This window comes from Xiphias gladius, chromosome 3 (assembly GCF_016859285.1).
Source record: "Xiphias gladius isolate SHS-SW01 ecotype Sanya breed wild chromosome 3, ASM1685928v1, whole genome shotgun sequence".
NCBI lineage: Eukaryota > Metazoa > Chordata > Actinopteri > Istiophoriformes > Xiphiidae > Xiphias > Xiphias gladius.
Window position 1 is genome coordinate 23,002,064 of NC_053402.1, and position 114,118 is coordinate 23,116,181.

At 43.9% G+C, this 114,118-nt stretch overlaps 1 protein-coding gene across 1 annotated transcript; it reads left to right on the forward strand.

The window, feature by feature from the left end:
• Positions 1–24,647: 24,647 nt before the first annotated feature.
• Positions 24,648–95,379, forward strand: LOC120788089 (protein shisa-6). Its single transcript, XM_040123596.1, has 8 exons — positions 24,648–25,213; positions 31,518–31,675; positions 38,953–39,048; positions 39,480–39,548; positions 85,420–85,482; positions 86,485–86,505; positions 88,091–88,219; positions 94,775–95,379. Exons 1-8 carry the CDS (start codon positions 24,648–24,650, stop codon positions 95,377–95,379), a joined length of 1,707 nt encoding a protein of 568 aa, XP_039979530.1.
• The last annotated feature ends 18,739 nt before the right edge of the window (positions 95,380–114,118 follow it).

Sequence of the window (114,118 nt, forward strand, 5' to 3'; positions counted from 1 at the left end):
TATGAGTCTTGCACCGACAGTTTCCCCTTTAATTGTCCTCTTTTGACTGTAGCTTCTTATTAACAAATGTCACCAATGTTAAATTGTTTTTCTCACTTTGCTGTGACAATTGCAATCATCCTCAACGACCTGAGCAGCTGTTTGCTCTGAAATGAATTTGGCTAATTGGAAGTAGATGATTAATCAAAGCTATTTTTGTAAATACTGTTCTAATGCCACAGATGAGTTAATTGTTTTGTAGAAAATAATTTTAAAAAAAAAGAACAAAAATAGTTTAATATTGAGTCGGCTGTCTGAGAACTGGCATTGTACACTTGAATCTCTGTGTGCATACAACATATTCCTGCCTAATAATGAGAATGCAACACTATTGATAAGCTGCTTTCTGTCCACAGAACATCTGGCCTGACCTTGTATAACACAACCAACTAAATAAGACTGAATGATAATGATGTTTTTACTGGCCCCAGTGTCCACATTAATCTCTGCGAGCAGGTGTTCACACAGGCAGGCCTGTGTTTACCTTCGGTTTGTGCTAGTCATAACTGCTGTCTTGGGGCAGCGTTGTTTATTCTCCTCACATGACGCACTGTGTAAGCAGCACTGTGGCACTCTGGAGCAAGCAGAATTACAGACCAATACTTGAGACAGATAAGGTAACGGTGAAATGATGATACTCTCTGTCTCCTGTGCAGGCATGCAAAAAGTAGTACACAGTAGTTCACTATAAACCGTTTCAAAACAGCATATAACCGCTGTAAAAAAAAAAAAAGAATAAAAAGATTATATAAATGGTAGGACAAAAGGAGTCAACAGCCGAGCTGGAGTCACCATGAACCCGCCCCATTTGCAGCGGGATTGTGAAAGAGGAAAATGGACCCCAGACCAAATGGAAGGACAGTCTGAATGGTGGAAAAGGAACCAAGTAAAACTTTAAAACGGATATGAGCTGACCTCCAAGGTCGAGGTGAGACAGTGTCCGGCCGCACCATACATTGCTTGCTGAATGAAAACGGGCTCCGTGGAAGAAGACCCAGGAAGACCCCGCTTTTGGAAGAGAAAAGCCCAACCCGTGTTTGCTAGATTGCATGTCGACAAGCCACAGTGCTTCTGGGAGAACGTCCCGTGGACATGTGAAACAAAATTAGAGCTCTTTTCGTTGCATCAGCTCTATGGTCACAGACGGAAAAAAAAACGAAGCCTCGAAAGAAAAGAACACCATCCCCACTGTGAAGCATGGAGGAGGCTCTGTCATGTTACGGTTACACACAGCCCAGATGTTGTCTTTCATATCTTCGCCTCTACTGTCGTGACGGCTGAAAAACGAACAGCCTACGGTCACCGGAGAGGGGAGAGCAGGCTTGATCTCTGTGCCTGCCCTGGTTCTGCCAGCTCCCTGTGACAAGGAGCCACATAAATCAACACCATCCAGCAGACAAGGGGAGAGTCCAAAATTAACGTGTCACCAAGTTTAGCTCATTTTGACGACAGAGAGGTTACTAACCCCTCCACAGGAAAACCCTGGCCCAAACGTCCCCCTGTCCATCTGAAGAAGTGAAGAAATCCTTCACCAGTGATAAAGGTCAAAGTAGTATAAAGATAATTAGGCTACAAGACATTCTGGACTATAATTGTTTGGGTTAAGTTAAACATAAAATATATTGCTGAGCCTGTACTATTTTAGGAAGGTCAACATAATTTATCATGAAAAGCTAATTAAACAGACATCAACCTATGATGGCGCCTAGTTTGACTTTCTGATTGCTTCAGGCAGATGAGGCCAAGACACCTCGGCAGAAAACAGCCTCTTTTCCACACCAGGATACAGTGGAGCTCACTGTATTGATCTGGTATCGATTCAAGGTCCAAGACATAAAAAGATCTCCACCATTAGCTGCATACTTTTTTTTTCTGGGAGACCATTTCAGCAAATCGCGTAACATTGTTAGCGAATGAGACGGTAAGATAACCCTCTCATCTGCGGGGCCCCTGCTCTCATCCCACTGGCCGATACGAGGTGTAATTTTGTCACACCAGATTGAGCAGCTCTCTGTCGACCCTACAGACGGCCGGCACTCTGTTAGCCATGGTGACAGTGAGCGCGGCCATTTATCAGCCGAGGCGATTTCTTAAATGAGGACATATTGGCAGGTGCCCAGGCAGCATGACACCGGATGAGGGGCTTCATGCCGGCTGCAGCCGAGAGCGGTGAGGTGTCAGAGGACGTCTGCTCCGGTTTTAATGGGGAGAAAGAGTTCAGCGTCGCTGGCCAAAGACATAAAGTCAGTAAATGTATGTTCTCAGAAATTTGCATTCAGTGCATTGTCGCAATACTGCACGCCGGATGCATTTTTAATTGGCTACAAAGATGAGGCCTTGGAAAAGAGACACTGCAGAAATACAAATGATAAACAAGAACTGTCATAAACAAGAAATGTTCCTAGGCTGTATGTTCAAATATGATAACAGGACACTCTTTCTGAAGAAATCAATAAAGCTGCCCTGTTATCAATTATAATTCTTTTTGCTAAGGATGCAGTGTAGCTGCAGTCAAACCAAACCGCAGAGGCCACATAATGAGAAATGGGACAAGCCCACTGATTAATTTATAACAAAAGAGTCAACAAAGGAAAGAGTATTGTATATCACCTGGTGTAGACAAGATAAGTATGGGGTCTAAATTATATTTGTTGAGATACAAACATAGATGGATTACCTCCATACCCAAACAGTAAATTAAAATGCAGCCAATTCACCTCAGCAGGTGCCTCCTCCTGCTGCAAATACTTTTTTTTTCCCCTTTTAATTTATGTGCTTATTTATTTATTTATTTATTTATTTCAGCAGGCAGCAGGATGGAATAATAAATCGTCCTCTTTGGTGGTTGGTTAAGACTCATTAAAAATCTATATAAGGCGTTGGAGCCAACTGAGGCTGTGTACCATGTGAATAGCCTGTAAAATAAATATTGTGCCTCAGCCATATTTTCTTTCAGGGATTTACATTAATAAGATAGTGGGTGTGCAGTAATCAGCTAATGGCGAGCCTGGCCACGGAGGACTAATAGCGGCAAGGTTGTGCTACAATTAGCCGGTGATTGCAGGCAACAGCTGAGACACCGGGTCTCTTCGGAGGAGGATTGAGACTTTTCCTTAATGAGAAACCATTTTTAAGGATTGTTTTGTTTGAAAGGTAATGCCTTTTCCCAATTTGTGAGCAAACTGCATCAAAAGATATAATTTACAAATAGTACACCTGCGATCTCTGACATCTGGATTTTTTTTTTTTTAAATCAACAACTAAGCTAGAAACAGCATATCCAAGAATCCTTCTTACTCTGAACAACAAACCAACAAAGACTGTGCATAAGGTTTGTTTTTTTTCCGTATATTTAGACCAGTCACTTCATTCTAGCTTATGCAGCCCTTTTTATACAGCAGTTAAACAAAGAGGCTGACTGTGAGCAGAGGACCTGACCTCTATTCAAAAGGACATAATGTAAGACCTTGCAATAGAACAGCATGTAAAAATAGCAGCCTCCTGGTTTAGGAGTTTTTTTTTTTTTTTTTGGAGTCCTTGTAACTCATCCTGCAGCACTTTCTCCAACATTCTGCACTGACAAATTGTAGGTGGTGACCGATGGAGAAAAAGAGTAAAATGTTGACCAAAAGCAGTAAATGTAGGAGAGTAAAAAGTACAATATTTGCCTCTCAAATGCAGTGGAGTGGAAGTATAAAGTAGCATAAATTGGAATTACTCAAATAAAGTACCCCAAAATGGTAGTTGTAGCACTTGAGTAAATGCACAGTACTCAGTTACTTTCCACTACTGACCGAAGCGGAGACGTTTTATAGGCATTAAGAATCAAAAATAATATGGATTTATATTTACATGCTGGTTGATCAGGCTGCCAGTGGTGTGTGTTTTGACGCACTGGCAGCCGGGTGTCAAAAACCCACGTGCCGACTGGTGGTGTCAGCGTGTCAGGACACTGTCCTGTCTCCCAGAATTCACCTCTTAATGTCCCTGCTGCACAAAAGGAACCAATTTTATCAGCTGTTAACTTGCTTGACTTAATTATTAACCGTGGTAGAGGTGTTGCTCTGTGGGTGGCACTGCCGCCACAGTGGTCCGGACTGAGATATCTCAGCAACTATTGGATGGCTCGTACAGACATTCATGGTCCACAGGGGACGAATCCCACCGACGTTACAGCGGGCACCACAGTGAGGACATTTTTGTTTTTGGTGAAGTGTCGAGGCCATTGTTAGATGCATTGCCTTGAAAATTTGGTGGAGAAATCCATTTCACCCTCCAGAAGATTTCTCATAATCATCTGGTCAAAATTTCAACATGTCCATTGCTTTGGTTTATGACCAAACACCTGAAAAAACGGTTTATTTTCCCATCAGTGGAACATTTAGTTTTGCCACGAACTGCCTGTGAATGTCCATTTGCTGGTCCTGTTGAATCAACCATACTTCTCCCTCTCACCACTAACACGCCTTCGTAGTGACGGAAGCCTTAAGGGGACATTTGTTTTCTTCTGCCTCTTTCTTCAGTCTCTAGGCTGACTTGAAGTTGCATGTGTTTAGCTTATTTGTTAATTAAGAACCCCAGTGGCCAGTAATGCCTACGCTCCCTGGGTTCCTCGGATGAACATAAAAAATAGTATCAAGGCCTGCGGGTATGTGAAATAAGCAAACACGGAGCCGGTAAAAAGAGAAGACACGAACAAGAAAAACGAATGAGGATGCATCTGTTCTGGGGGCATTTTACCCACTTTTTTGTGAATCAAAGCTGGAGCACAGGAGGACGTCGCAGCAGGCTGCCTCTTCCTGGGGGGGAGGGGGGCTGATTCCCCTGCATTCAAATCTTCAGTTTTACTTTAAAGACTTTTTGGACCTGACCTCCTCAGACCCCCCGCATTAATGCGGATCATGAAGATTGCTTAAAAACCTTTTCAGGTAGCCTCTGTGGTCACGCTTTGGATTTAGCCATTAATACAATGAGTGCATAAGAGCACGTCTTAATGACATTCTGGGCCAACAGAGTTATAGATTATACAAATTTATAACCTGGGCATTTGTGTCACTTCGGCTCTGATTCGGTGATCTTTATTCCCCGCAGTAATTGAGGGCAGGACAAAGTAATTTAATGCCAGACCTCTAACTCAGTAGAGTTGAGCCTGGAAGGGAATTAAATCTATTAGCTTTGCATATATAAATTATGACATGATTAAGTTCCCTTTCTAATGTTTTAAGTTTACATTATGTATTTCTTTGGGTTTTTTTTTTTTCTTTTTTAAACAAATACAGCTCAGTTAAAAATGGTATCGATGAAGAGAGCTGAGTAGACGTGCAGCAGAAGTTTTTCCTGCTGCTTTTTGATTGCCGCCTCCAGTGATGAATGAAAAGACAAAGCAGGGTTAGGACCTGCTGACACCCAGCTGGGTTTGGCCTTTGCCCTCTCCTGGAGAGCCATCTGGGACGTTTCAAAGACTCCTTTTGTTATTTTTTTATTCCTCATCTCTGGACTCTGTTTTTTTCGTTTCTCTCTATCTCCAGAGGGCCTTACTGAGGTGGCAGAGGTACAAGCTGCAGCCCCGTACATCTGCTTCACATTAAAAGATGGAGAGACACTGCCTTTCCTCCCCCAGCCCCTTTATGGTGGATTAATGATTTATTGCTCTGGCTTCTCACTCTTCTCATCTTACTTGGAGGGGGGGCAGTTTAACAAGCACGCTTGTTTTCTCCCCCGGCCTTCAGATAGTTCTCACTCACAGAGAAATGTGCTATGGTGCCACTGGGTGCAGCACAGCTGTGACCCAGTTCAGAGACTTTTTCACCAGATCAGCCTCGGCGGGGAGCGGAGAAATCTAGCAAGAAAGAACCAGACCTTGCCTGCACCGCACGCTGCTCCAAAACCCTCGGCCCTGCTCCTCTCCATGTTGTGCTGCCGTGTTCATCACAGGCTGGCCTGCTGATACTCACATCAGGTAGACAGAATAATGTCAGAAAAAGGACTTTGAGGTAACTTAATTACCAAGCGTTGATGATTGAGTTGGGTCATTTTAGGTCACATGCCAATGACGATACATTACTCCATACACTGGATACATACTGTAGCACTCCCAACAGATAGCCCCAGAGGAAATATCTCTGTTTTTTCATCTACTGTCCAGCACCCAGTTGCAGAACTGAAGCTGAGCTGAACTGGTGGCAGAAAGTGACAGTTGGCAGGTGTCAGGTGTCAATTTTACAACAACCGGACGCCTTCTCCAGATGTTTTGAATGGTTCGCCAGCAGCAGACAGGTGAAATAAGTGAATAAGTGAACAATGGGGTAACAAAATCTGGACTCTCTGGATCTGCAACGCCAATGACATTACGTGGTCCCAAGGCCTAACTAGGTTTGTGCCCAGTCATAGTGTAAAGTATATGTAATATTACAGATATAATATTACCATATGCTCCAATCATTCATTAAATGCTTCCGTAAATACTGAGTGATGTTCTAGCTAAACTGTCTGTGATCAACTTGGTTTGCTTACATGCTACTTCTGCCTACACGCTAATGTCGCTAACCTGGTCAGTGGTGTTTACCATAACGAAACAGCCCATTGAGAATGCCAGCTCTCTGGTTGCCGCTCTTCACTAATTCACCATTATTAACTACACCGTTGATTTTGTCTTTGTGTGTGATAAACAGTCCAGTCTGTCCGCCTAATGACTTGCAATCATAAACGTCTCCGTTTAGCTTAAGAGGGCGTTTTCGACGATGGTTTTCTATAAAAATGAAGGTAATTTTTTCCTCCTTTCCTGGACTGACGTCCAACAGCGCAACAAGACCTTTTTTTCAGCTTACTCCAGGGATCTGGCTCATTTCCCCTCACTTGTTGTGCCGTGACGTAACCGCGACGTCCACGCCAAACTGGCCTAAGAAGGTGAAAGGAAGAGTGGAGTGTTCGACAGTTGTCAACATAACCGAGGGGCATATTTGGTTAGGCTTTCACTCCCGTTTGTCTTCCGCGGAGCTCAGTTAGTCATCTGTTGATGTAAAACTGACCTGTCAAAGTGCAAGTTTCCAGACCTTCTATAGCTGGCGAGCGAATTGGCATCGATCCTGATGTGACTCACTTTTGTGCTGGAGTTATGACAATAACTGTAGTTCATGAGCAAGGAGTACACCTGACTGGACCAAGCGTAATCCTCCTCATCTCCAGTTTGTGTTCTATATATAGAGTGAGTGTCCTCCCACTCTCTGTTTTCCTCTCTGTTCGTCCGGGTTACCTCCATGCAGGCTTCTCCACACCAGACTGTTCTTCCAAATGAAGTCATGGTGGAGCCTCCCAGTCTGTCCGCCCAGCTTTTAGCTCATTCCTCGGAACAACTTTTCAACCGCCGCTTAAAGTCCTTCTCCATGAGGTGTTTGCGCTGTTTTGTACACTGTCTTTGTATGGCGGATAATTCTAGCCAAGCAAACTGATGCTAGTAAATTTTGTAATTTACCTCCAGTCAAGCTCACAGTCTTTGACGTTTAGAATTTCTTCTGCACTCTATCCACTCTTCATCAGATTATTGTAAATAATGCTTGGATGACTCGAAAGTATGCTTCTTAAAAAGTATTTCATACCCATTTCTTTTGCATCTGCGAGTCAATTTTGAGAAATCCTGCACAATTTGATGGCATTTTACCGACAGGCAGAACTACATCGAGATCAATGATGAATTTAAATTGCCATAACTGAGTGGCTTGAGTCCACTTTGCCTGAAATTTAGCAAAATCCATCCTAATATAAACATATTTACAAGATTTAGGTCTAAAAAATACCATGATCCTCAACGTACTGATTTAACCTTCTAAACATTTATTAAAACCTCAAATTTAAAGGATTGTACGACCTTTGGAATGTGCTCTCTGACTCCCTGCTGGCTTACCTATAATTTTTTAATGCATTTACTTTTAACTTTGTTTTTGAAGTTTACTACTTGGGAGCAAACTTTTGCACATAGACTTTTGCAGCCATTGTGTTAAAGCTCCAATAACCTTCAGGATGTTCTCGGTGATTATGGGTGCTTTGGTGCTGCACCAACATCATAGCCATAATCCCAGGGAAGAACACCCTCCTGGGTATTTTTGCTCAAGGCAATAACAAACGAATAATCAATACAGTTTGAGTTTACACCACTTATTTGCCTGTGAGGTGCTAATAGAAGCTAAACGTGTATGCGTCTCCTTTCTCCTCCCAGACATGGTGAATGTATCCCTGTCTGGCCTCTGCAACCAAATGTGCCATGTTTATGCTTTAACGTAATCTGTTACAGGATTTATGCATGAACATATACAGGCCATTTTATTAGAGAATGAAAAGTGGTTGGTGTCTCCTCCAAGAAAAATAACGTTGCGGTACAGTTGCTTGAGAAATTATTCAGACCCTTTCACTTTTTGCACACTCAGTTGTGTTGTAGATTAATTGTACATTGATAAAAAATGACATTTTTGCCAATCAAACTGCACTTAATATCCCATTATGACAAAGTGAAAATGTGTTTTTAGGATTTTTTTTGCTGTAGCACTTCAAGACGTGGTCAGGTGCATCCTGTTTCCTTTAATTTGCCTTGATATGTGTCTAGAACGTGACTGGAGTCCACCTGCGGCAAATTGAATTGATTGGACATAGTTTAGAAAGGCACCCACCTGTGTCTATAAGGTCCCGCAATTCACACGACATGTCAGGGCAAAATCCAAGCCACCAAGTCCAAGAAACTCTCTGTGGTCCTCTGAGATAAAATTAAGTGGCAAGGCATAGATCGGGGCAAGAGCATGAAACAATCTCTAAAGCTCTGAGTGTTCCCAGGAAGTGGAGTGGAACAAGTCTGAAACCATCAGGACTCTTCCCAGAGTACTCCCAAGCTGAGTAACCTGGTCGAGAAGGTTCTTGGTTTGAGGAGGTGACCGAGAACCCAACGGTCTTTCTAACAGAGCTTCAGAAGTCCTCTGCAGAGATGGGAGAACCATTATTGAATACAGATTAACGGGTAAAACTGGCAATTTTACCCATTTAAAATTAAATCTACAACATAATAAAGTGTGCAAAAAAAAGGTAAAGGGGTCTGAATACTTTCTGACGCCAATGTAAGTAACATGACCTTCATGGAGATTTCAAAAAAGAAAAGAAAACCCACACTCAAAGAAACAAAGAGAATTCCCGTCTACTAAACCTCATTATATCCATTATTTTATAACTTTAGCAAACAATAGCTGCTTAATATTTTAAAATACAGTTAGTTGATTTCATGACAGCAGCAGATAGCCATCCTAATCCTTCAGTATCTTAAGATGGAAATCAGTTAGTTCTAAATCAACCTTTCCGAAGCAGCGGGTCATTTGACTCTCTGCTCTCTCTGTAGACGTACCGATGGTTTTTCCTTCACTAATTCAGTCTGCAGTGTTAGTCTCTGAAACAGCTGTGAAATGGCTTTCTATTAACTCATTTTATTAACTCGTTTTATTTACTCCCTATCCATTCAACCTGCACAATAACCTTCAATTTTTACCACACTCCCTCCCTTGCCTGTTTTTAATTTTATATATATATATATATATATCAATCTCACCTCCTTTGTATTTTAAGGAGAAAATCTTTTTTTACTGCCCAGGTCGTATTTCAGTGGGTTTGCTCATCACTGTTTTACTTGCCAGGTTAATTGTAGAGACTCTGTAATGTACCACCTCTATTCAACAAGGATGTTGAGTCCATTAGAGTTTGCAACGCAAGCAGTTAGTCAAGTTTTATCAAAGCCTCCATTTTAAACATAATCTAAAATAGTGGTTTCCAACCTTTTTTGGCTGGTGACCCCTTAAAATCAAGCAATGTTCTGCTGTGACCCATCATCACAGGTTGAATATGAGTCGTGCGCAGTTCAGCCAATGAGAGATTTTCTCCTCTAAACCTTTTCGGATTGTTTCATTTGTTACTGTTAGGATAGTTTGACCTCCTCATGCCTCCTTTTAACAAGATAAAAACAAAAATCAGAGGACTCAAGAAAAGCTTCTCAAATTGTTTTTCTTCTCTTTCCCATTAATCATTTATAAACCCCTGGGTTTGTTTTGACACCTACAGTATATTTTCAGTTATTTGGTCCACACCAAAGAAACACTTTTTTTTTTTTTTTACGAGTGAACCCGGAGTTGTGTGAAGATATGTGGTTCTGACAAGTAACTAATTCATTGGAGGGTTTTGCCATGTTTCTGCATTATCACCAGTGCTGGACTTATGGCTAAATAGCAACGAATAGATAGAAAAAGGACTCAAAAAGGCCTATTGTATCTTGATAGTACGAGATATTGACCATGTGGTCACTTTTCCACTTAACCTGCAGATATACCACACAAGCTGAACACACCCCTGCTTTAATTCCTTTTCACTTTCTGATAAATCAGGAAAAATCCTTGAACTCACATGCTGATGTGCAGACGTTATGCCACGGTTACTTAATGATTTGCACAAATACACACACATTTCACGATCAGCAGATGGATTTAATAGTGGTTTAACTTTTGAATTCATGCTAAAATCAAATCTATATTAAATAAAAAAATTGAATTGAAATCCACTGACCCTCCTTTCCAGGCGGCGTCTGTCCAGTGGTTCAATCCACACCAGAATGCGAACGTCTTTCACACCAGCCGAAACGAACCAAACTAAACCGGCAAATGCACCCGGGTTTGTTTTGAGCTGAATGAAACAGGTTAGGGGTGAAGCCCCCCCCCCTCAAATGTATCCTGCCACCTTCTTGTCATTTCAGACCCTGCCACTCCCGCCCGCCCTGCAGTAACCCCAGACCCTCCTGATTTAACAGGCACCCGATTCCCCCACGCCCACCAGCTCACCTTTTTCCAGTTCCCTAATTAGCTCCATAGTGTGTGTGTGTGTGTGTGTGTGTGTGTGTGTGTGTGTGTGTGTGTGTATACATATATATATGTATACACACACACACCGGTTCATTTGCACTCTGCCAGTTTCTGTCTATCGTTCCATACCAGCTGTAGCTTTCCAGCCTTTTTGTATTTACCTGCTTACGCCTGACCACTTTAATTAAGGTGAACTGTTTGAACTTTTCATCTGCGTCTCTGAGTCATAAAAAAAGTCGTAGAATAATTACTCCCATTGTCCATTGTCTAAGGGTTTCGTTGCATTCTGCGGACCTACCTTCTGGTTCAACTTTGACTCGACAGCAGTTTTACAGTTCAACAAAGAAGAGGTCAATGTAGTTCAACTGGGGAGTTGTTTTAAACCCTTTCTGATCATTAGTATTGATTGCTGATAAGCTCTGTCAAAAAGCTGATCAGATCGTATACCAGCAACAAAACTGATGAGTATGTTGTTATAAAGACGTGAAATGAATGTTAAAGTTAGGGGGGGAAAAAAAACGCCCGGGTTGAAAACTAAAATCTGAATTTTCCGTTTGGTGTTTTTTGCTCAACGTGTCCGAGGCCCGCCAGAGATGTTAGCGCAGCTGAACCAAGCTGGTCAAATACAGGGGGGGAAAAAAACCCCTCCCCGGTGCTGATAGTCCTGTGTATGTGATTGTCACACTTAGCCAGTCCACCTGGGAACGATGCCATCAGCGTGGGATGTCCCGGTTAGGATTCTTGTTCAATCTCTGCTTTTGGCTACCGGTCATGTTGCCTGTGGCATTTTGATTGAATGTTTTCTATTCACACACAGAGCTCCCCTTAACGGCCCTTTTCATGCGACACTGATCTATTTGCAGGTAATTACAACTGGCCATGATGGATAGTGCTGTCAGATTTACCACGATTATCCCGAGATTAAACATGTTTCAGAAATCCCAAATGTCAAAAACTATTACAAGGTCGCAGGAAGAGTTGGCTCTCTGGGTCTTCAGATTATAGTTTATTTAAAATGATACGACTGCAGCGCTAAATGCTTTGCACTTGCACTCACTACGAGTCAATGAGTTTCTCTTCACGTTAAAAACCACCTAGATCACGTAATGTTGGTGAGAAGCACCAGTCTATGGGCCATGAAACCTGACAGTATTTACCCTTATGAAGCATGTTTTGCCTTGTTTGTGATTAAATCTCTTGGCATGGTTGTCACGGCAAAGAGTGCGAAAACAGGCTCTTGTGATGTTCAGTCAGACAGGTTTTCCCCGGGCCCCGTCTGACTGACTGAAGCCTGCCAGCACCGTGATGGATGCTTTGTGGATATGATGATCGAGGCAGGGGTCTGTGGAAAAAAAAAAAATGCAGAAAGATCCAGAACGTGCTACTGAGCGCCCTTTTCCGTCAGTGCTTGCACTGTTTGTCGTGGGCTCTTTTTTGTTTTAGCCCCAGTTCCTTCCAGACCCCCGAGGGGCATTTATCTCAACAGTCATCATGAGTAACAATTTGCTCTTAATTGACCTCCCTTTATTAAATAAAGGTTATGTAGAAGATAAAAATAAGAAATAAAAAAATTGCTCAAGGTTGTTCTCTGAAAGCTTGGCTGGGCCACCGCCAGCCAGTTTCCTGAACTGAGAGGACATCTGCCAGAAAGACAAGGCCTTAAAGTCTAATTGGTCTGATTAGAGGGACACCTAAGCCAGCACTTCTGATTAAGTGGAGTGATGGAGGTGATAAAGGCCGACTGGCAGGTGGTGTTGGACCATTAAGTGGGCAAAATGAAGCAAAGTTCACTCCTGGCTGGACGGGGATCCTGCTTTATGTTTTATCCTCCGTGAACAGTGAGACGTGACCATATCAGTCATCGTCTTACGCCTGCGCCGGCTTCATGCGCCGGGCATCTTCCGGCCGCAGCCATTGACACAGACAAAAGCAAGGGCAGAGGCAGGGAGGTTTCTGCTTCGAGAGTTTCACATTTTCCTCCTCAGCCGACGTTTAATCGTCTCGTTCTTTTTCATTCTTTTGTGTTTATGCTGCTGGACCCAAACTTTTTTTCCCCTGCACCTTCTGCAATATGCACAATTCAATATTTGTACTTACTGTATATATATAATAAGCAGATTGGATTTCATTTTCCCTTGGAGACACACCAACAAGTTAAAATTCAGTTTAAAAACAATAACTGGGGAAAGGAGAAAACAAAGACACCCATGTAGCGCCGCAGGGCGTGTGCCATAACCGAGTTTACGAAACACAAAGAAAAATCGCTCTTCTCTTCCAGTTCTGATGACGCGCGGCTGTTTTTTGCTCCGCAGCTTTGACAGATGTGCCCCTGCCTCTTCAAAGTTCAGTTTGGCATTTTGAAAGAACAAACTTTAGCACTTTCAGCTCTCTGCAGAAGACAGTCACAGACATGAAAACTGGAAAAGAAACGCGCGCTCAAGGATACGCAGATTTGCACATTGTTAAACACCAAGGGCGCGTTCCCGTTAAACGCTGGTTCCCGGGTGCTGTCAGCCTCGCAGCGTAACATGGGGGGGGCACGAGCATTGATATAGGGATGTAGGTCGTTTGCACTGGGTGAGGAGGAGTCCTGGAAAAGTCAACGCGGTGATTGTAGTAAAACTACACATCCGTCACCTAACCGCAGACAAATGGATGTGTCAACATGGACAAATGAAAATAACGTGCTTCAGCAACTGATCCAACGGTGAACGTCATGAAAAAAGAAAGAACGATGCAAAGTAGTTTGTTCTGTAAGAATGTGCTCACACTGTTGTTTAATTTGAGCGGATTTGTTGAGCATTGAGTCGTGTGTCTGTGTGTGTGTGTGTGTGTGTGTGTGTGTGTGTGTGTGTGTGAATCTACACAAACATGTATAGATTTGATAATAGGTGACTAGGCTGTGATCTTGTCACTCCCAGCAAGCAGACAAACTTTCCAATGAAAGCGGGTGAAAATGGGAGGTTGAGACCCATAAAATGCTAAACGAACAGCATTAGCGTAAGCGTTGCAGTAGCGCTGCGCCAGAGTTTGTAAAGAAAGAAGCGGAGCAAGAGCATCGACTGTCACGCGGACTCACAAGTTGTTGAACTGGCTCAGCCAACACGCATGGAACGTATCAACTACAATGGGATATTTGTGGTCTAAGCCACGACCTCGTCACTCCCAGCAGGAATGCACCAACCTGGGGAGTGACGAGAGCAAGCTCACTCCACGTAAGCCCTGACGGAGGCAGGGCTAGAGAAATGCAACATGAACAGCAGCAGTGGAAGCAGCCGTGTTGGGGGGGGGCGTGACAATGATCAGTCGTCTCACAAAATGTACGTTAACACGCGCAGTAATATTGAATGGAGCTCGGTAGAGTTGAGCAGTAATCTTCACCATGTCCGTGTAGAGCAAATCCTCCGAGACGGGTTTCTTCGGTCCTAAGCTGCTTCTTCCTTCATGATGTTCCTTTAGGAAAGTTGTCAGTACGCATTACACGTTACTCACTGAAGAAGTAATTTCATTTCCTTACTAATTACTCCGTAGCAAAAGCATTCGCTTGCTTTCTTCACTCAGCCGTGCGCCCCCGTCAAAGTGGCCTTCAAACCGCTCCAAATCCTTCTTGGACACGTCACGTCTTTTTGTATTTGATACACGTGGAAATACAAGAGGCGAGACACTGCAGTTTAACGAGCAGACAGCCCGAAAATTCGTCGGGGACTCGCTGACCTTCCGGCAACCAGCTCAGCCTCCGAGAACGCACGCAGCTCTCCAGAGGTCCTGGCCTCCGGAGATGCAGTTACAAGAGGTGGCTTGTGTACGTCATCGTACCTGTGGCTAACATTTGCTACATCAGCCAGCCGAGAGCACACAGTCCCTAAATAGCTTTGGAGTTACCTGGAGTCACATCTCTCCTCTTCGGCAGGTACTTGTATTGGCGATGGCTTTGTTCAGTCCGCAGGCAAATCCGGCTCGTTTCTCAAACCAGATCTTCGGGACGGGCTGCCCGCACTGTTGATTTGCGGGTGATCAGATGGGATTTGTCTGTCCAGACATCACCCTTGCATCTGCATGGGTTGCTGTGGCAACGACGTGAGCTGGCTACGCTGGGTGACCTGGCTCTCCAAAACGGAAGCAGGAGAAGTGGAGGTTCACCATCTCGCCCTCCAAACAATCGCGCTGTCACGTTGTCCCCGGTGCCGAAAAACGATGCTCTCTGATAGCGCCTGCTAGTAGCAGCATCCAACACTCCGTCAATCTGTGTGTCCTTCCTTTTTTTTTTTCAGCAAATTGTGCGTGGCCCTGCGAGTGACGCAAAAGACACTTTGAAATCCAATTTGAACGGTCAGAGTGTCCGGACTGAGATGCATCTGTAGAAATCCGGTTTGGATCCGATTCGGAAAAAAATCGCATTTCTTGTGATATTTGCTGTTGAGAGTTTCTAAAATCGAGCCAGATACAATCTGGACATGCCAAGAAATTCTGGAAGTGAATTAAAAAAAAAAAAACTGTCATTCCCTGCACAGTTCCTCTTTAAACGCTCTGTACTTTAGACAAAAATGAAACAACAGCCTTTGGTCTGAGGTACTGAAGAGGATGTGGCGACTTAAAAGCTCACAGAATCTTCCTGGGGTCGACGCATGCCCGTGTCTAGACGCACGTTACGGCCTGACAACATCACAAAAACCAGTTACGCAGCTCCACTGCTTTTCAGCCAGAGCCTGGATCCAATATCCCTGAACGAAGTCCAGGCGATGACGCCAGCCTTTCCTAGACTGAGCATCAGTCCTCCTCCTCTTTTTTTTAACAAACGCTGTCCACTAACCTCGTGAGGGGGGAGGGAGGCTTAAGAGATTCCTTCTTTTCATAACACATGTCGAGTCCTTATTACCTCTAGGTTATTAAAAGTAAATGTTGTATTGACATTGCAATCACTCAGCCTTATTGCTTTCTTCATAACGGTGACAGTGAACGCTTGTATCTGAGGACGATTCCTCTGGACTTCTGTTTTGGTCACATGCAAAGCTTATGTTGCCGGAGCAAAGGTCATCCATAGGGTCCGTGACCGTTTTAGTGGCCTGCCTTAACCCCACGTAATGAGGTTTTCAGGATAACATAAAGACCTCACACTTTAGAGTCTCCGGGGGGATTAGAGCAACCTGCTATAAAATCCAGCTGGAGGTTCTACTGCACACGCACCATGTGGAGAAGTTCAACGCGACGATGGGGGGGGGGAGCGGATTTTTCATTTCCTATTTTCTGCCTCTGCAGTGCATATCCAAGTATAAGATGATAGTTTAATTGGAAAAATGTCTTGTGTGTTTATGAAAGTGTGTGTTTATGAAACCCCTCAGAGTCTATGTCATCCTTAATAAACCTCCGGTTCCTCTCAGTCTCTGCCCAGTGACAGTTTCCAAAGCTGTGACATTTATATCCAAATGGTAATTGATTCAGAGGAGGCTGTTAGTATTCTGCTACAATTTAACAACTCTCCTCTTGGGGGAGGAGGACGGATCAAGCCCTGGAAAGGAGAGACAAGATTTATTTCGGGGTTTTTTTTTCTTTGTTGTTGTTGTTGTTGTTGTTGTTGTTGTTGTTGTTGGGGTTTTAGGCAGCTCCCCCACCCACTTCGAGATGGGAGATCAAATTGGAAAAAGAGGGGTTGGCTTGTTTTGCTTCCCGGCTCGACACACACACACACACACACACACATGCACAAGCACAAGCAGCTCGTGCTGAGGCCGGTATTGATCGGACGCCACCGACAGAATGGACTCTGTCAAAGGCAGTGCACTCTGCCCAGGCCGCGGGCTGTGTTTACTGGTGCGCCTCACCTGCGAAGTCGGGGCACCGACACCGCCGCGGACGACCAAGACAAGAGCAGCAACAGCAACATCAACATGAGGGACTTGACAAGCGGCGGTAATCCTCCCCGGATACTGTCAGGCCTGCCGAGCAGAAATAATGGCAGCACATCCAGCATGCCGACTGCATGCAAGTTGTCATTCATGATTACCGCTCGCGAGCTCTAGCCGTGGACCGTTACAATCACGACGCACTTAACGAGGACAAATGAAGCCGTGATTGGCCATATAGAGTGACCTCTAGCAACTGCTTTATTGTTTGCCCTTACCGTGCATTTTCCTTTAACATCTGCTAACACAGATGAAGGTAATCGCTTATTATGAAAGGCGCTATTAAAAAAACACGCCAAAAAAAGTATAAAAAGAGCAGTTGCTGTGCCCCAGGATTATTCTCTTCATTACAGCAATTCAGGGCTTCTCTTGAAAACAAACAACCGCCCCAGCACTCAATTTGAAGTGGGGCTAGAGCGGAGGTGAAATGAGTTTAGCGCCACAATCTCGGCTAAACAAGACAAATGCGCTGTGTTCTCCACTTTACACCTTCTAATCTGGTCTCCCTCCTGATCATCAGTGTTGCACAAGTAATGATAAGGAGGAAAAAATCAGCGCCCTCAGTTGCAGTGCCTCAGTTTCCTTTGGTATCTTTCATTACACTCCATTTTTCCTCAGAATTATGGGAAACAGCACGATCCCGACAGCGTTTCTCCTTCACTACAATAATAACCTTTTCTTTATTTACTATTATTTCTGGTTGGATTTTATGCGCAGAGCAGAAATATATCAGCCTGCTACAATGTCCCTCTTAAGACTGGAGTGTTCATCCTTAAACTGCACTTTACTTGCTTGCCAAGTCTTTCTTCTCATAAATGTGTGTTTGTTTGTCACCAAACACCTGTGATGGTGTGATGCGCGCACACGCACACGCACACGCACACACACACACACACACACACACACACACACACACACACACACACACACACACACACACACTGCTCCTCGACTTCTTGTTTTGATATTTACTTTGCAATCACTGATCTCCTCTGAGAAAATCTCAGCAATTTTCTCTCCTTCCCTCACACACTGTGGTTCTGTACCTAAACTTCACACCCTGCTCTTATGCAACATCTCAGAAACACTGATTTAAACAAACGAAGGCGCTAAAAGTTTTAATTTCCCTTGGCCCATCTTTGCATTCTTTAGGAATCCGTTAAGTATTCTTTAAGGTGCGACTCATCCAGTCACCTAGGTCCAAATTAGAAGTTTTATTGTAGCTTATAATCCCCCTTCTATACATCACAGAGCAACGAGGTGTGTCGAATAGAAACAAATTAGAGGAATCCACACACCGACAACTCTCTCTGGCTGCACAGCTTTACTTACTTTGATGAAAAGACAGAGACGGGCTTCTGAAACTTGTCATCCTCAGTCGTCCCGGCATCTTTGAAGAAGTTCATTCAAATGTACAGCTTTTGTTCCTTTTAATTCAGTGTCTCCACATGACAAAAACATTCAGCCTTTTACCAGCCACCGCTCTGCCCACAGAGCGCCAGCGCCGCGTGGGTAGTACACAGTAATAAGTGTGTTGATGGATTAGACCCTCATCGTTTTGGTCATTTTCAAAAACGATGCCCACGCACATGAAGAGCTAAAGAAATAGTAGCGTCGAGAATCCGCAGCCATTCATCGTACAAGCTCTTCTGACAGTTTACTGGCAGCTTTACTCCTCTTTTTTAGAAATGGTTCCTTCAGACCTTAATCCCATTTACCTGGAGGCATCCCGTTAACCTAATGAAGGACTGGATCTTTTATTTGGTTCTGTCTTATTCCCACGTACTGCTCATACTTTGTCTCTTCTTCGCGTCTTCCACACCCTCCCCTTTATGTTATCTCTGTCGGGTTCCGATCAAACTGCAGAGTCAACGGACTCCCAGGCGGGAGGTCTCTGGGATGCAATTTGCCCTTAACCCTGGCTCCGGGTCCGAGGCCCCGGCACTCTAGGACGGACAGGTGGACCGGTGGGGCACCAGCGTGGATACTGGATCTGTGGTGGTGAAGGGGGGGCTGAGCACGGAGTCGAAGCACTTCACAGCGACAGGACAATTATGAAATCAAGTAAACGCTTTGGAAACAATTTTTATTGGTTAATGTATGTGTTTAGCTGCGTCCCATGCACAGAGAAAACTTCAACAACACTTGCTAAAAACTTATTCCCTGCAGGGCAGAAGGAGCGCTCTCCAGTGGAGAGAAAAAAAAAAAAAAGTGGCAACAAATCAGAGATTTTTCTCATCTACATAATGTTTGGTGAATAATTCATCAGGTCACCGGGATCTCTTCCACGTGGGAGTAGAAGTCTTAGGTGGGTTGGTAGAGTAGAGCGAGCGCAGTCAGAGTGCACTGGTACCCTGTCATCAGTTAAAACATTACTAACCTCAATGTTGTGTTCTCCCTCAAGAGAAACTTGTAGACGAATTAATAAATTACATCTTGCAAGTAAAGTTGTCAATCAACCCCCCCCCCCCCCATCCACTGTGTAGAAAGCAGTTCTAACTCTGGGGTATATGCATATTTCATGAAACAAGCCATCACTGGAACTTTTGATTGAATCCCGAGTGGTCAGTAGTAAATAAAAAAGTCAGTATTGATTTAAACACATGAATAAATGGTATAAAAAACAGTATTATCAAATGCTTTGTTTTTTTTGTTTGTTTGTTTTTAGAAATTCTTTTGGATAATGTCGCATAAAAGCAGAAATTGCCTTTTTTTTGCTTTTGTAATTATTTAACAATAATAACATTATTTGTTGTTATTTAATCTGTGTGCACATTTAAGGTTTTTTTAAATCTATAAGAATAGATTTAAACTTTTATGAGTCTTTTATCACAGACCATGAGCAAATAATGATATTCTATGTATGTGTATATATCTATATCTATATCTATATCTATATATATGTGTCTAACTTTTCGTAGGTGGAAACAGCCCAAATGATCACAACCAGCCAAACCAGTATTTTACGTATTTAGTATTGAACACTTTGGGGCTCCACACTTTTGACGTTCCTAAATTGAACTGGAAGCAGGGTTGAATTTATTAACCTCTGTGTCTGTTGCTCATACCTTTTCAGTGTTATACGCGACCAAGTACGCAGTATATGCTGATAACCTCAGAACGGTGGACACCCTCGCAGCCTATGTGCTTGGTGTGCACATGGTACAGCCTGGAGGCTCAGAAACCTGCCAGGTCATCGGGACGTGAGCCGCGCGGCCTCTTTAATGATACGCAGTCACACCAACACGGCGATAAGATTCACTTTGCATCGGGCGTCGAGCTTTAGAAACATGTCGAGGCTGCCTGGCTCATTAAGCGAGGCGACAGAACAGACCCTTGAACGGGGCCGGTGTCAGAGGAGAGCAATTCCCCTCTGCACCAGAACTGGGGCAGACATTTTGGTTGGTGCTCTGAGCTAAGCCAAATCAAGACCCACATAAAATCCCTGATTGAAAGACAAAATATAGACCGACTAGATACTAGAGAGGGAATGTGGGGCAAATATCCGTGATACTAAACAACGTGACAATTACAAGGCGCGTGGCTTTCAAGGGCCTTTCTCCTGTGGCGTAACGAGCTGCGTTCCTCTCCCATTGTGATTGTTTTGTGCTGTTGGAGTGGAAAGCCGACGCCAGGCACAAGATCTCTTCGGTGTCATTCATTATTTCATTCTTCTGTGGAAATATGGTCTCATTATTCTTCAGCCAATGTCGACCCTGTCGTTACCTGTCAGTGCTTTTTTGCTGAGGCTCGCGCACTTGGAGCTGTTTAACACTAATGGACAATCCCTCTTCCCTTTGTGCTCAACATGCCATCTGATGTGCCATTTTGACTGACAGAGGAATGGAGGGCCAATTTGCAAATGCTGTCTTCCAGAGCATCCAGTGTGGAAAGACATTCATCAAAAGCTCTGTGCACTTTTTCCTTGTCTCCTTGTCATATTATCTGTACAGCGCTGTCAGTGGCACTGTGGAGTTGATCAACCCCCCCCCCCCAAAAAAAAGCCTTCATGGGTAGATCACGTGACTGGTGAAAGGAATGGGTGAGCAATTAAAGTCCACTTCTTCTGTCTGTCTTCCAGGCAGTGCGGGATTAAGTGCTTTGGACAGCTGATAAGTCCAAGAGCACACGTATTCAGCCGGGGATCGCCATCAACGAGACATTTGGATCCATTTGTACGGCACAAAGAGGGGAAGGCACCTGTGACACCGAGCGAACAATCCATTCTCCTTCCCGTGTCTGCGGTCTATCGATGTAGCCTCGGAGATGCCGAAGGAAGACGGTTCCCGTCTTTTTTGCCAGACCCTTTAAACAGCAGGAACTCTACTACGGCCTCTTATCAGAGGTTTCCCATCATTTTTGGGGCCCTGCAGAGGTAAAACGACCCAGTATTTTGCAAGAACAAAGCAAAACACACAAACATATTAACAGAATTGTATGAAGCAGAGAAAAAAACATGTTTATCATCTTGCGTCAGCTCGGATTTATCTTGTGAAGCCCTCCAGACCATTTTGACGGAGTTTTACAGATACTTGAGCATAAATGCCTTAATTGCTTAGTCCTATTAATAGGAGTAAAATTCCAGTTAATAACAGTATAACTACTAATTACGATAATTATTGAAATTGAATCACATGTCAAAAGAGTAGATGGTGTGAGAGAGAGAGAGAGAGAGCCTAAGTAATCTTGGTCCTGTCCAGGTAAAGGATTCCCGTCTCTACCTTCGCCTGCCTCTAGGCTGCAGCAGCCTGCCAAAGAAGGCAGGGAGGGGCAGCTATGATGGAGTCAGAGGAAGTCACGATACCTGACTCTACCTGGATTGCTCAAGCAACAGGAAACCCCTTAACGGGCAACGTGCTTGTGGACTGAGCCAGTACGAACCCGGACTGTATGGCCCGTCGTGATTTTTTAAGTTCCAGGGCGGATCCGGACCCCAGAGATCCGAACACCGAAAAAACATCAGGCTGAATTTTTAAGGACGTGCGTCTGAAAGAATGCATGAGACATGTAGGAAAATGTCCAGCGTTGGAACGGCGCAGCCATAAATACATGGAGTCTGGGGTCTGAGCATTTACCTCCGCTGATACTGTAACAAGCTGACACAGAATATATACGATACAGTCAGACAGCGTGGAAAGTCTGACGGTTTTAACCACCATAAAGCTACTGAAGGGGGAAACCGTGTGTCCTATACGCTATGTTAGCGGCCTGACGACTGATGAAGCTTGCGATGAATTCTCGGACACACACCCCCAACTCTCAAAATTGACCGGTGGACAAAATTAAACGGGGACATCAAACAGGGGGTAAAAACAGCGTCGTGTGCCTCGGGTTCTACTTGTAATGGAGCGCTGACAGGTTATGCTCTGATAAACACCGGCGGTTCGTGGCTATTTAGGGTCAGTGTAATAACCCCACTGTATTCAAGTTTTGCAGAGGATCCCAATAAATATGATAACCTTGCCCCAGCGGAGGCTACATCAAACATTTCCGCTATAAAAGCAATAACAGCAGACCTTGGTCACACAGCATTCACCTTGATCAAATAGCACTCGAGCTGGATAAAACAAATAAATCTTGGCAGTGGGTTTAGTCTGACCAGCAGATGGATGAGCTTTGACACACCGGATAATAACTGAGTGAATGGGGACGGTGGAGTCGGGCAATGACAGCAAAGTATTTGAAAGTCAATTTGATCTGGCTTCCTCTCGCTGTCAGATGACCTGTCCGGATGTTCAAATGTGGCGATTTTCGCCATCTGGTACGGCCAGATTTTACCAGATTAAAACACAGTCATGAATATGATTAGACCAACCGGTGAAATGGGGGGGGGAAATTCTTCATTAATACTCTTAACTGTCTCCCACTCCGGATCTCTCTCCTTGTGACGCCTTTGTAGAGATGGCGTGTGGCTTCAGTGAATTCAGTGACCTGATGATTTCAATATTCAGGCTCAAAAAAAGCGCTACGTTGAAACGAGGGGACGTAATTAACGTTCCTCTGACAGAAACTCGGCCCGTGGAAGGAAACAATTCAGTGCAAAACTCAACGCACTGCTCCCGGGAGCCGGGCGGAGTCTGAGAATAAAGTTTGATTTTTTTTTTTTTCTTTGGATTAAAAAAAAGTTTCTGAGATTAGAAAAATCTCAGAATAAATCCACAGGTCCAGATTAAGAAAAAAAAAAAGCCCAAAGATCTGTAATCAGAGTTGGAATCTGACGTTAAAGATCCTGGAAGTAAATTTCTGGGAGGAAGGTCAGAGTAGGATTGGTTGGTTTTTTGTTCCAGCATTTTGAGCCCTTCCATCCAGTAGTAACAGGTTTTACTTTGAAAGTCAGAATTTTTTTTTTTTTTTTATACAAACCCCATCCTTCCCACCCTCCCACTGGCGTGGCATTTGATTTATAATACTAAAGTAAACCAGCTCGGGCGTGTTTTCACATTTCCCCGAACACACACGCACGTACACAAGGCACGCGTCGCGCACGCCGCAACGCCGGACGTGACCGGTGGCTCGTGAGTGGATGCAGCTCGTGTGCGCACTGATGCGTGAATGTGCGCCAACGGGCAGCGCCTCGCCTCGCGCAGACAACTTCTACCGCGCGGTTATCTTTTGGGGTCTCTTTGCCCCCCTCCCCACCCCGAGTCCCCGGGCTGCAGCCCGGAGGCATGTGACCAGAAGACGAGGAGGGCCGAGACGCCGACTGATAATTAAGTGAGGTACCTGAGTCGGTGACGTGGGTGGAGGATGCGGGGGCGGTGAGGGGAGGGTGGTGACCGGGGAGAGAGAGAGAGAGAGAGAGGGAGAGAGAGGGGTGGAGGGAGGCGGGCCGAAGAGGAGAGACAGAGAGAGAGGGAGAGAGAGAGAGAGAGAGGTCTTGCCTCTTGTGTTGCTGGGGCTCTTTGATTCGGCGGCAGCGGCTGAGACAACCGCGTTACCGGCCACCGTTAACCCGGTAAGTCTTCGTCTTCTTCTCTCTTTGTTTTCTCACTTCATTTCTTTCTTTTTTCTTTCTTTCTTTTTTTCTCTCACCAGAAAAAAAAAAGAAAGAAAGAAAGAAAAGAAGTTAATGCTCCGTTTTCTACCGGAGAAAGTTTTTCGCCTAGAAAGAGGCGACAAAACGCTCCTCAGACACATTTTTCTAATCCAGGTGCAATTCGTGAAAACGGACAGTGTCTATTTTCTACTTCTTTTTTTTCCTTTTTTTAATTTTAAGTCTACATATCATAGAATGAGATCGAACCTGTTTACTTTTCTGGTGCTGAAAAGCTCCAACAAGCCAAAGGGAAACTTGGGCGCTGTCCGTGGTGCTGAAAGTGTTCGCTGGTCCAATTATTGCCAATTATCGATCCGGATTCTTCTCTCTATCGTGTCTGCCTGTCGATAAGGCTCGCTCAAGTGTCCGCGAGAAAGTTTGAGAGAAATGTACCGACTAAAGCCCTCTGTAAACGCCTCTCTTCTCACAGCGTAGCCGACTAGGAGACTCGGTCGTACTCAAGATCAAGCGCTCATGGTAAAGAACGGGCAGATTTCCCCCGGAGGACATCGGGTCCTTATCGCGTCTCTGCAGCCGAAATCAAAGACGACGCCTGGCCGAAGCGAATCCCTGTAAGCGAACAGACGCTACACTGGCAGACAGCAAAGTCCGAAGATGCGCGGAAGCTGCCAGTCACAGTCCGTCAGTGGAAGCTTGACACCCAAGGGAGTACCCGCCACGAAGAAACCCGCAAGAAGCTGCACTCGGTAAGAGGCGGGAGAGCGACATTCAGAGAGAAGGAGCGGACAGAAGAGAGTGGAGGCCGACGAACAAACACCAGCGCGTCCTCAAATGATGGGGATAAAGCACCTCCTGCTTCTTTTGATGTACCTAGACCCACTGAATGTCCTGTGCGCCGCCACCACCAACAAAAAGAGCAAAACCCCGCAGAGGAGGAACCCAAAGGTGAAGGAGGTCAACGGCAGCACCACTGCGGTCCCCGTGGCCGCGGCCGTGCCGGGGAAGATCACCCAGGTCCAGGCCCCCTCGGTCGGCGGCGTCCAGCACGACACCTGCCTGGGCTACTACGACGTGAGCGGGCAGTACGACAAAGAGTTCGCCTGTAACAACACCGACCACCGCTTCTGCTGCGGCAGCTGCTTCCTGCGCTTCTGCTGCGCGGACCGGGGGAAGCGGCTGGAGCAGAAGAGCTGCACCAACTACAACACCCCCGACTGGATCAAGACCCAGCCCCCTTCGCCGGCGCCAACAGGTGATACGTATGACCCGGAGCTGGACCAGACCAACACCACGGTGTACATCACCTGCGGGGTCATAGCGCTCATCATTTCCATTGGGATTTCTGCTAAAGTTGCCTACGATAAAGCCACCAAGCCTCCTCAGGAAATGAATGTGCACAGGTAAGATTTTTTTTTTTTTTTTCACGCTATCACAATTCCTTCAATTACAAAGTAGAAAAAAACCCCCATATATTTGTATGAATTTACACTGTAAAGGTTTATCTCAGTCTTAACTCTGGGTTTGGGGGGTATATCCACCCATATGCCCCCGGAGCCGCGTTTCAAGTGTGTTTCACTGCAATACTGGCTTGTCATTTTAGTAAGAAAATGCCATCCGCAGTTTGCCTGTGGTCAGACCGTGTTCAAACGGAGGGAAAAGACCTTACAGACCTTCACATAGCACTGCACACATCCACAGTCTGGGTCCACAATGAGGCTTTTTCTGGCTGTCAGTTCAATCCGAGAGCTTTAGAGTGGAAATCCATGCACATTCAGCTGCTGTCCTGGTGACTCAGCTGATTTATAGAAGTCTACATAAATTACAGCCTGGATATGATATGTGCAATCCATCCCATGACCTTTAACACATGCCGTTACTCTCCTCCCCGGAGCTTCCCTGTCAAAAAATGCCAAGACTGTATTCCTTTCCATGGTACACATCCCCATTCTGTGTCAATCCTTGGATGGGGAAGGGGATGGTATTTTACGTCCATTCAACCTCGGGGGGGTGGGGGTGATAAAACAAATGCCACTGAAAGCCATTATGAGTGATCACGTTCGTCCTGACGGGAGTGGTCTCCTCTACGATGACAATACGTCTAAATCCTCAAGGCACCAGTAGTGGTCACCGAATTGCTCAGTGAGCATGAAAGCAACATACACACATATCCCTTGGCCAATGCCGTCACCAGCCGGACAAACTGCTTTATGGCGATGTCGGGATCAGACCTCAGGTAACGTTTTTCCCACCGTCATCAGAACACTAAATGACGACTTAATGTTGCCAGCTAGGTTTTTGTTTCCTAATTTCACACAAAGAACTGCCGTTTTCTGCCCCTGTGTCCCGAAACAAAACCTTTTAAGTTTTTGATCCGACTCTGTCTCCGTAGATTTACACTCCATCTCCATTTGTTTCCCAGTGCCCCACACAAGTGGTCGAAATTATTGGCATGTTGTGAGCATTTGAAAGACTGCTGGTCTCTTGATAAGCTACGCAATAGGGCAGACTCTGTTGCAGACTACAAATGGTGCAGTGGTGGCATGAGCCTACGTGGTTTTAACCACGTGCACGCGGACAGCTCTCTGTAAAACGTGGCCTCAAATCTTACGTGAAAGACAACCTGAGTTGTTCAGTGTTGGACTCTTAATAAATGATGATTGATTGTTTATGACTGTGTGGCCGTGGTTTGATCAGATTTGATTAACAACGTAAGATTTGATTGGCAACACAAGCAAACAGCCCCACAACTGTCAAAAGATTGTCCTTTTAAATGCTGCTAAATTCTAATTGGTGCACGGACGTACATGATGTTACCTACCTTTTTTTCCATCTGAGACCTGCCCACTTCAAACCATTAAGGTAAGCGCAGAGTGAGACACAAATACAGTACACATAATGTGAAAAAATTCAAAACTGGTCAAACTTTTTATTTCGTGCTCGTGCAGGACTCCTTGGCCCGTAGAAAGAAGCTTATTGACAAAGTAATGTGTTATCAGGGCCTTGAAAGGTGGATGAATCCCACTTCTAGAGCTGAAATTATTAGTACATTAATCAGTTATTTAATCAACACAAAATTAATCCACAGCTATTTTGATAATCGATTCATTGTTTGTCATTTTTCAACCAAAATGCCAATAATTAGATGGTTCCACTTTTCAATTATGAGAGTCTCATGCATTTATTTGTCTTTCACTATAAGAAAGGGGAAAGCAAATCGAGGACGTGGTTTTGAGCTCTGGGAATTTTACGAGCGTTTTTCTGTGTTTTCTATCATTTTCTGAGACAAAGAAAATGTATCCAGACCAATTAATCAATAATATGACCTGGACACGCGTAACCCTTCAGGCACAAAGTTAAAGCACCTATCATCAATATTTTTTAAAAGGTGACATGACTATCTGTATGTGAAAGTGGTCGATTGCTGTGATGAGCCCATGGAGAATTATCATAACTCTGTAGACCCGCTCTTTATAGCATCATTCTCAGCCACGGCAGACAGTTGGTTTTTTTATGGGAAAAAAAACTCTAAAAACCCATTGCACGCTACCTGCCCAACACCAGTCAGCGGACAGACACAGTTAGAGGCTAGCCGGTGAACGTGGTGGAGCTAAAGACGTAGTAGATAAAGAGCCAGATATTTCCCTCAGGAGTCGGCAGAGACCAAAAACAGAGCTCAAAGGGAGTGAATGTTGGAAAAAGAAGACAAGAGCCATGGCTCCAAATGCATACTAATGTTACCCCACAACTCTGTATTTTTTTGTAAATATGAAAGTTTGCTATATCAAATTAAAAGGCGATATGTCAGTGTTGTGTTCACATTTTGTTTCTGCTGCCCAAAAAAGTGGCCAAAAATGAGTTATTGCAGGTTTAAGGTCCGAGTTTTGCGTGGAAATTTGTTTTAATTTGTGAGGGATTGGTTCATTTTTTGGTCAGGGTCTGGTTTGAATCTTGGCATCTAGCTTTATATGTGGCATTTGCATGTTTTTATCATGTTCGGATGAATTTCCATCATCAAGACAAGCAGGACAAGTGAAGCAGAAACCCAAAACTCAAATGTGTTTGTCTGTTCGATAGACTGGCAATCGCACACTATTTATAGAAAGCTTTGAAAAAAACACCTGTCCAAGCTACCTTTTGTGCGATGCACGCTGGGATACTCTCAGCACTTGCTTCAGTGGGAATGGAAAGTGTAGAACGGTTTGGGCTTCAAATTGGGCTCGGGTCTGACTAAAATCGCATGTTTGCCACCCGCTGGTAGAGAAAAAATCATAGTCACTTAGTCAACGCTCTTATCCAGGAGTCACTTGAGTCACCCACTATTATCCAGAGTTCGTTTTGGACAGAGCAGAGGACGACATCTTGCTTCTCAGCCAGAGCCCGGGCGGTTGATTTAATGATGTGACGATAATTCAGCATCGTTATGCCTTGGTCATGAAACTTCGGTGCCTGCTGCTTTGAAAATGTCAAGGGACATTACTCAACTTTCTTCCTCATAGAGAGAGGGTGACAAGTTCAGGATAAAAATGTCCAAATTCAAGCCCTGACAACAACACAAAGGAGCTGTTGCAGTAGATCAGTTATACATTAAAATTAAGCTCCAGTGATCGCTGGAAGTGTCTTTTCAAAAGCTGGCATAGTCAGCCGTTAATATAAATGGAGTCCTGAGACTTTATAAGACAGTATTTCATTTGAAACAACAGACACAAAAAGAACAACAAATTTCATGACGCAGCACTTTTATTTTCCATCTATGCTCTGAGAAACGAGGAGATGGTGAAGTTTATGTCTTCCTACAGCTCCTCTATCCTAGCCACGGGGCGTACTTTCAAGTGGTTCTGCTTAATGCCATCACTTCGATATGAGCCGTGGCCATGGGAGTTTAGAGAGAGAGAGAACGTTTAAATGAGGAGGCATGGCTTCCCGGGTGCTCAATAGTGTTATTTCTTCTTTTTATGATTTGTTTATTCTCACCAACCATTTGGCAAATTGAGCAATCATAATGATGTCAGCTGGAATAGACCTCAGAGGCTGGCTGTGGACGTTCATGCTGACAGCCGTGGCCAAATAGAAGTAGTGGAACATGGGATTAGCTTTACATTTGGCAAGGTTCTGCTCCTTAAAAGTGGGGACATCTCTGTTAATTTCCAGTGCTTCTTGAAAGTAATTTTGACTCCTACCTCTGTAACTGAGGCAGCAGTGTGAGCAGAATACTGAGCTGTTGGCAGACCTTTGCTGTTTGGTCTGTGACCTTCACCAAAACACAAGAAATGCCAAGTGAGAGCTAAGACCAATGATTTGAACGGGTTGTATTGATCACCTTCTGCAGAGCAAACCGAGATGCAATTTATGCCGGCGAGGCGGGGAAAATAAGGCTTTGGTCTCCAATTGCGAGACCTAGAAATTAAGATAGCAGCAGAATGATTGAAAGTTCAATTTAAAAGGGACAGAAAAAGCCAAAAGTTTGTGTAAGAAGTCTGCTCTTAGGATTTAGAGCCAATATTATGAGCTGATTTTTAGCTTACAGCAAATATACTGGTGTGTCCAAATGTGTTGCACAATAAAAAAAAAAAACGACTTCAGTACAGAAATGCCAAAGATATGTTTGAGGTCATCATTTTCATTACATAGCTTGTCCACCAGAGAGACAGTCACAGTTTTGTTCTGCTTTTAGTTCGGTTGATTTAGTTCGGTTCTGCTACACAGAAACTTTGTTTTGAAGGGTAAGGCTGGTTGTCTTCTGTATTTTGTTGCTGTCAACGAATCCCATGAAAAGGAAAGAACTAACAATGAGTTAGTCCATCCCTCAATACTGTCCAACTTTCCCAGCCTCTCTGTAGCTGTCGGGTCCGTGACCATTGGTTCCTACTGAAGACAAATGGGTTACAAATATGTAGTTTCTTTTTTTTAAATGTTTAGTTATTTCCTAAAACAGCTGGACACTGTAGTTTTTAGCAAATAGTAAATAGTGCATTTTTTGGGGGGCTAATTTCAACCATGGATTAATACACATTTGGCCTGGAAGTAAGCATTTCCAGCAGCACGGTGCATGTGGGATTGTGTCACAATAAACTACAGTGTGTCACCCTGTGCAACAGTGTGGCTCAGTAATGTGTTTTTAATGGTTTTTGGACAACAATGGAGCTCTATGGCAAAGAGGAATAAGATATATCAGGATTTGGCTTTACACAGACACAATACTTGCTGGTGGGACCATTTCATTGTTGGGTTTACTCTTTTGATAGGATTTGTTGACCACAAGAAAAATGTAGAATACCACTGGACTTAAAGTATCCTTTCAGAGTGCCGCTTTAAACCTGTAAAGTTCAAACCTCTCTGTTAATAGCAGACTTCTGTGCCTCTATAAGTCCGTTTAATTGTGGCGTTCTGCAAGGGTTGATTCTTGGCCCACTGTTGTTTTCAGTCGACATGCGTCCTCTCTATCTAGGTTTTACACGACCCGGGTTCGGTTATGAATTGATTTTAAAACGTTGTTGCTGACACTCAAGGGATTAGGTGGCCTTGCTCCAAAGTATGCCTTAACATTATTGATGCATGTTTTGACTACTTGCATCCCTTTAGATTGGGGGATGGGGCTCTACTGGTTAGTCCTGGGCATTTGTAGTTTAAGACACCAGACTTTGGAAACACTCCTGACTTTTGAGATCAGGCATGCTACAAGGAAAGTGCTATGCAGATTAAGTTATTTATATCATTATATACTTTTTTTCATCCGAAAAAGTGTCCATATCTTGGTCACAATTCTCACAATACTATAATAGTCATATTTAAACAAACCTTTTAGGATATATAGTGTTTAAAAACATCAGAATTGGCCGATATGTTCTTGATAGATTTTTTAAACTCTATATCGTTACTGGTATTGACCGCAAAAATGCAGCATTGTTCAAGCTGAATTAGGATTATAAACAAGTCACAGCATTTGTGACAATGACAGTTGAAAACAATGAAAAGGACTTCTGTATTTAAATACTTATATGGTTTAATTTCACTAATGTTATACTTTTTTATTAAAACAGTTTATAAACGTTGGGCCTGTTCCTGCAAACCATAGCTCCTGCTGCACACGACATAGCAGCCAATTAGGACAATGCAAAATCAGGTCGCCTCTGTCTGTGAAAACGAAACGGCTAAAGTGTGCTCATCCTGGAAGGGAAATGCTATTAATACACTGTATATCTCCCAAAGTCACAGAGTTACAGAAAAGTGGACTGCTTGGTTGCTTTAGGTTGACATTGACACAGTTAAATTGCCCTTTCATTTCCTTTAAGAAAATGCAGTGCCGGCACTCCACCTCACAGACTGACACTGTGCTTCCAAAAGTTGTAAATGCTGTTGGTGAAATATTGTTTTTATTTTGTGGCTTCAAAGAAGAGACCCTAAGTTAACTCTTAATAAATGGGCCTTGAGCTCCCACCTGGCACAAATAAGAGAGCACGTCTGTACCTTGTGTACCGCACTACTGAAAGTCCAACTCGCTCGTGACTTTGGGTATAATTAGAATTTCCTGTCTGGCTTGCTCCAAACCTCTAGGATTTAAATTGGAGCGGCAGCTAAGTAAATTAGGAAGACCTTTAGGTGGATGTTGAGGAGGAAAAAAAACAATGTTGGTAATTGGAAAAAAGGGAAACATTTCAGGTTAAAGATTTTTTTTTTTTTTTTTTCATTTGTGTCATTTCCTTTCAGAGCCCTGGCAGACATTCTGAGGCAACAAGGACCAGTTCCAATATCTCAGTATGAACATGAAAACATTGGAGCGATTGACGGGTCCCCCAAAGACGAGACGCCAGTCAGAACCTCGAAGAATCATTACACACCTGTTCACAGCAAGGCATCCAACCACGGTAGGTGACGCTGCTTTTATGCAGATCAATAGCTCAAACTGTGAAATAGAGTATGTTTGAAGGCCAAATAACTTGCCCTATTTGTTATTTTCACTGCACGTTCATTTATAAAATCCAGTTTTATGTTATTGCGATGGTTACAGTATGTGTTGCGAGGAGAGATCTTCTTTGCCCTCTTTAATATGCCACAACATCCTTTGATTGGCACCCTTCTGTAATAGATGGACGGGGTGTGAATCTTAAGCTTTCCCCTCAATCTTTCTTAAGAGGACTCATATAAGAAAATATAGAGCGAATTAAATGCAAGGTCCTGGATGAGTTCTCCTCTCCCTCACGCTGTGGTCCCATAAGCCTACTCAGCACTGGCTCAAAATTGAGATGAAAATGATCATCTTCTGCGGGAGACGCAAGCTTTTCGTCCAGAGATAATTCTGTAGCGCAACGCCGTCCCTCCTACTTTTATCCGGTCGGTCTCCAGATCCCTACTCCGGGGATCAGCTCGTTTGCAAAGTGCCCTAGTATGGTGTCCCAGATCTTCAGCAGAGTTCTGTTTCGCTCTCGTGTCACCCCTGCCTCCAACCTCCTCTCACCCGCACCACCACCCAACAAGGAGGGAAGGTGTCAGAGGAGAGCTGATGTGGACTGAACTGCAGGATGTGAGATGCTAAGTTCTTGTTCTACCAAAAGCACATTACTAGATACTTGGTCACCAGTCTGGATGGTGTTGAATTATCTTGTCTTTAATCTTGCATTTGCAATTTTGAAAGTATCATCATTTTCACATAAATTATGTTCCCTTTTCTAGTCTTTATTAACACCACTCTCTTTCCGCATATGTTTTGAGACTCAACTTTGAACTGTGTCACGTTTTGAAACATAAGTTGTGAGCCGGAGGAACATTTTGAGAGTTTGGAGGGAGATATTACCAAATCTCTGAGTGTATCTTAAAGGTTGCAATTCACAATAGATTCATAAAAGTTAAGGTCTGTCCTTTATCCATCACTTTTAAAACAATAGTGATTTGGCCTACAAATACGCAGTATTTATGGGATTCAAGACAGTTCAGAAGGTCTAGGAATGCAGAAAAATCTAAAATAAACAAAAGTTTGTTTGCAACAAGAAAAATCAGCAGCTGGAAAAGGAAAAGAAACCATGGCTGAACAAACGGAGAAAATACTGCCACTAAGACTGAATTATCAGCCAGGCAAAATGGGCGACAGCGATAGCACCCTGGGCTATAAGGTGGTGGTAATTATATGTATTGCAGATTAGTTTGGTACGACTGCATGCACCATTGAAGCACATTATCAACTAAAATGACAGGGACTCTATGATCAATACCACCTGCATTATTACTTGATGTTAAGGCACTAGACAAGGCCTTGAGGACTTTATTTTTCAAGTATATATTGTGATTATCTTGTGCTTGTTACTGAATAAACCACAAACTAATTACTAATTACTAGGTGGAGAAAACTGGGGCTCAATATGGGGCCACAGCCCCCCCCCCAATTGAAAACAAACCGCAATGACTGTAGAGCAACAAAAAATCTAAACCAATACTAAATAATTATCCACCGGACAGCTTTACTGGGCCCCATTTACCTCGACCAGGAAGTGATGTGCTTAAAACTGGCTTTCATTCAAAAAGAACATAACATTATGGGAGATTCCCCTCCGACAAATACCACATTAGAGCAGTGTAACAGCTGGAATGTGCCAGCATGACTTGTGTCTGAACCTTGAACACAAGTCTGAAAAGGTATTAGATATAAAAACAATAAAGAGGCTTTCTTATTCGTGGCCTTTCAGATATTTTTAAATAGTTCTTTCAAAAGAAAACGAGTCGGCGATATTTAAATTTTAACAGTCAAAGCTAATAAAAGGTTTGGCCCGGTGCTAATTGCTGTGCACTCATTCTTTAAAACTTGATGTAGCGCAAATTGTAGGCTACGGTGTCCCTGTGTGTAAATGCAAACATCGAATGAGGATTAATCCTTTGTGTGATTCCCAAAGACACACGGTGCTGTTTTGCTCGTAATGTGCAAACAACCCACAGAAGCGATGTCTTAATTGGCCGACCTGTGTCGTGTCGGCCTGCTATTGTTTGCCTTTTGCCTGAACAGTGGCAGGACGTCACAGTGCGAGGGTGAATGCTTTTGAATAGGGAAGTCATCGGGGGGGGGGGGTCCAAGCTGGGATGGTGTCCCTCCAGGGAAGACACGAGTCAGATATTATGACAGATTTATGACAACAGTGATGTGAGTTTTTGTTTGTTTTTCAGTGTAGAATGTTATGTACCTTTAGCTGTTGTTGAGCTTCTCGTACTAGATTACTAGATGCCACTTTTACTACGACAGTACCGCATGTGAATGTGTTACTGCATTGTGTGTCCCTGTGGTTCTGCTTGAACATGCATCTGTAATCGATCGAATAATCTTGTTTGTGTCAGCGGTGTGCTTTCGTGAGGACACATTTTGAGTTTTACACCTTGGAAGCGAGGGTATTTTTTGGACATTTTGTCTGGTCTTTGCTTCTTCAGAGGGCCGTTTAAGGGTTAAAACTCGGTTTATAGGGTTAAAGTTAGAATTAGAGTCAGGTTAAGGTAAGGCTTCGTAACAAGGAAAAAAAAAACCAATAAGGTTCTTATCATTTCGGCAGCATTCTCAGGGCTAAAGTGTTGAAGCACCCTCCCTTTTAAAGAATTATTGTAGAAAGTCACGATATGCAGATTATCTCTCCGTTTTTGTCAAGGTTCAGTTGGCTAGATCAACATTAAAGGTCAAAGCTGTATGCTGTTTATGTTTGTGCCCATGCAGGATATTATTTTAGAGTACGCCTTTTTTTTTTTTTGGCTTTATTTACTCTTATACATGTAAGCTAGACTGTGACCAATTACTACTGAGGAAAGAAAATAGACTTACGACTTGTAACCTGATGTCTTGTAACTCCAGACATCAGGTTTAATTCAAGGTTTCACACTTTCAGTATTTACTTTGCCCTTGAGGTTTTCATTAATAAAGGTTTGTATTATAAAGAAAAGTGTTTCCAATCAATACTGCATGTTTTACGTCCCTGGTGCACTGAAGGCCTATGTGGGAACAGTGGTTGTCTTTTTCCTCGCAAATTCTGCTTTCAACTTTTCTTTGACCCCTTTATATTTCCCATCGAGGTCAAAGATAAGTGGTTGGGAGAAGAAAATGGATTTTGAAAATGCTTTGACTACACAGATCCACTTCAGGTTTATAAGATGACCCTTATTATGGCAGCCAGCCGCCACTGCGCTTCTCTGGTCTGAAACCATCTCCTGGGTCACATCAACAGATCAGAGTTAATGGTTGAAGAGAATAAAGATAGATTTTAATAGATTTTCTTTGTAGGACACTGACATTTGAGGATGTGAAATAAAGTGGTGCCATCACAAGCCGCACTCTGCCGATGGTGTCCTATATGTAGTTCAGTTCCCTTTTTTGGTCATTCCTCTTTATATACTTCACAAGTGATAAAAACTGCCCTTCAAATAATAGTTACACTTAAGACAAAGAGACCGATTTTACGGCATTCCTAGCAGAAAGGAAAGTATTTGCATGAGGGAGAAAACATAAAAGGAGGACTGTGACGTACGGCAGTGGTTGTTTTCTGGATTTGAACTCAAAGCATCAGCAGTGTGTGATGTGAACTCTTGCTGCTCCAGAAGAGATATTATACTTAGATGTAATGCTGATAGAGTGTTTCTTCTGGTGTGGATATTACTCCTCCAGAACTATCCTAGAGCGAGCATTATCACTTCAATTTCCCAGAGTTCTGTTCTCTTCTCCCATTTTGTGCTTTAAAGTTCCTATGATGCTGTGAAAATAGGCAACAAATGTCTTTCACAGTTTGCGGGCGGCGAATGGAAAAATCCCTGTAGGACATTTACAGCGACTGGGTTCATTTTGAGTTTTAAAACCTTTCAGAAGTTGGCTCTAAAATTATACGACAACAACTCCGGGATGAAGTTTTCAAAGGCTGATGTCATGTCAAGGGTAAGATGAGTCTGGATGTCTCAGCCTGACTGTAGAGTAACAATTAGAGACCATTTGTGTCTATATTTATCTCCCTGGAAGGACTGTCTGAAAGTGTGCGCTGCACCTTCCAGTTTGGCCATTCAGAACGACTATAAACGCATTTGGTTTCCGACGAGGTCAGACAGTTCATCCTCAGGACTAGAGCTACCATAAACAAAGAGTTACTGGCGGGTCAGTTTTGTTTCTGCTGGACCGAGCCAGCCTATCTGTTTCCCCCCATTGCCAGTGGGTGGTATCCAGGATCAAAAGACCAGGATCAAAGGTACAAAAATGTATGTACCTTTGATCCTGGTCTTGTATAGTTTTGTACAACCATTCTTTCAAGATGAAGACCCTGAGATGTGGATGAAAGCTCTTGAAAAAGTATAGTAAGTCGACCTTGAGTTAAGATTGTTTTGTCAAACTATTTAAAGTTTTCCTGAGGGATGACTGCAATGCTAACAGCAATGGTCATTTAAGATAAACCTTGTGTGTTTAATACATGACCCCCTTTAACATTAACTCCTACCCTACGTGGCTGGAGTGCAGAAATGTGCAGACTTTTCCCTAAAGGCCTGTTCAAACATTACTTTGCAAATTTCACTTTTATCAGGATATATTTGAGTTTTTATCTCTCATATAAAACGCTTTGCCCTTCATTCATGGACATAAGATGAAAAGTGTGGTTATTCTCTACAAGGAAGGTTAGATGTGTTTTGATTATGGAGTGTAGATAAGGCAATTTTGAGCAACATTTCCAGAAATAATAAGGGGCTATAGGTTTATACTGGCACATGGGAGCAATTTACATCACAGTCAGCATCTCCAGCTACCTGATTACAGCTCCATGGTGCCGTCCTTGGAGGATGCGGAGGTTATGAATCATCAGCATTTCACCCTGGGAGGAATCACACTGATCCTTCACTATATCATCTACATAGATACCTCACTGTGCTGTTAAAAAAATACCTGAATACGGAAGAACATATTAATTCCTTTATTTGGATAGTCACTGATTTCTTCTAAGGTCCCAAATTAACAGTGATGTTCAGAGGGCATCAGTAATCAGTTTATAGTCATCCTCTGGGTTTGATATAAAGAAACAAACAAGCTGTGGAGCTCAGGCCTCAGTGCCGAACTTCGGTGTGATGAAGACCAGGCCTAACGGTCCCAGGTGTTCCTTCTCATTATGATAATTTGAAATGCTGTTCGATCTCGGCTTCCCAAGGCCCAAAGGTCTGAGTGATGTTATTGACTTTGAAGTTGTTCCTTGGAGAAAGAGGAATTTAGCTGTTCGCTAGTTCATGTAGAGAAGGACTAGAGGGAAAGAGAGGGGAAAGGAAGGAGGAGAGACAATTTAATAAGCCAACTAACCAGATTTGGGATTTTCTGCTCTTTCTTCTCAGTTATTCGGCCTCATATTCTTTTGTTTCTTTTGAAGACTTGCCTGTGATTGGCAGGACAATCAAATGTTGCCAGGGTGCCAGCAGGCACCTTGTCTTGCTCCCTGTGTTCATGCTGTTCATGCTGTGAATTACAGCAGTGGTTTGGAGGAGAGTTAACGGTGACGTGGTACATATTGCGTAACGGAGTGATCTTCTAACACCAGTGAACTCCAAAAGGTTGTATGCCTGAGGTGTACTGCATCGCATCCTTAGAAACAACTCTCCAAAATCTTAAACGGGGGTTAAATTGATCCTAAAATCAAGTGCACCAAACCCCAATCATCTTTCCCCCGAGGAGTCAAAAGCACGGCAATTTCACTTTCCAATTCAATGTACTATTTCACTTACTGTGAAGAAAGAGAAGGAATGTTTGATAAATGGGCCCTGAAACCTGCAGACTGCATCTCTGGCATCCTTAAGCAATACATATTGACGAGCTGAGGATCCCACCTGAGAGTCGGTTTCGTCAGTTATGCCATTTTAGCTCTGTTTGGTATTCTTGTCATCTGTGGCTGCTCTTTTATAAAATGGCAGAAAAGACTGGGGAATTGAGTACAGAAACTTTTCAGTATTAAATCCCAGTCACACCAGCGTTTAAAATGGTGGAAATCTGCAGGAAAAATCAGTTCATTTAAATGGAATCGTCACTATTGGTGGATCCACTCACTGGGGCAAAAGTCAACTGGAGTGAATTCTTCATGCTGAGTTTAACTTTTGTGAACTTTGACCAGAAAATTTGTGCCACTGACCACTAACAAACTGTATTCACAGTGTGGACCTTTGAGGGATCATAGAACTAGAGACTCCAAAATGGCAGAAGCTATTGTAGAGTTGCAAAGTGTCAAGAAGTGTTTTTCCCCCTTCTGTGTTACCATTTCAAATTTTATTTTAAACGGTATACACAATGTCACTTCACATATAATAATGGGACTGTCCCAGATCATGTAACAACCCTTCAGGTTTATGTTGTGTTAATCCTTAGCCACCGTTGCTATAGAGAAGAGAGGGAGAGAAGAGAGAGGAGAGAGGACAGAGTTGCTAATTAGAGCAGCAGCAAATTCAAAATGTCTCATTGTTGAATTTGTCAACATCGATAAATTGTATTGCCAGTTTTCTCAACACAATATGTATCTCTAGCTTTCATCTGCCCTTAGGAGCGCACAGAATCACAGAATTTTAATGTTGGTGACAGGATGCTTCTTGCTCAAATGCGCCACTGGAGTCGTGGTTAACTTCTCTCCCGAAGTGTTTATGTACACAGGCTTGTACCTTCGACAGTTATGAGACAGGAGTCGATGGTACAAATTTGTCTCTTCGATAGATTGTGTGAACTAATTGTCCTGTTAGCGACCAACCTTACGAGCTTGCTAACTGACAGAAAACTCATTAGTCTGTTTTTTTTTCCCCTCTCCAACAACTCTTTATTAAATAAAATGATGTACAATCCTGAGAACAAACTGCCATGGGTGAGTAAGTGGGCCAGAGCAGAGAAAATGAAAGCAGCTCACAGGGCTATTGTTACCCGCCAGCGCTAGCAATTTCCTAGTATGCTGCTAGTGTGTAAACCGTTCATTTTCCCGCCACAGTAGTAAACCAACTACCCCTTTAAGTAGTCTTTGTCACTAAGCCTCTAGCTTCTTTGTGAAGACAAGTATTTATTTTTCTGTGCCACTTGCTGGTGTGACCATGCCTTCAGACAAAAAGAACATCGATGCATTTTAGCCCTCAAATATTTTGCTGAAATTTTCCACCATTTTTTTTTTCTTTTCTTTTTTTGCCTTACCAGGGCACTATGGGAAAGAAAACCTGCGCAGTGGAGGCCAAGACATGCACAACTTTATCTCCTCTGGGTTTGTGACGATTGGACGCAGCCACTTGAAAGGTAAAGTCCATCCTCATTATCTGCTCTTCACTTCACGGTACCGTGAAAACCCAGTTCAGAGTAACAATAACTTTGCACGGCCACTGTGTCATGCTGCCATCCTGTTTCTGCTAAATGAGAGTGCGCAGGAATGTAAAGTACAAAAAGAATAAAATAATGGGACTTTTTTTGCAGCTCAGTGGAAGCTGGACATTATTATACATAATGGCTTGAAGTGACATTCTGTTCACACACACATTTACTATCTATGGTTATATCCACCCGTCCACTGACAAAGTAGCACTTCCGCACTTGATGGGCAGCCAGTGTGAATACAGCATGGCACAGTAGATTTCCATGCAATTGTCCTCCTTTGGAGATCTAATAAATCAGAAGCAGTGATGGACTGAGAACGAGCTGTAAACAAGAGGCTTGTTGTTGTGTTTTTACAGCGCAGCACTCCATAGACGAATCAGGGCAGATGTCCTGGCAGGGCGATCTCGACATCCCCATCTCCTACGGTACGTTCTCCAAATGTTCCGCTTCCCTGCCGGAGAGAAAGCCACGCAACCTGCTTTCTGCTCGCACCTGATAAGAAAAGTCGCACACACTTCACACACTTCACACACACACACAAAAAAACACACACACACACGCACCATTTGAGAGCCCTTGGCCGATAATCACAGCACAGTCATCGGGTGCAGAGATCCAGAGTAATAATATTTTATTTATTCCGTACAATAGGTGGTTTTTGTGAGCCTAAATATTACCACTGGTGGTTGTTGTGACAGCAGGTTTGAATGAATGCAATGGCGAGCAGTTGAGGTTTATTTAGAGGAATTCTATGGGCGTGACGGTGTCAGGGATCAACAGGGCTGCCGTCAACAGTGTGAGTCTAGTCACTATATAAACGCTTTTTAGGTGTCTGCAAGGTAAGTAAAAGTTTGATTCAGACACTCAACCTTAAAGCATCTGATTTGATTGAGAGTGACAATCGGGAGAATCTTATTTATTTATTCATTTGTAGTTGTTTTGCTCTGCAGTTTGCAGATACCATCAGTCACAGATTGAGTTTGGTAGTGACGGCTTTTTCCTTGATGATGTGTGACTTTCTGCTCAGCTATGGTGACAGGGCCGCACATGCTAACTCCCCGCTTTTTTCTGCTTGTTGTCGAGGTCTTCAGTATGGCTGAGGTTTAAAAGCGTTTTATATATTTAGGAATCCAGTTTTTAATCCACTCACTGAATCCAAATTATTTCAAGTCCCAACCGGAAAATGAGTTTAGCGGCCGGAGTTGTGAAGTGTTGATTAAATATGTATCCGATACATTACAATAAACAGGTGCAGCGTACTTGCATTGAAGTACCTTATTTTTCACAAGCTACTCAATCCAAATGCTGGAGGCCCTGATCCAAAACTATTACGTTGATCATCCTAAATTAATGACATTTTATACGAATGGATGTTTAACTGGAAGATTATAGCAATTGACGTGGATGCAATGCAATAATCTGAATAGTTAGAGAACATTAACTTCTCTTTAGGCCTTGTTTAACTACAAAAACAAACCATCTATTGTCAACTTAAGTCAAACAATATTTCTGACCGGTTTTGACTGCCCCCAGGCCTCTTTTTTGATAAATTAATTTACGCAGTACGTGTAGGTTTTCCTTGGGTCTGTTTTGGATCAGGTTCATGAAGTCCTTTAGTTTTCTGCACACAGGCTATTGAGGCTGCTTGAATTTGCTATATGTAAGTTTTTGCTATTGCTACATAGCCAACGTTGGCTTTAACAGCTGTTTACTTACCAGCAGGGGTTAAAGTGGTATTTGGCAGGTGGGGGAATCCCAAGAACTGTCAGATTTATTGAGTTACTAATCAAAGCTGCTGGAACGCCATTGTTGGTCGTTCTAGCTCACTTTAACCGCTGCTTACCAGTCTAAAAGAAATGTTGCAAGTTCACCATATAATTTAATTTCTTTACTCGCCAAGAGCCTTCTCCAGCGGTGGAGAGCAACGCCAACGTCAACTCTTCTTTTGCTTCTGTTTCAATCACTTCTTTTCTTCTACTGAAGTTAGCATGCTAACCAGCTAGCCCCATCCCTTAATAACACTTTGTGACAGTGAGTCATTGTAGCGTCCAGTCTGCCCTCAGTCCAACATCATAGGATGAAGACGTAGCGCCGCCAAGAGGACGTATTCTAACCTCTTGTCTTGTCAACGCAACGATGGCTGAAGCTCTCGGTAAGTAAACAGCTGTTAATGCTAACGTTAGCTATGTCGCAATAGCAAAAACTTACATATAGCTCCTTTAAAGTGAGAAAAAAAGTATTTAGAGTTTCAAAGTGCTGTGCCAAAAGGTGTTTTTTTTTTCTTCAGGAAATTGTTATGGCAGGTGGTGCATTTTATTGTAACCTGACAGTTTTATTTTAGAGTCTCTGTGATATAGGGAGTGGACCGCTGTGAGCAGAAGTGTTGCAGGGGAAATGGGTTTGCTAGACCACAAAATATGTCTGGTGTTTCTGAAAACGAAAAGTCTTTCTTCAACCTGCTCTGTGTTGTGTACACAGTCTACAAAAACTTGTAGGAGAAAAAATAAGCCCAAGGTGACGAATTACGGTTCTTGTGGTCTGGTTGTGGTGTGTCTCCATGGCCACTGTAGCCCCAACGTCAAGTTAAATGTGGAAACGGAGGAAATGCACATCTTATTAATTGTAGGTGAAAACACATTAGGGCTTCTCGTTTAAAATCTGGTTAAATTAGTTTGATATAATAGTTACTTTAGATGGTTTTATATTTTTTCTAATCCCAAGAATGAAATCAGTGGCTCTATTAGAGGCAATTCTGAGGATCTTGAACTCACCTTAATACACTTGCTAGTAAAGATGTAACAAACATTGGTAACAGGTTTAAAAAAAAAAAAAAAAAAACCTCAACCCTTAAGCTAAGTTAGTGATTTAAGCTAACAAACACACCCTAACCCTAACCTAGACCTGATTCTAACCTGGACCCTAAAACCAAGTCTCAACCCTTTGAAGTTGTGAAGACCGGCCGAAATGTCCTCGCAATCTAGAAATGTCCTCGCAAAGATGGTTTCAAACCAAAAGTTGTCCAAACAACTATAGAAAGACATGTTCACACACACACACACACACACACACACACACACACACACACACACACACACACACACACACACACACACACCACAAAATTTTGACACCACACCTCGAAGCAAGCCCTGAACAGCAGGTTTGAAAACCGCAAATGTCATCTTTCATGAGCTGGGTGAAGTGCAGGATGAATCCTTTCAAACAAAGACTAATGTTTTAAAATTTGTCTGCGGCAGCGACTCCCTTCTGACTGAACCTGTCACCCTCCCACTGAACCTATTAGGTGAAGAGCTTTAGCGGCCTGATGGCGGTAGCTGTCACTTCAAAGCGGAGGTCCTGTCAGCCTCTATCGTACATGACTTAGTTTAACAGCTGGCTGTCAGCAGCCTCTCTACCCCCCCCAACCACCCACCCACACGGGCGCGCACGCACGCACACACACACACACACACACACACACACACACACACACACACACACACACACAGACCTCCTGTCAGGAGGAAGCAGATTGACAGATGTGCACCTTGTCACTGCTGACTGCATCCTCCGACGCTGCCGTACAAACACCGCACATCTTCTTTCTGTTGACAGTAGCTAGTATCTACAGCTAACACGCAGTATCTGCGCAGGCCATCTGATTAACCCATCCGCTGGGTTCGTAATTCTGGTTTTATATGAAGAGGTGGAAAATACTTGAGGACATTTAGTCAGATAATTTTGAGGGAACTGTTGTAATTTTTACTTCACTGCAACTCTCTAAACTCATACAATATAATCTTGTTTTCCTCACATTTCTTTATTCCATCCTCCATCCTTCCCATCTCTTCATTCCTGCTTCTGTCCTTTCCTCCCTCTTTTCTTTCGTTTCCATTCTTCTTTGCACATTTTTTCCTACTGTACATTAAAGGCTATGAGTACGCCTTTAAACTTTTATTCACCCTACGACCTCTGGCCACTTTGGACGAACACTACGTTTTACAACCATTCCTTTTAAATCCACTGTTTTCCGAAACGTCCAACGTCCAAGCCGGAGACGTCAGCTGTATGTGTTTGTGAGTAACATTTCGTTGTCCGTGTGGGAGCGCTGTGGCGAAAAGGAACAGCAGAAACGGTACAGGTTCGTACGTACGATTCGTACGTCGGGGGCCAACGAGCTGCTAAGCAAAGCTCCGAGTAACGTTGTCATTAACATTCATGCATCCACGACGTAACACGAGACTGTGAGCTTTTCTCGAATCCACAGAGACCCAAAATCGCTGCTGGTCTACCTGCTCGAGTGTTTGGCTCACATGGTAAAGCGACTGCGTGAGGCCACTGCCAGGGCTATGAAGCTATGGATTTATGTCTGATATCAGCGAGTGTTGGGGGAGAGTGGTGTGTTCACTGGCCCTGTCTGTCCGTCTCTATTCCCTGTGATGGATTGTCTGTAGTGAAGCGGCCGTTTAACAGCTCTGGTTTATTTTGAAGGAAGGCAAGCAGCTGCCACAGTAGATGTTTGAACAGAATGAGATTCCTAAATCTGAATGACAAGGTGTGGATTGATCAATAGGGGCTGAGATACTTTCGATTCATATCTGCCTCCTGACCTGGTTAGAAAGGAATATTCTTTTCCTCACAAACCCCTGCATGTCAGACAGGGTTTTGCCTTCTAGAGGATCGGGCTGGTGTTTTTCTATTTTTTTCTTTTTGGCAACAGATACCATTATAATACCAAAACCGACAACAGCAGCAACAGCAATACTTTTTGACCTCCCTATCCTATCTTTGGCACTCAGGCGCTAGTCCACTGGCTCATTCTGAAGACTTAAATCTCTTAAAATGGCTCATAAATATATACTTTAATTTTTTTTTTTAATGTTAAACAATTTCCTAAAACAACTGGGAACTGTAGTTTTTTTTTTTTAGTTTTTTTTTTTTATTATAAAACTTTAGTCAAACAGGAGAAAATAGTACTTTTGGCTACTTTCAGCATTTTAGACACATGCATCTGGTGCTCTAATGAGCTTTTATGACTCCAAAATCATGTATGTGGGACTGACCCAAAATAAACAGTGCAAACAGGCAAATGTTACCGTTAGTACTCAGTCTTAATTTTGATTAATGAATCTGCATCCAAACTGTCCAGTGCGTTTTTCATAGGCGATCCAACTATTGATCGTCTTTGTTACCGAGTCTATCAAATCATCATCAGTTTTTTTTCTGTCTGTAAAATGGCAAAAAACGTGTCACTTAGTAGAAATTTTCTACCCAGCAGACTTCCTGCCAAGACTTTTATGTGCCCGTTGTCTGTCAGGAACAAAGATGGAAGCAGGCCGACATTGTTATAGCAGCGCAAAACCGCTTAGAGAGGAAGGCGGATTGGACGGTGAAGCAGCTCACAGCTGGATTTCTGCCCAGGCTGACGTGTTCGTTTCGTGCTTGATGAAACGATCACAGTCTGCGGGCAGATTGTCCACAGACGTGGAGAGGTGACGAAATTTACATCCAGCGAACACTTGCGTCTATGCGGTCGTGAAACGTATTTGTGCTTTACTGGGGGGGCCGGGGTTGACGGTTCGGTACACAGAGTGTCTGACCTTGACACCACAAACGCAGTTTGGATGCCTGTCTCCTAACAGTCAGCGTTGCCATCTTTTAACCATAGCCACAATCTTTCTCTTAACCAAGTAGCCTTTAGTTTGCAAAACTGAACAAAACCTCAACCATAACGGTAGCAGACCGGAAAATACTCAATATGAAAAGCTTTTATAAGGATTATATGGGTCATTTTGAAAGGCACTGACACATTACCTAGTTTGTCATTTAGGTATATGAAGCCCAAGGTGACATCTTCTAATTGCTTGTTTTGGACCGACAGGTCCTCCAAAATTAACCAAGTGTCCAATATAAAATGTTTCATTTCGAAAACGCCTGAAGAACTCGTTTAATTTTTGATGGGCTTGTGGTGAATCTCCAACTGTCTGCTGCGCCTCAGGTCAGGTCAATTTATGTAAACAGCCCAGATACATAGGTTCGTATCAGAAAGTGTGTGCGTTCATTTTTAAAAATGCTGTCTGGACCAGCAGTCCAAAAGCCACAGGTTTTCACAAAACAAAAGGCTGTCACAAATATTTATCATGTTGTCGGGGTCATACAGGGGAGGAGGCATTTGTGCAGCTGTTTCACATTAGAGAAGCAGGTGATAATAAGGTTAAATGAGCCACTTTCTATATCTTGTGCTACTGAATGAAAAATGAATCTATGTTTATCCCAAACGGTAATTGGTGTATTTGCATGAAGTTGCAAGTCACATTTTTCATAGAAAATCCGGCTTTAAAAGAAGACCCCATTAAAAACATTTGTCTCTAAGCGAAATCCGCTCCCGAGTTGGTAGCATTAGGGTCACAACATTTTTTCAGAAACGGCTTTACATCGTGAATGAGGCTTTTTAAAACAAAACAAAACACAACAGCTAATGAATAAATGCGTTTATTTGTTGCAAATACGTGTCGGAAATAGAGGAATTAAAAACAAGGGGCCACAGTCAGTGGCAGGGATCGAATCTGGATCAAGAATGATGGAAAAGCAGAAGGTCATGTTGATGTGGGACTTAGAAATGTCGTGATGTTGTTTTCAGCAGTATCACTAAGAGTCCTTTAACATTATTGTCATCACAATATGGCAAATGTATGCAGAAGTACATTAAAGACTTTAATGTACTGTATAGCGCTCTAATAGGCCTTGCTCACCTGCACAGGTGATTTACAATGATATTAGAATGGGAAAAGCAGCAAGCCATAATTTTTGAGAAGCTGGAGGCAGGGAATGTTCAGCATTTTTGCTTGAAAAATGACAATTATCTAAAGAGTTGTTGCTTCACTATCCACTGTACATAGTCAACAAAATATAGACCCATTGTGTGCGGTATTTCACATTTCTAAAACAAACCCATCATATCCCCGTCCCTCCATTGTGTGCATTTGAGGATCTATCATCTCCAACATATCTTATGTACAAATATTCCCCTCGTCCTCGGGGCTTATTCATCTCTCTCCTTGCCTTCTCCGCCTGTGGCATCCACTGATGTGCATCCTGCTTAATTACTTTTTCATGAATTGCTCCCTGTTTTTGTCCTGAGGGAATTGCCCCCCCCCCCCCCCCATCCCAATCCTCTTAAGGTGACCTTGTCTTATTGGGACACGCTGCTGCAGTACCCCCACCTCCCTGTACTGAAATCCCTCCAGACGTACAGTGTGAGTGTGCATGGGCTGTGTACGGTGCCAAGTAGGTATCACTCGCCCAGCTCGCCTCCATTATCGAGTCCTTATGTGTCTCTGTCTTGAGAGCGGCTGTTAGTGGCTCTGAACTCGAGCAGACGGTAACTGAAAACTTTGAACTTGAGAATCGTCGATCAATAAATCATGTAACATGACATCATCGGCACAGTGCACACTCATGTTTACCAACCTGACCATGGCGCTCTGTATTGATTCATAGAGATCGAACGGTGGCGAGTCAAGCTCACTGCTGCTGCCTGAAATCCACTCTGGAAGTGTGTCGCCTTGTGTGGAAAGACGAGCGTCTGCATCAGCCGCCAACATTTAATTTGGTGCAAACACAGCGTCACTTCTGGGTGCATTGGATGCTCCTCTCTTTTGCAGCCCCAGTTTGTGATTTAAGCCCGTGAACTGTAATTATTTTAACATACCGAAGATACCAAAGGTTTAATGGCTCGGTGTTGTGGTTCATGCGTTGCTCATGTAATGTCTCATATTCATAAAAGGATGAATATTTTAGATTTTAGACTTTTTTTTTTTAGAGAAATTACAAGAAATTGCGGGCAAAGTAGAGAAAATGCAAATGAAAAGCATGGAGAAAAAAAAATCATTTAAAAAAATGGGAGGAAATTTTGAGTGTCTTGAAACAAAACGAGCTAAATGGTTGTGTAAAGTGAAATCATGGAGGCAATGGATGAAACCGATGTGTACTGGTACCTGTAGATGGGTGGATTTGCCTGGACATGTATACTTGTGAGATTTCTGCTGTCTTGCTTGGGTGAAGTCTGCTGAATGACACCGGTGGCGTCAAGCACGACTTTCTGAATGGGGCCTCAACTGTCCAGTTAATACAAGACCAAAACAAAAATATCTCCCCTCATAATCGCCTCCAAACTGTTTTCAGTGACTAATGTCGATTGTCTGGCTGGCTGCTGAGTGAAGATGGTAACATCCAGGCTAGCTAATGAAGTTGCGGTCATAATCAAGAGCTGTGCTCATTCGACAGTCCAGTATTCCCGGCAATTATATCCATAATGGACGGTTTTGCTCCTCATCATTTCAGTCCAGTGCCAGCGTTCGGGGCCAACACAGGGAGGTAGTGTCGAGTTCGGGGTGGGGCGTGGGGATGTGGCGTGTTAGGCTTTCATGCAGGAGGCCAGAGATCCACCCCATCCCTGGCCTGCAGTTAACATTCACCTTTTTATTAACTATAACCATGATCTTTCCCTGATCCTTGCCATGCCTTAACCACAGTTTATGCACTGTAATTACAGTCTTTCCCTAACGTTAACCACACTTTAGCTGCCATGTGCAGAATTTTTTTCTGTCTTTGTTTGATAGCTGACAGTGGAGGGGTGACAGGAAGTGTGGGGAGACAGAAGTGGGGTATGACACACGTCGTAAAGGTTCCCACTTGGTCAAGAACTGGGGACGCCGTGGTTCACGGACTACACCTTAACCTCTAGATCACCGGGGAGCTCTAATATCAACGTTCTCGTCCGGCGAGAGGGCTGCTTTCCATGGGCGCCACCCCTTTGGATGAACGCACAGTCTACACCTGAACCTCGTTCCCGTCCTTGTCCCTTAGCCTCTGCTGCTGATGCTACAAAAGCAGGGGAGTCACCATAGTTCCTCCTCCCAGCCTCTCACGACTGGTGTGCAGTAGCTTTAGGTTACTGAAGACCATATTTAGGTCACCTTCATCACCTGTGTTTTGGGGAGATTTTGGACCCGAGCAACGGTTCCTTTCGACCCGTTGGGATGTCTTCGTTCTTGAAATGCAGAATGAAAAAAGGAAACAAGCCCAGGAATGTTCCACAGCCAGGAACAGTCCCTAAAAATATGTCTGAGTCAAAGTTACTGAACTTACAGAATTACAGGCCTCCTATGAGCAAGGCAAGAAGGTTTTTGCGAATCCTGCTGTGTCCTGCCCTCTTAGACCAGTTCCCATCCCAACACGTAACTAAATGAGCAGCATGGGACACAGCATCCGTGGTAAAGTCTCCACAGGTGCTGAAAAACAGAGGACAGCGAACACAGATGATCTACTTTAGACAGAAATAGAAACAAAATGAAGCTGATGTTATTCTGTTTTTGAACAGGTCTCGCCTTCTACATACTGTTACCGCTTAGGAGCCGGAGCTCATATCCCAGCTGGCAACATCCACACAGCACAACGTAAAACAGAAAAACAAAATGGCAGACACGGAGTGGGATTGAGACGTCGACACTAAGTCAAAACAGCTTGAGACGATCAGAGCATTCAGAGGGCTGAGACTCCAAGACGAGGCATCAGATGTAGGGAAACAGCGCTGAAGGCTTTACCCCCGCAGCTTCCTGTCACCGAGCTGAACTTTTCATCCTGGCACATTTGCGTGACAGCGGCCGAGTCAGACATGAACCCAGAAACACACACAAGTCTTGTAAAGCTGAGCATTTTTGACCAAACCACACAGCCCCCGGGTGTAGCGAGAAGTTCTTTTTCTGCAAAGGTTGAGAAATGGGGAGAAGAGGCTGAAATATTTATCATGTTGTTGGGGTCATACAGGGGAGGAGGCATGTGTGCAGCTGTTTCACATTAGAGAAGCAGGTGATAATAAGGTTAAATGAGCCACTTTCTATATCTTGTGCCACTGAATGAAAAATGAATCTATGTTTATCCCAAACGGTAATTGGTGTATTTGCATGAAGTTGCAAGTCACATTTTTCATAGAAAATCCGGCTTTAAAAGAAGACCCCATTAAAAACATTTGTCTCTAAGCGAAATCCGCTCCCGAGTTGGTAGCATTAGGGTCACAACATTTTTTCAGAAACGGCTTTACATCGTGAATGAGGCTTTTTAAAACAAAACAAAACACAACAGCTAATGAATAAATGCGTTTATTTGTTGCAAATACGTGTCGGAAATAGAGGAATTAAAAACAAGGGGCCACAGTCAGTGGCAGGGATCGAATCCGGATCAAGAATGATGGAAAAGCAGAAGGTCATGTTGATGCGGGGCTTAGTGATACTGCTGAAAACAACATCACGACATTTCTAAGAGTCCTTTAACATTATTGTCATCACAATATGGCAAATGTATGCAGAAGTACATTAAAGACTTTAATGTACTGTATAGCGCTTTAATAGGCTTCGCACACCTGCACAGGTGATTTCAGTTACTGGGGCTGATTCGTCCCCTGCTCAGCTTTAAGGAGAGCAGAGCCATGCTGATTTACGTGAGGTCACTCAGAGCTGTAAACAAAGATGAATGATAAATGCGGAAGCTGTACAGCCCTGACATAGTCATAGTCACACCCACATAGTCACGAAGATAAAGGGATGTCAGTCCTCTGTCAAGCGACGTTGCACCACACTTGGTCCCAACACGGGATGTAAGTACGTGGTTACGATGCCGCCGACAAATAAACGCCGTGCAGAGCGATTTCAGCAACAATAGCAATGCTGCGGGTTGTCGTCTAGTAGCGTGTTATTGGACTTAACAGGGTGGTGGAACCTCACTGAATACTTCCAAGCACAGTGTGGTGCGGTGCTTGTGTTGGTCGATCCGAACCAAAGTGAACTCTGAGGCCGGCTAAAGATTGCACCCGAGCGAGAAACAGGCGCTCGGATTTGTGGGGTTGTTGCGCGGACTTCGGCTGAAGTGAACTGAAGGTGGAGCAAATATTTGCAGGGCAGAAGTGTAAAGTGACCGTGCCTGGAGAAGAGGTCTTATCAGGCAAAATGAGCAAGAAACCCTGTGTGGCTACAGCATAAGTGTGAAAGGCCTCTACATAGTTTACGATTTAAAAAAATTAAATTACATTTTTTAAAAAAAGTCATTTTGTTGATTTTAAATACTATTAACTGCAAATCGGTGATTCGGACAATAACATTTTGTAAAAACGAGAGCAGGAAATGAGCACTTCATGTTACAGTTCTGTTGAATTGTAGAATGAAATTCTGTATCTTTCCCCTGCGAGGTTTCAACACTGAGAGAGAAAGGAAATGTTTGAAGGGGAGAGAAACGGGACAGAAACACTACACACACAAAGTAGGTTGGGAAAGGAAATGAAATAGATATGGACACGGTCTTTGTCCCTGAACTTAATAACTTGAAAAGTCGTTTCAAATTCAAATTGGTTTGAATTCTCGTGCAGAATTACATTGATGTCATAAAGAATAGAAAGAACATCTACTGCCGTTTACAGCTCAGTTTCAACACGATGTATGATTGACGTAAGCCAGAGGCCCTACATCCTCCAGACTCAAACAAATATGAGAAGTTTAAGCTGATAGGTGACCTTTTTGATCTGTAAACATCAGTGTAAACATGAAACCTCCCCTCTGTCTCCGGGCAGCTTTCAGGCAGCAGCAAGACTGTGATTGGTCTTTATCAGGTCATTTTAAGTCAGCGCAGGGTTCAGCGGAGTGGTAATTTCCTCTTCCTCCTCAATGAGGGGGATTCAGAGCAGCAGGGAGACCATCCTCTCACAGTTCACGGATCTGCCACCACCAAATGCACAAAATGAATTGATTCCTCTCCTTATCTCGCATGTCCATTAAATAGGAGGCTAATGAGCCTGATTAGGTTGGTCAGACGAAACTCACACTCTGAGTATCCCACAAGCCTTCCCACCGCATTGCCAAGGGCGAACGCTGCGATTCATACATTGCATCCTGACACACGCACACACACACACACACACGCACAAATAGCCTCTTAACACCTCTCCTGATCCAGCCCCCCCTCATGCAATATGTAGTGCGTGTTTGCACACTGGAATCACATCTGAGGAGTTGACCGGAACTGGAAGGTCAACCTGCGCTGTCACACATTAAAGCACAACTTACCTCTTCCAAACATTCTTTATCTCAAATTGGCAACATATAACTGTCCTTTTTCCATTTTCACTTCAAGACTTTTATATATATTCAAATATTCAAAGCCAAGTTCAGTAACGGTCAGAAAAAGGCGGCCAAGTCCGAGGGGGGCTAGCAGGAAAACGGCGCGTAGAAAGCTACAGGAAAGCGACAGCTGGGGCGGCTCATAGACGATCCGTCAATGGCTACAGGGCAGGTATATACACCGGGGAGCTGGGAGCTGGGAGCGGGTTCGCAGGTGGGTGTGATGCGGAAAGGGGGGAACGAGCTGAGGAGCACTGGACGGGGGGATATCAGTGACTGGCAGACTGGCGACAGAACAAAAACAGGTGTTTTCGCTGTGGAATCCGTACGTCTGGGATACGCACAAGAGACTAATTAGAAAATGAAACGTCAGAATTGATGCATCAGAGGCCAAATATATCTGACTTTTCGGGCCTTGTATGGGTCAAGCTCCAAAAGTCGCGGGATCCTACACTTCCCATAATGCAACCCAGTAGAGCCCATCTGGTTAGCGCTTTGCTGCAGCGTAAATGTCCAAGTCTTTGGATCTCCATGCCTCCAGTTTGATCTGATTCTCTTTGACTTCTGAAAGCTCCTCCAGAGCTACAGAAGGCATTACACAACTTCTTCACCTGTTTAAGACAAAATGACATCTTCCTTCCCCATTTTCAATGCATACATCTAGTACTGCTGCATTTTAATTATATTTGTTTTTAAAATTTCAAGTTAATAGGACACTGGACCGTAGGCTGAATCCAATAAGCATTAGTTCACCCGCTCAGCCGCAGCTCAGACAGTTAACCTGTGAACGAGCGGGGCTCCACTTTCACATCCTTCCCTCTGAAGACCGTGGGCTGCGCCGCCGTAAAATGCTATTAGCTGCATAACAAAGTTGTGAATTAAAGTGGCAGCGATGAGACAGAACTATATGACATGCGAAATCCTGTTAGGATGCAGATTAGCCTTATCGGCGCTGCACCTGTCAATATCTATTATGAGCGGAGGGCAAGGACGGGGCAGAGCTGGACGTGGAAATGCTTCTGTCAGCACACTGGTCACAACCAATACCAATGCTTAAAAGAGGACAGCTTGTATTAGTATGCAAATAATTAGCTCTGGTACAGTAGGCAGGGCAGCCCGCGGCCGCGTTGTTTTTATCATGCGGGAAGTATTCTTCCGTTTCAGGGAGAAGGCATTGCACTCATACCGAAAAGCTGCCAGAATGGAAAAATAATTAAAGAAACGGAATCATTAAAAAAGAAAAAAAGCTGACAACCAAGGACAGAAAAGCAGGGCGTCAATGTGCTGAAAAGAGGGCGAGAGTTAGTGGCCATGATGTGAAGGACAACGGGCTCGTTTGGAAAATGAATAGGGCTCATTTTCAGACTTCACTTGCCCTCGCTTAAACGCACGACCAAAAAACTCTCACACGCACATCGACATCTTACTGATACATTTTAGAGTAGAAATCAAAACTAAGCAAAGATTACAACCCCCAGAAACCGACACGTCTGAGCCGTTTTCAGACATTTTAATGCCGAGACACAACATCTGATGGTCGCCTGGATTTCAAGGAACAGTAGTTATGTACGTAGCTCTTGTTTTGATGGTTATACAAGCAAAAATGGTCTAATCCGGAGTTCTCACTCATCTACAAGCACAACACACTCATACATATAATACAAAGGACTCGGTAAAGGCACAATGGGCTCATCAGAGAGGCAGAAAACTGCCGTACAAACAAATCAGCGCCCAGTTGGGAGATGTTTGTTCCACGTCAAACCTCCCACTCTCTCCCGCTACTCTCCACACAGCGCCGGTGCTGCTCCTTGAGTGTCAAATTACATGCTCTCGCTCCGGGCACAAGTGGCTGGTAATTGTATGTAAAATGGCATCAGAAATTACTGTTGCAGCTCATCTGCAGGTTTACGGCACCGCCGGAGCCTTCTCCTCTAAATGCTTCGTTAGTCAGTGCCTCTGAAGGTTTTGCTTGAATGGGAAAAAACCAAGCCGCCCACCGGCTTCCTGCGGCCCTTTAGAGCAGGCCTGCAATCGCGCTGGCGATGCATCCTACACACACCGGGCTTCATTCATAAATCTAGCTCTTTAAAAAAAAGCACAGACGTGTAGGCGCCTTAAAAAAAAAAAAAGAGAGAGAAATAAAAAATAAAAATCCAGCATCCGTACAGCAACATGCTGTGACAGAAAGCTCAGGGATTGCAGGCTCACTACCGAGCAAATCTGTGGAGTAAGACAGCGGCGTAAGAGCCGAGAGTGGGTAGCAGTGATTGGCCGGTGATTAGCACCATCCCTTGTGTGTTGTCCTGGAAAAGCAAGTAGCGCACGCTGGAAAAAAAAAACGGAGAGAAAATGGAGGTGGTGTAGTTTCAGTTCTGAGGTTTGGATATTCTAACGGGGGCCTTCTCGCACCTGTGGGGAAACATCTATAAGAGATGTTTCAACAAACTGTGTGGCCACTCTTCCTCCGCGCTCATTAAGAGTCAACACCAGCTGGGTGCCTGCAGGAACGCATGACGGTTCGTTATACTGTTTACCCATTTTGCTCTCATTCATCATCGAGTGTAACGTGGTCTGCAGAGCCCCATCAGTGTTATTAGAAGTGCGTACCCCTGAGCCTGGTGTGCAGCCCACGGCAGCTCTGTCGCCTCACAATTAGAGGCTCCTGGACCGGGCCCGCTGGGTTCTTCGCGGGGTTTTTCCCCCGGGTGATCCAGTTCCACCCTGTTCCACTCCAAACCACACACAGGTTAAGTGATTTGAGCCCCGCTCCTGTGACACTGGGTATCATAACAAATAAATGGATGGATAACTGCAGAGAGCAGAATCTCTGAGGCCTTATCTGCTAGTTTTTTTTTTAACTGACAATAACAGTATGCAAAGCAGAAGTGGAACCAGGTCACCCTTGAAACAAAGTCATCGTCAAGTTGAAGGCTTGCAGCAGGAAGGTCACAAGACAGAACATATAGAATATGCTAATGCCTTGTCATTAATTATTCCTACGATATCTGCACAACTACAAGCAGCACTGATTATTCTGCTCAGACAAGACGCAACCGCTGGTGCAGTTTCCGCCATTAAGGTTGGACATGCCGCACGCCCCCACCCACCCGCCTCCGGATCTTATTGCTGGCGACTCTGCTCCTTCCTTTCAGCATTAGTCACAAATCTTAGACTGCAGCGTCTTCCGACATGCAACCCCTGTGCGGGAGACCTTGCATTTTATTTAATCGCCCTTTACGGACTAATGGCAATGTGTGATGGCAGGTGAGGCAGGTGAAAAAAAAAAAACAACATGTTTATGGACATTTCTAGACATTTACGGATTTGTTAGCTGTGTTTCAATGGTGACACAAGTATTTTTAGAAAAGCTGACCACATATGGCAACCAAGTCTGATTAAAACAGATCCAACCGGTCACTAGTTGAGGTCTCCAGTTCACGTCTGACCAACCTTCTTCTCAGCAGTTTACCGATCATAGACACACACACACTTGCAGGTCAGTGCAGAGCGCTGATACAATTTAGACAGTAATTAAGTACGAAGCTAAAGTCCAAAAGTATTTCAAAAGAGTATTCGGACAATTTCAATCCAGTTTTCTTGTTCAGGGATCTTTAACTTCCGGCAAATCCTTTGTTACTCCTTCTGGTAACATTTTTAACGGGGCCATCGTGTGCTCTGTGCCACATCCCGCCGGAGCAAATGATCTGGCGTTCAACTGAAAATCATCACCCGTCGCTGTCTCTGACGCTGGAGGGTCAACTAAAGACTGCTGGGTCGGCCAAATACTGACATAATAGGTATTATATCATTATATTTTAGTAGGTGTAACCATTTCAGGTTACACCTACTACAATACGCGACTTTATTGAATCCTATCAACCCTAAAACATGAAGTCAAAATGCTTGTCAGAACAGCCGTGTGATAGACCATCCAGCGTTTAAACCAACAAAGGATAAGCAGGCACAGTATGTAAATATGTATAGTACTTCTGTCAGGCCGCATGTTGGCATTTCTGAGCGGCCTGTGTGTCCTGAAAAGCTGAGAATTAAGGCTAAAAACTGCATATTCAGTATTGATGATAAGCGGGCGCGGTCGAAACGTTTTACCGGTTTCATCTGTGTTGGCGTTGCCGACTGGTCACAGAATCCGACTGGTAACAAAATATGGTGACGCACTGGGAGTTAGTGCTGGTTCTTTGGAGAAAAAAAAAGAAAAAAAAAAGAAGGCTATTAAAAAGGAGGAAGTCCATGAGTCCAAACATTGCTGCTATGTAGTAATTCTATCAATGGCCATCTGGACATGGCCAGAAGTAGCCAGAGATGTTTGGGGGTCTTTGGATAAATGTCACTGATTGTTAAGTGGTGCTTCACATTGTGTTTTGTTCAAGTGCCTTCGTTTGAATTTTGCACACAGAAAAATCAGGACAAGATGTTGTGTTGTTGCAGCGTTCGCTCACACGACGGGATACACTTATTACTACACGGAAAGGCGGCTGTTGTATGTAATTGGTCATTGTAAGTCAGTATCTCCACTACACACGTGGAGATGATTTCTTAATCAGAGGCTGAAACCACTCTTGTGGTGAAGGAAAGAGTTTATTTTTGCAAAAAAAAATAAATCAGCCTATAAAAATAAAATGGTAAAGTGAGGCCAGAGCATTGAGCCGTTTCTTCGGCTTTTTGGGGAGTGCTGCTATTCCAGTGAGAATTATTCAAATATTTAAATCACGGGTCAATATCAGACTCAGGCAGGGGGTGTGGGGAGCCAGTGTCCAGTTTATAAATTTTGCTCATTCATGTGGTGCTAAACCCGATTTCAGGTCACGTCTGAAAAGCTCACAGTTTTATTTATTTGCATTTGAGGCTACGTTCAGCTGCCATAACTGATCCGAAGACAGCCACTTAGCTCAAATTCTTTAATGAGGTGCATTTTCTGACACATTGAAACATTTTCTGTTGAACGAGATGGAAACGAGATGTCTTTATGAAGCCGTAATGATGCACGCAGCCGTCTCTTCTCTGCTTATCATCGTGATGTGAGCTTTGTATGCGGCGGAGCCCGGGACCCTATCAGATCAGATGTGGCTCCGGGCGAGTGGAGCCTTCACGGGTGGAGGGGATGGAGGCGAGGAGGGGGAAGAGGAAGAGGAGGAGGAGCGGGAGGGGGATGGTCTGAGCGGCTGCGAGGAGGGGTGCATCATATTCTTCCCATTTCTCTCCAGTTCCAGACAACAGGCCCCAGTGAAATGACTGTTTGTGCCGCCAACTGTGAAATTAATTGAAGTTGTGATCCGAAGGGTAGAGACCAGCATCCGGCCCGAAGAGGCCAGTGTGCATCCACGCTTACATTAGCTCATGACAAAGGAACAGCCAAGCCCAGAGGCACTGACTGGATCCGTGGTCAGTTTCCTCGACAAGATGTCTCCGGACGTTGCTGAGCTTCGCTTGACTTGTGTGACATTGCCGCAGAGTGTGTAAGACGTGTTGCCATGCTGTTGGCTGTTGTTAGAGGCGCTATTTTGTTAGAGGAACCGGATTTGCTCACCGATCCAGCATGTCATGCTGATGATGAGACTGCAGATCAAGATCCTGTGCTCAGGACAAGTTTCCTGGCCGGCGATTAAGTCTAGTTGGCCAAAATCCAGAGCGGGTTTTAAAGGATAATCCAGATTACAACGATTTGACCCCTATCTTTGTAGTTTTCACCATCACATCTTTCTGTAATGATAAAACTGTACTCAAAAAGTTCATTACTGAAGTCCGGGAGTGTTGTGACGTCCCGAAAAAGAAGTCAGAGGCGCGAGAAACAGGAGCAATCAGACCGGTTGTAAAAAAAACTTCAAGGCTAGTCGCACTTATCTGGAAAAGAAAACAAAGGTTCACGGCAAAATTATGACCCAAACATTCCTCTCGGTTAACAAAATGACTTCTTGCTTTAATTACCAACATTTTCCAACCCATTATTTTCCCAGCCAACGTCTCATGTGTGCTCGCTTTCATTTTTACCTCCAAAATAGTGGCTTAGATCGGCCTGTTTAAAGGCTTCAAAAACAAGATAGAGGGGATTTATCCTTTAACACTCAAATTGGCTAACTCACACTTGGTTTGGTGTCGCTTCAAGATAAAGTGCTGGTTGGATCTTCTCACAGCAGCTGAAAATAAAAAAATTTAAAAAACCGCTCCTGACCGGATTTGGTGCAGGTCCGGGGAAAAATGTTCCGAAGCAGAGACTCCGTCAATCACGGCTACTGCGACCGGCCGGGTGTGCTGAGGTGTGAAAGTAGGAAGGGTTTGAACCTCTCTCTCTCAAGCTCTCTCTTGTAATTCTTCACACAGCTGCTTCTGTCACGTTTTGTTGCTACAATCAGGGGCAACTCCGCGAACGTCTCTGTGCACCATCATCCCCACTTGTGTGATCCGATGCGCGTCGTCCCCATCGGTGGTGGTCTCCCTGGCCCCGAAACATTCAGAAGCTGATACGTACCCTCGTCCTGACTCACGTGATCCGACCGGTCTGACCTCAGACTAACGCTGTCTGCCGGCGGAGTCAGCAGTGGGGCCATTTTAATGAAGACCACCGCCAGTAAGACAGGTTTACCGGCAGAAGTAACGATCGCCTGATGAAATCAAACAGAGATCGGTTCTTGTACTGTTGTTTACTCCTCTCTCCGTGTGCTCATCCTATTGATGCCATGACAGTGCTCTTTTTTTCTGCTATTCCTCCTCTAATTCCACCAAATGCCAGACTTTTTGTGACTACTTTTCAGCTCTTGTGAGCGGCCTGATGCCACTGCTGTTTGCACGTACTCCCACTAACAAGGGCCAGCGCAGGGTGCTGGAAATTCATCTTGATCAGCTTAGTTCAGGACTCCAGAGTCAAGAAGTACAAATAGAAAATTCATGATGTTTTCCGAGAGCCAAGATTTTTTCCTACGCTGAGATTAACAGTAAGAGACACTTTTAAGTTTGGATTAACTATTAAAGTTCGATTTAATTTGCTCCCAACGGTGGTCGTTGCTAGAGGGGTAAAATAAATCGATGGAAACATGAAAGACATGCAGATTAAGGGTAACATCTGCCTTCATGTTCCAATCTGTTGTCGTCTATGAGTGCGATGAAATTAAATCAGTGGGGAGTAAATGAATCAATTACGTTTCTAATTTTCCTTTTGGCCTCCGACCAGAGGCGGAGCTGAACAGACCGGACGCTCTCGGAGTGAAGAGAGTAGGCCATCCCTGGCTGCGTTCCGCTTTGAGCAGTCTGTGTCCCTGACGTTCCCCGGCCCCGTGGCTACGACGCAATCTGCGCCGCCCCACATTGGATGAGTATCCTCCAGCTCTCATCCAGGTCACACTGCTACCGAGACTCTGCGGCTGCCGCTCAGGCGGAGGGCACACTGCGTACGTGACGGAGAGCCCGTCGGTCAGAATGCTTCACGTCAGACAAACTGCAGCGCAGCGCCAAAGAGGTCTGAGTCCGCTGGTTTGTCTGTCGAGAGGTCGTCTTTGGTCTGGTCCAACACAGCCTGTCAAAAATGGATCTTTTAAAAAAAAATTAGACACAAGTCCGGCATGATGTCCGACTCTGATGCTCATTACTGCAGCAGAAATACTGTCTGCTTTCTATCATTGACATTTGCAATAAAACGTCGCTTCTTCTTGTCTTAAACAGAAGCTGAAAACCATCTTTTATTAGATTTCATATCATCTCCATCCTGTCAATCAGAAGAGCTGAGGAAACAGTGAGGCTTTGTAATGTTCCAGAATCAATATCTCGTTCATGAAATTAATCATATTTTAATATGATGAATATCCGCACGCTATGTAAGCTGCTTTAAAACAATAAAGCAGAGCTGCTCTTAGGTCTTGGTGCAAGTCCAAGTCGAGTCACATCCAACCAAGTCCTTGTCAAGTCTAGAGTACCCGAGGGCAGGTCCGAGTGAAGTCCCAAGGCTCCGTGCAAGTCTCTCAAGTCTCTGAAAGCTGAGCATTAACAAGTCACATCATTTCAACTTTTTGGTTTTCAAATCTTTATTGCTATTGTTTTATACATAGCAATGCATATACCATATATTTAAATATACAAACTTTGAGGATCTGAGGGCCTGGTTGGTTTTGTCTTATTTTTTCTTACTTATTGTGGTTTTAACCAGGTCAAGACTTGACACTTGAATGGTTTTTGTTTTCAAGTCTCAAGGCTTTAGGAAGTCGAGTCTCGAGTACCCAGAGAAGAGTACAAATTTTAGTTTTCACAGTAAAGAAGCATTAAAAAATATGGAACTTAATGTTTCTTACAAAGGTTTGGAAAACAGAATTTATTAAAAGCCGACTGGAAACTCACTGATAAAACACTAAGTGTCCAGAAAGCATCTCAACTATTGTCCAAAAATCTGCGAATGAATTGATCCTGTCATATTTTTTTTTTTTTGCAGCTGTGATAGAACAACATGCAGCTGTTTGCTTTTTCAAGAAGGAACCTCAGCATGACATTCATTTATTAATAGAAGACAAAGCATCGTGGTATTTAATTACAACTCTTTGAATATGACGTTCAAATATCACGACCTTCAAGAAAACAGTCGTCTTTGTTACGAAGCAGCATGGCTGCCTGCTCGCCTTAATCAATTAAACGTGTAAGCTTTTAAGCTCATTCCTCTCGATATCTGTGATATGCATAATAATGACCTCATTACTGGAGGCGTCGGCATTGTGCTAGGGAGATTGGATGCAAAACACACTTTTATCATTGGCAATTCATCCTTCAGACGGGCAGAGGAGGAAAAAGAAACAAATGGTGAGCGGAGGCTGCGGCAGAGGAACCAGACACGAAATTGAAGCCGGTCTGAGTCATTCCGGGCATGAACACACGTCCAGCCATGTGTGGCATCTGTACTGTGGGCTCACGGTCGCCCGACGGGTGCATTAAAAATAAAGGCACCTTTTCAAAGGCATGTCCTCACTCTATAAAACATGTCACACTCTACCCTTTGACAAAGCCAGCTGCCAAAAGAGAAAGAAACAAAATGACCTTTTTTCCGGAGAGAACAGGCCTCGGACATGTTTCCTTTGACTCGGCTTTCAGGGTTTCAGGCTTATCTGCTAAAGGTCTTCCTGTTTTTATTTGATAATTGGACGGTTCTCTGGCTTGAGCAGAGCCCCGAACGCTGCACAGCTCAGATTGCTTGACTTGTTTTTTTGGGTCTCCGGAAATGTCTCTCCAGATTTCAGCGCAATAATTCATCTCGTGAAGAACCGTGGAACTTACTGAGGATGCCTTTGGAGGCATTTTGCAGATAACTAATTCACACTTTTTGTAACTGCTCTCATGCCAAGTGCCTGAGTGTCAGAAACGGGTGTGAAATGCACTGAGAACACAGTGGATAAAGAAACTCTCAGCTCCTTATTCAATCCAGTTTCCCAGATTAGGTCTACTTCTGGACCAACATGCCCTTTAAGACCATATTAACTCAAATATGTTTTCACAGACATGTTTTTGGAAGAGTTAACATTGCGTTAAATGAGCTGATTTCCTGAGGGAAGACTAGAGGCTAGGAAGCAGGTTTAAAGTCAGACGAACGCCGCCTGTCAGCGGACACACGTGGATTGTTTGGAGAGAGTCATTTAGGAGTAACGCGCGTTATAAATCTGACGACGCAGAGCGCTTCCACGTGTGCAAAAAAAAAAACCAAAAGCGCGCACACAACATGCAAGGCGGACATTTCACGGCTGGAGTTCAGATTGGCAGTTATGGTGAATCAACATCTAGATGCATCTGTCTGAAATCAGCCAAACACTGCATCTTTTGGCTGAAGTGCAATGGCACCGGGATTTTTGTTTTGTATCAGTATATCAAATCAAACCAAATGTTATCGTATGGTGAACGTATCTGAAAAGAATTCATATTGAAGGCACCTGCAAAATATTCGCTGTAAACATTCTCCACCACCTGATTGTGGCCGGGGGGGCGGCATTTACAAACGTCAGTACTATCTGCCAGTGTGAAATGGGATATTAAAGTGGATCTCTGTTGCCAGATGCTTTGAATCCTCCCTGAATACACATTTTTTCTTTTGGACAGTAAAGTTATTCAGTTTAGTGGCAGTGTTTCAGGCACTGAATGAAATGTGCTGTTGCAAATTAGTTGCACACGATTTGGAGGAGAAGCGTTGGCTGATCACTTAAATTTTGTTGTCGTCTCTTTGTTTGATTCCACAAACCATTGACTCCATGTGATCCATTGCAGTTTTTCTGAGCAGCTGCAGCGCAGTGTGCGGGTACTCTGTCTGACGAGGACCAACACAGGTGTTTGAGATGAGTCTCACTTAAGTTAATTCAGATCTCCGGCGTCTGGACGAGGTTATTTATACGAGCCAAAGCCACAAACTTGTGTCCCGGGGGGGGGTTCTAACCAGTAATACACATGCTGTCCTTTGGCTCTCGAGTCGAACTTCTCGCCAAGTGTTATCAGGGAAAAATGTGAGGAGTCTCAGTTAGGGCAAACACAGTAGAGATCCCTCTGCCGAGACTGTTGCGTGGAGAGTAAATAGAAGTACCGGCAGTGGAACTCCAATGCAGCAAAAACAGAAAGAGAAGGAGAAGGAACTACAGGGTGCCAAGATTACTGCACTTTATGTAACCAAGAACAGCAAAGTGACAGAAGTAAAGACGCCGCTTGTTCCGAATGTTAAAAGCAAAATGTAGACCATTCATCAAGTCTCTCATCAGGACTTTTAGGGGCAGAAAGTTAGAGCTTAATGTGTAAAAGTGTTTCAAGATCAGATGAAAGTAAACAAGCAACTAAAGAAACTGTTTCAGGAAAATGTGGGAACAAAACATTCCGCTAACTTAATGCTCCTTGAACCCATCTGATGATATGTTCTGCCTTTTCAAACTGAACATGGCATTATTAGTTTTAAAAGAGGAATGACTGCCCTGACCGACGTCACTAACCGGTTTCCCGCACATCCCTGCAGACAGCTTGACCGTTTAGGGTTCAGACAGAAGCCGAGGTGTAACCTCGGTGGCCCCTGGTCACAGAGGGACCGCAGCGGAGCACTTTGACACGTTAACTGCCGCCTTTTTTAAAGTTCATCAAGTTTTCCCACAGAGACCATTAGCGAGCTGTCGCCCCGCACAGCAGCAATAACTCCTCCTCCCCCTCGGAGGTCCTTTACCTTCACACAGCCCTTTAATCAACAAGAGCTTGACTCCGAGAGGAGTTTGGCCCACGTTCTGACAGGATGTTTAGCACCAGAATCGTCTTTTGGGTGACGGGGTTGACGGCTCTATTAAATGCTCATGCTAGGACCTGAGCAGAGAACGCGTTCAGGGTTTACGGAGGTGATTTTTTTTTTGTTGCTTTTCGTCCCGGGAGGCAGCCGGGGAGGCTTGTCCATGCCTGTAATTCTGACGTCAACTTTTCAGTTGAACCAAACGTGGTCTTTGTGCTTCAAGAGGCGGCACAGTAATGTTTTAATTTCTTCTTTTCAAGTTAGAAATATCAGTTCATTATGCGCTCTAGCTCTCATGCTACCGATTGAATTTTGGTACATACTTGGCCAACGATGCCTGTCATTGCTCCCGTCTGACTTGCCAAGCCTAACGGTGTCTTAGGTTTTATTCCATACCATAAACTGCATCTGTTACTGTATTTCATGCTTTGCTCCTTTTGCTGCAGCACTTTTTAATTAAAAAAAAATGTCAGAGCTCCAGTATAAATCTGCCACGGGAACCTTTGGTGACTTTAACCTCCTGTCTAACGACGATAAAAATGTCATCAGTTGAGTACGCTACAGAGCAACACATTCAAAGCATAAGCAAAATATTTCAGATTCACAACCAAGTAAAATGTCTAAATCATCTTTACGAACGGCTTGTTGCCCCTGGTTCCTTCTAATATGACGGCAGTCCTCCACCGTTACGTCCATTGTTGCGGCGCCTAAAGAATCTGAACGTAATCCCGACCTGACGATCGCCGCATCAGCCCTGACAGGCTGGACCGCTGTGCACAGATGGCGCTTCCTCTGTGTGACACCGTCAGGAATCCTCGTTGGCTTGAAAAACGGCTTGTTTGTGCGACGGCAGAAAATACAAGTTCCATCTGCTCTTTCTGCTGCGGCCTCACTGGCTGAATGCAGATGAACACGATGGCTCCTTATTAACCCCCGGCTATTAAATTCTCCCCAGTCATGAGGGGGAGAAGGCTGGACTATTAAACTCATAATAGTAATAATAGTGCTTTTATTAAACTCACTTAGTCACGTACGACTTCTACCAACTTCTGTCAGTGACTCCTCGGAAGTGCGGTTCAAATGATTTGCTTTCTTAGTTGCTACATTTGTTTGGGAGAAAAGGAAAAAGTCACCAGTGTTAAACGATGAAAGCTGAAAACGCAGGTTTTACACTGCAAAAACAAATATTTTGTCTTGGATAAAAAAACGCCCCCGTGTCAGAGGGTAGGGACAAAAAGACGACATGATTATTCTGGTTGTTGATTTTAAATCTTAAAACGAGAGAGAGAAAATGTTCAAATTGAACAAACCGAAATTCAAACCTTGAGGAGCTTTGATTCTCTCTCGACTTACTGTTACTGAACGGTGCAAAATGTCTTCTCTCCAGGTCTTTGGACTTGGCCCTGAACTTCATAGCCGAGACTTAAGACTTGCATAATAATGATTTTGCCCCCCCCCCCTTGCTTGGATTCAAGACAATATGGTGCTATCACCAGAGGTGGAAGAAGTACTCAGATCTTTTTACTTAATTAAAAGTAGCAATACCACAGTATAGAAAACACTGTACAAGTAAAAGTCAAGTTTTAGCTAAGGAAAAGTACAAAAGAATTGGTATCAAATTGTACTTAAAATACCAGAAGTAACAGTACTCTTTATGCAGCATGATTAAATTTCAGAATGATATGTTAGACTATTGGATTATAGTTATTGATGCCTTCATGTGCTGTAATGTGCGTCTGGGAAAAGTGGGGCCCATTTTCATTACTTTATATGATGCTGGGTAGCTTGTGAATTTCCCCCCCTGCGAATATTAGCACATCATGATCTATCATTTGGGTTTTGTGTTAATATGAACCTGCAAAGTAACTAAAGTTATCAAATATATGCAGGGGAATAAAAAGTACAATAGTTGTCCTATGAAGACGGAGAAAATGGAATTGTGCCTCCAAAAAGTGCTGTTCTAAAGTCTAGTACTTGAGTTACGTCCCACCAAGTTTCATCCGTATCATTAATGTTTGTCTCTCACTTTTACTCCAATTTCCTGTGTAGACCCCTCGTAGGTTTAACAAACTTTAAGCCTCTAAGATAAGGTGAAAATTGATGCGCTGAACAAAGATACGGAGACAGAGGGTGTCAATGAGACGGCAGGGACGGTCCACACGGCTCCATAAATAGGCTCTATAACGTAAACCATTACTTCTTTACCAAGATGGAGCATTAGAAATGAGTAAGGTGTTGGTGAGCATTTAATTCAGCGGTGTGGTACGTGCATTCATTCACAGTGAGCGCGGTTCATTGGGCATCCAGGTCTCCTCCTCTGTCCACCGGCCTCCTCGAATGCTCCTTCCGCATTTTGAATCCGTCGAAGTTTTAATGAAATGTAAAGGGGTTATACACGCGTACATATTTAAACACGACTTGTGTCGTTCATAGAAAAAAAACAAAACAGGATTTTTCAGAGATTTATTTAACGCCCATACATGTCACAGTGGTCCTTTTTTTTTTTTTTTTTTGATGAGACATTTTTTTTCCATGGACAGAAATGCAATTACCCGAGCAGTCAGCAGGGATCTCGAATGAATAGTCACATTTTTGATGAGTTCATTAGATTTCAGGTGAGTGCGGTGCCATGCCGGAGGAACCCGCCGGTGAACGAGTGGCGTACACGCAGCTTAACAAAACAAAACCGGCGCGGAGTGATTAAAAACTATCTGAAGAAGGATTAGAGAAGGTTAACAGATGCTCCGCAGGGTTTTACAGGATCAGTCAAACGCTTCATTTTGCATTCTGGACTCACGTGCAGCTGTCAGGACGGGAACCGTCCCACTGTATGCGTAGCCTCTAATTCGCTTCTTTATTTCTCTCCCTCACTGTTTGAAGATTAAACCTTTGCCGCTGTAATAATGTCACTATTCATTCATATTGTGTTTACAGACGACTTTGTTCTTGTGCCATGATTAAAATGAATTTTGATGATCTGCCAGCTGATGTTGCACCGGCAATATTTTTTACTCGGCAGCTATTGTGACAATAAAAATGTCACAGGGAGAGGAAGGGGGGGGGGCTCGAAGCAGATCAGAGAGAAGGCAAGAGGAAGTGAAATTCAGTCCGAGAGGCGGCATATTTAACACTTGACCCCATTATGGAGAGCGAGCACAGAGGTGTGTTTCTTCTTTACTGGCCTTTGCACTGACCATGTTCATTTCAGAAAATGAGGTGATCTCGGCTTGGGATTCGCGGCCTACTTTCTGCTGTTATATCAACACTGTCAAGATCAGCCACCGAATTAATAACCTGCGTGCTTCATTATATCGCCGCTCTCCGCGTACGCTGATGTGAAATCTTTATTTTACCAGTATTATATTCTTTTCTAAGATCATTTCCAAATGTTTCCACTACTCCAGGGTCTCGTTCGAAACATTCATCCCCCAGCGCTTTAACCCTTCACTCGTCACCTGAGGAAAAAACTCGGGAAATTTATTCTTTAAATGTTGAACGGCATTAGTTGAAAAATCCTCATGTGAGGTAAAAAAAAATGTAACTGAAACTCCTGAACTACAGGAAAATGGATTTTGAGTTTACTGGGTCTGTTGTTCGGCCCCTAACGACACCCCATCGACCCCCGTCTGTGCATTCTTCGGTACCAGCCGGTATTCCTGGAGTGACTGTCCTGTGCGTCACTTGATTCGACTAAACACAACACCAACTATCATAATAAATGTATTTAAATCCAGACTGTGAGGCAAAACGCTCCCGTAGAGCCGAGCTGAGGGCGCCTGCCGAGTCGGGGGGTCATTTTCTCAGCGGGGCAGTCGCTAAGAGCCACCCTCTGCACGTCACACACAGGAATATGATCTACTGTGGACGTACAAATCGTACGGGTTAGTGCAACTTTAACAAATCTACCAAGTGTGTGTGTGTGTGTGTGTGTTCATGAATACATGCAAAAATGCAAACAACTTCAGGCCACAAAATGATTCAAATGTTTATTTACGCCTCATGTGAGATGTCGGCATGCCTGTCTGTCCGTAGTAACCATGGCAACACACCTCTCTGCCTGCAGCGTGTGGGACTGGAGGGAGGTTAGATACGATGCACCCGCCTGATGTGATGTGGACGTAAGCCTGGTACTCCGTGTGCATGCTGATGCCTGGCCCCGGCTGCAGACGCCGAGCAGCCCTGCGGCGCTCCCCCTCAGCCCGTCGACGAGCTTCCTGTCAGGAGCGGCTGTCGGATTCTTAGGAAGCGGAGGGATTCAAGAGTAATAAATAAATAAATAAACATCTTCCTTTTTTTTTTTTTTTTTTTAAATGAGGCGGAACGTTGATGACACTTTCCATAACGCTGCTGTGGGAAATAAATGCTTTGCGGTCGGACAGTTTCAGGTTGTCTGTGGCTGGATGTACCTGGTCAGGGGGGAATCAAAGCGTGCAGCGTGAATCGCCGAGCAACTTGTCCTTAGGGAAGAGTCTGGCTGGCTGAAAGGGTTTGGTTTGTGAAAAACAGTCTCATTACCTCCGGGTTAAAGGGACAGAAAATGATATCGACTTTTAAGTCTCCAAATACATTTGATCCAGTAAAGTCCCAAATCTGGCACTTGTTTGCCAGACTTATGATTAATGACCAAAATGTCAAGCTGCTGCTAATTGGGGCTGCTTTTCAGCTTAAACTGGCACAGGTCTGGACCCCCAGCCCCCCCGCCCAGTGACATGGCTTAATGTGGCATGTATGACGCAAAGCCAGCTCAGATGTGGTCCTCCTATTGCCGACACTAATTGGGCCAGCTTGACTGACACTACCTGCACGGTTCTGACCCAGCCCGTTTGACATGTCCATTATCTGGGAGCGGCGCATTGTCAACACAATAAATTACAGACTGGACGGCAGAAATTCCACTACTTCAGTCCCCACAGAGTTAAATTTTTGGAACTTTTTTAAAAACCCTTCTGGACCCTGTAGTCATTTCTTTTCAAACTCACAGAACTTTCTTTGAGATTCTGCTGGAGAGCTCAAGTGTTTCCACAGACAGCAAATATGTCAGGCTGAGTATCGGGGAAATGGTTTTCAAAGGGATGCACAAGTCATCTGGAATATTTCCATCTGATGGAGCGGTGCAGCCCTAAAGAGCAGAGCGTTGGGTTTGAACTCTTCACTGAGAGTAAATATCATATCGTACGGCTTTGGAGGAGAGAGAGAGAGAGAGAGAGTAAGCTGACACACAGTGATGCTGTCAGGAGCTAAGAAGTTAATAGAGGACAGAGCTAATAGACTTCTGTTTTCCATTGGCTGAACAAGGCTGCAGTTTTGGCAACAAATCAGCTACCGGGCGGGAGCAGTTTCATTCAAAGTCGCCAATTAGCTGAATCGATTCCACGTTGCGCTCAGTCACCAGAGACAACCGGCACAGATAGAAAAGGAGATGATTCGTTCTCTAATATTTGGGTCAGTCCTGCCTCGACTCAGACATAAGACTTATCTGTTCCATTTCAGCATTAGTAAGAACTCAATTTGAACATAAAAGCACCTTCTTGTTGGATTGTTGCCTTAACCCTCTGACTTTTTCTCCCTCTCAAACTAATTCATGTGTTTTCCGGTGCGATTACATGCATACAGTAGAGCATCAAGGTGAAGTGATGGCCGGTGCAGCATTGTGTGACGCCGACCATTACCTGGGCCGACTGGAGCCACGAGAATATCATGGCTCGCATTAGATTAGACCAGGCTTCTTTCATTGTTCCCCAGGGCCACATTCATCTTGTGGCAGTCACCAAACATTGACTGTAATGGTGACAAATGTGGCCTGCATTGTACAACACTTTGCAGCTTATATTGTGCTCTCCTGTACAAGGCCAGTTCATTACTGGAATTCATTATATGTGCAGGACAGACTGAGTAATGCTGAGAGAATTGAAAGGCACCAATTTACTTTTAACAATATGCAAGGCTCCCCTAATCCCTCGCTATAGACCTCATCAGTGAAACGGATGGCTGCGAATATAGAGCCCATGAATCTTTAACCACCGCTGCTCCATTCGGTTGTTTTAAAACTCCCCAGTTGTAGAAGTTGCTCTGCCGGCGCTTCGAGAAATTCAAAGCAGGAGCTCTGGAGTTAATCCTTGGCTCTGCCCTGTACCTGCTCAGTCATCTGGGTCGCCGTGCCGCAGGCGAGATGATGACATTCCGGTCCCGATGACCTGCAGGGCCTCGCCCCGCCCGTTTTTTATTGTTCAGACCGGCAGTTGGCTGCATCCTGCGGTGTGTCTCGTGTTGGTCTACCCAACTCGCGCCCCGCCTGCGTGGACAGGTTTGCCGTGCGGCGTGCTGCAACCTGGGCCACGTGCGCTGCCCTAGTTAAAGGGGTATTTTAAGACTTCCCACACGGCTTCATTTGCCCTCGTCTCCTTCTCAAGTTCAGCTTTTTCCGTCTTCTGAAAGCATCCTGCAGGAGCCCGAGACAACTGTGCCCTCTGCTGCACCAGCCTCTTATTGCCAATAACGGCATAAAAAGTGTAATTTCAACAGCACCAGAGCAGCCAGAGCAGCCAGCTGTATGCAATGTCATTGCGTATGGCTATTCACAGTATAGAGTAGCGCAGTAATTCATGATTCATTCACATTTACCTGTAAACTGTTGCAGTGACACTGTATCTCAATCATTGTCATCAAATGTCTGGAAGAGAAGCCCTTTCATTTTTTTTGTTTTTATGCGTCATACATCTGTATCTCTGGTGAGTCTTGATTTGATTCTTTTCACATCTAATGTGTCCGGTTTAGTTTTGTTTATCATGGACCAAGTGATTAAAATTAAGAGACTTTATGAATAGTTACCTATTCACTGCGCAGCTTCTACAACACGCACAGTGTGAAAAATTGGTTCATTCAGTTGTTTGGACCGAAGCAGTGAAACACTGATTTAATGATATGACCCAGAAGTAGCTCGTTTCATTGTTTTCACTTATCACCATTTTAATCTTTGGATGTGCTTCAGAATTTCAATGATGCTCCATTCAAACGGCACTGAAGTCATTTTAATGCCTCTTGCTTGACGTTTGGGGAAATTTAATTAGCAGGTTATTATTTGAAATGGTCTTTCCAGCTGCGCTGTGTTGTTCGTGCGTCCCGCCACGACCCGATGTAACAGCTCCTGCTCCCTCCCTCCTCGGGCGTCCGTCTCTCAAACGATGACCCTCCGGTCTGCGTTCATTCGTCAGACACCGGACAACGAAAATGAGTCGTGGATTTGAAATGTCTGCGCTCAGTTGTTTTTTTTAAGTCTGCCAAGGTGCTAATAGGTTTCTAACCGTGTCAGCAGTAGAGCAGGTGCCCGCCAGTTCATAATGGAGGCTCATTACCTCACATACTCCCGATCAGCGTTTCCTTGGAAGGTGGTGAAGACCTTTTTTTTTTTTTTTTTTTTTCTAATTAAATTTAAATCTCCTCCTCCTTCAAATGCGTGACGAGCTTTGATCTTGAGGGTTTTTCATCTGGATCATTTTGTAAAGTTAATCTATGACCTTTTAATCGACGTCTAAGGCAAACAGATGCAAGTATTTGACCATCGTAGAATAAATGAACTGTTTCTTGTACAAAATTGCAGAAAAGTGGGAAAAAAATGATACTTTTGTACTTTTTTTCCTGGGGCCCATTTCTCCAAATTTAGCTGTAATTTGCAAAACGAGATCATTTTCTACTTTTGCTAATCAAAGCTGCTATAACCCAGACTCGCAGCCCCCGTGCATGAGCATGCAAGAGCTCTGTAGGATTTACTCCTCTGTCTTGAATTTGTGAGCGACGGTCGTTTGTGAAACGGGACGCTGCCAGCATTTACGACCCGCTTACAGTACAAGCAGCAAACCAATTCGTGATTAGGGGGGCCCAGTGCATTTTCATCACATCCACTTATGCAGGAACTCAGACTGCACATTTACACTCACTGGTTAGTGTAAAACTTACACATGCAGCAGGTCAGTCAATCAGACTTTTCCCTTGTCCTCGACCTTATTTCGGGACCGTGACTTCCAAGGAAGTCAAACTTTGAATTAAATCTTGGATGCGAGGATTCATCACGATGTTTAATGGTTGCTCCCTGTTGTCTTTCGTTTCTGTGGCACCGATGTCCTTTTGGCCACGAAGGCTAAACCCGGTGCAACGTTCAGTGCGTTAACATGCACTTAAGTAACAGCTTCCTGTCCTGTTTCTGCCGTAACCTGCTTTTCGTAACTGGGATAGGGCGTGCACCTGCATTACACCCATGAGTGATTGGATGTGTAGTTAAAAAATACACGGGCGTTAATCTGCTGCTCTAACAGCCTCCACTCTGCTGGGCCTCAGGCTTTCCACCGGAGTTTGGAAACCGGCTGCAGGGATTCGCTCCCATTCAGCCACAAGAGCATCAGTGGGTGACCAGTTCACCCCAGAGGTATTGGATGGGTTTGACGTTCACGTTGGAACAGGAAAGGGTCTTCCCCAAACTGTCTAAAACATCGCTGCGTCCCGTGACATTGAGGTGTCTCCTGCGCCCAAACCCTGAAAAAACAGCCCCAGACCAAACGTATACAAAAGAATGTGGACACGAGCGTTTACATACTCTTTGCTACGTGGCCAAAATAGTTTAACCTCATGGCTAAAATAAAAGCATCCTACTGCTCACTCATGCAAGACATTGGCGGGCATTCATTAGTATCAACCAGTTCATCCCATCGGTCCCTAGCGGCCGCTCTGATTTGTGGTCTACATATTTTGTTCTGTGTTGGTACCCCGTGCCCAATTTGAACTGGCTGCTCCGCCATCCTGGAAAAGCTCTAGACAGGAGCCTGAATCCCCTACATGGATTCCAGTCATGCAATGCCCACTAGGATTTCATCTCCAAGCAGTCATAGCCCCTGCGAAACCACAGACTGATGCGTCTGGCACCCGGAATGAACAGAAACAGCGGGGGGGCGGAAAAACGAGCCGCTCTGAGGGCTTGTTAGTGCATCGGTCTGTCCTGTGCGAAGTGCCTGGATGTTTGTTAGTGTCGTCGCAGAGGTGTGGTGTTTTTTGTTTTGTTTTTCTTAACTCCCTTGCAGCCCTTATTCCTTGACTCTTTTCATCTCACACTTTTGGCGAGGTTCAGTTTTTATTTAGTTTTCATCTATCAGGTCCTCGAAGCGCAATTTCCTGTTTTTTTTTAAATATAAAGTGCTGTCTGTGTGATTGTCGCAGTGTATCAGCCACAGGCCCCTATTTGCAGCAAACACACAGAGAATTCTTGCCTCGGTTCATGAAACCTCCTTCTCAGGTTGAATAATGTGTTTTAAGTTTTATAAAAAATAAATAAAAATCATGCACATGAAAGGTGAAGCAGCCCTATCCGGGTCTAATTAAAAAGCCATGTATGTTTGGTTAGACTGGGAGAAAGGTGTGAGAGACATGAAAGCCGATTCCAACTGTGACTGGTGGAGGCTCATTGACAGCAGGAGTCTTCAGATGGAAGACAAGCGGTAGCAGGAACTTCATTTCCTCCGCCGTGTGAGAATCTCTCAAATTGTTGTTTGATTTCTGCTCTTCATCTCTAACTGTAAATGAACACCCCGAGGTCTCCCGGTGTACGTCTTCTCCATGCTGAGGAATGCAAATCACGCGGCGCTGACTTTTTTCTTTTCTTCTTTTGCGTGGCTTTCGTTAAAAAATTTTAGGGAGTCTGTGTGACTGTTTTTGAAACCGGCGGGATGCTGACCCCCATGCAGCCGTAGCCGGGGATATCAAGTCCACCGTCGACTCTATGTTTCACGTTCTTAAATTGAGGAAAGAAAGTAGCTGTTCGTGAGCAAAGGTGGGTGGAGGTAGCCGGACCCGGTGTTTGAAATGTCATTACAGCAGGAGGCATAAATGTTTTTCATTCACCGCTGCTCAGGAAAGCAAGCCCTCACAGAGGGATTTGGTGTGTGTGTGTGTGTGTGTGTGATCGATTGCACGATGACACAGCAACTAAAAATGGAAATGGTACTGAGAGGAGTTAAAAGTAACCAGATTTATTTTTCATTTTTTTGCATTTGTTGGTTAAGGCGAGTTTTAAGATAAATAGGTGGATTTTCTAGGGAGTCGTGTCAAAAAATAGAAAACGATTTGTCGATCGGCAAAAAAGTCTTTGGTCGTTCGTCAAGCAAAAATGCAAATACAAAACATTTCCTGGTTTCAGCTTCTCCTGTGTGAGGATTTTCTGCTTTTCTGTTTTATCTCTTATAAACTGAATATTTTGTAGACCTTGTAAATTTGTAGTTTTGATGAAAACGCTCTTAACGCTCAGTCCATTTATCAGCTTCTAATCACTCCATGGCTGACGAAGACCATGACATGGGGTGGAAAGCTCATTTTAATTAGTTTTTTTGTTGCACTCACCTGCAAATCCTGGTTTGTGTGTTGGGTACTAGGGACTGCAGAATTAATAAGTAATGTGTGTGTGTGTGTGTGTGTGTGTACCTTTTTAATGGAGAATCCTTTTCAATGCGCTGCCTAAGCGAACTAAGTCATTATGTGTGTAGTAACTTGAAAAATGTTGACACTGAAACAGTGTCAACGTGTAGCTTGATTCAGGAAACAAGACGCGGCTTTAGATGAGGTATCTTCTCGTCAGTGGACGCGCCAGGACCGACTCTTTCTGGCTTCACTCTGTCTTGCTGTTCACCGTCTCTACCTCTTTGATGTCGCCCAGGTCAGAAAATGTCGCTCACCCAGCGGAGGGTCACGTCCGTCCGCTGCTCTCGCTTGTATTCCTCATTCTCTTTGTTTGGCAGTATTTCCTTCACCTGCATATGACAGATCACCTATTCTACCCTTATCTGTTCACTGACCTCTCCTTTTGTACAAACCAGACGGCTCTTCAAAAGCCCGGCAATCACTTCACTGTTTCATACACATTCATTCTCTTTCAGTCCTCTTTCATCTCCAGCCTCTCACCTGCTCCTTATCTCCCCTTGTTTCCTGTACTGTGCCTCCTATCTGATCTCAACCTTTCTGATTCAACCTTTATCCTTTCTCGATTTCTTATGTAGTCAGGAATGTCCCCAAAACACCCTCTTCCCCTTTATCCATTAAAATAAATCCTGTGTCCTGTTTTGATAATCTGATTTCACCTCACCTCTTTCCTTGTGCACGCACCATGAAATATCACTGCATCAGTGTTATTTCTTTCATATCTTCGACACCCACCTGCCTTCACTCAATATCATATGTCAAGCAGAAGATCGTCCAGGAAAAAAGCACCAGAAAGAAAAATTTTGTACGGGTAGAACTCACACAGTACGCTACCTTTTTCGCAGCCTGCTCCCCTGCTGTTGTATAATTAGCAGCCTCTCCTGCAGTCAGGACGGTGGGGGGGTGCGTTGAGCAGCAGTGGTCGACAACCAACAACTGTGGACACACAGCGAGTGCAAAAAGAGAAAAAAAGTCGAGGAACTTGGTTGCTAAAAGGGTACACTGCGGTGTAGTTTCTCGTCACCGTGACTGTATGGTTGTTAATACTATTATACATACGTTTACCTTTAGTGGGGGTGGGGGGTTTAACTGGGTAGGGCTGCTGGTACACAAACACTGAACATTTTGAGAAAAGGGCCATTTTTAACCTGTTGTAAAGCATCACTGCTCAGGATTCACTTCACAGCGATTTGGACTTGAGATGTGACTTGGGAGACCGGGGACTGGAACTGGGACTGTACAGCTTAAAGACTCGACTTGAAGTTAATATCAAAATTATTCAAGGTTTGAAATACCCGACGCATAAAAACTAAATAACCCGGTGACAGCCGGGCCTTTGCATTCTTCATATTTAACAGTTTGGCCTTTTGAAAAGAACACGGTCTCAACAATGTATAAACACGACACACAATCAACACAACACAAAACAGCTTTGTGGAAAAAAATATTTAACTGTTGTCATTTCATCTTAACAGTCCGCATTCAGACACCTGAAAGACTTGAATTCAACTTGCAATTTGCTCATAAAGTCTGGTGACTTCACTTGGACTTTTCCCTAAAAGGCTGCGAAACAGCTTGGGTGTTGCGCCCTCCAGTTGAATTCCTGTATGTTTTAAATTCCTCTGGCTAACCCCCGTGGGCACAACAGTGAGTGTTGTTTGGGATTTCCAAACATTTTGGCCGAACTTTGGTACTTTTCTATCCATCGCAGCTGACACAAATATGACAGGCGGACACATCAGGAACTCGAAACAAACAAACAATGGATCGGTTTGGCTGAAAACCCTTGGAGCTGGACCGCAGCAGTGAAACCAAACTCCACCCTGGAAAATACTTTGACAACAGGGAAGCATAAACAAAGGGAAGGGACTGACCCCTGTGGGGACAGCAGGTGTCCACGAGGGGTGACATCCAACCTAGTTCATCAGCAGTGGAGGGAAGGTCATTACTAACTCTGACGAGGACAGCTTCCGTGAGATGCTCCTGTTTTTCAGATGTTTAGTCCCAGTCAACATTGCACTGGCTGCAGTAAAAAATTCCAGTCCCTGATGGCATCGGTGAGTTGTCGTGACAGGGGGAACAGCCATATGGGTCGTTTTCTGAAGACGCCGACAGACCAATGTATGCACTCAGATTCTGAGCAACAGTCGCCAAATATCTCAAATAACATGGCTGATATGACATTTGGTACATCTTCAAAGGTCACGCTGTACCGCAGGACTCAGCAACATGTAGTATGAGTGAGTTCCCAAGTGTGTAAGGATTATTACAGTCTGTCAAAGGAAACGGAGGATCATTCTGACCTGGGGGGGGGGGTCAAACCTCCAACCAGACACCTTTTGGCACACGCACTGTAGCCCACTGGCAAGCTGCAGGCGCGTTACCAGTTCAAAAGAATCCAGAGGCTCTTTGGGGTTGAAGCCAAAGTTTTAATAAGCAGTCCGGCTGTGTACCTGTTGAGGCGCAACCAGACTAGAGGGCATGTTTGACACGAGGCTACGCAGGGTAGGAAAATGTTCTGAACACCTTCATCGAGGGGCTTCAGGCAGGGCTGATTTAATAAAAAAAAAAAAAGCACAGCAGGGAGGAGGAACAGAAACTTGATTATACTGCAAATTTATGAACACACAATCAAGATATTGTAGCTAGTTGTTATGAAAATGGGATCTGTGGCATCTACGCTCAAATCTTAACGAGAGCCGCCATTATCACTCCAGTGTTCATTTGAGATTCTCATGGGGGCCGTCAGTACTGTGGATGACGGCGCCTAATCAGTAAGGCCTGTTGCCAGTGTGCAGTGCTGCAGTCTCTTCTGCCGGGGATAAACAGATCTTACTCCAGCTCTTTATGAAGCCGGATTAATCACGAGCCTCTTAATGAACACCATTAGACGGATGCAACGGTAGCGTCCCCCAACACGTGACGCCTCACGGTCTTCAGCCGTCGTTAATTAGCACCGTCTTCCGCAATTGTTTACCCGTCGCAAACGATCATTTAATTAGGTAACTTCAGATTGAGGATCCAAATATTATGGAAAGATTATAACCATCGGCGGCAACCGGCTTCCTGCAGTGGCTTAAGGAAGCTTAACTCTGTAGGACAAGTATCAATCACATTTATATGTAAATAGATGTAATTATCTGTTCTAATCATCACACGTTACTCATGAGGCAGGGGAAGAAAAGGGGCGCTTGTTGCTTTAATTCTGTGAAAGCAACAGAAGTGTGAAGGAAACACAGCCGCTGAAAGAAACGCAGCGCTGAGCCGAGAAATGGCCGTAAAATAGCACCCACTTACTGAAGAAGCCTCCTGATGATAAAAGATGCTCCCGAGTAGTCGGGAAGCGCTGAGGCACTGATGCTGTGTCTGTTTTGTTTTCCTCCAGCCACACCACGCTTAGGTAAGCCTGTTTTTTTGGAAAGTTAAGAGAGCTAACCTATCTATCCTCCTACACATTCATGTTAGCCACAGAGCCAGTTAGCAGCCTCTAATACTGCGTTAGCTCGCCGTCACCAAAACGAACTCTGGATTTCCAGTAGTTTCTCGTCCTCTTTCACTTTTTCTCTGTAAATTCAAAGTATTTCAAGTCCGTTGTTTTGAAGGCTTATCCTGACATGTTTGACATTATATCTTTAAAATGTTGTGTTTTTGAATATTCATATATTGAAATGAAATTAATTTCTCTGACACAGCATTTACTGCAAACCATGATAAACAGTAGGGAGATTTAAAAAAAAAAAAATGTATTGAAATTAAAATAGTCAAAGCTGCCCTAATCAGTCTCTTTTATGTTAACAATGAATCAAATCACTGTGTGTAATTTGACGGGTGTCGCTAATGGTGCTCAATTCTCGATGTGTACATTGGCAACTGTTTGTTTGCACAGGGCATAGAGCTACTGTGGGGGGGGGGTCGTGGAAACTAACTTGACTGAATACGAGAGGGGAGAGATAGTCAAACTTTTTTTTTTCTTTACGTATTGTTTAGCTTTCCAAAAAAAAGTCCCCATTTAATTAGCAAGTCAAAAAAAAACAAAAAAAAAAACACTGGAATCTGCTCCTGAGATACCCAAATATCCACCAAGTTTTTAATTGGAGAGCCTAAACTCCCCAAGGGATACTAAAACCCACAAATTAGAAAATGCGGAGGACATGACCTCAGTGTCCTCAGTGGTAACTAGAGCTCTGGATAAGATGGAGATTTTACACAGTGTGTATTTCACTGGCACATCGTTATTTTCTTTCCTTGCCCCTCCATGATCATTTATCACTGCCTTTGGCCTGCAGGCTCTGGAGAGCTCAGTTTGTCGGCGGGTATTTCTCTTTTCTGTTAAGAAGTCACAAGGTCAGCCTGAGGCGGGGGGGGGGGCGACAACAGGCTGTGCCTTCTCTTGACTGGAAAAAGCATGACGGGAGTGCATGACGCGCCCGGGAGCTGCGACACACAATCCCTAATCGATACAGGGGAAACAAAGATCCTCGGCTTCAGGGGCCCCAAGTGGGAAGTCGTCACGAGTAATGTCGAGCCGGTCGCCTCAGTTCTCCCTGCCCCTGTTCCTTGTGTCTGAACCACACGGGCGCACACAGCTCTGTCAGAAACATGGATGGGACCGAAAGAACGGCACGGAGAGAGCGACAAATACACAATTAAAAACACTGAGATCACCTGGACTGGACACAACCTCTTGTTTTCCTCCATTTCTGAGGCGCTGAAGTGCACAACAGAGGCTAAACAGCGAGTATTTCGCAGTCATTTGTTCTAGTTGTGTTCATTCCAGTTCACTGTGGATTTTACATGACTCACGACTGCGCGGACGTGTCCGATCAAAGCGCGAACCCAAATTGGCCGAGTCTCAGCTGAAACGCTTTCCCAAACCGGAGTGAAAGATCTGAACAGTTAGATTTAGCATTCTGTACACTCACTGCTAAGCGCCAACAAGCAGCCAGGCTCGGCTCGTAATTACAAAGTCATTAAAAGATCTCAGTTGTAATTTTCCTGTTTGCAGTGTCTTCAAGAAGCCTGCCTTTTCTCCTCCATTTAATCGTTTCATCAGTCTGTTTATCAACAGCTGCTTTGTGCCAAACTACCAACGTAATTACGGGAAAACATGGAGCATAATTATGGAAGATAACTTGCTGGATAATTCATTTTTGGAATACGCCGCTGCCTTCCCTTCACACCAAACATTGCAAGACAGTCTTAAAATGCTTGGTGTGTTTTCACTTACGCAATTGCTTCTGACACATGGTCTTCTGTTTGCGCCATGAGCCTTTTTAAATTCCACTTTTTAGCTTTGAACCATCAAAGTTTCATCATTAAACTACTTCCAGCGAGCGCTCTATTCTATAACTGTTTAAGTACAAAAAAGAGGAATGGAAGCAACAAAATGTTCTGTCTCTGGTTGCCATATGAGCTCGACAGAAAGAAAAGGAGCCATCACTTGTCTTTAACTAGTTCAACAAGCAATGAAATGCTGTGTTTAATGTCACATACTGTATTTTCAATAAACTGCGATGTTATTTGTATTCAGCGTACCGGTACACGATGTGTCCAGGAGTGTGTGTGGGCAAACCGAAAACTACACCCACAGGAGACTGCTGAAGGTGTAATTTGAAAAACCATGGGCATTGACCTGCTGCTGTAACGGCCTCCACTCTTCCGCCTTCGGCCGTTCCACCGGGTGGGGGAACCTGGCTGCGGGGAGTTGCTTCCCATTCGGCCGCGAGAGCATTAGTGAGGTCAAACGCTGACGTTGGGATGAAGGCCCGTGTGTGTGTGTGCTGCGTTCAGGCAATGTTGGCAGAATGGGAAGATCAGGAAAAACACCCCTTATTTGCCTTTTTATTGCCTTGCTTATTACTTCAGTTGCTTGCACCGTCGGTGTTGCCTCCACTGAAGAAGCTACCGGATACGCTCTTTTAAAATTTTCTTTTTGGTCGAATAAAGTATCCATCTGGCCATCCATCCCAGAGTGGTTAACCCTAGTGCAACCTCGTAGTCACAGATGAACGGCCGAGATTTGCTCCTTTTGTTGTGCTACGTATTTGTAGCACGTCATTACCAAGGGAAACCAGATACAAACAAAGCGAACTGTCAGAATTGGGTTTTATTTGGATGTAACCGCCAGCGTTGTTGCATTTGCAGCCATTCTGCCAACAGTTTGTTGTTGTTTTGTTGTCTACGCCTGCTGCCACACCACTCACCTGAAGTCTTTTTTTAATGTAGCACCTCCATCACAGCATCCACCTCTGACTCTGCCTTCCCGGGGGGGTTATTATCGTCACTCCCCACTCCCTGCTGTCCTGAACTGGGTGTTTGCTCTCGAGGAGCGACAAGGTCAGAGTCTAGCTGCCAACGCAGCGCTTTACATGTTCTGTGTTCACACTTATTTTCCGTCAGAATGCCTGCGAAGGCCTGGTTTGGACTTGGCATTTCAGTTCCTCCCGAAGGTTTCGGACGGGGTTGAGGTCAGGGCTCTGTGCAGTCTGGTTCTTGCTGTGAAAACCATTTTTTATCAACTTTGCTTTGTTAATGGGGACATTGCGAAAAGGGGAAAGGGACAAACACAAACACAAACTGTTGCCGCAAAGGTGGAAGCACACTAATAACACCGTATATTAAGGCATGATGATTTCACTTAATGCAGTGTGCCCATGCTTTTGTCTGTGCAGTGTAACTGATCAATGTATGAGCCAGGCTTTTAGTCAGTTTGTGTGATGTTTTAAAATGTAGTTTGGTTTTTAGCAGACTCTTTTCACGGTGCGGGCTTTTCTCTCAGGACCCAGACATCACTCCAGCCTAAGCTGTTACCTCGGATCCTTCAGCAGTGCCAGAGCATCAGGGCTGGACTTCACAGATGCTCTTGTGGAGAGCGACAAAAATTCGAAAGACACTCCGTCCACTCAAGGCTGTTGCAAAAGACTGGGGCATATTGCAACAATAGTTTGGTTTTAGCAGATTTTTGTCACAGTGCAGGTTTTTTCTCTCAGGACCCAGACATCACTCCAGCCTCAGCCGTTACCTCGGATCCTTCGGCTTTTCTCCCTGTTTTCGGCCTTTTGATTCACGGAGTCCTTTATTCCACGGCAAGGATAACGGCAGCTTTGTGTGATGTTACTTCTGGCATATCGAAGAAGACATCAGATAAATCTGTGCTTATCCTTGTTAGTAATTCACAGACTCCCAGACGCTGTGCTCCCCGAGATCATGACACTGCATGGGTAAGGCTGAGAGACACCGTGTTTGTGCGGACCAATGCTTTCTGTTGTACACGTCTGAAAATGTGCTTATGTAAGAAAATCCTTTTCCTGCATTGAAATAAGCAGGATAGAAAGAGTGTTTGCTTCACAGCTGCAGCTCGTGAAATGGAAAATTAACTGATTTTGTCGTCAGCAAAGGATACGACTGGTATTTTTTTTTTTTTTTTCTTCAAACTGTCAAGTCTTTATAGGATGTGAGGATTTCAGGCAGGCGTGGTTAACTTGTAAACAGATTTAAGATTAATTCATGTGCAGAGAGAAATACCATAATTGAGTTGAGTGCACGAAGTGGCAAATGCTACTGGGAAAGAGCAATTTTGTTTAAATTCCCAGCGCACTGAGTCATGCCATTAAGACGCTCCTGGGTGTTTCACTGAACAAAAGGTGGCAGAGAATGCAGAGGATGTGTCAACAAGACGCCGGAACACGTCATCAAAAATGAATACCAGCCAATATTAATTACAGCGTTGGCTGCATTCTTGAACGTGCATTGATTTCTCTTTACTTTGCTGCAGCAGTGTTGCTCTGTGCAGCTTGGTGCCTAAAACAGAACGGCAGCCGGAAAAAAGGCCCTTTTTTCTTGCAGTGCAAAGTGTGTTTACTCCAAAATGATGTCACAAAAATGTAATCGGAGAAAAGAATAGAGGTAAGAAAAAGAGTGTTACAGCGTCGTTCAAACACTCGTGGCTTGTATCGAACAGTAGGTCTTGGAATGGATGTTTGTTTTGTATTTTTGGATGTTATTGGCTTTAAAATAACCGTTTGTGTCAGACTTCTGACAATCCAAGGGAAGAATCACCAGGAAACTTTCCTACTCTGCACACGGTTGTTTTCTGACACTTCCATCCATCCCTTTTAATGTTTGCTCGATAACCGCAGTACATCGTCATTTCAGCTTGACATCGTCTCCGTGTTGGAGGATTTCTGTTGGAGAGCTGGTTCTCATTTGTACGGAGGGGCAAATCCAGACGTCACGCAAGCCGTGGCAGCAATTAACAAAATGTTTGTCTTGTCGATCAAAGAAACATGTCAGTGCAAGAGTTATTTCCATATGTCAACTTATCAACAACTTTTTTTTTTTCTGGCTCTGGCACAAGAACATGATGTCCCCAGTCTCAATCCCGTCTACTAGGGGGTGGGTGATGTGATGATACGCAACTTGACACAGTTGAAACTTGTTAACAGATATTTTTCAACAGACGTTTTTACAGAATCGTTCATAACCACATCTTTTACCATCTCTGTATTGCTGGGTTTTACAGATGTGTAATTCACTGGGGCAGCCAAAAGCAGACATTCCTATTTGGTTATTTTACCTAGAAACCAGTTTTCAATTGAATTATTAGAAAATATACTATATCGTGGTAAATATCCCTCCTGCAATATAAAATTGCGATATAAAATATTGTGCCGGAAAATGTTACCCATGTCGCCCATTTCTACCACGCGCAGAGTTCTGGTTCGGTCGTTTCAGCCACTGGAACTGCAGAGGAGAAACGCTGCAATGGTAGAGCTGTGGGGCCACGCCACTGTACAGTTACATCTTCTTTCCAGCAACCGAGAACAACACAATGGCTGCGCCTTTGTCTCGCCACGTGCACTAACGACATCTTAAACAAAACTGTACATTTTTAATCTGATCAAATTTGTCTAATTTTTATTTTCTTCACTGCACTGGAGAAGCAGTGGGAGTTGAAACACAAATGCATCAAAGGAACTTTTAATTTCCCGAGTTGGTCCTGACTATTTAGTCCTTGGGGCTTAAATGTTTCCTAAATGCCTTATTTTTTAAAATAGGCCCATTCGATATAAAAAATGCTTCAGAGTAATGATGATAAATTGTAGCTGTTGCCAGCTGCACCGTGTTTGGACAGAGGACGATGTCATTTCTTCTGATAATCAGTTTGGAAATTGCCCTGATCCTACTGTAACTTCTTCAGTTTATGGTAATTAAGTTGTAAACTTCTCCGTTGAGGTCTCCTGCTTATCGCAGATCAATTTTTAGAGCTTAAAGTCCGGAGCGGTCCGAAGGTGAAGACGCTGAAAATGACAGCGTGCTCGCAGACTTTCCCTCTCTGCTGCTTTCCCTCTGTGTCACTCATGCACAAGGGCAAAACGAGGTAATCTGTCCCACCAGGTCCAAATGGTACTTCACACTCTGCCAGCATAATGACATAGCATGGGCTCTCTCCGCAGCCAGCGTCTGTCCATCAGCTTCCCCAGAGCGAGGCGTTTAAAATGGATCTGGGTCACAGTGGGATCCCCCTCTGTCCGCCCGCCGGAACCCGGGAGCACTCGTTTCATTTGTGACAGAGCCGCCTGTATTTCTCCAGCCAATCCATGTGACACGCTTTATCGTCAGCGAGAGCTGCTGGATTTACGCATTGACCCTTAGCAGGTATGTTCTCTTCCACATACTTCACGTAACGCTGGCTCTGCGTCAGAGGGATTGAGGACGCCAACGCCCCCGTGTGAATGATAAAACTGATATCTGGAGGAAGAGGAATAAAATCCCCTGACGTTTCCCGGTCAGCGCTGGTACGACAGCGGCGGCCACAGTGTTGACCTTTAACGCCAGACGCTGTGTAGCATAGGTCTGTGTCCTTTGTACGGTCGACGTTGGGCTGCGCAACAGTATACGAGTAGTTTCTTTAAGTCATTATTTTGCACTTGAATATGCGCAGTTGACCAAAAAAAACTGCATCCAGTTATGCATTGTATTCAGTATCAGATTGGTCGTGATGGTTTGGTCAATGGTTTGAAGATTTACTTGCGCACTTTGAAAATTCGCTTTTACGGTGTCTGTTTTCTGAAAAAAAAAAACATACTGCAGAGGACTCAAGATGTAATATTTCACTCGTCAGTTTTGTCTTATAATGCATTTACGCGTACGATGTTTTGAAAGATTGTTAGTGTTGGGGTGGATATGGCCAAAAATAGGCGGACAAGGATAATGAACCAGTGGCTGAACAGGAAGAAAGTCCCCGCAGCAGGTTCAAGGTCCGGTGGAAAGCCTGAAACCGGCAGAGTGGAGGCTGTTAGGGAAGAAAAAAAAGCAGGTGCAAAAGGCGAGTGACAAACATTCACAACAAACAAAGACTCTGCATCCATCCAAGGCTGTTGAAAGACTGTGGCATATTGCAACAGCTGTGCACGAAACTGCATTTTACTAAAGAGGTTTGGTAACGTGTCTTCGTGCTCTTGTGGTTTTTGGTGGTAAGAGATGTCAAAAAAAAAAAATCAGATCCTGGTGCCTGTGATTTCAGCTTCGCATGAAGAACTTGTCTGTGTCCTTCGGCCCACTTTTCCTTTTTCCGGTACGTACGAGAACAAGTGAAGACAGAGCTGACTGTGTGTGTCAGGTTATCTTTTTTGACGCCCAAGACTCTTTTTTTTAAGTTGTTCAGATGGGGACGGTGAGTCGCATTCTCGGGCATCTTGCTGTAGCTTTTCGGGTCCCACTTGAGCTCGGATTACATTGTTATCCGCTGACCAAACAAAAGGAGGAAAACACACTTCAGCCTCAGACAAAACTGTACTTGGTGCTTTCTGTCGTGCGTTTGCTCACTGTCCTGGGGCTGATTCATGCCTGGCTACATCACTGTGTGCTGGGACCGTGCTTTTCTTTGAAATACACGCCGCTGGTAAACAAATGAATACCTTTTTTTTTCTTTTCTTTTTTTTTTTTTACAATGTGTGTTCAGGTTAGAGCTAGAGTTGCTGCACAATGCTAGCAATAACATTCAAATATCAAAGGGGATAATTGGATCACACACACGCAAGCACCGAACAGGAGATTACCTCAAAGAAAAGACCATCCTTGCAGGGTGATAAACTTTTAAACCTCCGTTAAACACTTGTGCCACATTAAATGTGTGAAATTTATGTGGCAGTCGGTTTCTCTGCCCTGAAAAAAAAAAAAAAGAAACAGCAGTTACACAGATAGTGAGAGGTTGTTATTTATTTGGCGCATATCCACTTTCATTTCAAGTGCACAGCAGAGTAATTTAGCAAAAGTCAAAAAACATTTGTCAGAAATGTCACATCCACCCGCCGAGAAAGAAGCGTCGTTGAAATAGCGATGCTGATCTTTACCTAAAGCAGAACCCCCCCCCCCCCGTCATCAGTTCAGGGCTTGCTAAAGAGCTCATATACGTGGCTTTAAGCCATCAGAGCTGTTTTTATTGTCTTTAGCACTCTTACAGGATGATAGATGAACATATTTAAATGCAAATAAGGTGCCACCATCATATATCCATGCTTTGTATGCTCTGCTGTTCAGGAAAAAAAAAAAACAGGTGTAATTGAATAAAGGCAATATTTTCCCTCTCTGAAATTATTTGAACTCGCGTTGCTGCTCAGTGATGGAGGGTCTCAGATGACGCTGCTTTGTTCTTTAACCACTCAAACAACACATAACGACGTTAGCGCAAGTCACTCGCACCAAAGACGGATCACCAGGAGGTGTAGCCGTGTTCCATGCGCCTTCTTATAAAGAGGCCGTAATCAATCATTTTGGCAAAGCAGCGTTACACTGCGGATTCTGTCAAATGGAGGAAACAGTCACAGTCCCACAACTGAGCGGTGACAGTTTACTGCTCACTCGACGCACGGTGAATAAATCAAAGCTCTCGTATCTGGTGATGCAGCAAACGCTGACTGGACTGGACGGAGAAGCCACCTGATGATCTGCTGCACGCATGGCGACGTTTGTCGCAGTGTGTGCATCAGAGCTCGCTGTGCTTTGCTCGCAAAGGGACAGTTTGTTTGTTTTTTCCCCCTACTTGACCATGGTGACGTAGCATCTAGATAATCCGCTAAGTGTGAGGATCATTAAGGAAAGACAGGGTTATTTATATAACAAATGACCTGCAACTGGCTGATTGAAATGCATTAAGCAAGACCGAGAGTGGCTCCGTGAGGCTGTACTTAGACACAGCGGTGCATTAGCATGCTAACGTGCTCACGTTGACAATGCTGGGCAAATGCAGCTGAAACTAACCAGGTAGCTAGATACCACAAGGGTCGAGAGGGACAGTCTAAATATTTCATGATTTGAGCGAAGCGGCCCGTCAACGCCAAGGCCAAGGACGACACGCGAGTGTGCGAAAGTACATTTACAGCCGTTATGTCTGATTCTCTTCCTGTGAGTGTTCAGCGTCTCTTTCTGTTCTTCTCACAATAGGAAACCACCACCATGACTACCAGCACAGCCACCTGGATCTGACCGCGCTCACACCTAAACTGGGTAAGAAAACACGGCAGTGCAGTGTTGTCCTTCGCTGGGGACGTGACGTTACGCGTCACGCAAACATTCACCGTGTAAACCTGTAATGAAAATACACGTCTGTGGTGCGTTGCCAGCAGAGCAGCCAGCCACGTCTCATCATGCTGTATCTTTTCAGGGCTACAATAAAGTTCTATGAAGGCTGCTCCAAGTTTGGGCAAGCTTGCTCGACTTGACTCTCCAAAAATGATCTGCTTTATTATCTGTCTCGACATGAAAGTAATCCAAATCATTCTTGGGGAAGACTTTTTCCAATTTCAAGAACAAAAGTATATCTTTCACGGGGAAATTAAAATCTGAGAAGCCGATACAGAAGTCTTGAGAGAGAATGAAAAGCAAAAAGTGTGTGATAATCAAAAGATCATCTGCGCGGTTTGTTGAAGTTATTGAAAACCCAATTGCCGTTATTGCATCCCATCTATTTCTCTAAATGTGATTTTCTGTGAAAGGGGAGTAGCTTTCAGTGTGGAATTACTGAATGGACCTGCAACTAAACGGCAATGAAATGAAACACCGTGTAATTAAAGAGGGGATCAGACCTTATTTGTTACAAAATCCCCTCCATGATATTCTAAACACTGCACGGGCAGACGTTTCGTGTCTAAAACCATCGCACAGAGTTTTCCACCATTAGTGGAGCACTGCAGACCACATCCTGCCTGTGCTCGTCGGCCTCTTAAACAGGACGGCCTTTTCACTGGGAAAATGGGTTTCACAAGTACTTTTCAGCACCAAATAAAACTCTTCAAACAGTACTTTTGAAGTCTATTTGGCTTTTGACGAGAAGCGTAGCTGCAATGCATAATTCAAGTGTTGCCGGTTTGGACTTTGTGTTAACCCTTGGCAACATACTTGCAATATTGGCTTTGAACAAGGAGAAACCTCTAGTGTGGGAGGTTTGGTTGAAACATAATGTGCACATTGATTGTCATTGATCCTTTTTTTCTCACTTGGATTTGTTAGCCCACAGAAAAATGAGATACGGTAAGTAATACACATACACGTGGTGTTTATGTGTATTTTTTCTTCATCTTTTCTTCCACATATTTCATGTAGAGATTGAAATTCTGTACTTGCACACTGGGGGTCATTTTTTATTCTCCTTATTCTCTGTTGTTTGTTTTTTTTGTTTGTTTTTCTTTTAAGTGCTTGTGTATTTTTTGCAGTCACAAAACTTCACGTCGCTGCATTACAATCCATGACCTTTAGTCCAAACTCAAAGTCTTTTCTTTGCACATTGTCTCCCCCTCCTTCACTCCTCTCTGCCTTCCCCACAAACCCGCACACACACACTTGTTTCCGACTCCGTCAGCGTCTCCCCTCTACACCATATGTTCCTTAGTGTTTCGTTTGTCCCCGTCCCCCTTGCTGCAGTAGTCGCTCAGTCCTTTTTTTTAAATTCAGAGTCCCTGCCCATATCCCGGCCCCTTCCCCACCCGCTGCGCCTCCTGACCCATGACTGGGCGTCCCAAACACTGAAGCCACAGGAGCTCCACGCAGCGCAGGGAGCCTTAACAGTGCCACACATGCAGTATCACTGAGTGTCACTTGAGCTGCTCAGATGCGGTTTCCAGCTGGCTCGGAGGCAAAGAAGCGCAGAATAGTAAATTTTATTATTAGTACAACTCTTCCACATTCAGTAAAAAATAACGTCAGATGCCCGGGTTGGGGGGGGGGTCACTAGGCTCCCTATAAATATCAGCCTTATTAAGAAAAACACTACATAGTTTCTAAAATGCAACCTATAACCATTTCTTAATTGCTACAGTGTTCTTGTATATTTTGCATTGGGCAAAATCAGATGAGGCATCTTTCGTCGGCTCAGCCGAGCATGCTACATCTTCTTTTGCATTTTTTCTGCATGTTTTAGTCAGTGGTCTACAGGGTAGCCTACCCCCCCCAAAAGAACTGTATCGGTGTAAGGCTGGGATCCCAGTGCTGTTGATATGGCTACACGTTATTCACAGATGCCTCGCTGATGCCTCCCGGTGGTTGTTGCGAACATACGCGTAGCTGTATTTTCGGAACCTGTGCAACCGTGGGTAGCGGAGACTTCTGAGCTGCAACCAACTGTCGTACAGCCCTGGCATCGAGCAACCTCCCGCTGGCGGGTTTTGAGTAGAACCGCATCATAGGTGACGTACAGTACGAAACCTCCAAACTCCCAACACAGCGGGTGCTGTGGGCTGGCTACAGCTACTATCTGTTCCCTCAGTGCATCGGCTGTTTGAAGCGAAAATAAAAACAGTCTGCAAGAAAGATGTTATGGTCGAACAAAGCAGGCGAAACTTGTCTTCAAATTTGGTCTGAACGTGCCTTTAGAAATAAGTGCAGATGATTAAAAAGTGGCTCCCTGCATGCAGTCGTGGTTTTAATACCCTAACGAGCTTATTATTCATTTTGGAACAAAATCCAGAAATGCAACCAGGCCTTCTCAGGCAGATTCCCAAAAGCCGACCTCCATCAGATGGTGTGAAGGTTCACCTAAAGGCCGCTGTTCAGTCCCATCTTTCTGACTGTGACTGTGTACTGACTGCCCTGCACCGCTTCCTCCTCTGTCCCCCTTTAGAAAGACCCCAGCGGATGAACAACATCCTGACCTCAGCCACAGAGCCCTACGACCTGTCCCTCTCCAGATCCTTCCAGAACCTCAGCCATCTGCCGCCCTCCTACGAGCTGGCCCTCAAGTCCGACTTAAGTAAATACTCCTCCTCTCTCCACAGATTAAGTAGGTGGTCCTTCGTTTGTCCTCCATCGCTGTGTTTTGCCTGATGCACTTAAAAAAAAAAAAAAAACAGACAGGGGATGACGTCACCCTCGTGCCCTGTGCATCAAAGGGTTGCCAGCCACACTCGCCGCGTCTGGCCCGATGAAACCATTACAGAAACATGCATCATGATAAGTAGCTCCAGATGTTTGCTTCCTCATCATGCAGATAGCCCTCTCATTTTTTTTCACCTTTTTAGGGACATAAACTTCTTAAAATTCATGACGACGCGCTGTAGCCTCCATACTCATTCCCATCCACCCATCTATCGGCCCATTGACTGACGTCTAATTGGCGTGTAATTTGGCTCCATCTGTGGCCCATGTCATGTTGCTAATGTCTCTTAATGACATATTAAGAGACTTTTTTTTTTTTTTTCAGCTGAGTGGCTTCTATACACCAACAGTATGACGCTTTAATGTCTCAGCAGTGCTACGGTTCTTTATCGTTGCTGTGACATTTTCAGCTCGATGATAACGTGGATGCCGCCATTTCAACCTCGCGACCAGTGGGTCCCTAGCGTTCTTTAGATGAGACGCGCGTTTCGTACGTTTATCCAGATTTTTATTTATGAATGAGTCGGCGTAGAGTAGTCAACCCGTAGTCGCTTAAGACAATCACAGTCGATTTACAGTGTTCACCCAAAGCACTGGGACATAGGATCTGAGAGTCGTGAAAGAGAGGCCTTGTACTACGTAGTCAAGTATTCTCTAAGTCAAGACTTACATTCTTCATAAAACAATGTTTTTAATGTGGCGTGTGAAAACCTGATACGAAGGCAGCATTTCCAAAGGAAACCAAGTTTCAGAACAGAATCTGGGGACACTGAAGAGTTTCCATTTATAAAAACATTTTTTTTTAAAATAAGGATTTAGTGATAATATGTGATTTGACCATGATTTCAAAAGATTAGACTACTATTAGAAAAAAACCTTGCTTGATTGTGAACTGTTCAGAAACTCATCTCCTGATCTGCATCAGTTATGCCGAGCCTGTATTCATGCAGTTTCATTTGGTTATCATGGCAACACACACCGCGTCAGCACATGAGTGTGAGGAGTCATGCATCAGTCATTGCTGCGTTCTCCTACTCTGGGTATTTTTAGCAGTGAATTGAATTTTTTTGTTGTTGTTGTTTTTTTCGTCCGGTTTTTCTATTTGTTCATCGCTGTTTGTGACGTGTGACGTCCATTTCCAGTCTTGACAAGTAACGCTCATAAGTAGCTGTTTCTTGGTGCTGAACACCTTCAGGTTCGCTGTAGTGCTGCATGACTTGCTGTCAGTCCCTGGGATTTGATTTCCCTACGTTGCAAAGAGGACACGGGACGACGCCGTCGAGCTGTCCCCTTAGTCCACAGGACTCCATGTGTAGTATTGGTTCACTTTTATTCATACGTCAAACTGGAAAAGAGCTAAAAAGCAACAAAGGATCTCTTTTTTTTTTTTTTTAATCCCCGGTCTGGACAAACTGAAACAAACTACAGATGTAAAATTATTTTAGGGATCAAGCTACACCGTAGTGAGCCTGATGCATTTATATAAAGGGGGTCACTATACTTACTATATATACTATATATAACAACATGTTTTCTCACTGCAAAGGAGAAGCCCCTCTTAAACGAGGAAAATAAAACTTAATAAGGGCTTGGGTTTCTCTTACACGTCCATCAACACGAGTATGAAGAGTTCACTTGTCATCCTGTCGTAATCCAAGGTATTTGTAAGAAGAATCGTGGAGGATGGCTGTGATTTCCGGAGAGGGTTATAAATTTAGTTTTTTGTCGATTCATGGTAAGTCGTCATTGGAAAAATGATGACTGAAGTTTGAAGCGTTTGGATATCAAGATGCATAAAAAGCTGTGGAGGCTTTAAACAGAACTTTAAGGTGCCAAGTGAGGAAAAACATTTTTAGTTAACTACTTACACTCCGGACCCTCGACTTGAGACCATCGACTTTCTCAGTTTTCAGACGAGCTGAAGTTGTTTTTTTTTTACCGTAGAGCGACGAGATCACCAGAATGGGACCACAAATGACACATTTTTCTCCCTCAGCTTTTATCTGCAGCTTTCAGCTTTCTTTTAATACACTCCAGGAAACAGACAAGGAATGTGTGCTGCTACGTGTGCCATCATGTTGCGTCGACTACAGTGGGAAACATGCTGCTCGCTTGCTAGCGTATTATGTTGTGAGTTATCACATTTAACAGATTTGTCGGCGGTGAATCTTTTCTAAAACGTTTTCCTTCAGCCTCAACGAGCTATTCTGGGTTTAAAAACGCGAGTGAAGACATTGCAGGGCTCTTTATCCAGAGTTTTGCACGAATGAATTCAATCCATAGCAGATTTTCAAATCGCTCTGCAGTTGTACTGAACACACGTGAACGCGCCGTTCACTGTCCTTGAATCTTAAGAGAAGCTGCTCGCTCGGAGGAAGCTACTTAAATGTGCCATTGGTCCCTTTTCGTGGCACGGTTGTGTGACGGAAAAACATGCATCGGTGCAATCTCCTTTTCAGCGCGTTCCCCATTCTTCTTTTATACGTTTTGCCTTTTCTCTCCCTTATCAACTCGTGGCTTTGCTCTTATCTCGCTGGAGCCTTGTACACACATGGAAAATCACAGAGATGAATCAGGCTGAACTACAAAGAGGCTTTTCGAATCCGAGACAGAAGCCCCGCAGAATTCGTCAGACGAGCAAGCGAAGTCGTCCCTCGTAGAAAGCCCTTCCGCTTGAAAAATAAAATTAAATAGTAGGTTCGAGCATGAGTGAGGTCTTTGGAAACAAGCCTAAAAGTAATATAATTACTTGTTGTTTTAATTAAACCATCTGGGAGAGAGATGATGACTGAATTAAATTAGTATTATTTACAATTTTAAATGATGGTGTGTGTGTGTGTGTGTGTGTGTGTGTGTGTGTGTGTGTGTGTGTGTGTGTGTGTGTGTGTGTGTGTGTGACTTCCATCCCACCCGTCCTTCGGTGATGTCAAAGAGGCAGAGATCGAGGACGCCGCTCTAAAATAACCCGCTCAGCTCCCCCAAGGAGGCGGCAAAAAGGAGGAGAAACAAATCTTATTTCACTCTGTTGTCTTTCACCTTAATCACCCGACAAAGGGATTAAAACACCTTTCAGAACAGACAAGCCACCTTCTAATCCTCCGAAAAAGGAAAGAGAAAAAAAAACCCATGATGATGTTGCTGCTTTTACCCTTTAAATTTCACCACTCCTGCTTTGAACCGCTCCAAAGATCACTTTATAATTGATGTTCCACCAGTTTCACGAGTGTTAGTGCATTATATGATTACAGTCTTCTGCGATCAATAGCTGACACATAAATACACTGGCTATATTGAATCCAATCTAGCGGAGTGGGGTTTAATTAGCCGCTGTTGGCAATTTCCTGTGTTTGTAGCTCCGCTCCACGCTTGGGACCCTTTAGCCCCTCGCAATCATGTTAATTGTGAAGTGCTGCATTTTATCAGCACCGCAGAGATGAGATCGAGCAATAAGCTTCGCCTCCTCTTAAATCATTTCAGTCAGTTAAAGTATAAAGAGTGTAGCACGTGTACACTCATAAAAAGCAGGACTTAAATCGAGAGGTGGTTCTAGACAACGTGCATTAGTAGTTGGCCCTTTCCAGGTGGCCGAGGAACCCCCTCCTTTTATATTAATATTACAGTGAATTCTCAAATAGTGGCCAGAGTATTCATTTACCTCAGCGACCAGGCCTGATTTTGTATTTTCTAAGATTTTAGTAAAAAGCCGTCCTGCTTGCTAATCGGCAGCTGCTTTTGATTACTTCTAAACTCAACGCTGCCTCCGTGCCGTCACGATAAATCCGGGATACCAGACTTTGGCTCGGAGCTTCTATTGTTAACAGAAATACCATTTTCATTCAGTAACTATTCCCAATCGCTTCTGCTTTACTCTTTTTCAATCGCCGTTAAGTTGCCATCAATGAATCACAACACCTCCCGCACGGATGTTTTACATTTAAAGACTTCCAGCAGCTCCCATAAGCATAATCCCTCCCATTCCGGATAAGCTTTTATTTTGAAAGGGGCTAGGAGAGTTTGTCTGCACGCGGAATTTTGCAAGCTCCCAAGATTTTCCCAGAAGTTTGTACCAGCAAGGTGTTTGTGAGCCAAACAGCCATGTGAATTAGAAAGAGCAGAAAGGCTTTTGCAGACTGCCTCTCCTTCTCCTGTGTATGCTGCTTTCGTCTTGTAACTGTACCCGACACTATCCACCCTCCAAGCTTTTAGTCCGAAGCATTTGCATCAAACTGAATTCTCACATAGCAGCCAGAGTATTTCTTTACCTCCCGTTGTTTTCTACTTGGTCTATATTGGTCGGCCACGCCCCTGGCTATTATCTGAGATTTGCCTTTTCATTTGTGAATTCATGGCGTGTGTTTTGTTTTTGTTTTTGTTTTTTTTTTTCTTATCACAGCAGGACATAATGAATTCCTCCCACATTAACATTTGAGTGTACAGTCGCTACGGATCTCTCCCAGTGACTGGATTCTTGAGTTTTGACCTATTAGCGGAGCTGTGGGCCACGACTTATCAATTGTCTGTATACTTGTAGCCTCTGGTCGAGTCTGCTTGACATTTGCTGCCATAATGTCATATCTAAACCAGTCCCTCAGGGAAAAACGCTGGAGCACACCGCCACAGGCCAGAGTCGGGCCTCCTTCGTTAGGAATGCACGGAGCAAGTGGACACGAAACCCCTCTTGGAGGGACAATGAGGTGACCTTCTGTATCCAGGCATCTCTCCCCGAGCATCCAGACAATTCCCATTGTCACTTTTCTCCACGAACCGTTGAAGCGTGGTATGGTCCTAAAACGACCATTCGGCCTCTGATTAACTGTTGCGGCTGAGGGGTCATTACCCCTGCAGCGGTTAATTATTGCAGAACACGGATAGCTTCGGTGGTAGCGTCCCCCTTGTGAATGGCCTTACCATTACAAGTGTGGTCACACAGCGGAGACACTGACCTGCATCCTGGCAGAGGAATTAAACCACTGGTTGCCGGTGCAGGCACCGCCGGCGCGTGAAGCATCCTGATGAGGGCCTCTCAGCGCTGAAGGACAACTACGCCGACCAGAGTCTGAGTTGTCTGTTGTTTTTTCCTGAAGAAAAAAAAAGAAAAAAGGATGAAACAGATCCAAAGCACTTTGAACAGGACTCAACAGCTGCTGTGTTCATTATCATTATCATCCCTTCAACAGCAGCCAGAAGGCTCAGAACACACATAATGGAAACTGACGTGTCAGCATCGTCCTCCGTCCTGCTTTTCAACCACTCGTGTTAAGTCAGAATGCTCACATTTAACCATTCAAGGTACAACCTAAATTTTAGGGTGACACTTGAAATGTCAAACCTCCCAGCCACAAAGGCAGCTAGGGAAAACGTCCACCCAAACACTAGTGTTCGGTCGGCAGCGTTAGGGAATTTTCTATTGGGCTGCGCAGGTCAAGCATGGGCCTTGAGGCCTCAGGCGAAACAGCAGCAAATCTTTCTGAGGGGCCCACTGTCTCCTGTCCTCGAGACGTTCGGCAGCCGTCTGAGGTTGTTTGGGGGGAAAAAAAAGAGCCATTCTGATTTAAAAAAGTGAAGCGGCATCGCTGTAGTAGCCAAGGTCAAAGGAGATGGCTGTTTTTTCCCGCCTGGAAGCCACAGACTGGGGCCTGCTAGACTCCATGGGCGTAGCCAGGTAACAGTGGCCTCAGACCAGGATGCCGACGTTATACTGAAGGCTACATGCAACGCGAACTGAATTAACACGGGTAAAAACATGTCCCTGTTTACAGAACGGCGAAGCGGTAGACTAACTCCACATGCTGAGGAGGCGTTGAGTATTTGCTGCATAATCTGTAGGGGGTTAAAAGACCGAGCTTCAGAATGGAGACGGCATCAATTTCTCCATTCTCCTCGGCCAAGCTTCAACAAATACTTTCAGCATAAGACATCTCGGGCTCCTGAACACTTTCTTCACTGACGAGTTGGCCAATAATCAGCAAAACCTCCACAACTGGGTCAGCTGGACTCACTGGCTGGTCACCAGTGGACCAGCCAGTGAGTCCAACTTTATAATGAGAATTGCCACCGAGTGAGTCCACACAGCCACAGTTAAAACCAGAAGACACTACTGACCAGCTGGACATCTGTCCCGAGGTTCCCCAAAGATCTCCTCTGGAGTCCTTTAGAAACACGTATGTAAAATAAAAACCTTGTGGTCTCAGGGGCTTACATGCAGATTCCATATAGTGGCGGCATCCCGTTTCACAAATGACTGACGCTTGAATAAATATGCAGTGTTAAAGTCCTACAAGGCTTTGGCAGGCTCATGCATGGATTGCAAGATTTATGTTTGTTTTCATTAGTGAAACGTGTCAAAATTAACAGACGTATTCATTCAAAGCCAAAGCCAGTAGTGTTGATACTCTCTCGCTCTCATCGCATTTGTTTTCTTACTCCTCAGGTGACAAGGACATCGATGAGTACTACACAAGGAAGCATCATCATCCTGACTTTGGCGGCCGGGGACCGACCCACATGGTGAAGCTGAACGCGGATCACCATCAGCACCAGCAGCGGCAGCGTCCCCGCCGGGTCCAGAGGGCCATGTCCCAGGACCACGTGCTGTCTCCTCCCAGGACGCCGCGTCGCGGAGACTACGGCTTGTCCTCATATGGCGTCATGGCAGCCGCCGCGTACGGGAGCAGCCGCCACCTCTCAGAGGAGCAGCTACTGTCGGCGGACCGCCTCCACTCCCAAGATCCCTTGCTGTCCCCGGCGATGAGGCGTGACAAGTTCCGGGAGAAGGCAATGGCACGGGCCATGTCTCACGCCGACATGCTGCTGCCCACCACGCCTGTCATGGACCGCCACAAGATGACCAAGATGCACTCTCAACCCAGTGCCTCTAACGACTCCTACAACACGCTGACGGTCAACCACCCAGCGACCACCTCTAAGAGGCAGGCGTTTGCCTCCCGACGAACACACACGGTGGACCACCTACAGTACATTCCTGGCCACCACCACACATACCGCACTGCCAGTAAGAACGAGGTAACTGTTTAACCGTAGCCTAGAAGGATTCCCCAGACACACCACGGACAGTTTTCTTGTTAAAACAACCTCCTGCATTAAAAACTCTTCCTGCTTTTTAGCACAAGCTTCCTGTGTCATCCAGATTTCGGGTAACTAGAATCAACCCCGGCAAAGACATTTCTCTCTTAGAGCATCTTAAGGGCTTTGAGCGTTGACACAAAAGAGGGATCCTTCATGTCAGACATTTGACAGCATGAAGAAAATATTTTTTAAACTGGACATGGGACTGGAAGGGAATTGTATTAACTTTATAAATATATAAATATACTATATTTACTATTTGTATTTTCAGTCCTTGTTATAGCTTTAGAGATTCTCATTGACCGATGTAAGCACTTCAATTGGTGCCTATTAAAATTGTCCCATTTCAGTGATGAAGTGGATTTGTGGGTTAAAAAGCACAATTAATGAATTCCCTTTTTTCTTTTTTGGTTAATTTTACTCTTCTTCTTTGGTAAATGGCCAGAACATCTCAGCTTGTTAGTGAAAACAGAGGCTCTTTCTGTTGCATACAATAGATGATTGTAAATAGGCTATATTAGCAGCAGTACAGCGAGAAAAGCTGGCCCTTTGGCGTTTGTTTTGTTTTTTCTTCTCCCACCTGGAATCTATCATGGATTCACAATTAATAATTTTAATTTTAGATAAGGCAAGGATCCCAAATTAATATTATTTCCACAGATGTCTGCGAAACACGTGGATCTAATATGTAGAAGGGGAATATTTTTTTCTTTTTTAACCGTGCTTGTAGCATAGAACGATTTGTGTATGAAACAACCTTTTACCAATGCTGATTCGCAGCTTCAGTCTGAAGGCATAAATCAACAGGTGGAAATGGAGCCTGTTGGTTGCTTAAATTTGCTTTTTTTTTTTTCCTTTTTATTTTTTATTTTTTTCCCGTTGACACACATCCTTGCTTTTGTCATCCGTGTGATGACCCTTACGCGCCCACCCTGCTCGGTTTGTGATTGGCCAGCCGCTTCCATCTCTACGCATCAGGTACTCTGTGTCGGAACTAAGGAGTGTACAGGTCCAGTTGTAGTTTTGTGTCGATGTGATGACTGAAACAATCAGTACTAAAGAGGACATCATAATTGCTAGTCAATCAAGCATTAATTAAAACTGTGAACTGTTTGTCCGGATGTTTTCATTAAAGCAATGCCTTATTGTATGGAATCCCATGTGCTCTTAATTGCAACAATCGTGCTTTTGTCACATGTCTCCTTGTCGTACCTTGTTGTGCAATATTACTGATAATAGTTTACCAGCAGAACCAGCAGTAAAAACCTGTACAGTGATAGACGATACAGTGCATATACCTCAAAAAGACTCAATTCAATTGAAGAAGTCTCAAACTTTAAAAGGAATACAATCGATAGGTACATGGTATTCTCATTGGAAATTTGTTCAACTATTCGCAATACCGGAATTAGCTTTGTTCAAGGTTTACGGGCTCATAAGTACGGAAGAATTAGAAGTACCGCTGCTCTCTTCAACCACCGCTGCAGGTAACTTGGTGGAGCATCGTGCCAACGCCAGACAAAGTCATTGTTCTGAAGGTCAGAAGTAAAAGTCTCAGGTCTTGGCTATGAGGTCCCCTTTCAAGTCCCAAGTCAAGTCCAGCTAAGTCAAGACAACTAACAAGTCAAGTCTGTAATCAGGACTATATATTCCCACGTTTTTAAAATTAAGTCCCAAAACAAGTTCAAAGTTAAGAAATATTATGTCCCAAGTCTTTTTTGTTTTGTTTTTATGAATTTGTCTATTTTGGGTAGATTTTCCACGGGTCCATTTCCAATTGTGTCCAAACTTTTGGACCCGTGGAGACCTCTACTGAAGAGTCCAAAGACCTTGACAATATGTGTTTATTGTCAAACTGTCTAAGGGTGAAAAACAGTCTTCAGGATGAAAATCTTTGTATTTCTGTGGACTTGCACTATCCATTCCCAAAATGTCAAGAATTATGACACTGTGGTTGTCTCTTAGAGAAAACACTCATCAGATCGGTTATTGTACAAGTAAAACATCAGGAACATTGCTGTTTCTTCAGATATTCCAGGTGTAGGCTAGCTACTGTATATAAACACTCGGATATAATGTCGTTTGTGATTGGAACCGTCTCATTTCAGTGGCAAGAAAGCAATGTCTCATTACACATAAATCTATGATTTTGCTGAAATACGCTCATGTAACGTTGCGTGTTTTTTCTTCAGTTGACTGTTTATTGACAAGTTGGCAAAATGTATCTTGAGTTCCACAAATTTCTTTCTTTATCTTGATGTGCTACTTTACTTTTTTATGCCAGGTCTGCATTAAATGATGTCAATCACAGGTTGTCTTTTTTTTTTTTTTTTCTTTTTTTTTTCCCCCCAAATTATTGTCTTTGTACATATTATGTGATTTAGTTTTCCTTTTCTTGGAGAGTGCTTGCAGGTAATGGAAGTACATTTGATAGCAATGGGTGAGGGAGGGGTGTTAATTGTTCAGTACACAGCTTCAGACGAGTATCTGCGCCCATTCACCTCGCTCAACTAATCACAAAGTTCTGCTCCCTCTTTTTCCTTAATTAATAATGATGTCATCCCAAGAGCCTTTTTCTCTATGTGCAATATTTCCTATTCGTGCAGTATAACTCTATAGCCACTTACTCCTCTTAAAATGCTGTGAGGTTCATTTGCTGTTGTTGTCCTTTTCATTTAGGACCGTATTGTCCTTCGCAGTCAAGGAGGAGTTTTTTTTTTTTTTTTTAATATATATATAATATAGCTAAATGTGGTATGAATGAAAAAGTTGTCTGTGTAATTGCACAAATAACTGGAGACTAATTTAAAAGCCTACGAAACAACAAAATCTGACTGTTCTTGTGCATTTTCTGTTTGTTTACAAACTATTAAAGCACATCGTGTGTGTTGTATACATCAGTTTAATCACTCATGATTTTTCATGTCTACGAAATGGGTGGGTATCGCAAGTTCTTAGCGACAGCGATCAGTCTGACTGTGAAACAAGGTGTGTGTGTAACGGTAGGTGCTGATGATAGCTAAGCTAGGGAGGCAGTTTTTGGGGGTTTGAGCCAGTGTTTTCCTTTTGTTACCATCCCCGTAGCTCATTTCTCTTTGACTAAAGTTAAAACTGTTAGGTAACATGCCCTTCCCCAACCTTTTCCCGCATCACGTATTGGACTAAAACATGAGCTGAATCAACCAACCTTGCTAAGTTACTATTAGCCTGGGTAAGATACGGGTTCAAAGGATTCAACAAATTCAAAAAACGAATGTTGGCCAGCAACATTGGTCTCAAAACACAGGGACAGTGACGCAGAAGAGGTCCTGGATCATTTCTAAAAAAAAACCAAAACAATCGGACTAGGCCTGGTTTCATGAGGTAAGACCTCATTTCCTCAGCTGCCATGTGCTGATTATCTTTGGTCCATTTAATTTTGATGTGTTAAAATGACAATACGCTGCGCAGTAGGAAAAATACAGAGGCTAAGTGGCTTGGAAATGCTTACTAATGGAAGATCTTTTTTGGCTATGGTTTATGATACCGGGGTACATTAGCATGAGCAGTAACTCGCTAGCTATAGGCCTGACTCTTCGGGTCAGACAGAACAAGACATTACTCGGGGATTTTCCCTTGTAACGTCCCAGATGATGCAGCAGTAAAAACGATACGGTCCGGTTTTGAGCCATAAATCCTAAGTTACGCTCTGGGCTCTCGACCGAACTGATTGCAGCTCAAATGGGAGTTTGGTTGAAAAGCTTGGAGTCCGATCTGTGGCAGACTTTTGACATTTCAGTAAGATGAAACAGGATAAAAGCACAAGTGCTCACTGTTCAAGTACTTGGAGTCTACTGTGGACTTCCCAGTTGATTTTTTTTTTTTTAATTCTTTTTATTCTATTTTAGTTTTCTATAAATTAACTATGAACATTACATGTTCGCCAAACTGGGGAAAATTCAACTTTTAAGATGTGTTCAAGGTGGTCTCAAATTCCCTCAGCTGGAGGAGGCTCCTCCAACGAGGCAACACTTGGGTCTTTTCAGGTTTATTTTTTTGCATTACACTGAAGAGAGTACGGCTGTTTGCGGAACGATTTTTCAGCGGTTCCGGCCATCTGCCTTTTAAAGGAGCGAGGCACCGAACTGTGTGCCACAAGTCAATTCGTTACAATGTGGGGAAAATCACGCCCATGGGCATAGAACAAACAGAGAGCAACAGATGGAAAGTTTATCAGCATTAGTCTCATTTATAGGAAACCAGTGAACAATGTAATGGAATGTGGTCTTTAAGAGGAGGTGCCTTTCAGTTCTGAAACTATCCAAAGACTGACAGAGTTAAAGCAATCCCAGAATGTAATTGAACAACCACTTATTGAAAGGCAGCCTTTGTAAGATTTAACCTTTTAATCCCGTTTATTGTCTTGTGGGTTAAAAGGTGCGGTCAGAAGGCAACCTCCATTTTCATTCCCCATTCGGTCTGCAGTCCCCTTCAGGCGGCTCTATCTGTGATTTTTATGTACAAGAATGTATGTCGATACTTGTGACCTTGTGGAGAAAAGCACTTTCCAAGTTTCCTTGGAGCGCAAAGCTGTTTGGGGAGAACGGTTCTCTTACTCTTTGAGCAGGGCTGTGTGCTTGACATTGTGCGGAATCGATGAAGACACAGCTCCCGGGTGGTCCGTCTACCATTGCGCTGTCCAAATAGGATGTTTCGTCTGTGTAGTGAGTATTTAGACTCACCACACAAATGAATGTTAACCCTGACCTTAAAAGAAAACCCGCACGAACTGTAAATCCATCTAAGGGTTGCAGAGAGGCATTTTCTTGCAAACATCAAAATAACTCTCAAAATACATTTCTTAAATTTACAACATTTCATTTCTCATTTAATAATTTTACAAATTTTGACAATTTAATGTGACGTGGTCTCATAGTCACTTGCCATCGATTTTACCATGGTCCCCACTGTCACATTTCACTAAAGTTCACTGACACATAGCTCCTGAACTTTAGCTGGATTTATACTTGTGTGCAGCTATGGCGCTCACACATGAGGCCAACATTGCTAAGACATGGTTAGTTAGTCAGTTAGAGCTTTATTTATTAAGTGTGTCTCACTGAGATTAAGAAGAAAAGGAAACCTCAGATCAAAGGTTAGGCTACGATATCACAGGGAGGCCGCAAAACCGTGACGGATCAGCTCGTGCTGCTCGTGTTTTCTCCTAAGTTTCTGTTGTGGAGATAGTTGATACTGGAGACAACGTTGAGGAAGCTGAAGAAAAAGGCTCTGTTCAGTAACACACATCCCAGCAGAGCCATCTCCACTGGAAACCAGCCAAGGAAATAATGGTCTCTGAAGTGGTCTCCTATTCAGTAATGGGAGAGGAAAAATAGAAGTTACCTGGAGGTAACTCTACTTCTATAGTGCATGCATAGTACTGTGGCTCTACAGAACACGACAAAGTAAACTGAAGACTGTGAACATAAGTACCGTGGAGAACATCACATCGAAGCGAAATACGGCCTGGTCACACACAATACATCCTGCCAGTGTTATGGTGGCGTTGTCACCGAGTGAAAACTCGCGCTGAACCATAAATCAAAACCTACTCTGGCTGACGTGCACTATAACCCCTTGCATCAAGTGAGCTACAAATCTATCTCGTGTTGTAGTCACATAGGGCCGGGCGGTAATATGGTAATACGGTACCCCGGGGTACTCGGGTGTTCATCGCCTTCATGAAAAAAATCCTGCTGCGCAATGTGCACATTATACATATATATATATATATATATATATATATATATATATTTTTAAGGCCATAAGAGTGTGTGTCCAGCACCACTGTCTGTGTGGTTGAAGATGCTATGAAAGTGATGAGAGAACGTTTTGTAAACTATGTAATTTTTCGGGTTCCGGCCGAATGACAAGGGAGAGCCAGCAAATCTCAAGAGCCTTGTGTGCAGGATTTGCATGCAGAAGGTGGCAGCCAGAGATGGAAATACTTCAAATTTAGGAGCCCATCTCAGACTCAATCAGCCGCTAACTGCTGCGAAGGACGAACTAGGCGTCGAGTTCAAAGACCCCCCCCCCCTGCGTGCTGCTGCTGCTGGAGCAGGATCATCAACTGGGCCCACCAGGCCTACACCACCGACGACGTTCGGCCGCTGATATTCGGTCGTCAGTTAACATGACAACATACACGTCTGATGTTCAGAGAATAAAACTGGAACACGTATCACATTTTTGTCGTTGTGTGAAAATAATGATAATAGCAATAATAATAATGATGATGATAAACTTTATTTGTATAGTACTTTCAGAAATTCAGCTCAAAATGCTTTGCAACAAAGAAATTCCATGCATGCTTCACATAAAAATTGACATAAAATGCACATGAAAACATGTTTCAAACGTTAATGTAACATAAGATGGAAGATCACAGTGGAAGTGCACTGCAGCCACCCTGTGGTGGGAAACAGTACGGCAGCGATTGACGGCTCCCTCAAGAGCCTTGCAATGTGATTTTTGGTTTAATCAGCTGGTAACACCGTATACCGCCGGAAAATTTGGGGCAGGTTTAACGGTATTGAAAATTGGATACCGTCCAACCCTAGGGGTCACATGGGGCAGAGGAGACATTTTTTTCCATCCTGGACAGACGACATGAGCTACGTTTCAGCCGCGGAGAAGCAAAACGACATTTGACTCAAAGATGAATGTCAATCATTTGGGCAACATGTTTAAAACTTCTTAATATAGGCTTCTTCATTTATGTCTTTGGTTGCCAGCTCTGCTACTAAAAAATCCCACTTTTCCCCAACAACACGTGCCCTTTTTTTTTTTTTTTTTTTTTTTTTAGAAATACAGTTATTGATAAGTAATATTTTTTTTCATGGGGGTGTAAGACCCCAACCTAAATCTTTGTGTTTCTGGTCACTGACACCATCAACAAAAAGCAGCGACTCCCACTACTTTGTTCTCATCACGTCGTGAAATTCTGAAATTCACAGAGGAGCGAGCGGTCGATGCATTCCTCACAATACCCGGGCAAAACCTTATGGTTACAATAGTGCACACATAAATGGGAAGATGGCAAATGGCAGTGGTTTCCACTTCCTTCGACACCCGTCCATTTGCATTTAGATGGAAAAAGGAACAAGGTTATTTGGACAACTGTGGCCCAAATGGAGGACCAACGGTCAAATGTTTGGCAATTAAACAATTTAATTCTGATCTCCCAGTGTCTCGATCAGGTGTGTTTATTCAGTGCGCTGCTTGAATGATCCCGATCATCAGAAACGGGCATCGGTTTATCATCCATTGAGGTGATGTTGTGTGTATTGTAACAAGCACTCTCAATGTCAGTGATCCACCCATCAGAGGGATCCATCTGTGCCTCCAGGAAGAAAAGAAAACTGTGTCTGTATTCAAACCAAATGCCACTGCCAACAATGTAAAATAGCCGCGTTTGGCCATAAATCTTCCTATTCGGTCTTTGTGTATCACTGATGTGTAGCTCTGAGGTCTGTTTTTGATGGGATGACCTTTCCATTACATATGGAGAGAAAAAAATGCAGACCTCTGGGAAGAAGCCTGAACTTTCCGCCTTTTTTTGAGTTTATTTTATTATTCTCGAGATTTTTTTGGCCGCGTTGACTGGCAGAGTGAATTTTTCCAGAAGGCTGCAGCGGGCCCTGTGTGTCACTGCCAACCAGATCCAATCAGAAGCCACAGCACCGTGAGGGACAAGTTTTGCTCTATCGAGTGATGTCTCAAACAAAGAACAGGAGGACAGGAGGAAGCCAGGCGGAAAAGAGCCGCAGTAAAAGATACAGTAAAAAACAAACATAGTTCTGACTAACAGTGGTGGCAGAAGTACTGTAATGTGTATGTGTAATGTGAAATGTGAAATTGTAGTGATAAACCCACAGAGAACTATCACCGGACTCTGCAGTTCCCCTGAGCTTTGTGGAGCACTTTAGCATCTTTCGGCTCATTGTTTTGGTTTTGCGACAAACAACTTTGTAGTTTAGGTTGAAAAAAGTCCAAAAAAGCTTATATGGAGCATATAGCAGCTAAAGAGCCAGATATTTCCCTCTGGAGCTGGTGGAGACCAAAAAAAGAGCTAAAAAGAGCAAAGATTGGACTCATATTTATAACCTAGACACAGACATGACTTTAAATGAACGCCAGTGTTACTCTATGTGTGCTAATAGTGTCAATGGGCAATTTTTTGCTATAACTTTAGCCATAACAAGTTTATAAGGTGATGATATGTTAGTAACAGCTTGTCCTGCTGCCTCCTGGTGGCCAAAAAAACCCCAAAAAACTATATACTGCAATGTGCAAATTTATCATTCTTCATACAATACAGGACCTCTGAAGGTGCCCTGTGGTACATGGCAACAAGACATTAGCAGCAGATCTTTTTAAGTCCTGTAAGTTGCAAGATGGAGCCGCCACGAGTCAGACTCGTTCCAGCAAATCCCTCGCTGTCGCTGGTTCGCGGTTCATCCTGCCTCAGACCACTGGCGGTAGGTACTTTTTCCCATCCATTATTCCCTGAATACCATGCCTCCTCGGTAGTTATACCAATAATAGCTTTAAAAATGCATCATGTTTTCCAAACAAGTTAATCACGTGCTTTGTATGTAAACTCAGATGAATGAAGTTCACTGAAAAGTAGAATACTTCCCTCTGAAATTTGTTGGCTTAGCATAAAATAATAAATATACTTAGTTACTCTCCACTGCTGACCAACCATGCAGACAGAAATAGGAGCCATTATCTGAACTGCAATTATACCAACAACATCCAACCCGAGCAGAAATTGGACAATTTGTGTTATTTATGGTTCACCGCCACAGCTCCTCACCTCGAGGGAAAAAACGAATGGATGTGGGCATCATGTACAGGAAATGCAGGCTGTTAATAGAGCGTGGTGCTTAAGGAGTCTGAGTGTGTAAACACCATGGCATTCACCGGTGACCATACCACCATGGGATTCTGATGATGAATGCAGCTAATAGGCTGAGGCAGTTCCCACTGCACCACACACACACACACACACACACACACACACACACACACACAAACACCCGCCCACCCACCCACACACACACACACACACACACACATACGTGGTTCTCATAGGCGGCTGGTATCGATCCCTCCGACATACTGCTTCACCACTGTTTAAATGAGAGCAGTCAATAGCAGAGCTGCCTCTGAGATGGCCCCGAGTGTTTCTGCAGTGGAATGGATAGTTGTAGAATGAGGAGGGAAGGAAAGATTGCTTTTTTTTTTTTTTTTTTTTAACAAGAGGGAAAATGGTGCAACTACAGACTGACAGAGGAAAATCCACAGAAATTGACTGCTGCGTCTATTCTGCAAACGCAGACAATTTGGTAGTTTTTTTTTCTTTGGGGGAAATTTTATTTCGCTTTTTTTAGATTTTATGAGTTCCTTGAACGTTTATGAGTTTTATGACAGTCTATAGAGAGAAATGAAACTTTATTCATCTGAATTCATCGCTGCTTTTATGGCTATAATAGACATTATGTGAGGGAACAGATTTCTTTGTCACAGGCAAAGGAAAAAGAAACAAGTTTTATTCTGAATAAATCAGATGTTGCACCTGCGCTGATATTGTTCACTTGACCTTGGGTAGGCCCGGATTCCATCGTCTGAAATCGTATTGTGACGAGACCAATAGTAATGTGTTTCAACGAAGGTAAACAGGGGGCCTGTGTCGATTCCCGCATTTGACAGTACTGCGAGTTTCTCCGGCCGCATCTTGGTTTCGTGCGCCGGTGTGCGGCGGGTCCTTTCACATCACATCGAGAACGGCAACCACGAACGCACAGCAAACAAGCGCGGAGTGACGTTCGAAATGTCATAGCACTGAGTTCACCTGTACGACGCACCTGGCTTGCGTTCAGTTGAGTAAGAAAGCTCGGCCCGTAGCTCGGCAGCCACTTCTTTGCGACAGTTATCAGACGAGGACTTTTTCTGCGGCTTCCGCAGGCTCTTACTTCTGCGCGTCAAGGCCGAGCTGACGGGGGGGTTGCTCGCAGCCACCAGTCTTGGGAGCTCCACCGCTCAACACTACTGATTCAGTCAGTGACGATGATGACTCAGTGGCAGGCTCTACATATGTCCAATGCTTTGTTTTTTTTTCTCCGCGCTGTTGATTTTACGTAATTGGTGGTAGTTTGGTTTGGAACACTATAAATTTAGTGACCATGGCCGGAGAAAAATTCACCATTTTTTTTGCACAATCAAGTCAAATTGATGTGATTTTTGAAGACTCTCCTTTTTCCCCAAACACCATTTGTGATAAGTTGGTATTGCAGTGTCTTTATTTGTTTTCTTGTTGTCTGCCTTGCTGTGCTCCCCACTCTTCTTTTTACACCAAACGGTAAATATTAAACTCGTTCCTTCTTTCGTGCCAGAGTGGGAGAATCCTCCAGACGTGTCTGGGGGTTTAGGACAGCAATCTGTGACAGGGGTGGCGGAGAAAACCTTTTTATTTATTCATGGTGTAGTCCCTTTAAAATGGCTCACTGCTGAGGGCTGGGTCCTCACATTAGCAGCCAACTTTACCCAGTTTTTATAAGCCACGATTATGAAGAGGCTACCTGTAGGTAATTACCCATAGCTTGGACATAATTAGAGTAATTTCTTAATGAGGCTTAACAAAGCACCGCTGGACCACAGACGATCGGTTATATGCCAAATGTGCTCGGGACTCATCACCCCGGTCAGTTCTATCCACCGAGTGAAGTTAGAGGCCACACCGCAAAGTATCGGGGACGAGGACTCCGTCCAGAAAATGATGATGATAATTACTATCATAACTCTAATTACGACAATCATGGGAGTTATTACTAAATCCCTCCTCAAATATCACGGCAATATCCTCAACAGGGCACACTGTGTTCGAGGGAAGCATTACTGAAGTTTCCCACAGCGGCTGTAGAAGCCTTACAGCAAATCGCAGCCGATGTAGTAACAGACGTCCAAATGTCCTGGTTTTATATTGACATCTTTACTTAACAAAAGGACATGGCCTTGAGTTGGGTTGAGCACAGAAAGAAAATAGTATTCAGGGTGAATAAGGTGAATCGTTACACTGGAACTTTAAGATATTTTTAAAAACTCCTGGAAAAAAAGTTAGTTGCATTAGAAAATACTAAATATGTGCAAGTTAAGCAAATTTGAAATCGGGAACAAACGCACCCCACTGCCATTTTTTGTTTGTTTTATTTTTTTTGATTAAGCTAGCTGCTCTGAGCTAAAAGCTAACGTCAGCATGGTAACACGCTCACGACGACGGACCTAAAATGCAGACATTTAGCAGGTACGGTATATACAGTGTTTAGCATCTTATAAGATTTGCTAATTAGCAACAATCAGGATCAGCCGAACTCTACGGGGACACCAAGCGACAGAATGAAGCGCAGATGCATAGGTCAGTGCCCAGAAAATGAACGTTTTAACATTTCCACTTCCACGACAACTGATATACTTCACCTACGCCCTCTTACTTTATGACACTCAACGTAACTCCCAGCTATATTACCAGCTCCAGAAAAAGTCCTATTTTCTGTCTGTTCCAAAATCAGAGGGAAAATTTTTCAATTATAGTCAGAGCCTCCCGCCAGACTGACGATCCTGCCCGCGTTGTCTTATTGACAAGCACCTTCATTAATCACAGCAGATACACACAAGTCAGTCTCTGTCTGCTACCAGGATAACAGGGGTTTGCTGAGGCCTGCACACACACACACACACACATACACACTGCTTTCTTCCGCCTCTACTTCTTTCTTTCCTATTTTCACCTTGAGGTTTTTTTTCATCTTCTGGTCAAAGTCATTTGAGCCCCCCCTCCTCCTCCCAAACTGTCTGGACTTCAGTGATGAAGCCAAGCAGAGACTTCAGACTTTAGAGGGTTCAGGTCACAGAGCGGATCAGTGTGCAGCACAGTGGAGATCAGGCTCTCTCCAGAGTCTGAGACTGGCTCATATGTCCATTTGATCAAATGCCAGCACAAAAAACAAACACACACACACACACACACACACACACACACACACACACACCGACCACATATATATATATATATATATATATATATATATATATATATATATAATCTAAGAGAACACCTTTCACATCTGGTGACAAAATGAAAGAGCTCGGGGGGTTTATCAAACTGCTCAAAGTTCATTTGCTGTATTTCTGTCAACACGAGCTCTATGTTGACAGACTCGTTGGTTAAAAGCCGAACCTGCCTCTCAGGTTAAACCGGCACAAGATTGTCGACATGCCGAATTTTCCTCTTGACTACTAAACTTTAGTCTTATTGTGAACAACAGTTGGTTATAACTAGAACGACAGAAGTCCTTGGAAAAAAATGAAGGGTCCACTTGATCTTTGTTATTCCGCGCGTTGCAGACTTGCATGGAATAGCATTAAAATGAAACATCGCAAATGTTGCTGGTTATTTAAGTTTTCCAAAGACAACTAGTGTTATTTTAATTCACTATCATTTTGTCATCAGCACGTGACAAGTTGGGCGACAGTGTGTGGGAAATGTTGGATTTTTAATGCTGACGTAACGGTCTGTCAGCCATTTTTTGCTACCAAAAAAAGGACAAATAAATAAATAAAATAGAATTTTGTTGGATGGGTTCACCTTTTTTTTTTTTTGATCATAAAATTAATATCCCCAAAATTCAGTTTAAATACTACAAACCTGCCACACTAAATACGGTTTGAAAGAAAAGTAATGATGCCCAGATTCTCTTTTTTATGACCCTAATCAGGAAACATAATTAATGAACATGTCTGCAAAAAGTCACAAAATGTCCGTGCCGAAAGTACAACACTAGCGGGGAAATGTCCTGTACCAAAGTTCTGCGCTTTGCTCGCCCAACATTCACCCCGAACACCTCTGTATGACTTCCTCACAATACAAGAACATCACAGTTGGTGGAACGGAAGAAACATAATCATAATCCACACGACGTACAGCGCGAGGGACATCTTGAAACATCATGGGGATTTTCTGCGCTGACTTACCGTGGTCTCAACCTGTTGATCCGAAAGACCGTTAAAGTGTGCGATGGGCACAATATTTACATGATGTGAATGTTACGTGTACCGGTCTAAGTCTGGTTCCTGGCGGGAACACAGGAACCTGAGGTGAGACCTCCCGTTTCCTCCGCGTGAGGTGGGGGGGTTGGGGGTTTCTGGGGTGAGCTGCGAGGCTTCCTACGGCTTGAAACGTGGTGAGAGGAGGATGTTCGCAAAACGTCGACAAGATACTGCTGAGCCGACTGTATCCCGCTGAGAACAATCTGACACCAGTGAGCCGCCGCCAACAGGGACCTGCACTTGTTTACAGAGACGTCCGTGTGCGCTCGCTCGCCTGTCTGTATGCTCTAAGCGTGTCGGGGATGTTTTAGACATTCTTTCGTGTATATTAAGAGTTCGAACCGACCGCTCACAGGCAGAGATATTCAATCTGGGCAACTAGGCCGAAGTCTCTCGGAGGAATTCGCTGGAGGGGCAGGGAGTGAGCACACAAAAGAAAAGAAGAGACTCACCATGGTCCATAAATTTCTCCGCAGTAAACGGCTCTGAGAGGCCTCCAGCCGACTGGATGTTCAAGAGCTCACATCGCAAACTCATCAGTCAACGGCAGTGATGCCGCGGGGGGCCCAAACATGAGGCCCAGGATCTTTCGCTGGATCGCTGGGTCCCGTAGGTGCAGAGACATCTGAATTTACAAATGTAGTTCGTAGAATCAACTTGGTAGTTGTTCAGTTACACAATAAACCTGTCCCAGGTCCACTTCCGTGGAGTGCCACCCTGGTGATATGAGGCAGATGAGCAGCTCGTCTCATGAGGCGAGCCGTCCCAGATTTAAGACACTGTGTGACCTTGATTTCTACAGGAGAGAAACCTACCGGGCTCCGATTTATATCCGGGAGCCTAAAGGAAAAGCTGCACCCTGTGCTTGAGCAGTGTGATTCTGGCACAGCCTACTTTAGTTTGGGAGCTGGTGAGGGAGGAGGAGAGGGTAACGGTTACTGATACTGACGGTGAGCGTGTCGGACTCTGAAGCTGGACTAACGCGTAAGATCTAACGAAGAAACAGAACGGTTTAGCCTGGATTCAAATAAATCGCAGCTGTGCCAACAATGTCTCACTCTTTGCGACGCTTCACGGGGGCTGGGCCACGAGTTCCATGCTGCGTTCAGACCCGTGTTATGTGATTGGGTCTAGCAGCGTTTTTGTCACTTCAAAAGCCTTGAAACCATGAGTCAAACTAGCTCTTCTCGAGCACCTGATCTTGGGGTGTAAGCCACTGGCGTTTGATTGCCGTAACTTGACTTGTAGGGGGTGGACAAAATAATAGAAACACCTGTAGAATATAATGCACGAAGACTTTCATCCCACAAAAACGGCCCCCGCAGGTTGTTTGTGCAAGCAGCTTATTACGAGCCACAGTTTGATTTTATTTTTAGGCAACATCTAGCGGGTCATGTTTATTAGTGTAACCATGACAACGAAGGTCTTCTAACGTTAACAAAGTACTTTTTTTTAACCCAAACCATGATCTTTCCCTAAACTTAACCAAATTGTTTTTCTGCCCAAACTAACCAAACCTTCACTATAACATTGTACCATCATATAAGGGTTAGTCTTTTATTTTTCGACGGCGATTTTTACATACATCTCATCATTTGGGCTTTCAATAATAACGTCGGTGTGCTTCCAGCTTTGAGGCCACAGTTTGGAGAAGGCTCTTCCCTGCCCCGACACGACAATGACTCCATGCTCAAAGTCAGCTACGCAAAGAAATGGTTTTCCCAGTGTGGTGTGGGAGAGAGTGACTGGCCTGCACGGAGTCCAGACCTCAACCCCATCCAACACCTACGGGATGAACTGGAACGCAGGCTGGGAGCCAGGCCTTGTCACTTAACAAATTCCTGCAGCCCCTAGTCCCAGAAGACTAGGGGCTGTTGTAGCAGCATAGTAATGCCCATGGTTTAGGAAAGACATGTTTGAACTACAACATAACGGTGTAATGTTTTGCTGCATTTGTATTTTGTCACTTTTTGTCACGATCCATTGCCGTTACATGCCACAATTTACATTCTAAAAACCTGGAAGAGCATCAATTGCAAATGTCGCGTAAAGTGTCACAGTGTGAATTCGTTTGACCGTTGCATTATAAAACTTGCTGCTCGGCAGCCGGAACCCGAGTCTCTTACTCTGGACCGCCCACAAATGGCCATTTCCACTGTAACTAGTGTGCAGCCATCTGCTGAGGAAGAGCTGCGGGTGAAACCTCTGGAAAAGTGTCGTGTCGCCAGACAGAGCTGTAGTGTACACATCAGAGAGCACTGCTATACTGGCACTGTTACTGTATCGATAAGCCACGACGGAGATCACGTGACATAACTGCCGTTTAACTGTTCCCCTCTTACTCACAGTAGAAGCATCAAGTCTTCTCTGAAACTCTTGTCAGGTGCATCCTCATTGCCAATCAGCAGAAGGTAACCCTGGAAGCCCCACCACCATCTATGGGCCGGCTCCGGACGCCGCTCACAGCCTGACGCTGTCTGGAGCCTTTGAGCCTTCGCCTTCAGGTTTCTGGTACGGGGAGATTCATTCACAGTCACGCACTGTATTGATTTAAGTGGTCGGGAGCGCAGGAATAACTTCTTAAATGTGTGCCTCTCCGGACCACCTCTCCACGGGCCTGATGAGAGACTGATGACCTAAACCGCTGTGCACTGCACACGAAGACAAACGGTGAGAAAATGGGAAGTCTCTTTTTGTGAGCTCACTTTATCTGGCCTTTCAACTGTCCCGCAAATCGAGGCGAGTAATGTGCTTGAGAGAGAAAATAAAGAAACCCGTAAAATGTTTTGATCTCGAATGGCAAGAAGATCTCTCTGTTAAGGTCAAACCTCTTTGTGTTTCCCCTATAAGCCTGGAGAGGCTGCGGAATAATTAAAATGCGTCTTGACAGTTTGGAGCAAAACAAAAACGGTTTTGAGAAAAAGAGTAGACTCACTCATGAATAATTCAAAATGTTAGTGTTTTCAGCAAACTGCACCTTATAATGAGCTATGAGTGTGAGAAAGTGAAGCTGGCGCGAATGTGTTGATACTGACAATGTTTGGGTCGAGTAGAAAACACGAGCAATTGCAGGAGGGAGGTGACAAAATCAGACACGAGTCCGGGACTGTAACTTTTGCGTGATAAACATGCTCAGGCAAACGACCACTTCTGGGGGAACGTGGTGTGTTTTGACCCTTCAGACGCCGAGGAGCTGCTGTAATTTTATATTCCCGTTCCTCTTTTGAAGAAGCAAGTAGAAAGAAAAGCGAGAAGAAGATGGTGAAGAAAATGAAAGGGTGGGGGTAAAAAAAAAATCTATTTCATCGACATTTTCCGAAGGGAGTAAGTGTTCCCCTGCTCGTTTGTCCGAGAAGTGCTGAATGAAATCTCTGAAGCTCAAACAGCAGAGACGGACTGAGACTTTCATCATCAAGGATTAATTTTATCAGTAAATTGCATCATCCCAACATCTGATGCAGGAGCTCGTTGCTAAAACGGTCATAGTTAGGGAAAAAAAACACAAAAACAAAAAACAACGTGACAGCGATGTCAGTATCTTCCATAGCCGCACACTCTGCTTGGTTAAGCTGTGTATTAAAAGCCTGATATATCTTATTCACACACAGGTCGTCTCAGTCAAACGCTCACCGAAGCACAAAATGTGGCTGAATCTGAGGCTGAAAATGGTGAAAAGGAAAACGCTCTTGTCTGAGCGAGGTCGGCTCAAAACTAAAGCGACCCCACTGTTTTAGGAGTTTCCCAATTTATATATATTGGTGAGGTGTTTTTTAAAACATTCACGTCTTCAGCAGGAACCAATGGGGTTAGGACAGGGAAGTCACAGAGTACGGAAATTATTCAAAATTGTTCCACTTTACAGTGATTGTAATGTTTTTCAGTTGAGGTGCAGGGGATTAGATCCCGGGTACAATTTAGAAAAAACAAAAAACAAAACAGAAAAAACACGTTAAATAGACTAGATTGAAAATGCAGGCCCCAAAGTGCAACCCCAATGCAGCAAAAGTGAGCACACCTGTGATTTCCACTAATATCATGAAATAAAGTGCCAAAAGAACCCGTGAACACCACATGCTCCCCAGTTTTGGGTTGTGTCTAACGCAGCAAGGCCCCGCCTGGTAAGGAACTGCCGAGAAAACCATTACCTCACAGAACAGCACCAAACTCCCAGGGTTGAACATGAAAGGAAGCCCGATGAATGTCGGCAGCGCTTTCTTCGGTCAGGTGAAGCCAAAACAACTTGGTGCGGATCAGATGGGGTCCAGCAGGTTTCGGTCTGGACCGGACCAGGACCATCGCAGTCACAAGAACAGCGGAACACCTCTCCACAGATTTGTGTTGGACTGGTATCATCCACGCCCAGGACGATCCAGAATAAAAGTGGCCACACAAAGGTTTGAGTATACTCAGTTTTCTTGTATAGTGTGTGTGTGTGTGTATATATATATATATACACATATATCTATCTATCTATCTGATATGTATATATACACATATGTGTGTGTGTATATACATACACACACTGTATATGTATGTCTTATTGTACATACAATATATATATTTATAACTTTCTTAACATTTTAATTGAAGACATTACAGCTTTTACTGATCATACTGATTTTACTGATGAATGTAGCTTTTACTGCATTATTTTTCAGTATTACTACAATATTTCAGGACTTCTATACATCTATAAATTTTTAGGTATATAAATGCAAACTGTTCGTTATTTTTCAAAATATAATCAACAACAAATGGTCATTCTTATTAAAATATTGATTTTCTCGTGCGCTGAGAGAACAGGCTGAGAATAAAAAAGGCAATATGACTGAACTAGTCCGAACGTTTGACAACAAATTCTCAACCCAAGGTCCACTTTTTAGATTTCTTGTTAACCACTGGCCTGAAAAGTTTCCATTCAATGGAAAAAAATATTCAAAACGAGTTTTTCTCGAACCGAAACATGCAGAAGAATCAATGTTAGTGGACCTTCAGTTAAGGATTTTTTGTTAAACTACTATTTGTAAGGCCAAAAATTAATTTGTTCAATGCATTTAAGAAAGTCATTCCTTTTACGAGTCCATAATAAATATTATTATAGTCAAACTAATGTGGTTGGTGTTGGTGGGGTATTTTCACTTTCTTTCCCTGCTTCGCAACCTTTGCAGTAAAGAGGAGGCAAATTCAGAGACGTTACGATCATGTGCCGTGCAGGACACAAAGTGGCTCATTGCCTCTGCAAAAAAAAAAAAAAAATTCTCTTGGATTCGTCCAAATCTTAACCTGAATAACAAGCCAAACAAAAATAACAACCAAATCAGCCGAACCGCGTTCAAGCAGTTCATACTTACTTCTGACTGACACGTCAATGGAGTGAGTCGAACAGGCGGTCTAACTTCATCTAACGCTGCACCGTCTCCACAACGAGGCAGAAATGAACCAAATCACCTAACGGAGGGCACAGGAGGCCGGAGCAGCCCGTCACGCTGATTGTTCGTGAGGGCCGGTCCCTGCGGTCGCGGTTCCCGTCACATCGTTT

Coding starts and splice junctions, on each gene's coding strand:
- LOC120788089 (XM_040123596.1), top strand. CDS start 24,648: ATGGGGATAAAGCACCTCCTGCTTCTTTTGATGTACCTAGACCCACTG. Junction 25,214..31,517: donor CAGGAAATGAATGTGCACAG/GTAAGATTTTTT, acceptor ATTTCCTTTCAG/AGCCCTGGCAGACATTCTGA. Junction 39,049..39,479: donor TGGACGCAGCCACTTGAAAG/GTAAAGTCCATC, acceptor GTGTTTTTACAG/CGCAGCACTCCATAGACGAA.